Below are 121,896 nucleotides of genomic sequence, written 5' to 3'. Positions count from 1 at the left end.
GTTTTGCCAACTAGACCATGAGTTTCTTTGGGGGCTTGGGCTGTGTCTTATCTACCTCTGAATCCCCACTAACCCCATACTTGGCACAGGGCAAGTGGAGGGTATGTGACTGTTGATGACTCCATCTGAGAAGGAGGTGTCCCTTTTCTCCCCTTTCTACTCCACCCAGAAAGCCACCAGCTCTGCCTGCAAGTGGGGTCCCCTTCTGCTTGCTGGGCTTATGTAAGAACGTTTTGCTACTTGGAGTCTCTCCATCCAACACAATATATGTGAGCAAAGCAAGGCTTCACAGAGAGGAGTCAAGGAGGCCCTGCCCAGTCAGCCTTCCCGCGGAGGTATGCTATATGTCAATACAAGCTGGACTTGTATGCAAACACACAACAGCTTTCTGAACTCTATATCTGAACTATCTAGATTTTCCTCTTTCTAAGTTATATTTGCTCTTGATCAGCCTGGATATAGTATGTGAAGCTGTACTGGATTATTAACAATACTGCTTGCGAGCAAAGACTACAACAAGAGAAATGTCAAGGGGACAAAATCTGGAGTTTAATGGTGCCAAATGCCAAGAAGGAAATACTTCCACCAGGGCCTCGTCCCAAGGTTATGCACAAAGATAAGAGGACTCAGGCAAGTGTAGAAGCAAAAGGCCCCAGCAGGTCTCAAAACACAACTTAAATAAACATTTACGGAGCTAATATATTTTGTTATAATGTTTAACATAAAATAATCATAAACAAGAGGGAAATCATAAACACTGTAATTAAAAAACAATTTAGTAGGCTATAAGTCTACACAATGCATATGAAATTTCATATTCTACTACCTCTTCTGGCTTTTACCCAAGAACATTAAAAAAAAAAAGCGAAGAAGAAGAAAAGGGGAAATTAACGCATCTAAAGGATTGGGTTTTGAGAGAACAAACAATCTTCAGTAGTCTGTGAGAACACAGCATACACTCAGCTTTGCTGGACTGGTCAGTGACCTCCCAACACCTCTTTCATGTCTTATCTTGGGATCCTGTCAGGAAGCAGGGGTACAGCTTGATTTTGGTTTTCTGGGTCCTACAGCAGAGAGAGTATGGCCCTCCTTCCATTTCCGGAAATTGCTGGGCCCCATATAAGACCCAAGAGCCTTGGAAACAGGAGTTTACTGGCTGTCCTTTGCTCCTAATCATGGGGGTGATCCTCGTGGCATACAGAGGGAATGTCAAATCTATGAAAGCCCAAGCTACAGGGACTCAGGCAAGTGGAGCGCCACTAGAAGAGGGTGGCTCTGCCCCGACTGGTGTCAGTCTGGCCATGAAGCCCTTTTAGTGTACAGGAACCACCTCCTCTTTCCTCTGGCTCTCAGGACCAGTGCAGTGTGAATTCCACTAGCAGGCAAATGGAATTCCACTAGTGGAATTCAGTGTCTCTGCAAGACCTGACTCAGGCAGGAAATGTTTGAAGTCTTGAACACAAGATGGCAGTATATACTGCTCTATTGCAAGGGCCATGGGCTTGTGAAAGAAGTGGGGTGGGGAGTGCTGACTGAAACTGAAATCCATTTGAGTTTTGAGTGAAAACTGAACATCATGAATATTTTAAATATTTTTCAGGAACCAATGATTATTGAATCCTATGCATTCAAAGTATTCCAAGTCTCCAAGTTCGGAGACACCCCAGAACCCTACCACTTACCCACCCAGCGCATCCCTACATCTCACAAAGCTGGGGTTTGACCCAGGGCATCAGCCTGCCATGCTCAAGTCTGCCCTTTCACCTCAGCTCAGCTCCAGAGGCACCTTCTCCTCAGGGTCAAGAACCCCTCAGGTCAAAGTTTCATGAGATGCCCCCCTCCCCCACGCCCAGTGCCCATGAACATCCAATCACTGCACCTCTTTTTTTTTTTTTAGTTATTCATTTACATTGTTATAATAAAGCTGCACCAGTTGTTAAAATGTTGAGATATATCCATAATGGTTGGTGAATAGCGGCTGCCTGGAGCCACCTGCCTCCTCCCCTACCCCCCCTCTCCCACCAACCTCTGCAAAGCTCCCAGCTACCGTGGCCATCCTGGCTTCTACCCCTGCCCTCCACCTTCCCTCTTAAGAGACCTCCTTGCAACTGAAGCATTAGTTGACTGTTAGCTGCCACAGGGGCCACCAGGACATTGCTGGAGCATTATGGCCTGTTCTTGTTCTAATTGGTGATATTTTGAAAAGAGGAAGTTCAAGGGAAAACTGCCCATGGTCAGCTAGCCAAAGCTGGAGGTGGGATCTACCCAAGACAGGCTAACCGCTATGCTATTCTTCCTCTACTTTCTAGAATTTTTTGATCCTTTCTCTGTAGTGTTATACAACTTAATTTTAGTAAAAGTTCTCTGAGTAACTGAAAAGAAAGTATATTCTCTCTGTTATCAAAATTTAGAGTTTGATACAGGGCTATTAGATTGATGTTTTTCAATTACATTATTCAAACATTATTAAAATTAACTTTAAAAATATGGCTATATGAAAATTAAAATTTATATATGTGATTCTCATATTTCTATTGGACACAATTGCCCTATACTCTTTTTTAAATTTTTTATACAGCAGGTTCTTATTAGTTATCCATTTTATACATATTAGTGTATATATGTCAATCCCAATCTACCAATTCATCCTCCCCCCACCAACACCTCCCTGCTACTTTCCCCCCTTGGTGTCCATACGTTTGTTCTCTGCATCTGTGTCTCTATATCGGCCCTGAAAACCGGTTCATCTGTACCATTTTTCTAGGTTCCACCTATATGCGTTAATATACGATATTTGCTTTTCTCTCTCTGACTTACTTCACTCTGTATGACAGTCTCTAGATTCATCCACATCTCTACAAATGACGCAACTGTGTTTTTTATGGCTGAGTAATATTCCATTGTATATATGTGCCACATCTTGTTTATCTATTCAGCTGTCGATGGACATTTAGGTTGCTTACATGTCCTGGCTATTGTAAATACAGCTGCAATGAACATTGTGATACATGACTCTTTTTGAATTATGGTTTTCTCAGGGTATATGCCCAGTAGTGGGATTGCTGGGTCATAAGGTAGTTCTATTTTTAGTTTCTTAAGGAATCTCCATACCATAGTGGTATGTACCAATTTATTGGTATGTATCCATTTCTCCATAGTGGCGGTATCAATTTACATGCCCACCTTGAAAGGGTAAGGACAGAGATCACCTAAGGTGGCAGGTGGGGATCGGAAAAGGGAGGGGAGACGAAGTTTGGAAAAATCGGGGAAATTAAGTGAAGAGAGGAGGATGGGACAAAACTAGGGAGAAGGAGGAGGTGCAGAGGTGAGGGAAGCGAGGGGGAAATAAAATGAGGGAAAGGAAGGGGAAGAAAGAAACCAAGGCGAGAGAAAGAGGAATCGGGGAGGAAAGGGGTGAAGTGAGGAAATAAAGAAAATGAATCCAGAAAAGGAATAAAAAAGGGTGCGGGCTTCCCTGGTGGCGCAGCGGTTGAGAGTCCGCCTGCCGATGCAGGGGACACGGGTTCGTGCCCCGGACCGGGAAGAACCCACGTGCCGCGGAGCGGCTGGGACCGTTAGCCATGGCCGCTGAGCCTGCGCGTCCGGAGCCTGTGCTCCGCAACGGGAGAGGCCACAACAGTGAGAGGTCCGCGTACCGCAAAAAAAAAAAAAAAAAAAAAAAAAAAAAAAAAAAAAAAAAAAAAAAGCGGCGAGAAAGAAAGGAAAGAGCAGAAAGGAGTAAATAAAGAGGAAAACTGAGAGAAAGAATGGGAGAAGGGCCAAGAGAAGGCAGGCTGGGGGATGGGGGATTGAGAGAGCGAGGGAACGGGGCGGCGGGAAGCCCGCTGAGGGGCTGGCACTCCCTGAAGCGAGCTCAGAGACCGCCTCCGCTGGGGCTCAGGGGAGACAGGAGAGAGCAAGTGGGAGGAAAGGGGAAGATGAGTGAAGGGATAAGAAAGGGACCGAGACCAAGGAGCAGTTGAGTGTGCTTCTGTGAGTTTTGTTCCAGGCCCGTCTTGGGTCCTCCCGAGGCGTGCCCGGCGCCCTCAGGCTCTCCTCAGGGGCCACCGCTCTCTCTGCACCCCACCCCCACCCCCGCCACCCCGCTTCTCGAAGGCGGCGTCTCTCCTGTAGGGGCACCCGTCCGCGGTGGGACCGGGCACATTGGCCCGCCCGCCGAGCTCGAGACCGGGGTGGCGAGGCCGCCCCGCGCGGCGGCTCTCGGAGATTTCTGGCCGAAGATGCGCCAGAAGCGGCGAGGGAGCCCGAGCTTGGGCGCCGCGGAGCGCGCTCAGGGAGGGAGAGCTGGGCCGGGATCCCGGCGGCTTGGGCGAGGGTGCGGGCAGCCGTGCGGGTGCGGGGGGTGGGGCGGGGCGGGGGGCGGGGGCAGGACCGCGCCGGCTCCTGGGAGCACGCGGGGGGCAGCGGCGGCCCCTCGTGGGCCGCCGCGGCGTCTCACGGGTCATTTGCGTGCAGTCACGGCCCCGCGCCGACTCCCGGACGCGCGGCTCGCTCGCTGGCTCACACGCGCTGGACTCCTGATGCCGCTCCGCCGGCGCAGCCCCGGGGAGCCCGAGATCTGGCGAGTCCGCGAGCCGGGGAGGGAGGGAGGGAACCCGGGAGGGAGGGAGCGAGGGCGCGCCCCGGCTCTCCCTCTACCCCGCCGCCCGCCCTTCCTGCTACCACAGGTCCGCCCCGGGCCCCCGCTTACACTTGGGAAACTTGGGACGGCTCTGGGGCCGCGTGTGGCACCTCAGGGGGGCGGCCCTGGCCCGGAGAGGAGGACGGGGTGGGAGAGGAGGAGGACGGGGTGGGAGAGGAGGAGGAAGAGGAGGAAGTGAGCCCGAAGGATCCGCTCAGAGCTGTTTGTCCAGCTGTTTCTATTCGCACCCCGAGCGGCGCAGCCAGAAGGGGGCCGAGCCGAGGGTGGCCGGCTCTCGGCGCTCATTTCCAACTCTTCTCCTCACAGCTTGTCTTTCCCGGACACCCTGGAGTCCCCTCAGGCCGGCCCGGCGGGCGCGCACCTGCCGGCCGCCCCTGACCTCGCGGGCCAGGCGTCCCCCGAGGCGGAGAATATGGCCCAGCCCAAGCCCGACTGCCGCTCACCTGTCGGCCTCGACTGCTGCAACTGCTGCCTGGCCCTGGCCCACCGGAGCAGGCTCCAGCGCGACAGCAGCGGGGACAACAACAACCCGGGCAGCCCCACCGTGAGCAACTTTCGGAAGCTGCAGGAGAAGCTGATCTTTGAGAACCTCAACACCGACAAGCTCAACAGCATAATGCGGCAGGATTCGCTAGAGCCCGTGCTGCGGGACCCCTGCTACCTGATCAACGAGGGCATCTGCAACCGCAACATCGACCAAACCATGCTCTCCATCCTGCTCTTCTTCCACAGGTGGGTGGCAGGGCACGCGGGTGGGCACACGGGCCCGGCTCGCAGCCGCCTCGGCTGGACCCGCCCCTCTGACAGAAAGGGAAAACCGAGAAGGCCAAGTGGGGCACTGAGGGGGCTGTTGGGCTCCCGGGCTGCCACGACTAGACCCTGAGACTACCTGGATTCCTGTACGGCTGAGGGGAAGCCTGGCTGGTGGGAGCCCTGTTTTGAAAAGTGCCTGCAGAGTCTTTCCTAGGGAGATGCTGGAGCCCACAAGGTGGACAGAGTCCTAGATGGTTTGGGTGTAGCTGGAGGCACTTTCTCCCCAAATGCCCACCTTTCTACAGCAACTTTGGAGAATGTGCCATGGGATGCTCTTGGGATCTGTGTCCCACCCTTATCAAAAAGCCCATTTCCAAATATGCAAACTCAGATGGAAACTGCAAGGGCTTTTAAATTACTGAGTGGCCCTGACTGAGGATGAGGGCAAGCAAAATGTCGAGACAAATTAAGCTGCTGCTGGTGTGGGGGAGAGCGGGGGATAGGCAAAATTAGAGACTTACGAGAATTTCTTGAAACTCCGGATGGGGCGGGACCCCGCACTTCTCCATGGATCACAGCCTTCAATTTCCAATGACGGCTAAAAGCAGCCCCAAAGAGCATCCTAAGGACAGGAGGGTGGATGATCCATGTCATAGCAGGCGTGTGTTGGAGTGCGGGTCAGGCTTTCTAGAAATCTTGCTGAAGGGCAAGGAAGAGAGAGGGAAGGAGAGAAACACAATGGGAAGACCAAAGGTGACTGCAGTCCTCTAGTCTGAGACACTCTGGTAAGAGCCGGTCTTGGGGGGACAACTGAGGCAATTTTGAGGCAGGGGAGGCAACTTCAGGAAACCCAGTGGTGGATTTGGTGTTCTTAGAGCCATAGGAACAGGGCACTGGTGTGTGTGGGTGTGTGCACGCACGCACGTGTGCATGTGTGCGTGCACGCGTGCGAGCGGGCGGATTTTTTCTTTCTCAACATCACAGGTTATGTAAGAGAAAGAGAAACCCCACTGTGGGAGACCTGGGTTGCAGTACAAATTATGGCTCTACTTCCCTGTGTGAACCTGAGCAAGTCGCCTGACCTCTCTGGTCTCTAAGGTTCCTTCTAGTTCTGAGATGCCAGGTTGTGGGCAGGTAATGTGCTCAGACAAGGTAATAAGAAATTTTGAGCTCCCACAGAATACTTGAATAATTGAATGGCTTTTCAGTGAGGCACAAATAAGAAAGTTTAAAAGCCATGGAGCTAGGCAAGAACTACCCTCACTTAGTGCTCAGCCCAGGTTTGCGTCCTCAGATCCAGAAGTTCCAGGAGGGGACAAGCAACTTAATTAGCATTATTATAACAGGTTATATTTTCAGGCATTTCCCACGCCATCGAAGCCCTTTCTCATCTATTATTTTACTTTACACATCAATTTATCTTATTGTCTCCAAGAAACCACACCATGTATGGAAAAGGTTTCGAGGGAATCTTCATTTCTGGTGAAAGATTACTACAAGCGTATTCAGACCACAGCAGCTGCAACCCTGCTGAGCGAAAGCCCTAACAGGCTCCTAACAATCTGCTGGGATCTGGGCTCCTAGGCAGCGGGGGAGGGGTGGCAAGACACCTGGAAAGCGCGCCTGTAGCACTTACACTCTTTCAGCTGGGAGAGAAACGGCTCCAAGGTGGCTTGATGACACATAAGAGGGGACGCTTCCTCGGCTCTGGTTCCTAAGTTGGAGGCCTGGGAGGGTCAGACCTAAGCGAGTGAGGGGTGAGACTGAAAGCCTGAAATCAAAGTGTTCACTTGTGCCACACCTTGGGAGGCTTTCTGGTGGCCTAGGTTTCTTGAGTGGCAAGACCTCCTTGTCACCTACTCCACTGACACTTGCTTGTTGACGTTTGGTTCTTGGCAAAGCCTGGAAATGCCACCAGGTTGGGTGGGGGGCTGAGAGCATTGGTGGAGGGAGCATCTCAAGCCCTCAGGCTTCCATGAGGCTGGGGAGTGACAGGGTCCTGTGGTAACGGGCCTTAACGGTTCTAGCGGGACAATAGCAGGACAAAGCATTCTCTCATTTGCCTTGACAACTGGGACCTTAGAGATTGGAGATTCTCAGTTTGGTTGAGGTTTTGCCTAGAATGGCATGCTCATTGGCAAAGTAGGAGGCCATTATTACTGGTCACGGGGTTTCTCCAAAATCTGAGCTGGGCAGTCTTCTCCCGAGTGAAAATTTCCTCTTCTTACTTCATTTTTTCCCTGGTTTTCTATCTTCATACCACAGCCATCATTCTTCCTTCAGTTCCATTTAATGATTTGATATTTCAGATTCTTGCCTGGGTGTCTTTTTCTTCTAATTTGTCTACCTTCAAGGCAGTCTCTTCTGGAGAAGCGACTCTTCCTGCCCCTCCTCCTACAGCCCACTCCCCTGCTGCAAGGGCTCCTATATTCTTGGGAGAAAGGGTGGGGCAAGTTCTTGACTTCTATCTGGTGTGTCTGCTTTGACCTGTCCCGGGCTCCTAGCTTAGCTCTTGGTTTCCTTTGAACACAAGAGTGTAAGCAATTTGAGGGTAGGGCATGTTTTCCACTTACTTGGCTTTCCCTTGGCTTTTAGTTATACACCCAGTACTCAATAAAGGTTTTTTTTTGGGTAGATGACTGCTTAATTGTTGGTGTGGTCCTCTGTAAAGATTTTACAACTTTAGTCTTGGGAAATTCTTATTAAGGTTTAAATGTGATTTTTTTTTTCGGTATGAACCTCATGCAGTAATCCTAATAGCCTGGTAGAAGTCCTGATGAACAGTGCTGTGTATATACATGTGAATCAGTGGTAATGGCCATGTAGCTCATTGGTATGTAAATGGTGCCTCTAAACTACTGGGGTGGGGGGGAGATGATGTGTTTTACACACCATCCCTTCAATCTTGTGTTAGGTAACTAATAACTATAATAGATTAATAGATAACATCTATTGAGTGTTTACAGTATGTACTAAGCACTATAGCTACATAACGTCATTTAATATTTACACCAACCCAATGAAATGGGTACTGTTATCACCATTCTTCATTTTTTAATGAAGGAAACTGAGGCTCGGGAAAACCAAATAACTTGCCCGATGCCTTACAATGAAGAGCAGAGCCAAGACTCCACCTAAGGTCAGTAAGACACTAAAGAATTGTCTATGAAGAAAGAATTGTTAAGCAGAGGTAAATATTAGCCCAGAAACTAACCAAATGGTTAAAATATCCTTATTAGGTCGGGTGACCAACCATCCCAGGACTTTCAACCAACACAGGAGCTTCAATGGTCAAACTGGGACAGTCCCAGGGAAACTGGGATGGTTGGTCACCCTATTATTAGGGGACTATACCGTATCATTTGAAAATGCTTCTAAAACTGGAAAACTTAAGAGGCAGATGTAATATGCTGGACAAAGAGCTAAAATTTCCAATTGAAATACAGCCTATTAAAAAACTTGCAAAGTTATGGGGCTTCCCTGGTGGCGCAGTGGTTGGGAGTCCGCCTGCCGGTGCAGGGGACACGGGTTCGTGCCCCGGTCTGGGAAGATCCCACATGCCGCGGAGCGGCTGGGCCCGTGAGCCATGGCCGCTGAGCTTGCGCGTCCGCACAGGGGGAGAGGCCACAGCAGTGAGAGGCCCGCGTACCGCAAAAAAAAAAAAAAAAACTTGCAAAGTTGAAATTTGAGGGGCCTTAATTCTCCGGTCAGTAAGGTGTAGCAAGCTGGAATGGGAGCGTTTGCCATACTCTGTTGTTGTCATTGTTGTTGTAACCTCAAATTTACTTCTGAGATTTTATCCAAAACTACTTAATCAGCTCTATTCTGCCTTAGGCCCCCAAGCACATCAGCCAATGTGATCCGAGCTGCTCTGAATCTGAGTTGCCTTCCAGCTCGGAGAGCCCCAGGAGTCTACCTTTAAGCTTCTGAGCTGGCAACAACTGGTCCCCACACTTAGATGATCAGAAAATAATAATAGCAAAGATTTCTAATTGTTTTATGTGTGCTAATTCATTTAACCTTCCCTATTGATGTAATATATAACAGTAAAGGGAAAGATGTAGATTCAGAGATCAGGCTTCCGACAAAAAATTACATAAAAGTTATGTGTGCTTCTCTGAATCTTCAGACTAATGATTTCATAAATGTATATTCCTGGACCTGATTTCTGAGGACGTAGCCACTTACATGATGTGATTTGAGGGACAAAACTCTCCTGCTTGCCTGCTGTAGTGCCTAAATTCATAGTCTAAGATCAGTTTTCTGTCCTTGTACCATCTAAAACTCCTATCCCATAGCACAGTGGTATTTGGACCACACCATAAGAAATCCTGAATTAGAGACTGCAACCCTTTGTCAACTAATTTGCCATTTGATTTTGAGGATGGCGTACTTTGCCGTAGAGAGGTTTTGGGTTTCCGTGCGGTTAAGTCTGTCATTCTTGGCCTTCGTGATTTTTGCTTTTGGTATCAAGCTTTGAAAGTCCTTCCCTAGCCCGAGTTAATTTAAAATAACTATTTCCTGAGTGCCTAGTGGTCTGACAAATAGGCACTCTTGGATTAAGGCATATTCTCTGTGAAAAACACAAATGCATTTGCAAAGTTAACATTCATGGTTTGTATACCTCATTTGAGAACCTCAATATGTAAGAAATCGCCTTTTTGCTGAGGCACAGATGTGAATTCCATGTGCTAAGAGGCTTTGGGTAGTGACCGAACCTACTGCTCTACCAGCAGCTACTATATATATTACATAGGTGTGTGTTTTATATATGTATATAAAGTGTGTATATATATATATATATATATTAGTATGTACATATATACCAGTAAAATATAACATAAAATTTGTCATTTTAACCATTTTAAGCGTACAATTCAGTAGCATTAGGTATATTCACAATGGTGCAGTCATCACCATTATCCATTTCCAGAAATTTGTCATCATCCCGAACAGAAACTCTGTACCTATTAAATAACTCCCTATTCTCCCCTGCCCCCCCAGTCCCTTGTAACCTCTATTCTACTTTTTGTCTCTACGAATTTGCCTATTCTAGATATTTTGTATAAGTGGAATCATACAATATGTGGCCTTTTGTGTCTGGCTTCGTTCACTTAGTGTAATGTTTTCAAGGTCCATCCATGTATCAGTACTTCATTGCTTTTTATGACTGAATCATATTCCATTGTGTGGATACACCACATTTTGTTTAATCCATTCATCTGTCCGCGGACACTTGGCTTCTTTCCACCTGTTGGTTCTGCTGAAGAACGCTGCTTTGGACATTGGTATACACGTATCTTTTTGAGTCCCTTCTTTCAGTTCTTTTGGGTCTCTACCTAGGAATGGAGTTGCCCAGCACCTACTTTTCAACTCAGTTTTTTGGTCCTCTACTCTTAGTCAATCCATTCAAGTGTAGTAATGCCCATGAAGTGAGTGAATGTCTACTTCTTTGGGGAGAACACCCCCTCCCTGAGTCAACTGCTAGTGCTAGCGATCACAATGAAAAGAAAGCTAAGAAGTTTAACAAAACAACAGAAATAGTAGAAGTCATATGAGGGAAATGATGTGATTTCAGGATGCTCATGAATTAGGAACTGGCAAAAGTTTTGAGCGTGTCTCTCTAATGAATGGCCAGGGTCTATGGGGGTTTACTACCCGAAGGTGTCCTTTTTAAAAGAGTAACATGTAACAGCTTTGCTTGTCATTAACTACTATGTGTGGATTTGTTTATCAGAATTTTCCCTGGTGTGACAGCTCACTGGGAGTAGGGTTCTATGGGAATGGAACATGGGAAAGCCAAGTTTGAAGAAGAGAAGCAGAGAGACGGGACCAGAGTCCTTGAAAGGCCTGCATCAGTGTGGAGCTCTGGGCAGCATGGAGCTCGAGAGGTCCGGATGGAATGCTCGTGCTCTTCAAGAAAGGTGGCAAGAACAGAACACAGATTTCACCTCCTCCACCTCTGGCTTGTCAGGAATGGACCCATGTGAGCCCACACCTCAGAAAATAACTCTTTCCAGGGTGACCTTATTTTCCCTCCCAGCCTGAAGAGAAGGTTAACAATCCTGCTTATATTTGCACTTCCAGATAAACTAACAAGCTTTCAATTCCAGGTAGAGCTTTGGCTCCTTTCCATAACAGGTCCTGAAGGCCAGGAAGTCTGGGAAAATGGAGATGGATGTGTTTGGCCACAGCTGCAGGGTCTCCAGGTCCCCTGGGTGATGGAGCCCAGCAGAGCATTGCCCACACCTTGTGGGCTGGTCAAGAGGAATAAGGTCGGCCATGTCTGCACCTGGTGGTGGCCATTGCATGGTGTTTGCTCATCACGATTCTGCTCCTACCTGAACTTTCTCCTCTTATGTAAGGCATCCCTCAAGATAACTACAAAGACATAATCTGCCATGGCTGGCTGGGTTTACATAACAAATTGGTTGGTGTCATGCAATAGTCTCTCTACCCCTGGAGAAGCCAACGTGCTGAGTGGGCCTGAAGCTTGGACCCATTTGGTGGGGCATCTGTGTGCTCAGTGCACTCAAGGGAGAGCATTCCTTGACCACAGGGGTCAAAAAAGATGAAATTTCCCTTTTAGACGAAGAAGGCAATAATGGCCCAGGACATGTGCTGTCCCAATGCTTGCAGTAATGGGACAAGGGTTAGGGCTTCGCTGTCGGGCCGCAGCTTTGGCAGAGCAGGACACTGTGGGCTAATGGGATCTCTGTGAAGGCCTGAAGGATAGATCCCAGCCTCAAAGCAGGTTTGATGAGGAGTCAAGGCAAGGAAATGGCTTATGGAAGCTACCATGTACCATACTGAAATCCAGCTTAGCGAAGGAGTCAGAGCGGTGATAAGAAGGGATCTTGGAGAACAGAAAACAAGCTTTTTCAAATGCTAATCCAGGCAGGAGGGAATCTTCCCTACAGACAAGTCTAATTCACTTGTACCTTCTAGCTGGAAATCCCTGCCCCAAAGTAGCTACTGCTCTTTTGGAAATAGTTTAAGAGGTGTGAGATCCCAGCCAGCATGGAGGCTGACTGGGAAGCTTCCCAATGTGCAGACACTAGCCCAGGGGGAAACAAGAGCTAGAAGCATGCTTGGTCATTGATGCCCCAGGCACGCTATCAGCCTTCCTCCCCTGGGAGTCACTTTCCTCAAATAGACCCAGCCTGAAATCAGGCCCCTGCCTGTGGACAAAGTCCCACAGGGACCTTCCCCATCCTTCCTCGAAGGAAGAATTTACTCACGAAACAGCCTTGGGTATTCAACCTACTTCCTCTTGTCTTCTCTTCAGGGGAGATGGAGAGCAGCTGCTCGCAGCTTAGGGTCTGGCCAGGATTCCCGCTCCGAGCTCTCTAGGCCAGTGATTGGCTACAGCTATCCCTGAGGAAGAAGGGGGTGAGAAGTGAGATGAAGGGAAGTGGTTCCAGCGGCTCCTTCCTGGCTTACACCACACACACACACACACACACACACACACACACACACACACACCCCTACACACCTCCCTTTTAGCCTCACTCCCAGACTAGGCTGGGCCTGGGCCAGCCTGAGGTCCCTGACTCATATCTCGCGTAGTGCCTTATGTAACAGAGCCAGGTTACTGAGGCATCAAGCTTCTGCTTGCTCAGTGGCAGGCTTCCCTGGGGCCAGGCATTCAGAAGCCTGATGGGGGTCTAAGTAGAGCTCACTACACTTCCAAAGGAACAGCCTGCTCTCCCTAGTGTCAGGCCAGCATCTGCTCAGAGCCAAGTGCCAGGCTGTGAAGGTGATTCCCTCTTGAGCCCCCATACTCAGCAGCAAATGTAACCAGGCAGGCGAGCTGCTGTGGGCTTAGTGTGGTTTAGGGTGTTTTTAGGGGGGCGGGTGGCATCTCCTGCTATCACCTGATGATACGGTGCTAAAGAGTCAGCCTGGTGCATCTGGAGGGGCCCCAAAACAGGTATCAGAAGTTCTTCTTCCTTTTGTACCTGCTTGTTGGTTCAAGTACTGTTCTGGAGACTTTAGGGAGAAGGGTTTAGTGGAAGCTGGAGGAACTTTTTAAAGGAAGGCCTAAGCCAATTCCCAATCCATTCTCCACAAAGTCTAAAAGTCCCCAGGCTGGCCTGAATTCACAGTGATACTTAGCTTTCTTCCTAGCCTATTCAGAAAATTGCATTACCGGTTTGGTGCAACTGAGCCCCCAGTGAACTGGGGCTTGCTGAATTCTATGACGTATTTCTCTAATAAGCTTACTCGAATATCTACATTACAGAATAGCCCTATCAATCTAATAGTGCATTGGCTCAAAGTTTGTGACTAAACCAATAAGTCCTCTTCTTCTCTTTCCTCGTCTTTGCCCAGCCTGTCACACTGTGTTGCCAGGGGGTAAATGGCTCACAGGTTGAGGGTAGCTGGGGACACTGCTGTCCTGTCTGAGAAAAAGAGGAAGAAACAGGGAGATAGTCAAAAAGGTGGCATTGGGAATTACCAGCAGGTATGATTTGTATCCAAATCTCAGAGTCATGAATCCTCAGACAAGCTGAAGACCACCATCTCAGGGCTCAGGAGAGCTAGGGACCCCAGGTTCCCTGAATCCAGCGAAAATTGGGGGCAGGGGTTGAGGTGGAGGTGCAGAATCTCCCTTCCTTGAGGCCCCTCCCAGGCCTCCAGCCCTTCACTTCTCCCTGTCTCCTCACCCTTTCAGTTCATAGTCAGTTGCAGTAAAATAAAGAAACAAAGAAAAAAGAATAAGAAAAACCCTGCCCAGTTTTAAGGCAATATACTCTGCCTTCCCAAGGTACACAGGGAAATGAACGAACTCAGGCCCTGTACTGAGTGACCAAGCACTTCAGTTAATCAATCCATCATTTATCGACCAGGGGCCTGCTATTTATCTAGCGCCTACTGCGGATTTATTGAATGTCTACCCCGCTAAGCACTGTAGAGGACACAGAAGAGAGGCAGCAGAGGCACGGGCTGGGCTGCGGGGAGCTGAGAGTGACAGAGCTGCATCCCAAGGCCTGCGGGGAACAAAGCAGTTCCACCGGAGCCACCGCAGGCCACACTGGGGCTTCTGCTCCTTGAGGGAAAGGCCTTGAGCTTGCTGTTGCCTGGATCCGCAAGTCCGGAGCTTAGGCAATGCCAAAGCAGACTAGGAAAGGAGAGTCTCTTTCTGGCTGTGGCTTCCAGCAGGGCCTTAAAGAATGGATTGGTTGTGGCCCAGTGGGAAGAGTTGTAGGGCTCTCTAGTTGGGAGTGGGAAAGGGAACCTTGCCAGTCCCGCGGGGCTCAAGGGTCAGAACGAGCTGGCTGCGGTGGGGACAGTGAGGAACACTTTCCATTCTTCCTGGGCTGAAACCCAGAGTCACCCAGCTTCAGGAAGGAGAGGCCTACTCTGGCGCTCCTCTCATGGCCGCTCTCTGACTCGGGGCAAGCTGGCCCCTAGTAGCCTCCCCTCAGAGACCTAGCTAGGCTTGGATAGGTGGAGGCCTTCAGGGCCCAGGAGCAGGAAGGCACCTCTCGTGGATGCTTGTGGAAAGCTCATCAGAACCAGCAGCGTTGAGCTTGGGAGTGCAGTTGAGGGTGGGCACCCGAGGAGCCTGGGGGTATGGCTTCACATTTGTGCACCTCTGGCCTCAGTCTCCACCAGGCCCCTTCTAAGGGGGGGTGACAGAAGCAGGGGCGTGCCAAGGTGCTGCCCTGATAATATGTATGCCTTTTGCCCAAATCTCTCTGCAAGAAAGCCGCTGGACGCCCCACAGGGTGTCATTTTAGCCTCGCTTCTACTTCGGTCGAACGCTTCTTTCCCAGGTGCCCTATAAATAAAGGTCCTGGGGTTGGGCTGAGGAAGGAGAGAAGCCTTGAGCTGACGGGAAAGGAGAGGGAGCTGGAGTCGCAAAAAGGAACCAGCCCCAGATCATCTGGGGAAGGAGGATGCTGCTTGTGGTCAGCACCTTACTTTCTGGGGCCCTGTCCCCGAGCTAGTGTCCTGGGCATCCACGCCCACACCCTTTCCCATCAGTGCTCTGGAGAATTCACATTTAAGTTCATGAACAGATTCAGTCAACAACAAATTCTTGTGTGCCTTCCATGTAACAGGCTCACCGTTAGGCACGGGGAATAGAGTGGGAAACTCACAAAAGGCATGGTCACAGACATCATGGGATACTCCATAGAGTGGGGGAGATGAACACTAACCAGAAGAGCCACTCTAGTGAAAGTATAATTACAAATATGTGCCAAGGGGGAAAAGGAATAAGCTTCTCTCAGAGAGTATAACAAAGGATCAGACAAGGCTTCCTGAGGAAGTGATATTGAGCTAAAGAAATGAATCTCTATTGCTGAAATTCTAATCATCAGACCCAAGCCAAAGGAGACGTGTTTAGACAGAGGCTTTCTCAGGAACCCCTGAAGTTATATAACATTAGGTAGCTGCTCACACTCTTGGAAATATTTCTAGGCCATGAGTGGCCAGCAGGTCCAAAAGAGGAGGACTGACAGCATTCTGACAAGAGGAAGAGATGAGTTTGAAGCCCACGGGGCAGCTAGTACTTAACGTCATCCTTCGCTAAAAATAATCCATGACAGTATGGAAATGCGTAAAGGCTGGCCCTGGGGACCAGTGATAAAGTGGGTATAGCATATGGGGAGGAAAATTTGTTTTTGTAAATTATTTACTGTAAAGAAAAAGAATGGGGAGGGTCGTCCGGATTTTCTTTTCCCTTTGCGGGCCTCCTTGTGAGTTATGAATGCTTCTCATTGTACAGAGGCAGTGGGGCACAGAGCTTCAGGCTGCACTCCTTTTTGGGGCCTGGGGTGTAAATTTTCTGGGCTGCAAATGTCAGATAATTTGTCCAGGCTGAAAAACAGCCTGAATGCAGAAGGGAAGAGAGGCTTGTTTAGCCAACAAGCTAAAGCTTGGGGCTTCAGGGAGCTGCGTGGCCAGGCTAAAGGAACTAAGATGATTGATCAGAGAGGAACGTTAAGGGTGGGCCTGAGGGTTGTGGAGAGAGAGAAGAGGGGTTGATCTTCAAATATAAGAAAAGTTACAACTCAGAGATGGTGACTAGCTGTTTCCAAACCACACTAGGAGCAGAACAAGAGGAAATAGGCCTCTACTGTAGCATGAAGAATTGCGATTAGATATCAGAAAGAACTTCCTGCCTACCAACATTCAGAGAAGCTAGACAAAATTACCAAGGGATGTTATATTACAAATATGGGGAAGGTGGTAACAATAGCAATAAAGAACTGGATAAAAGTGTGAGAGGGCTGGTTATAAGGACCATGGACAGAAGGGGATAGACAGGTGGGGAAAGCAAAGGAGTCAGAAGTAGGTGCTTATAAGGAAAAGGAAAGTGCCTGTGTGAGAGATGAAAATGTTTTGAGGAAGATACTTTCATAATAGAAATGTGTATGAAATTTCCATTGGAGAACAGTCATGAAAGCTAGCATATACTCTCCTAGGACTGGAATCATGTTGGGGAATAGACTCGGGAGCTGTTAGGTCCCCTCTGCATCCTTCAGCCTTATCTCCTGGCCAAATTAGCTTCAATGGGACACCCATCCTCCACAGTCTAACAATTTGGGGGAGCATCTCAGTGTGGGGGGCATTGGGATAAGACTGCCCACCCCAGGTGCATGGGGAAGAGGAGGATTTCTCCTTCCACACACAAATGAAAATCAGACACAGGGGAGAAAGTGGCAGCCAACAAGCCAGGCAGGATCCCCGCGGCAGGAAATTTACAATCTAGTGGTGGAGACGGACATCAAATAATAATTACACAAATAACCATATCATTACAATTGATCATAATGAAGAAAAGGTGCAGGAAGTCGTGAGAACACAGGCTAAGGGGGCTTCCCCCAGGATTAGAAAATCCGCAAAAAGAAAAGTCACCTTGTTAAAACCTTGGGCACTGTTTGTGTCCCTCTGTGAGGGATTCTTGCCCCAAATCAGTAGCAAGGAAAGTTAAAATGAACCCAGTCACTGCTAATACCCTAAGATGTGGATTTTGAAGTTCCTCTGGCTCACTGGGGCCCTCAGATAGGAGCAAACCCCTGAGGTAATTTTCTCATTGCCAAGATCAAGCAGCCATGATTTAGGCAGAGTGATTCTCTAAGGGCCGTAATAGCCTATCAGCTGAAACTTGGGATCAGAAAGGCTTTGAAGAGCTCATCACCTGCCAGATGAACAGGATGAAGGTCAGTGAAGAGAAAAAAGAACGAATGTGCTGAAAGTTACACTCGAAACTGGCCCCCCGACATGACCATGTCTCCAAAATGCTGTATCTTCAGTCTCCTATTCAAACGTGGGAGGCTTTGCTGGTATATTCTAGTATTGGCTGCAGGGTGTGCCCGGGGCTTTAGAGACCGGGGGAGCAAGGATTGTAGAGAGGCAGGGCCCCCGCTCTGCTTTCCCCGGTTCCTCTCCCAGGGAGGTGGGAGGTGCTGGCCCTTGTGGGGAGCTGGGTTGGGCTTCTTCACCCTTGAAAGTTCCTGGAGGAGCCGCTGAGGAGTAGACAAGGACATCAGCCACTGTGTGCTCCTGAAGAGTCTGATAAGACTACCATTGACAGACTCTGTGGCTTTGGCAAGTGACTTCTCTGGACCTCAGTTTCCTCGTGTAGAAAAGGGTAGAAGTGTGGTTGGGAAGGTTAAGTGAGAGGACGCTCCCAGGAAGCACTCAGTAAAGGGAAGCCTTCGTTATCATTAGGCAAGTCATATGTGGAACCAGAAGAAAACCTCTTCAGACTTGCCTCATCTCCCTCTCTCACCAGTCCCCTCACCGACCCCTCCCCTTGCTCCGTCAATCACACACCCCATCCTGCCCAAAGCCAGCTAACACCTGCAACCCAGTCTGTCAAGCGTTCTCCCTGTCAAGGTTTGCTCTCTGAACCGTCTTCATTCACAGTCAGGTGGAAATGACTGGGAAGGCTTCCGGTCTTCCTCCTGTTGGGGGGACGAGCTGCTGGGGGCTTCGAAATTTTTAACAGATCAAAACCTACAGAAGCACCAGGGCACCCTACTGGCACTGCTGGCAAATAGAGAAGGATTTCAGAGGGCAGTGGAGCTGGGGACTGCCTCTTCAAGACCTTGAGCTTCCCCCTCCCGAGGGTTGGTGGCCGCCACATGCGTCTTAGCCGGAGACACAAAAGCTCAGAACTGGTAGGGCTTCCGTAGCCATTCGGTCTGACGCCCACCCCTTACAGATGAGGAAACTGAGGCCCAGGGATGGGTGGGTACCTGCCACAAAGCAAACAGCCAATTAGTGACCAGCTGAAAAAAGAAACCATGTCTCCTGATTCTCTTGATCCAATGGCTTCATGACTTCTTGTCTCTAGACGGCTGTGGACATCCCATCCCAGTAGGTACACAACACCTCCATGCCAGGAGACCAGCTTTGGGTCTACCTGATGCCAAAAACGGTGTTTTTTAATTTGATTTCATTTAACGGGATTGACCAGTGGCTTGGGTGTTAACAGAGTCCCAGCCCTGGAATCTTGCTTCTGCTCAGGCTGGGGCTGCATGCCACAGCCACAGTCATGCAAGGGGGACAGAAGGGCCTGCTGTTCGGGTTGGAAAAGAAATCAGTTACTGAAACATTGGTCTTTTTGAAAGTTCCAACCACAGGGGCTGGCTGGCAGAGCCGACGTCTGGGCTCCCCCGGAGGATCCGGCCCTCCCCTTCAGTCTGGGAGTTAGTTTAGGAAGCTGGCCCGGCCTCGGCAGAAGATCTGGAGGGCAGCGCTCGCCCCAGGAGCTCCAGCCTTCCCTCAGAGCCTGGGAGCCCCCGAAGGCACTCGGGGCCGGGGCTGGGGCCGGGAACTTCCTCCCACCTCCACAGCTGAGCCAGCCCAAGCTGGCCCCAAGGCTCCTGAGCACTTTTTCTTCTGAGCCTGGGAAAGAGTTTCCAGTTGCTCCCGCCTAGCCAGGCAGATACAGAGGGAGAGCTAGAGAGCGAGAGGGAGGCACAGAGAGAGAGACAGGAGCCAACCCCAGCCAGGCAATCAAGGTTTCCCTGGGCAACAGTGAGATGAAGGGGGAAAGGCTGGAGGAGCCCCAGCTCGTGGAAGACCCCCAGCTTGTAGAGGACCCTGAACTCGTGGAGGAGGCACAATTCCTGGAGGAGCTACAGCTCGAAGTGGTAGAAAGTGGGTCAGAATTGGATCCAGAAGATCTGGGTTCGAATCCTGATTTTGCCACCAATCTGATGCTTGAGCTTGAGTAAGTAACTCCCTGCCCTTCTGTGGGCTGCTTTCCCTACTTAAAAAATGGGGGAGGGGGGAGACAAGGTGGTCTGTAGGGTCTCTTCCAATGCAGATATTCTGGAAGGCTGCACCTCTAAAATCTTGATGTGTGTAGATGGGATGCATGGACAGTTGAATATGTCATTGAACCCCTGAATGTTAGAATGGTGGGAGTGACAAAGAGGGGGTTCATATGAGCAAAAAAAGGAAGGAGAAGATGGTAAATGTGTAGAGTCGTGACTCCAAGAGAGGGTCTAGGCTGAATAGAACATTAGGGTCCATTTTCAAAACCCAAGGATGATGGGCTCGGAATGAGTTAGTAACGAGAACCAGGGTGTTTGGGGGTGTGGTCAGTGTGTAGTTGCCAATGAGCCCCCCACCAAATGTCTCCCAGTGGCGCCTTCACCCCCACAGCTCAGGTCCTCAATCCAGAATGCGTTTCTTGAGTTCTTCATGTGTGTCTTTGTGGAAATTCTCATTCGAATTAGGGGGATTTTCAGGTCTTGGATGTTCACATCCAGACCTAAAAGACTGCCTAAGAAGAAAGACTAGAATTTGACGGCTGCTATGTATAGCTACTCTCTGCCCCAAATAATGCACGGATGAGCTACCAGAAACCAGTCTGCTTGGTGAATGTTGGTGTTTGGTACATTTCACTGCATTCAGATTCCTTCATAGTGGGTCATCTCTCCCTGGGTTATATGGTGAGGGTCCAGAGCCACAGTAGGTGCCATTTCACCTTGAGAAATGGCTTGAGAGCTCAGGGTTCCCTACATGGTAGATCATCTCCAGTGTCTTCTGCCAGCCGTGTACCCACCAGCCTCTCCACTGCTGGGGAGACTGTGGTGGGGAGGGTGAGTAGAAGAGGAACCGCCCCCACCTGTCCTGACACCTGCCCACTGCCCTAGCGCCCTCACCCTCAACACCACACACTCTGCTTCCTCGCCGCTAGCCCTCCTTCTTCTTGGCTCAGTTTGTTCAACAGTCATTTCTTGTGCCTCAGTTAATCAGTCATAGATTCCTATGGTTGCAAGGGATCTTACAATTCCCACAGGGAATGGTGCTGCACTATATAGAGCCCTATGATCCTCCTTAGTGCCTTAGGGACTGCTGAAAGGAAAGAAGAAGGGAGAAAGGGAGGAGAGCGTTGGGGGCAGGGGAGGAGAGGCCAGGGAGAAGGTGAATTTGAGGGAGGAAAGGAGAAGAGGAGAGAGTTTAGAGGGGGACAGAAAGAAAGACGGGAGGTTGATTGTGCTACCGCCCTCACCAAATAGAGGTTACACTTCCAAATAAACAAGGTCACAAAGAAGAATCTGCATATGTCTTTTAAAGTTGGAGGGGTTTGGGTCCTCACCTGGCTTAATTTTCCTCACCAGAGGATTTTCGAGCTGGGCTGCCCTGAACTACAAGGCATTTCCTGGTGGGTGGTGGAAGTTAGGGGGCTCTGGGCCGAGTGGGCGGAACTCCCTGCCTCAGCCCCGCCTCCCTCAGAGCAGTTCTGCTCGTCTGAAGACTTTGTATCCAGGGGCCCTGAGAGCGTCCAGGTCAGATTTGGGGAGATGGGGATGGGGAATGACTATCTGTTTAACAACAACAACAAAAAAGGCCGTAAGCCACTGAAGGGCCTTAACTCTCCAGGCCAAACAAGAATGTCTTGTAAAGCATCCCCAGGGGGTGGACACACTGCTTCAGCTTGAAGGCATCTACCCACAAGCCGGTTCCCTTGTTGGTCAGTCCTGATTGTTATACAGTCCTTGTGTTTAGCCAACACTGGCACAGTCTTTCTGGCCTGCAGGATGCTTTAGCCCCACTGCTCATGTTCTTGCTGCGGGACTCCTTTGTCTCCTGACCACCCGGGGAGCAGGCTCAGAGGGGGGTTGCTGGCTTCCCAGGGAAGATGGTGTTCCCAGCTAAGGGCACCACGTGCTCTGAGCTTCCCAGCCGGAGGTTGCTGGGGCCCATGTGAGCGCTGGGCTGGACAGGCAGGCGACTGATGTGGGCTTAGGGCACTCCAGCCAAAGCAGCCCCTGGGGCCAAGGCTGAGGAAGTCCACTCCACAGAGGGCACTGTCCGAGTTAAGTGAGGTCTAGTGAGGAATTCTCAGCAGGGGAAATAGCTCGAGGGAAGGAGCACTTGACCGAGAATAAGGGCCCTGTGTTCTGCTGCAAACTCCAGCCTTGGCTGGGGCTGGCACCTGAAAGGAGGAAAATAATAAAAGCCAGGGCTCTAGCCCTGAGAGGAAGGCGTGAGGGAGGCATCCCGGCCATTCGGCCCTCTAAAGCCCTGCTGGCTTTACATCGCAGGAGGAAATAAAGCCGTGCTTGTTGGCGGTGGGGACCATCTGTGTGCACTATACAGAGGGCACTGTTCCCCCAAGTGCGGTAAACATACACTGGTGGTGTGCAAGATGATTTTAGGTGGTACGTAGACTAACTTTGTTCTTCTATTTTTATAGCTATTTATTTATTTAACATGTATGAGGGGGAAGTGTGTACACTGTATGATTTCAAAAATATTTCTGAGGTAGAGGCATTTTTGAAAAGTTAATCTGCTTTAAGTTACTTTAGAGAAAGTAGTAAATAAATAACAATACTGGTGGTCCTCAAATATGGTCCAGATCTTGAGAGTGGTAGGCAAAGTATTGGATTTGGGGCCATCCTACCACACTGTGTTAGCAGAGCGGGCAATAGGAGCCATGCAGTATGATTTGACATCGTCTTGTCCATGTACACCTAGCTTGAAGGCCCCCTCTGACAGCCCGATTCCAAGTGTAAGAACACCCTGCTATTTTTATATCTCTGGTGTCCTGCTCTGCCCCGTGACACTCAACACTCCAGATCAGCAGCAGTCCTTTCCCTGGCTCCAGGGCATGGTCTCTACCATGCTCGGGCACACACGGGGACACAGCACTGAGAAGTTGTCCTCACCAGCTTCCACTGACTACTTCTCAGCGTTGTTCATGGACATATTCAGCTCCAACCTAAGGAGTATATCCAGGAAGCAAGTCAAAGAGGTTCCAATCTTTCTCTGAACGCACAAAGCCACAGTAGAAGGACAGGAAATATGTCACTGTGGCAATTTCGCATGAACCGGTGCCGATTTCCGGACAGGTTTGGGCAAGATTCGGTGGGAAATTTATATAAAATCAAACCGTACAAGAGGGTTCCCACTTCTGCCAGGAATTTGTGATGGGCTCTGTGTAAATAAGCTTGGGTCACTTCCTCCTTCCATTGCCCTGAGATAGGGAACATGATTTGTAGTCCTGCTTCCTCCCAGGGCTCACCTTGCGGATTGCGAGGTGAGCCCTGGAAGGAAGTGGAAAGGTGATAAAGGTTTTGGGTCAGGTCTCCTGCTTTCCACCTGGATTGTACCTCAGGAGCCTTGAATGTCTTTCCTGTGATGTCCCTGGAACTGTCTTTAGCCAAAGGCTCAAGGAGAGACAGCTGATCTTCCAACACCTCTAAGAAAGGAAATACCACAATGTCCTTTGGTCATACACTCCAGTGGTCAACAACCTCTGCTCTCTGAAACTGTTCCTCCTAAATTCTGTCCTCCTGCTTTCAGATATACCCCCTTAATATGATTAAATGGTAGTTATTATGTCCTTTGTCAGCTCTCTTTTCCAAATTAGCAAAATCTATTAAAAAATACTTCGGGGCTTCCCTGGTGGCGCAGTGGTTGAGAATCTGCCTGCCAATGCAGGGGATACAGGTTCGTGCCCCGGTCCGGGAAGATCCCACATGCCGCGGAGCGGCTAGGCCCGAGAGCCATGGCCGCTGAGCCTGCGCGTCCAGAGACTGTGCTCCGCAACGGGAGAGGCCACAACAGTGAGAGGCCCGCGAACCGCAAAAAAAATAAAATAAAATAAAAAATACTTCGAACCAGCTTGTATTTCTCCATCCCTTAGACAGTCTCCAAATTCTCCACCAGAAACTTCCTTCTGTCCTCCGTAACAGCTGAGAGTATAGCAGGCACGCCTCTGCCCTTAGCCAATCACCCCAATCTCTCCTTTGACCAGTGACACACATTTGCAAGAATGCAGGTTAGGAAAGGAGCAAAATTAACTGGACCTCGGAGGACCCAATCACCTGCCCTAACCCCCGGAGCTGGCTGTCCCACGGGAGACTGGAACAGTGTAGGGTTTCATTAGTGGCCAGTGGCCATAGAATAGAGAAGGAAGATGACCTCAGAGTTCCTACATGCTTCTTCCTTATTTAGAGCATCCAGGATCATGCTTTTTCCTTAATGATACTAAATTGTGTGCTTATAATTCATTGCAACCTCTGTCTTTTGCTGCCCTACCCACATAGCCCCATTCTCGTATCTGGGTAGAGTCATATTTTGATTATTCTTGTATTCATTATCCACATCGGGGATTATCCATAGAAGTCACTGAATCTCAGGTTGCCAGCACACCCCACCCCTTGAGCTGCTCTCTGGGTGTTCAGGCATGCAGGGTCACTTTGACACCAGTCCAAGTCAAGCATAAATAAAGAAGATTCTTGCAAAAATAAATTATCTGCTCACACACAGATTCCAAATAAAATCATAGTTGAATTTTATGTGGCTGAGGTAACATTGGACCTGTGGCACAGATAATCAAAAGTAAAAGTTACACAAAAAAATCATGTATAGCTAGCTTTTGAACTGCACTGTGGGTCTAGTTTTTTTTTTTTCAGTAGTTCTGCCTTCCTAATTATTTGGACCCATATGAAAGTGAGCTTGCATCCCTGGAGTATACAGAAACTAGGAGGAGAACCTGGGTGTAGGGAGAAGCTAAGCTGAGACCAAGCATTGCCACAGACATTTCACAAAGTGGAAAAGCCACCAGAAATACTTGGGAGTTGGCTTTCAGAAATCTTCTCTGTGTGTCTTTGGAATGTGTCATATAGTTGTTTAAGCCGTGGATTTGTCCAGGAAGGTCTAAGGGGCCTGCCTACCAGTACCTAGTTTGACTTGGGGAGGCACAGGGCCAGGGAGTTGACCGGAAATCATCGTTCCCTTCTCCCTCTTCTCCATAGCCTGATGGCTGTTGCACTGTGCCTAGTCTGGTCACCTGACCTGTGCAAGTCTGAAGGAGGTGGTGCAATTCATCTGAGGAAAATCACGTCTGAGACAGGAAGGGGCATGGCAGCCTCTTCAGCCAAGGATTTATGTATCTGTCACAGGAGGGAAGTGTGAGCTGAGAAATGACTCCCAGAAGTGCTAGAATTGGAAGAGGCAGCACTGCTACCTTTCACAGTCAGTAGTGTATTCATGCGGAATCCGGGCTACCTCAGGAGGCCAGCATCCTGGCCCTTCCTCCCTTCCTCAAGTCCATCCTCCCTCCTCGCCCCCTTCCTCCCTCCCTCGCTCCTCTCTGGCTCCTCACACACTTAAGAAAACAGCAGAGCTGGCCAGGTGCATCCCGCCAGGGGCCAAGCTGTAGGTGAAGGAAGGAGGCTTGTTGCTGCTTTTTGCCTGGCAGTTAGAGGCCAAGGGGACGGACCCCAGACCCTTGAGCCAGTCACAGCAGCTTGCAGTGGATGCCATGTTGCCATGACGGGCATTGTGGCAACCTGGTGGATGGGGTTCCTCAGGTCCCTGCAGCCCACAGAGGCCAGGGGGCTCTATCTAGACTTAATTCTTTGCAGTCTTTGTTAATTGATGTTTGCATTTTTGCCTGCCAGGTGCATTTTGGCTATGGGCCCTCTGCTGAGCCTGGGACTGCATCTTTGCTCCACGTCCCTTCCCCTGAAGCGTGGCTGCCAGGATTGCTCCCTTGGCAATGTCATTAGGCTTCCGTGGTGTCTCTGGGGAATATAAGCTGGGCAGCAGGGCTCCATCTTTCGGTCTCTAGTTGTCCAGATGACTTCTAGCCTCTCCAATGCCAAGGGACCCCAGCTGCAAAGTCCAACCCAGTGTCTTTAGGAGCACCCACTCCACTCAGGTCTGTTCCCAGCACCAACGGAAACAGACTCCTGGCCTCCAGGTGCAGCTCTTTGTGTGTTCCTTTCCTATTCTTTGTCTCCAGGGCAGGGGCTTGGCCAAGGGAGCAGATTCCCCGCCATGACAAAGAACTAGTGACTCAAATACCATATATTAATGCATATGTGTGGAATCTGAAAAAATTGGTATAGATGATCTTATTTACAAAGCAGAAATAGAGACACAGATGTAGAGAGAACAAATGTACGGATACCAAGGGGGAAGGGGGGTGGGTGGGATGAATTGGGAGATTGGGATTGACATATATACACTATTCATACTATGTATAGGATAGATAATTAATGAGAACATACACAGGGAACTCTACTCAGTGCTCTGTGGTGACCTAAATGGGAAGGAAATCCAAAAAAGAGGAGATATATGTATACGTATAGCTGATTCACTTTGCTGTACAGTAGAAACTAACACAGCATTGTAAAGCAACTATACTCCAATAAAAATTTTAAAAATAAAGAACTAAATAAGCAAAAACAAGAAAGAAAGAAAGAAAAAAAACTAGTGACTGTTGTCATGCTCCTCTTCTCAGGAAGCAAGGGGTGGGCCATGCCAGGCCTTGAAGCCCAGTAGGGAGGGTGCTGAATGACACTCCTGGCTCCAGATCTCATCCCTCCTCACCAGCACATGGTCCCTACGTTATGTGGGAGGCAATGAGTCTGAATTCTGGGGAAATGCGTCTGTCTGGAGAGGTGATTTTATCTCTCTTGTTGTAAACCTAATTGCCAAATCTGAAACATTCTCAGCCTGGATAGAGGAAGCAGGCACATTCTACAGAAAGTGGCAAACTGGGTAGAAGTTGGGTTTGACCCTCTCTTTTCTCCCACATTCTCCTTTCTAGCACAGGTTCCCTCAAACTACCCCCAGCTGCTTAGGGCTGTCAGCTACAGGGTGGTAGATAGCTCGTGTTCCAGAACTTTCCTGATTACCCTGCCTCTTAACCATGCCCCTGGGGGAGGCTTACTTTCTGCTACTGCTAATATGGTACAGTGAATCCAGCCAAGGTGTAAACAGCTGGTAGTAACTGAATGTGCTTCCCCTGCCCAAGTCACAATTCTGTTTAGACCTAGACCTTTGATGGAAGTGAAGTGAAAACTGCAGGCTCAGCTGGGGGCTAGCAGAGCTGACCTTTTTGGGCAAGGTTCCTCTGACCTTTAGCCCCTTAAATCATACCAAGCAGGCAGCTACCCTCTCCATCTATGTGCAAAACCATCCCAGGGGATGCGGTTGGCTTTAGCAGAGGCGACTGGGAGAGTCCTGGCTGTGCCCTGCCCCCATCCCCATAGAAGCCCATACACAGGGGTAAGGCTCCAGCTGAGCTTAAATTCGGCCTTGGCCTCTGCCCTCCCCCCCACCAGCCAGGCAGGCACTTTTGGATGATGCTGGAAAGAAACTGGAAATCCTCGCTTGTGTGTGTGTGTGTGTGTGTGTGTGTGTGTGTACCTAACTCAGTTGACTTTTTCAATATCTGAGAAAGCAAGAGTGAGGCAATTACTTGTAATAGCAAAACCATTCTCGTTTGAAGGGAGGAGCTCTAACCACTTACAGAGCAAGGGTTACAGTCCTTCCAAGGGGTCTGTTGCTAAGCTATTTTTGGCTCACTTGCTCTTCTTTCCTCCTCGAGTTCTGTTCCTCCCCAGGCCCCTCAGGAGCCCCCCCTCTCTACCTCCTTCCTGGTGTCTGTGCTCACACAGGCTTATGCAGGGGAAGTAACCTCTAGCCAAGTGATTCTCTCATCCAACACATTTTTCGAGATGGTCCCACTGCTCCTTTCCAGAAGAGCAGGGACAAAGACTGTCTGGGCCCGTGTAACGACCTTTTCCCCTCCGCCCAAGCACACCGGAATTCCAAATGCTCTCGTTTCCTTCGAGCGCAAATGGCTTTTGCTGCTGATCCTCTGCTCTGGGTTACCCATTTCCTGCTCAGCCCTGGCACAGCAAACGTGTCTCTGTAGCAGCTACCTCAGGGTAATTTGAGAAGGAGCTCTAGGCCACCACATGTGCAAAAGGAATCAGGGGAAGACACATGTGGAATAAGAATCTCTACAGAGAGAAGGATGCTGGGCTTTTGCAAATGGCCTGAATAATATAGAAATACCAGTGCCGGATGTTTCTCGGATGCCAGTATCATTTAGTCTAAGGTGACTTTTTTTATTATTATTATATCCTCCCAGTCACAGCGACTCAAACAAAATTCCTGACACTGTTCCATCTGCCTTAGGGAGTCAGCAACAACCCATGTCCTGGCTGTGTGAAAGTCTTGGACACACATACCCCTATCTGGCCTGGAACCCTCAGCCTGTACCTGCAGTATCTGATCGGTTTCTGCCTAGTCAGTCAGCTGTGCCCTGTCACTGAGCCTGTTTGGGTGGGGAGGGTGGGAAAATGGAGCAAGCGCTCCAGGAGGGAGCCTACTCTTTCCCCACCCCCCCAACTCCCCAGCTCTCTCTCCTTGTTCTATGTCTCAGGCTTCTGGATTCCAATCCTGACCAGGCCCAACACCCCCTGCCCCTCAAAGCAAAATAAGAAAGCAGGAGCCCTGCTCACGTTCATTTGGTCCCAACCTTTGTTTTACCATTTCTAGGCCCATGCTTTTCGGTAGGCCTTCCAGCACTGATTCACAAAACTGCAGCCCCATTCTAGGGTAACCCGAGAATGCTGGCCTTGGACCCTAGACAAAGCTGCTGAGTAAACAAAAGGTGTTCCCCCCAACTCTGTCTGCCTTTCTATAGCATCCTCTCACCCACCTTCTCTATGTCGTGTACCCCCATCACTCCAGTGCCCAGGCTGTGGCTGCCCCCTGGATGTCTGGAGCACTGGGTGCCAGGCAAGAGCTCCTGCTCTACACTGACGGTTTTCCAATGTGCTCCTTTTGGAGCCCTGGGGAGCCACCAGAGCGATCTCGAGGGCAAGCGGAGAGCCCAGCCAGTGGGACTCCATGGGCGTCATCTCAACTTCAACTAGTGTAGCTCTGCTTTCATCTGTTTTATAAATTGGGTTTTCCATGTGAGACTCTGTTTGAAAGAAAGGATTCGCTTTTTTAAGAAAAAAATATCACTACCCTAGGCCTTACTCTCTCTATTTCCAGATCAACCTACTCCTTCCTTGTCCTCTTTCCTCTGGTTCTGAACTCTACTAGGGGACAATGGGGGGTAACGCTAATCAAAGAACCACCCCTACTGATGTGTTAGTCGGCTACAGGCTGGCTGACAACACCAGTGCCTTCAGCCAGCGAAGATGGTGAGGAGAGCAGGCAAGTTGACACTCTGCTCCCCCTTACATCACGTGGCTGCCTCCCCACCCGTCATTAATAATAATCCCTCGCATTTGCATAGCACTTGACAATTTCCAAAGCACTTTCACAGACTTTATCTTATTTGATCCTCTGGAAAGCCTGTGAAGGCCGCCAGGGCAGGGACTGTTATTTACATTTTACAGACTCAGGAGACTCTCAAGACCATTTAATCATCCGTCTCTCTGAAGAGCTTGCTAAAGGGAACTAGTCAGGATGAGCTGAAAGGCTGGTTAAAAGGAACGAGAGTTGGAAAAAGGGTTAAAAAAGATGATGGGGGAGGGAGATGAGGCTGAAGGGAGCAGCAGAGCCCACAGTGCCACCAGATCCCCCAGCCTGGTTTGTGAAATTTTTCAGAAATAGAATGGAACTTTGGGAGGGACCAACCTAAGGAGATATCCCCTTCTCCATGATGGTGACTGCTTGAGCCGACCACTGCCCCCATCTTGTCTCATCCCCATTTTACAAACCTGACCTGGTCACACAGCTCTCTTAGGGCTCAGGAAGTAGAATGTCAAGTCCTAGAACCGGAAAGGCCCACAGAGATCATCTAGTCCCACCCCTCACGTTATAGGACAGGAAACAGAAGCCCAGAGACAGAAAAAGTCTTGTCCAAGGTCACACAGAGAAGCAGAGGCAGAGCTGGGTTGATACCAAGATCTTCTGACTTGCAGTCCAGAGTGCTTTCCGCTATAACCCACTGCTGCCGCAGTGTGTGTGTGTGTGTGTGTGTGTGTGTGTGTGTGTGTGTGTGTGTGTGTGTGTGTGTGTGTGTGTAGAGGTGTGAAGGAGGGTCATGTGCAGTGCCGGAATGCCTGTCTGGTGAACCACCATGGCCTGAACTTTGTACCCATGTGCAGTGGCTGGGGGTTAAAGCCATTTGTAGGGCCGGCGTATGATAGGATGTGAGAAAGACGGAGTTCAGGGTTTCTCTCCCAAGGGGATTCACCCATATAAACTGCTCCAGGTAATTAAGATCCCAGAAGAATTGGCAGCTGCTTGCTGAACAAATTAGACTCTGCCTTTATGGGCATGTTCTGTGCTGGAGATCAGAGGGCCCTCCCTGATGTTTGGTTCATTAGTCATTGTTCCCTGTCAGAGCAAGCACTCAGAAAATTGGATGTCTGGCAACAGCCTGTATTCAGAAATTAAATAGCAGAAGCAGCAATGGCAAGAGCGAGTGTCTGGGACAGTGCTCCATGCACAGTAGGTGCTTGGAAAATGCTTGTTAGCTAACTAATGAACTAAGTAAAGAAAGCCTTTAGTCCTCTGTGCTATTCAGAATGAAACAGTGTCAATAACAGATCTGATTGCTTTTCAGCCTAGCCACATTTCAACTTTTTAATGGGCAGGCTGGTGGGACTTGGATAGAAACTAACTGGACCGTAGACTTCCTATGCAGATGGCACTGTGTAGATCACAGTGCCCACCACCTGGATCTTAGATCTAATAGACTAACGGCACACTCTCAGCTTGCCCATGACTTCCTTTTGGTCGAATCCAAAAGCCTTTTCCCAGTTCTAGTCTTCTTTGGTCAGAACAGAGGCAGCCTGGTGGGGGACAATGAGATTCCAGAGCATGTATGGGGAGGGGGATGGGGACAGTCTCCAAGAGGCCATCCAGGGCTGATGGGCTTTAAAATCAACTTTTCCTTCTTTGCCATCTTGCCACAGGCCAAGCCTGCCAGGTGAGTTTGCACAGACACTTTAGTATTGTTCTTAAATGTCAGGGAAAGACTTTTATTTTTGTTTTGTTTTGTTTTGTTTCTTATACTAAATGTTCTTGGTTCAAAATACCCAGGATTCCTTGCAAAGGTCAGCTAGCATAGCAGGACTAAGAGAGTCTTAGATGCTTTTGGCAGCTGCTAAAGGTTACCGCTGGTGTCTTGTCTATAGGCCAAGGGAGTGAACTCTGTGAGGGATTTCAAGTGTCCTTGACGGACTTTTCCACCATGCTAAGAACCATGCTAGGAAAAGTACTTCTCTAGTTCACCTAGCTCTCCAGCCACTCCTTCAAATCCCACCCACCAAGGAAGAAAGCACTAGAATTTATTGGGCACAGACTTTTTTGGCCTTTGATGGGAAGGAAGATGTGTATGAGTGTGCGTATGTGTGTAGCTGTGTACATATGTGAGGACTTGGTTGTGTGGAGGGAGTTTGGGTAGTAATGTGGAATGTACATAAAAATATGTTCAAATCGTATGCAAAAAAGGTATGGAAAATGTATGGTAAATATATTTATGTGTAGATGGGGAGGGACACTTGTGTTCGTGAAGGGACAGCTGGAAAGATGGCACCTGGGAGGGTTGCTGTTCTTGTGTGTATGACATATGTGTGTAACTCCATCTGAGCCCATTCCTGTATTTGGGACTTGAGAGTTAGGGTGAGGAAGGTATATGTAAAAGAGGCATGTGTGCCTCTCTGTATGTGTATGTGTGTGTGTGGTGAGGGTTTGTGAGGGTGTATATGTCTGGACTATCCTCAAGTCCTAGGCTTGCCTGGGAGAACCATCTCGGCCCCTATTCCCTTTTCTCCACTCACAGACCTCTTTAAGCTCTCTGCCTCTGCATTCCCCACCCCTGCTTTCTCTGTTTCATGATCTCTATCATCCCTCCCCACTGCCCCCCCTCTCCCAGGCCACCTGCAGTCTCTATCAACAAAGTGGGGGTGACTCCACCATTGAGAAGGGCAGTGCTGAATGATCGGGAAACAATCTCTGAGCCAATAAAATGTCTGCCTAGAGATTGTTCTTGGATCAATGGGAATCCTGTGGGTCACCCTTGGACAGATTAACATCATTAAGAAACGTAATATAGATATTCAATCCGAGAATTTTGGTGACTTAATTAAAGCCTTGTTTTTAGTTCTATTGAGAAGGAAAATCATTTATTATCTTAAGTTTGACCCTGTGCCTTCAAGAGAACTCTTATTCTGTGAAAATAAGGGCTGAGGTAGGCAATTCACACATACTTGTGAAATCTAAGCAGATTATCTCACCAGTGGCTATAACTGTAATAAACTGAAGTGACCTCGGTTTAAACAAACAGATGTTTGGGGCTGACAATTGAAGTGCAAACATGACCTTAATTAATGACTGGGTTAATAGTAAGTAGCTCACTCGTTAGAGATATTAGCTAAATTCTCAATCTCAGCTATAACATAGGTCTCCAGGCTACCTCTGTATTCTTCCTGTTAGAAATGAAAGATTTCTAGCTACTCAGTTTGTGAGGCCACTTATGAAACAGGAGAGAAGGAAAACCTAGAGACAGTTCTGATTGGAATGAGTGTTTTAGGAAAAGTATTCCTAAATACTCAAGGTTCCCATCCATAAATGTGTAGCCACCATCAAAGCCAGTCCTCTTTTATCTTCCCCTAGGTAAACCCATAAACAAGGTATACGTTAATAACCATTAATGAACAAACATGATCTCTAGTTTCAAATAATTTCCTATCAATATCTCACTCTGGGTCCACTGTCGTCCCACAGCTAGATGCAGGGAGACTGTCACTTGTGGAAACAAGCCTAGAAAGAAGCCTAACACCCTGATGCCAAAGAGATGGATGAAACAGAATAAAGGATGTTGGGAAACGGAATGTCCAGCTCCTCGGCTTAATGGCCGCTTGGTGTGAGGCACCCCACCCTTGTCCCAACTGCCTAGTTGTTGTTTCATCAAGATGGGACAGGGAGGGGGTAGTTACGTCAACTGACATGCTGGCTTTGGGTGACCCTCCCTTCAAGAATAGCTCTTTCTTTACGGCAGCGGATACATCCAGCTGCAGATTTCCGTCATCACTGGATGCGCTTGCTGATGAATTCAGAAATTATGCTGGCCTCCCCAATTGTTGTTACTGAGTTGAACAAGCACTATTGAGACCATCCTCTCGGCCACACCACTGTCCTGAGTGCTACAGGGAGAGGGAGGAGGGGAGAAAAAGCCACCAAAGGCCCGCTTCCCACCCATCAGGAGCTTTGGGTCAAGCTGGGGAGATAGACTACACACAGAGAAATCACTCCAGAACAATTATAGAGCTAGTCCACAGATGTAAAATAACACATAGCAAAATGTCTTATAAAATGATGGTCTCTATAAAATGATGGGTGGAATTAAGTGGTAAATGCAACTGTCTGGAATCTCGGTGCAGAACTTGATGAGTGGGATCAAGAAGGACCTTGTTCTGTCACTTGAATACCACAGCCCTCAGCAAGAACAAGGGGGAATGGAAGTGGTTAAAGTAGGTTCTAAAGCATGTGTTTAAGTATTGAAAGTTTTGGGCATGACTGTCTTCTATGCTGAACTCTTTATGTTAATGGAGCTTCTTGCAGATATCCAGGTCACTGTGTCTCAGAAAACAGCACGTGCTGTTTCCACACTGGCCATAGTGAAGGGTTAGTGGCTTCTAGTAGCGGAGGGTTGGCTATGTCAGAGGGGGTGGGGTCAACTCAGCTTCAGCCCCAGTGCATGGCTTGAAGACAGACCCAGTCGATATAATTTCAGCCTGAGCATGCCAGGCTCAGCCTTGCGGGCCTTGCCATCTGCTTACAATCTGGCCCCAGAGCTTGCTCAAAGTTAAGAAAGCTATCTAGGGCTTATTACCTTCTTGAAGCTGATAGGCACTCCTGCCTACCCACTTCTTCTTCCCTGTTCACAACTGGAGGATTATACCTGGGCTGTGAAGGAACAAGGTGGGCTCTGAATCCCAAAGAGGTGGCAAAAGCCACATACCTAGGCTTGCCCCATACTGCCCTCCCCAACCGGTGGAGAAACTATGGCTGAGTTTCTTCCCCCTCCAGAGCTTGAGCCCTGGTAGGAAGAATACTCTAGAAAAGGTGAAGGCAAGAAAGAGCGGGTGTCCCCAACCCAACTCCGACTTGACATTGAGCCCCAGGTGTGATAGCCACCTGGCCCCATAACATCAACTGGCATATCCCTTGACAGGTGAAAGGGATCTAAAGTGCTCACAGACCCACACCAGCCTCATGGCCACATTCAGCTCACCGGGCTACCCTGCCCATGTCAACTCAGAGCTTCTGGATCCCAGAATTCTTGCTTGGGCCTTGGGTTGATATATCGTCTTCCAACCATGGCCAGGACCCAGAACTCGTTGGGCTAGTGCCCTGACTTCTAGTGCCAGCTCTTCTGGTAACGAGCAGAAGTCTCCACCTCACTCTGTGCCTCAGTTTCCCCATACGTAAGATGAAATGGTTGGACGACATGATCCCCCGAGGTGCTCTGGCTCTGCCATCCTGCAGTCTAGGTGCTTAGGTTTTCTCATGAGGCAAGTGCTTTTTTTGCGAGGGGGCAGCCAAGGTATATTTGAGGACTTTCAGTTTGGAAGCTGGCCCAAAGTTCCCAGGTTGTGTTTGTTTCCGTGTTTGCTTCTTCCCAACTGGCTTCTCCCATCGCTAAGGGCCGGCGGCCCCTCGGTTTGGGCCTTGAATGCGGTGGGGTGGCAGGTCGGTGGTTCAGGGCCGCCCCGGGCCTCCCCCTCTGGCTGCGGAGGAAGTTGTGTGTCTCCTCCGGGCCGGTCCTCCTCCCCTGGGAGGCAGCCTTGCGAAGAGAGCCAAGCGGCCCCCTGGGAGACCCGGCCCCCGTGCGCCTGGGGCGGACTGGGTGTGGGAGTGGGTGCTGGCTCGGGGCCCTCGGGGAGTGGGGTCTTCTGGGGACCCCGCGAGGAGCCCGTGCCACTCCCGGGTGGGCAGGCTGGCGATGAGCTTCCCCTCAGGGATCTGGGACACTGGGGCCTGGGGGCGGCTTGTCATTAGGCTGTCGATGAGCCTGGGGGAGACGGGGGGCAGGGGCTCTGCTACAGCGCCTGCTCTGCTTCCTCCAAGGGACCTGGGAGGCCTTCAAGCCCGGCCCCTCATTTCACGTGGGCTGGAGGAGACTGGCTTCCACAAAGCCACAGGACCAGGGGTTTGAGGGAGGGTGTGTTGTTCTGTGTGATCACGTGACCCTGGGACTCCTATTTCCCAGTGCTTTCTGGGGAAACATTAGTGGCCTGGAAGGATGCTAGGTGGGGAGAACAGTGATGGTGTGCCACACAGAAGGCAGTGTCAGCCACAACAAACAAGCAGAGCCTCTCAGACAAACAGACTCTCTCTCTCTCTCTCTCTCTCTCTCTCGCTCTCTCGCTCTCTCGCTCTCTCACTCTCTCTCTCGCTCTCTCTCTCTCTCTCTCACACACACACACACACACACACACACACGCCTAGGCCTCACTGCACACCCCTGTGCCTCTGTGGCACTGACTTTCTATGACAACCAGCTGGCAGCCCAACCCACATCACCTGTTGGTACAACTTCACTTTGTCTAGGTGTGGGGGAGGGATGAGGTTCCTTGGAAGGGGAGGGGCATCTTCTAAAGCTTAAAAAAATGAAAGAAAGAAAGAAAACAAAGCAAGGCTGAAGTCCTCCCACAGGCAGGCTTGTGCTCCGGGTGTGCTTTCGCAGGCCAGAAACTACAGAACTGGGAGTACTGCCAAGTGCTTTATCAAAGGAAACAGCCCGCCCAACAGCTGGAGATGGGCTCCTGCCAGCTGTGTGTGCCTCTTGGTTGCTCCTTCTGCTTTTCTCTCCCCTTCTCCTATCTCCATCCATCCATCTCCTGCAGCCTTGCACTTTGCATTGGGAGAGTCCGCAGGCGGACTTCCTTGGACCACAGAGAGTACCCTTGACACTGAATAACTGAGCAGATCGCAGCCCCAGCTGGAGTGGGGTGGTGGTGGCTGTCATTGCAAGGGCATGTGCCGTCCAGAGGCAGGTCTCCTGGCATCGGGCGAGGGGGTGCTGGGTGGCGGGTGCTTCTGATGCAGCTGGAGCCTTGGGGAGATACAGTCGAGTAGTCACTCGGAGCTTCCTTCTCACCCATGCTGGGATGCGGGTGCCCGGCTGGGCTGTGTGTGTTGGCGGCAACAGGGTGTTTTCCAGCAACCTCAGCAACTTTCCCATCCATATTCATTAATTAGTTAATTACTTGGACTCATTTCTCTAAGCCTTGGGCTTCCCAGGAAGGGAGGAGACGATGGGCTGGTGGGGGAGAACTCTGAAGAAGAGTGTTCTCCCCTTGCTGGAGGTGGGAGGCCCACTGGCAGAAGCTAAGGAACGAAAGGGCGAGGGTATCCTCCTGTGGCTTCACCACTTCTCCCAGCCCTCACCCATTTCAGGCTCCCTGTGTGTCAGCTAAAGTGTCCCAGCACAGCCCTGAAAGGCTGCTCCGAGCTACGTTTGTAGAAGCAACCCAGTGGAGAATGGTGCCAGCTGGGCTGCCTAGCTCTGTGAGTGGAGCTAAAGGCAGCAGCCCCGTCTCTGGGGAGACCCGGGGGCTTCGTTCTGTTCCCTGACTGTGCACAGCCCGCACCGTTAGCCCCAGTTAACCCCTGGGGGTGGCTCAAGGCCAATCTAACATCTCCTCTGCCAGCCTGCCACATCTCAAGGGCAGGGTGCCTGTTGGGTTTGTCTCTATCCCCCCAGTGCCTGCCACGTGCTGGGGGCTTAAGTAATGTCTGGTGACCTGGCCTCTGAGGAAACCACTTTTAAGCTTGGGTCTTACCAAGAGGGAGGCAGCAACTTGGTCTGTGTGTATTCCCCAAGGTTGCTCCGTAGCAGTTTTACTGCGTGAGTACTGGTGTGAGGGCAAGCACCATGATGGGGGACCTTGGGGGTTCCCAAGGGTGTGAGGTTGCAAACTTAGATAATCTTAGCTTCTGGCATCTGGTGGGCGTTCTGCTGCCCATCCTCCCTCTTTCACACCATGGCCCACCATCTCCTCCACCACTGTGGTTCTTCCCCAAGGCCCAGCTCTCCAATCTTCCCTTTTACCCCTCTCTTCCTTCCTTCCCTGAGGCTTTTTGTATAAATGGGCACATTCATATGCTTAGTCACAAGGGCCCTGTAGTTTAATGAGCACAGGCTTTGCAGTCAGCCAGACCTCTGTTGGATCCCTATTCAGCCACTCTACCTGGTGGGACTTTGAGTAAGTTATCTCGTCTCTCTGGACCTCCGATTCCCCTTCTGTAAACTGGGGAGGGTTAATTGAGGTAAAATACGTACTGTATGTGAAGTGCTTTGAGCTACGTTTGGTGCAAAGTAGGCACTCAATGAATGTTAACTGCTGGTGTTCACTACTGCTACCGTGTGTGTGTGTGTGTGTGTGTGTGTGTATTGAAGGCATCTATCACGCACAGCTGAGCTGATAAGACTATGTGCTAAACCATAGACAAACTGGAGGCCCTGACTAAGACACTCAGAAGGCACTCTGGCAGTTCCATTTGTCCAGCCCTGGCAGCCACAGTCTTGGGTGGAACAAGGTATGGAGGTCAAGAGCCTGAGGCAGAGTTCAACCCCTTATCCCTGATTCTGTGCCTCCCAAGTACGACTTCTCCTCAGGCCATAGGCTGGACTAGACTCCCGGGCGTGGATAGGGTCAAATGTCTTCTGGGAAACTCTACCTTTCCTACAACTTCTCTGGACTCTGGCTTCTCAGCTTCCCTCATTTGGGGTCTCCTATGTCTCATCTGTCAATCCACCCTATGCTCTAATACACATGCCCTTGCTGCATGTTCCCCAGCGTGTTGTCAACCCTGAGTGTAACTTAAAAAACCAGGCTAGGACTCGAAATGACCATTTCTGTCATGGCCTGTTGATAACCATCTCGCTGAAGATGATGTGTGTGCGTGTGCGCGTGTGTGTTTCTGTGTGTGTGTGTGTGTGTCAAGAACCTGCAGCCTTGGGGTACCAGTTCTTCTGCGTGTTTAAACTTTGTGACATCAAGATTTCTCATTCCTAGTATTTTCTGACTGCTCAACCTTCCCTCAGCAGCGGCCTCTGAGAGCTGCACAGTCGGAAGGATGCTGATGTGGGCGTGTACACGATTTGCAATGTAGGTCTTCACGAATGGAGGTTTGTGGGGATTGCCCCCTCCGGTACCCTCACAGGGGCACTTCCGATGGTTGGCACCAGCACCATGTCAGCTGCAGGGAGCAAATGGTGTGAGGAAAGAGATTCCAGGTCTTCTTTGGCTACGGCTGTCTCCTTATTTCCTCTCCTTTCCCAGTTTGGGAGCATTTGTTGCTGTCTGAAGGGCCGGGCAGTGCCAAGACCACAATAAACAGCTTGTCCAGTACACACAAGCTCTTTGGACCCTGAAATGTCAGCTGGCCAACTGGCTCACAGCTAGACCCTGCTGCATGCCGTTTGCATCCGGCCCCGGCAGTGCCACTCAGCACTTGTAGAACCCTGTATCGTAGCAACAGCCCTGGGAGTGGGGACCCACGGTGACCTAGCCCTAGCCCTGGGATGCCAAGCTTAGGGGCCCCACTTAGGGCCCCTGGAAAAAAATGACTGCATTAGGGCTGCAGCTCTGCGGATACCAGACCAGCAGAGGGACCCGCCCTCCCCCTCCCCGACCTGGGCCTGGCCCTGCGGGCAGCAGACAGCCAGACTCCCCATGCCCCATATGGTTGAACTGCTGACTGGTGTCGGACAGAAATATCTCACGCAGTGAAAGCTAGTGGGGTGCAGGGCACGTGCCTCCAGACGGTGCAGACAGAGCACAAAGGGCAAGAGAAGAGAGGGAGAGGCAGTGGGATCTGGTGGCAAGAGTGCCAGGCCAGGATCCAGGAAACCTGGGCTCTGCTCCCAGCCCCTGCCACCAACTCCCTTGGCATCCTTGAGCAAGATCACCCAGAGGGCAGGGTTGGGGGACCAGGCACAGGACCAAGACCTTGCCTAGGAGAAGATGAGCTGCAAAGTAGAGTTCATGCACTTGGGAGGTGGAGGTGGGTGTTTAACCAGGAACACCGTCCCCTGAAGAAATACCTAGTTGCCTTTAAATGCCTTGGATACCTCTTGACCAGCAAGGGAACCAAACTCAGGGGCCCGGGGGACATATCAGAAAAGAGAGCACCGCTCCTTCCAGAATGTCCTGTCCTTTGCCTTGCTTGCGAGGTCAACAGGCAAGGACTGAGGATGGAGTGCACAGCTGTCCCTTAGCTGTGGAAGGCCCTGTGATTGTCCTCACCTCTGCCTCTTGTGGCTACCCAGGACAGCTTCTCTGGTGTGTGAGGTTTGTCCCTGGTCCTAGGAGTCTGTGTAGAAGTGGCATCTCCTAGCTCACCACCCTAGGCACCCATGCCTCAGTATCCCCGATGTGCAGAGACCCACACTATGGTACACGCTTACTCTCAGGACCTGCCTTCACAGCTTACCCCCGAGCTTCCTCTGCCTGGTAGCAACAAATCTGCTCCTTCATCTGACCCTACATGCTCGTTAGGAACTCGTGAGGTACGGCAGTCTTCAACTGCACAAACACAGTTGATAGAAGCTACCAGTGTCTGATACAGAGTAGGCGCTCAGTAAATATTTGTGAAATGAATCCAGGTTGGAATAAGTTCACAGTACTTTCATATAAAGGGCAGCATTTAATAGAAGAAATGTCAGGCTCAGACTCTGCGGTCTGGTTTCAGGACCAGTTTCGGGGCAGGAGGAAGAAGCCTGTTTGTGACCATGCAAATAACAGCATGAGGGCAGCCACTCTCTGTGTGCATGGAGGGAAGGTAGTATACACCCACTGGGGCTGGGGGAAGGATGTCTGGGAAAAGGGCCAACATCCACTCCAGTCTGAGGGCCTCAGACACTTCCCAGTGCAGGAAGGCCCCGTGGTGTTGTCTAATTGGCTTTCTAGTTATTCTCTTCCTTAGTGAAGGCCCAGTGTGGCAAATCTGGGGTAGGGCCGAGCTTTCAGAATCACTACTGGAGCTCAGGACAGCTTCTGATTATTCCCAACCAGGTGCCAGTTACCAAGGAGGGCCTAGGATCTGATTAGCATTGCCCGAGGGTTAGCCAGGAGGGCCTTGGCCAGGGTCTTCACAAGTCACTCATACCTTGACGTGCACCCACCCCTCCCCGTTCGGTTCAGGGGCTCTGGGAGCTATGGTCTGGCCTTTGCAGCTTCGCTTGCCAGATTCCTGTGTTGTCTGTGCCTTCACAGCAGGGTGGGTGAGAAAGAGCGGCTCAGAAGGAAAAAATAAACAGGAAAGGTCTCTGGGTCTGTTGACGTTATAAGTGCTATTGATTTTACAAGATTTTTCCATTGGGAGGACAGTGAACTGACCTCATTTTGCAGCCGGCTCGGGCTTTGACGCCACCGTCTAGGCCATGAACTGAGAATCCGAGAGGCTATTGCTTTATCTCAACACATACTTGGTAGTCACCACTCTCGGCAAGGCCAGGCTGGGGCCTCCCAGGGTGGGAGGTGGGAGGATATGGGCAGTTCCAGGCCTCTGCTCCTTCTACCTTTCCCCAGTGATGCTCTATGACCCTGGGCCCAAGCACTCTCAGATCTTGCGGGACCTGGAGGGCAGAGGAGGGGGGATTTCCAAACAAGAAGGACTCTTGGCAAAGAGTGCAGACAGGAAGAGGGTGGTTGAAAGAGCACTGAACTAAGAGTTGGTGACTCGGACTTGGCTCCCAGCTGGGCTACTAATTAGCTCTCTAATTTCGAGCAGATGACTTCCCCTCTCCTGGTCTCAGTTTCCTCATCTGTGCAGTGATAGGTGAAACTAATGATCCCCGAGGTCCCTTCCAGCTCTAAAATCCAGCAGATTTGTGAAAAATGCAGAAGTTAAGAAGGAGGATAAGAATATAAAGAAGAAGCAAGAATGAAACACCCCAGTACAGTACAGAACGGGAAAAATGGGATAAAAAGAGAGGTGCACCACATCGTGGTGTAGTGGGAAGAGGCCCCAAGTGGAGACTCAGAGACCTAGATCCGGTTCCCAGTTCTACCACTGAAGAGCTGCATGACCTTAGGCAGCTCAGTTCCCCTTTTTGTGCCTCATTCAAGTGGGAGGAATGAGTTAGCTCCCGCCCCCGTAGACTACTTTCTCGTTGGGAAACCTAGATACACACATGGGAAACAATTAGGGAATAGAATCAGTGCTCAGCGGTGTGACATGGGCAATAGGTGCATTTGGAGAAAGAGAGGGGAATGGCAGCTGGTGGGCTAAGGCCTTACCTGAAGGGTAAGGGAGCCGAGTAAAGGAGCCGAAGCCCCCAGAATCAGGCAGACCTGGATGGAGTTTTGGCTTTGCCCCTGCCTGGCTGTGTGACCCTGGGCAAGTCATTTGCTGTATTCAAATTTGTTTCCTCGCCTATAAAAGGAGGGGTTGGAACTAGTTGATCCTCAAGTTTCCTTCCATCTCTCTGAATATGTGGGAAAGCAAAACACAACAAAAAGAGGTCTGATAATGCCAAGTAGGCCAAAGGGGAGAATTGCCCGTTTAAGGAGGAAGCCAGCCAGTGTGGATCAGACATATTTGCCAGGAGAAAAGAAGGATGGTGTTCCCAGAGCAATAGTGAGCTGGGGGGAAAGGAGGGCAAGGAGAATTGGGAGGAAGAGGCAGGGCGAGGTCATCTCAAAGGAGTGATTGGAAGGGGCATGGATGCATGTTCAGTGAGAGGGGCCTTGGTTGGAGGGCATGCCAGTTAAGGAGCCACCGCCTGGCACAGAGGTCTTGAGTGGGTCCTGGACCAGCTGTTAAGGGTGGTGACTGCTACAGTGGACTCACCAAAGGGTAAGCTCCAAGTGGAGTGTGGGGAATGGAAACACTTTCAAATTGGCAGGGCTTCCTCCACAGAGGACAGAGGCTTCAGGGGCCCATCACTAAGTATTTGACACCCTTGGATTTTATACATCGCTGATCCCTGCCCAGGACCAGAGATAGAGTCTGGACAGGTGGGGAAACTGAGGGCCTGAGAGGGAATTCAACCAGCTTGCGGCCACAGAACAATGTCACGGCAGGGCCAGGGGCAAAAGTTGGTCTCTGTCCTGATTCAGAGCCCAGTACTCTTGTGTGGCCCTTGCCCCATTCATTGGATGCTCTTAAACAAATCCCTGATTGGAATTGTTAGCCTCTTAGGGGGAAAAAATGGAGTGAAGAAAAACCAATTCCAGGTGACTGAGGCTCTCACTATAAGACCAGATTTCCCAGGTGGCCTCTCCAGAGAGTTCCACCTCCCCTCCACCTGCCTGCCAACATGGGGCCCCAGCAGCAGGCGGAGGGAGGGAGACAGGTGGCAGGGGCCAACAAAATAAGGCCATGTGTTGCCGCCCTGTCACCAGTTTTCTGCCAAGGCCTAGCAAGGTCACCTTTTGTTTCTAATTTCCTCCTTTGGGGAGAGGAGGGTTGAAACGAAGCCCTGAAGGATAAAAGTAAAGGCTTTGCCCCCGCCATTTAGAAGAAACCCTCTCTAGTATTTGCTAGACCAAGAGACATTCCAGCCAAGGGGACTGCTGTCAACCTAGTATAGGAGCAGACATATTAGATCCATGCTGAACTGTGGTAAACATCGTTCTCCAACCCCTAGGAAAAGCCCAGGAGCCCCTAATTCTGCAGAGGGAATCCCAGGTTTCCTCAGGTCAGAAGATTCCTGGGTGCGGCCTTCAGAGAGAGCTGATTGCTTATGCTGGGAAATTCAGAGGGTGCCCCAAACTGCTCTCAGTCTCTTGTCCCTGGGGGAAAGGTGGGGTCACCAGAGAAACTCAGTGGCGCTAGGCCAGGGAGGCCCAAAATCACATTCTAGCATGCAGGTTCTGGAGATGAAAGAGCCCAGCACATTCTCTGGGTTGAGAGGTGAAGGGGAAGATGGGTGGGAAGACCAGGCGGGCAGGGCCTGGCGGATCTAGAGGTGGAGCAGTTGCCTATCTGGCGTGATGTCAGGAGCCCCAAAGCAGGCTCCACCCCCAGGTCTCCCCCAGCACACACAACCAAACAATGATGTGTTTCTGGAGCGCATGCTGGGTGTCCCACGTTGTGCTCAGCCTCTGCAGCAAATCATCAAGTTCAGTCATTACCCCTGCCCCAGAGTCCTTCCTCTTCAAAGCTTTGATGGGGATGGGCTGAGGTCAGGGCTGAGAGAGCAGGGTCACTCGGCGCACACGGATGGCCCTGGGCCCTGGGCTGCGAGAGAGGGAGAGAGTGTGGCAAGAGGCCCTTGGATGGTGAAGGAAGGCCTGAGGGCAACAGGATGGGTGGTGAGGGGGTGGGGGAGGGGCGGGAGATGTTCTCAAAGCTGGGCAGACTTACACAGGAGACCAGATTTGTCTAAGGCCCAAGCCCTTGAGGAGAAACAGAGGAAGGGGGCAGGCCAAAGGCACACTGGCATTTTTGTAAAAAGGGCTGTACCAAGTAACCTGAATGAGTAATCCCTGATATTTGTCCCGCGCCTTGCAGTTAGTGGTCTCCCTCCCTCTCTCTCTCTCTCTCCCTCTCTCTGTCTCTCTCTGTCTCTCTCTCTCTCTGTCTCTCTCTCTCTCTGTCTCTCTCTCTCTCTCTCACACACACACACACACACAAACAACCCACACACACAACACACACACATCTCCTTTAATTTTCAAAACACCCCTGTTGAGGTGGGTAGGGCAAGGGTAATTACTCCCATTTGAGACTCAGAGACTCAGAGACTCAGTGAGATTGCATGACTTACCCAAGGTCACACAGACAGTTTTAATGGCAGAGATGGGACCAGAACTTTGATCTCCCAAATCCCAGGGCAGCAAAAGACAGAATTGGTCTAACGAGCATCCAGAGTATGGAGGTAACCACCTCCACAGCGTTATATCAGGAATTCTGGGAAAGACCCCTGCCCTGTAAATCTCTCTCTCTCCACTCACTAATACCTGAAATTTCACTCTTAAAGATTCATTCTCCTGGATTGAAACTGTGGCTCCTGTTGAAACGTGAAAGGGTGCTAGAGGAAAGAGTGGGGACACGCGAGAAAATCTCAGCGCCTTAGAATTTTGTCTGGGAGTATTCCTAGGAGAGTGCCCTGGCCACGGAGTGGGGTGGGGGTAGGGAGGGCAGGGGGGCAGGCCAGGAGGGGACGGGAGGGGAGGGGAGGGGAGGGAGGCAGCCTTTTGCGTAAGAAGGTGAGGAGTTGCGTCAGAGTCTGAATGCGGGCGATGCTGAGAAGGGGGCGGGCAAGTCTGCTTCCAGAGGTCTAATGGGTGACTGCACCGGAGTCTTGGAGGGAGGTTGGGGGAGGACTTCACATCTCAGTGGGGGAGGGGGAGGGGACAGCCAAGGCATCAGCTGGACAGGGAAGCAGGTTGGCGTAAGAAGCTGGAATTGTGGACGGCTGAGTGGGGGAGGGGAGCTATTCAGGGAGCTGGCCTGGAGCCAGGGGCCAGTCCCAAGGGGGTGAGCAGAGGCTTGAGAGCTCTGGGCCCCATTCCAGCTCCTGACCTTGAGTCACCATGCAACTCGGCACTTTTCCTACCTCAGCCCAGACACCCATCAAGTCTCTCTTATCTCAGCTTCCCGTTTTACAGAAAACTGTGTAAAAGTTACTCTCCTAACTCCTCCTGACTGGACCTTCCCTTCCTACATTCCTTACCACCCCCCACCCCATCCAGCATCCTGCAAGCCTCCTGGGCCTCCCAGAAGCTCTTGCCTACTGGCTTCGGTCCCAGAGCCTGCCCCCTCTGCAGTGCAGGCTGCCCCTGTACCTTCTGGTCCTGAGGGCAAGGGCCTGAAGGCCTCACCCAGCCTTTGGCCTGGGCCTCTCCACTCAGAGGCACAGCTGTAAAGAGCTGCATCTGAGGACATCAAGGCTGTGACTGTTGGAACTGGCAGCAACCTTAGAAGTCACTTTTGCCATTCCTTCCTTCCTTCCTTCATTCAATTATTCCATTCGTTGAGGACTTACTATGTGCCATACACTGTTATAGGCCCTTGGTATACGGCTTCATGGAGCTCCCAGTCTAAATGGGGGTATCATTCATCAAATAAGCACCCAAATAACTATAAATTTGCAGCCTTGATCCTCTCATTTTACATTTAGGGGAAACTGGGACTCACAGTGGTTATGAGACTTTTCCAAGGTTGTTCCGGTAGCCAGAGGCAAAACCAGGCCAGACTCCTGTCTCCTATTATCCCAGTGCCCTGTCCACCATGCTCTGGAAACAATACAGCATGAGTGTAAGGGTGGAGCGTTTATCCCTCCATGCAGACCCAGACTTGACCTATAGTCAGAGGAGCACATGGTCTACTTGGCAAGATTTGAAGGTCACTGACGAGCAGTCTCCCCCCGCCCCCACTGTTGCCCCCACCCAGCTTGTTCTCTGCCCACCTCCACACTCCCCGCTCATGCTTAAAATTGTACCACTGACTGAAATCTAAGGGTTAGAGCCCCATGATCTGGGGAAAACCTGTTAAGCTACTACCTACCACTTACACAAACACATCTCCCCAATTTGTCCTTTAGGATGGGCTGGGTACTTATGATTTGGGGGAGGGAGACTAAGAGTCCCCCTTAAAGGGGGCATTGCTAGGGAAGACGGGCAGCTGCAAACAGTAGTGAGGGGCCCCATGGAACCCTAGGCAGCAGGAGGGCACAGGTCACCTGCAGGGACAGTCAGGAGGAAGGTACCTGAAAAGGAAGCAGGAAGGTTCTGAAGACACACTCCTACTTCACAGTTTAGCCTGGGGGCCAGCCCTGCACCAACATTGTGATCGGTGACATTTTTTTTTTCAAAATACGTGTTTACATTTGGTCTTTCCTTATACTGGATTATACTGAGTCTTTTGTCCCTACCCCAGCCTGGTGTTGAGTAGTTTGTACTTATTTGCAATTAGGAGGGGCCTTCCCTGTGTCTGGTCAAGCAGTTGCTCTTATACAGTCTGCCAGGCCTGAAATGAAATGCAGATCCATCCCATCCTGGCATGCTAGGGGGGCCCCCCTTATGGGAATCCTTTAGTCAGTGGAAAGAACCAGCCCCCACCTGGGGGGCTTCCCCACCCTAACCCTGATAAAGGCCTGTTAATCATTCCCCTGCAAACTGTGATGAAGGGGGTTCAGCACGAATGGACATTCATGCCAAGAATGCAGCCCTGCCTAGAAATCTCAAGACAAAGCTAAATGCCCAGATCGAGACAGCCTGGAGCTTTAGAATCACACCCCAGAGGTTCACATCTCTCCTCTGCCACTACGAGCTAGGTAACCCTAGGCAAGTCACTTAACCTGTCTGAGCCTCAGTTTCCTCATCCACAAAATGTGCATAATGATAATACGATACCCAATTCCTACTATCAGTTATCCATAACTCTTGACAACGTTCAAAAGGCTAATGGATATACTCTTAGCACAGTGCCTGCTAAGTAATCAGTACATGGGAGCTACTGAAGTTATTATTTGGACCAGATGTGGCTTTGAGATCTCTCAGTGATAGGTCAAGACCTAACAGCGGTGCATCCCTGCCTTCTTGTTGAATTAAGGTTTTCATATGTCAGGTTTGCTTAAAGCAAGGTCTACCTGCAGGGCATTCCCTGAGCTGGTGATTCATGGGTGGGATGCATTCCACCCACCTATTTTAAGCCGTTCTACATTTTCTTCCCCTTGACATGGACGTGTTTACACAGAGGAGGACAGTCCCAGTCAAAACAAGATGAAAATACACTGCTGGCTGGGAGCCCCAGGCTAACTGGTTTCAGGTCCTCTCTCAGCTGTCAGCACCTCACAACAGAGCCACGGGGGTGGGAGAACCTGACCAGCCCTACTCCCCTGCCTCCCTCCATCGGCCCAGCTCTGCCTGGTATCAAGCAGTTGGCCATCACCTGGTCAAGCTAGAGTGGGGTTCTGGGGCTGAGGTTTTGCCAGTTTTACAAGGGCAAGAAGGAGGGGTGCTGGGGGGCAAGGGCTGCCCTGGCCAGCTCTGGTGCGAGTATTGTGTCTGCCGCCAGGGTCGCCTGCTACACAGGCAGAGAAGGCAACTGCCAACAGAGAGTGGTGGAAAATGGCCAAAGAAAGCTCCCCCCAGCAACCTGACCTCCTGCCTGGCATTTCCCCCACTGGACTCATTCCTTTGGGTCAGCAGGAGGCTCTTGGTAAAAAGAAATTACCATGGGGAAGGAGAACCCATCAACCCCTTATCAGTCACAGAGCCTTCAATTTCTCACCTATGCCAACTTAGCAGTGAATCAGTAGGACTTGAGGAGGAGATTTCCAGGGAGGATGCTTTGATGAGCATGCAAACAAGATCCTTGGGACGGGAAAGCACTGAAGATAGATACCCCCAGTCGGGCTTGGACATATATAGATTACTGCTCCTTGCGGCCTCTTCAGAACAGTTTGCTTGTGTTTACCAAGAAGAGCAGGAGAAAACAATCTCCTCTGTCATAAACTCTGCTACTCAAAGCTGCCCACTCAGGGAGTTTGGTTTCTTTACAGAGTCCAGGAATATTTGGGCACATTTTCCTGTCCCTGAAAGCCTAAGGCCACCAGTTAGCCAGGACCCATTGTATGGCCCACCCCAGGCAGTATCCCCCTAGTCTATATACTTAGTCAGCCTGGGTCACTCCTCACAGAAGCCCCCCAACTATTCGGACCACAGTGAGCAGGTCATCATGTTCCTTCCCAGAGAAAAACTAAATAGTTCCCCTTCTGAGAAGGACCTCTCATTTTAACAGGGATCCTCAAGAATTCGAACCCAAGGATGACATTAATGGTGAGAATTTCCTTTATGTTGGCAGTCATCAGGGTATTTTTAGTCAGGATGGATTTTTTATCTGCAACCGCCCCCCCCTCCACCGCATCGTTCCAGTTATATGGCTGTCACTTGCTCAGAATCAGGCTTGCTAGCCTGAAATCCCTCTTTGATGTTACTGCCAGCTGAGACTTGGCTGACCTCCTCCTGGGCTTCATCACCCTCTACTGCTCCCTGTGGGTGCCCTGTTCCCAACTGACCCAGCCCCTCCAGCTAAAGGTGGAAACTGACCAAAGTCCCAGCATTAGTGCAGAACCAGGAGCACACACACGGGTGAATTATCCCTTTTATTGAAGAGGTCGGGCCTTGGTTCCAGGTCATTAGTGGCCACTTACTCAATTAAATTGTGTTTGGGTTGGGTTTTCCAAGTATGTTTGATTTTCACCAGTCTTCCGTGATTTTAACTGCAGAGTTGCTCTCGTACAATGATTGTCCCCAAATTAACATGTTAACAGGAGGCAAATTCATGAATTTGCCTATAGTTCTTCCCTGTGGAGGCCATTAGCCAAGTTCTAATACTTATCTAAACCTTCTCTTTAATTATTAAGCACCTGTTTATGGCACTGAGACTGTGGGCCAGGCACTAGTCCAGACTCTGGGGGTACCGTGATGAATAAGATAAGCCCCTGCCCTCGAAGAGCTTGTATTCTAGTCTAGAAAGCCAGTCACTGCTCACTTGAGACCATTTGCACTGTCCACTTCCAGTGGTCATGATCTTATCTCGCTGTGCCTTCAGTCCTGCTTGAAAGACTAGGGGTCCTGCTGATTACTGACTGTGCCATTGGAGAAGCTCTCAAGGCCAAAACTTTATGCAAGTTACAAGTCCTCTGTGAGGAAAGGATTGCTAAGACCTTCAAGACGCAAAATTTATTTTTTTAATAACATCACTTTTTAAAATTGAAGTTAAGGACAAAAGCTGGTCACATTCAGAGATTAACAGGCCTCATCCAGATGGTTAAAACCATCTTCTCTTTCTTGGTTAACCATCTCCTGATTTCAAGTGATTTCCACAAGTTCTCTGGAACCATCTGAAATTGTTCTTTGAGGAGATCTGCCACACCACCGCGTGGCAAAGCTTGAGCAAACGCACCGCCGGACACACCTCACTGGATATCATCATCATCAAAGAGATTTTCAAAATCATTTAAAAAGTCTGCATGAACTGCCTTTTCATTGGCTGCCAAGTCCATCAGGAGCCCTGTGCTGCCTCCTGCCTCATCCAGATCCACGTAGGGCCCGGCACCCTCGGGAAACATCTCGTCCACCGCCTGCTTCACCTCCGCCTGTCAAGACACTAAATTTTGAATGTTGATTCCATCTGAACATCAGTCTCTCAAACTATGCCCCTCCCCACAGGCAGTATCCATAAGTTGTGAAATCATGGAAACAACAAACTGGAACTGGACAGGAAGTTAGAAATGCTGGACTTTGAAACAGCATTGATAGGACTGCTCATTTGGTGAGCCATTTTGCCAACAGCATTTGAGGACCAAGGCCCTTACTCATCATGGCACATATCACATTCACGTGGCCCTTTTTACTACCTGAAGAACTCAGCTATGCCGCCTACAGGATATCCACCATGTCTGGAAACATAGGCACATATATATATATATATACATTGTTGTCAAGGACATCATCAGTGTGCAAAAACGATGCAATATTATCTCCATTTCCAGACTTTGGGGAGTCCATAAACATATACACCTTGTGTGTTGTTTATGTGGGGCAGGGGGGCATCATTCCCATTTCATGAACGAGGGGCTAGCAGCATAGGGGGTTTAGAAGCCTTCTAAGCAGTTCTGGGGGCCCGGTGGTAAGGTAGAAAAGGAACGCTGGCCTTCTGACGTATTTTCTTCCCACTTGACCTAGTTCATTTAGAATGGGTGCCAGAGCTGCGTTTCTCAGGGAGCACCTACCCTGGCATACGCACTAGGAGAGTCCCTCTCAATTCTTCTTGTCATTACTCTCTGTCTGAGGACTCAGCTCCATGGGCCAAGGCCATTATTGCAGCAGCCTATTGTTAGAGAGGAGTCACCTGGTGACAAGACAGATGCCTCTGGATTGTCTCCCAACTGTGTTCAGGCCCCACTACCCCCAGATGTCCAAGGAGTGTCTGTGAAACTCCCTTTTCTCAACTGCTGAGCTAGTAACTGACTATACTTGGCCTTTCCTCAGTTTCCATGTTTACTTTAGCTCTTCTGCAACTCTGTCAACAAACGCCACAGTATTATTAGTTTTTGCAAATAACAGGATGTCAGAACTGTTGACCAGGATTTGTTACTTTGCTGTTAGGGCTCTATCTTAGGACACAGGGGCCAGTGTTCCTCTTATTTTTTAAGGTGTATTATGAGCTTTGGCAGGAAGCCTTTCCCAGGCAGGCCCACCGAGCTCTGCTCAGTCTATAGGCCCTTAAGGCTGCTCGCTGCCAAGGCTCCACCCACCAAGACCTGGGCGCTCTGTCTTTGCTCGGTGGTACAAAGACATCTGTAAGTAGATTTTTCAAATAATCAATGCGAATACTTTGACTTTTCCGTTTTTGTGCCTTAACCCTTACAGTCTTGCAGTGGCCTTTGAAGGAAGTCTGTACTTGCTAAGGCAGGTTCGGGGCTTAACATTCATGTGGAGAAGAGCGAGGGGGGGGTATTTTAGGCTGGCACTAAGAATTTCCAGGCTTTTGACCCAAAGTATCTTTCTCTTCCAATCCCACCCCCAACACTGCCTGTCTCAAGGGGCAAGAAAAGAGGTTAAAAGGGTCACTCTGTTGCTGACAGGCAACCAGGAAGTCCAGGCCTTGGGGGAAACATAGCCTTTGTTTATTTAAGCCCCAAACCTAGCAGGCAGTGTAAATTAAACATAAAAGTAAAGTAAAATACCGAAACACAGGCCGGATGCGTACCACAGAGAGAAGTGAATTCCCTTGGGAGAGTGGAGTCAGTGAGCCGCGGAGGCGCCCTCCTTGCCCCGGAGGCGCTTGCAAGCCATGGGATGGGACGAGGACGGTAGGGGCAGGGGAGTGCAAGGCTTGGCTCAGGGACGGGATGGGCACGTTTGCAGAGATCCTGGCAAGTCTTTGTAGTCAGCCCCGGCAAGCTTCTGAGGGGGGAATGAGTCACAGCCCTCCAGCCAACCTCGGAATGGATCCACGTTTGACCAGGCAGGGACAGCCACAGGGCTGGAGGAGAGCTGGCTTCTGTTGAAGGCGGGTAGGGCAGGTTAACTGACCAGACTGTGCTGTTGGAGAAAAATCAGCCCCTCCCTCTCTCCCGGGTTCTTCTCCCTTCCCGCCCTGTGATGCCTGCCCCCCACGCCTCCAACCTCCCAGGCCAAGAGTTCCCACGGACAGCTGTGAAGTGTCTTAGAAGCAATCTGTTCCTCATAACAGAGAAGCCAAATTTGCCAAAGGCTGATTTATAAATCAGAGCAAGTTTGGGTTATCTTTCTAATAGCAGCTCTCATTCACGTTCTGATCAAGTTTTCAGGAGTGAAGAGGGAAAGAGGTAGACAAACATGACAGGGAAGGAGATGACTGAACAGATGTTAGGCTCAGAAGATGCTGAGCCCCATCATCGTGTGTCATACAGAGTGGGTCATGGTGGCCGTGGCGCTTTGGGAAGTCTTCGGGTAGATCCTGTCTTGGCTCTCACCTGTAGGCCAGTGGTTCCCAAAAGCAGTTCCATGGACTGGGGCCAGAAGAGCTGCATCCACGTCTCTTGAAAGTACCCTTCTCAAGCCACCGATGTATTCCACTAGATTTTCTAGGGCTGGAGCACAGGACATCCATACTCTCGTCACCTGGACCCATGTCTTTCCCTCCGCAGCCCACCAGCAAGGTGTACCTGCTGTGTGTTTAGTCATCTTCTCATGCTGATCCGCCACTTACTACTGTGTTGAAAGTCATACAGAAATTTAGTTTATCCCTATTTAAGTATTTGTAGCTGATAGTGGCAGAATGGGGTACTTTCCCAGGGCTTTTGCACTGGAAGAAAAAACTTTCCTAATTCCTCAAAGTGTAAAGAATTCCATTATAACTCAAAGGTATGACTCCGAGGGTGACGTTTGTAGGCACTGCAGTAGTCCAGTCAGGCAAACAGCTTGGACTGAGAGGAATTTTTCTCAGTGCCGTTCAAATCACACTTCTCAGGTCGTCAGCCACATGTGACATCTATGCCAGGACTGGCTCTCTTTAGAAGTGTCCTCGTGAGGAGCCTATGGGGATCATTTCCTAGGCATTCACATGATCGATTGTACACAGATGGTGCTTGTTTTTCTTTCTCGTTCATTTGAATGCGTGATTGACGTCTTTGAAAACTGTGGACCTGGCAGCACCAGCACTTCCTGTGCCCGGTGTACAGTGTGAAGCTTCACGCTAGTTCTCCCATGCCCACCTGACTTCCACTCCAAGCTTCCCCCAAGAGCCTGTCACCTATGACCCTTGCACAGCACACAGCCAGCTCTGGATGTCAGAGAGAGCAGAGGCCACGGCTTCTGACACTCTGACTGGATCTACAGTGTCCTGCCTTGCCACTTTGCCATGTCCTATTGCTTTGCTACCCCTTTGGGGGTCATGAAGCTGGCATCAGGTGAGAGAGAGAGACAGAGATGGAATGATGCCCTCTGCGTGCCTAGCTCTGTGAATTAGACTTTGTCAAAGGCTGAACGGGTGTTTGCATAAACGTGTGTGTGTGTGTGTGTGTGTGTGTGCGCTTGTGTGCTGCCCTTTCTTCCTGATAAGGTGTGTGTATTCCTTGTCAGCAATTCTCAAACCAGGCAGGAGGCCTTCCTTAACCCCTCCCCGCATGCCTTTGAGCTGCCTGGCTCTGTTCCCATGGCTGGGGCTGGGTGGGGGGCCCCCAGGGAGAAGCTTGCCTTGTTTCTCTCCTTTCTTTCTCTTCTCGGACTAGTGTGTCCCCTGCCCCTTCCTGCCACTGCCCCCCACCTCAGCTGGGCTGCCTTCTTTCCATCCAGGAAACCCAAGGGAGGGGGGAGGCGGCTGGAGAGCCAGAGGCCCTTTGCAATTACACAGCCTTCCCTCACAAGTCACAGAGTCCAACAACAGAGGATCAAGGAGCTACCTCAAGTGAGCCCACGGTGAATAGCTGCGCTGTGAGTTAAACAAGGGCCTCGGGCGTACAATGTGAGAGCCTTGGGAGGCTCATAATGCTTACCCATCCTGGCCCAGGAGCCCCCGCGCCTGAAGAGGCCGGCGTTATTACCGTCGTTTTGTTCCCCAGGGAACCTGGACCACTTCAGAGGTCACCCATTCTATAGCGGGGCCCACAGGGCAGTCAGGTGCTGCACCTTAGAGCCCCTGGCCTCTTCACAGGCCCCTTGTCTGCTGGCTCAGCGTCCCCAGCAAGATCCTCCTGGTTCTCGTCTTCCAAGCATTGCCAATAGTCCCAAGTCCTTCACATACCACTCAGAGTAACCCCGGCAACTGCCAGAAAAAAAAAAAAAAAGGCTTGGAATTTCGGCTCTTGGGACTGCTCCATAAAGCAAAAGGACTGGGAGAGGCCCTGCCAGTGTCTCCCTGGCCCGGAGAAGCTGGTGGAGGGCTGGTGCAGACAAACAAACACGGAGAGTGGCCATGTTCTTGCTGCTTCCTTTCCCAGACCCTGAGAAGGCTGTCGAGGGCCAGGATTCCCAGAAGGTAGGTCGTGATGAGGGAGTTTATTTGCCCACGTGAAGATGCTCGCTGGTCTGGGAGGGCACTATAGAACAAGGATAAGACCACGAGGAGGTTGACAGATAGAGGTGACCCCCTCCCCGTGCTAAACATAGACCCCCTCCTCAGAAGGAAGGGACTGGAAACTCAGAGACCCTTAAGGACCTGTGATTTGTTCCCCTGGTTTACAAAGGAAGGGAATCAGAGTGAGGGACCCTGACACTGTTGGCCACCATGTCAGAGGAGCCTTGGGTCCCACAGGAATTCCAAGTTTTGTGGCTGCTATGTTAATCCCCATCTAGATGGGCACGGACCAAACGACAGGGTGGAGAGAAAAAAGGCGGGCCCGATTCTGAGGACTGAAGTGATGCCCAGGGTGATGGCGGTGGTGTGGCCCTCCCAAACCCCAGGCTACCCTCCTGAGCACCCCCAAGCCCTAGGCTTTTTCCTGAAGTAAACATTTCACTGAGATCGACCTTCTCTTTTTTCAGGAATATCTGTTTCATACTTGTAGATGGGTAATGGGGATGGTGGAAAATGAGAAGAGAACTTAGAAAAATGATGGAGGTAAATTTTCCCAGCTGCAAGGCAAAAAAGAGAAGGGAGACAAGCATAAATATTGATACAAGGTTCATGAAATTTAAGATCCACTGAGCTAAATTGCATTCATTCCTGGATAACGTTGCCAGTACTTCCAGTCTTGCGGAGATGCCAGGAGAGACTGCCTACCCTTTGTTAGCCACCAAAGTTAGGGTAACAAAGGTGATTTGACAAGAGCCCCTTTTGACTTTTTTGAACGAGGTTGAGTGGAGTGGAGTGCCTTGTCCAAATGGGGTTTGGTTCTGCCTGTCAGCCCTCGTGTCACTGGGAGATTGTTTGTGAAGCTCACATTGGATCCTGTCTGGGGAGGGAGCTGAAAGGCACAATTCATTGCTCCTGCCATCATTCAGTGCCAGGGTTTGGCCCAAATCAGTTGCTAGAGCCACTTTTCCAAGACAGTGCCCCTCTCCAGCACGATTCCTCTTGGGCTCCCTGCCACCCACCACTGCCTTCTGCATCTGCGTGCGCATCCTCCTCCCTGTTTTCCTGCCCCCCAAAGTCGACGTTCTGGGCCCTGGCCATGCAGGGCAGTTCACGTGACCCACAGAGGACAAGGCACTTTGTCTGTCTCCGTCTTTCCTTCTTGCTTCCCTCCTTCTGGACTTTGGGGATTTTCCATGTGGCCAAAGTAAAGATTAAGTGGCAGCATCCTTCCTGTCTATAGTCTCCCACACTGGAGTGGAACCGAGGGGAAGAGAGAAGAGTGAAGCCAGCACAAATTAAATGATGGCATTTCAGCCTCCCTATTCCCCCAGCCTCTTCAGAAAAAGGGACAAGTCAGTGACTAGAAGTAGACAGAGCTTCAGGCAGAAGGGGGCCGCCGTGGAGGGGTAAATGGGGAGGGTCGTTTTGCAGCTGCCCTGTCAACTGTGCTAACACTCCGGTGCTCAGTATCCTTTTTGATTTCCTTGTCCAGCTCCTAACGCAGAGTTTGCTTGGTGGCTTGTCCCGCACCTCTCCCATCATGTCTTTTTCCGCTTCTCCTGCCACAACACCCTGTGTTTCGCCGGCAACATTGCGGAGCCTTGGGGGTGGAACATTCCCTGTAGAAAATAAGGAAGACTTGCCTATAAAGAGTTTCCTTTGGGCTGTGTGGTACACAATGCTTCAAGTGTGACAAAAAGGGAAGTGAGATGTTCCCCCTCCTCGCCGCCCCCTACCTACCGCACCCACCCTGAGTCTGCCTCCCACCCCTCGGCAGCGTGCTGAGATCCTGCCCACAGGTTCCAAGGCCCAGACTGCCCAGTGTCCGCCTTCCTGCACCGTGGGAACCCGAAATAGGAAGGGCTGTTGTCCTAGAGAGTCTGGCTTTTGAAGTGGAACAGAACGGTGACAATGTTGAGACACTTCTTCCACTTCAAAGGGAACAAGTTGGCTTCCAGGGCCCCCTGAAATGGCGGGAGTTGACCCCATCCTCCTCATGCCACCCTCCACCTAGAAGGTCACCCTGAGAGAGGGAGGGTCAGCTGTGTCTGTTTAATCACAGAATCCCATAGCTGTAGGCCTAGAACCGAGAGCCAGCAAAGGACCTGGCTCATCAGCTGGGCGCTGTGACTGCGGTGGCTCTGGGTCCAGCCTACCATGTAACTCACAGGATGGAAGAAGGGAAATTTGGAAACACACATGTTGGAGTTGCTATGCTGTTGAATCCTTAGGCCACTGTTTCCTGCCTGGGGCCCACCTCCAGAGACACAAGGACGCTGAGAGCCTCATGGATCAGCACTTTAGGCAGAAAAGTTAGATCAGATCGCAGATACCCTATACAGCACAAGCTTCCACTCACTGCAACATTTGGCTCAGCTATTCTGGGCAGAGGAATTTTCCGGTGTGCCGAGGGTTACACAGAAAGCCTTTTGGGTTCCTGCAACTTCTCCCTCTTCCCCTCCTATCTGCCCCTGTCTCCCCTACCCCTGCTGTTTGAAAATCTTTCTACAGGGACATTTAGGTTGGTGGTCTTCCTTTAGCAAAGCCTGTGATCCAGGGATCCAGCCATTATTTGCGAACTGAGAATCATAAGGCCTCAGGGTGAGCTCTTCTCACTATTGGTGAACTAGAGGTGCAGAGGGGACGAGAGATTGGCTGAGTGTGGGCTGAACCTGGGACATCCTTTCAAAGTTGTTTTTCTGCAACGAAATCCCTGTTATGAGCTTGTTTTCTTGTTGGCTTCATTCTCCTAAAAGCTGAGCACAGCAGGAATGGGGGGGGAGAAAAAGTTAATTAAGGGCGCGCCAGTTACAAACTGGAGATTGACTGGACTGTGATTATTATTACGAGACTCCATACCTAATTTGGGACGCCGTGTAGTCCATTCTGGGAGCCACCTGGCTGGATTCATAGTTCCTATTTCCTAGGCAGAGAGGGCTTTCTTTGAGGACTGCATGGCTGCCTTCTGAAATAATGCAGATGAGCAAAGTCCTGTTATGAAGCTCATTTGGACACTTTGGATATTCTTCCGGTCCCCCATGCTGCTGGAGCCCTAGGAGTACTTCCCCTGCCCCCCACCTTTTCTTCCTCTGCACCACTTTCCTGGCACCTCCAACCCATCCCCCAACTGCCTTGACTCACTCATTCAACAAACCTACTCCCTGCCCCCACTAGTAAGTGTAGTAAGAGCAAACTTGGTCTCTACGTCAGGAAGACCTGAGCTGGAGTCCCAGTTCTATAATTTATCAGCTGTGTCACCACCTTGGGCAAGGTAGCCTCTCAGACCCTCGGTTTCTTCATCTGTTCAATGATGGTGACAGCGCCTACACCACAGGGTTTGTGACTCAGCCAACACAGCGCCTGGCCCATAGCCGTTGCTCAGTTAATGGTAGCTGTTACTGTCAGTGGGTCTCAAACCGAGCTTATTCCTAATTGAAGTATAATTAATGTACAATTCAAACACAGCCTTACTAGCAAACTTCACCTGTTTTTTTTTTTCCCTCCCCAAACTACCTGGATTTCTATGCCTCCGTCTCCATATAAGGGAGTCCCCATTGAAGGAGCTGGTTTTTCTTCTGTCCTATGCCCTGTTTTCCTGGTGGTGTTTTTTCCCTGCCGACCCGGCTTATTTATCTCTCTTTTTTTCTTTTCATCATCTCCCTTGGAATCTTGGGGTAGGTAGCAATAGTGAGTTGAGGAAAGATTTACAAGCCAATGAAAGGTCAACTCAGACTCTTCCTGGACCAAGAAAGCTCTATGTGACACAGAGGGCAGATTAATATATCAGGGAATTCCAGTATCAGTTAAGCTCCGGATTTAAGAAGGTTTGTTTTTTTTTATTTTTGCTCAGATAATGTTCTTGATGACCTATAAATGTGGTCTGCACTTTGTTCTGTCTACCACACACAGCTTAGCGTGAACACCTTGTTCAGGGAGTTTGTGACCTGAAGATAACATGATATCCTGAGATTGGGATTGTCTCCCAGCTAAACTGGGGTGAAGGAAATCGCCATCCTGGGCTAGTGCAGTAGGTTTGCTTGGGTAGATCTCTTTGTCGGTCCTTTGCAAACAGAATGGCCCTTGTGCACGTATTACCACCAGTGGGATCCAATGGGAGCTCCACATCATAGTGAAAAATGTTGGCTGTTCGGTGGCATGACTGCACGGGCAGCCTGAAGAAAACTAAGGCCTTCAGACTGGGCTTAAAAGGGGCCTTGGCCAGGGTGTCTGTGCCAGGTACCTGGTTAGGTGAAATATCCTGAAGCAAATAATAATTACCTTTTTTTGCTGATAAGAGGCCCCAGTACTTTTCCAATAGCTTGATTGCACTAGGGTATTTCTTTGGACCATAGCCTGAATCACCGACTGATTCATGGGTACTGGCCCTAACTTCATCCAGACTATTGTATGTGTGGTGAAACCCAATGTTCTCCTAATGGCCCTGAGTTGGTGTAAATAATACTCCCAGTTGCATCACCTGTCCCTTGTTTGGTCTAGGTTGCTCCATCTGGCTGCAATTCTGCTTCTGACCACCAGGTGGCCTCACTTAGGAAAGAGCAGGATAAAAGGACCTCAAGCCTCTGATGGCTTTTTTTTTTTTTTTAAGCTTGACGCTTAAAAGAATGAAAATATATTTTGATGGAAACATGTGTAACTCTTAGTAGGCAACAATCACCTCATTTTCCCTGTGACTTGGAATCTGTTTGTTTGTGAAGTACCCTGTAACCCCGTGTGTGGCTGGACCCATCACAGGGCGGGTGTTCTCCTGGGATGGTTTATATTTAGCCTTGGTTTGTAGTTTTGCTGTCATTTGCTGTTCATAGGACAGTAACAATATCTTGTTTTTAAAAATAGGAACATGAGATCCTGGATGATGTTGAATAGGGTGTTGAGACCAAAGAGAAAAGGGCTGGCATCTTGCGGTCACTGCAGTGCCCACTCCCCTACTGTCTCCTCCCCACCTCCTCTGTCACCCACCTGGCCCCCAGCTGCCCCCTTGTACATGTTCCCCCACTCATCTGAGTTCCTGGACACTCACGCTGTCCTCCATACATGCACGCTGGCATGTACAGATTAGCTAGTCCGTACATGCCACAGATCTGTGCATGTGTCAGTACATGGACAGGTACATCTGTAGGAGGAGGTGAGTGGATAGATGCTGGGGATGGGGGCAAGCCAGTGGGCAAGCTGGCTGGGTGAGGGGACATGCAACTGACAAAGTCTGTGTGCAGGAGAGAGGCTGAGGAGGCAGGCGCCAGGAAGGAATGAGGGTCCTGATGGTGAGGGCTGGTGTCCAGGGAGGGCGGCCTGTGATAGCACTGCAAAGACACGGGAGGTATGCTGGCTGACATCCGAAGAAGAGCTTTTAAAACCAGCGCTGCCCTCTACTGAACGCTTCCTACCTCCTGTAATGGCATTTGTACTTCTCATTTCTCTAAGAAATCAGCTCCATTTGGTTTTTACCAATCTCCAGAGCCCTCTTTAGAGATGCCAGTTGGCACAAGAAAGTGCTGAACTGTTTACAGTCCCAGACTAAGGTTCGGGGAGGGGATGTGGTTTAACTGAGCCACAAAGCCCGGTACAGGGCTCATTTGCATGCCGCTGACGCCATGTGACGCAGCCGGCTCCTCCTATATAAAGAAGAAGGAGCCGAAATATCTCCGAGTCTGGGTTGGACTGGCGGCCGTGGGGTTTGTGGCACACCAGGTGACACCCCTCGAGTCACTTCCCTTCAACTCTGGAACGCCCGCCCGGCTTTGGGTTCGCTCGGCAGCCTTCGCCCCCCTCCTAGCCCCAGGGCCCAACGCGCAGAGCCCAGCCCCGTCCAGCGCACCAGCAGCCGGCGGCCGCCCAGCCCGCCCAGCTCAGCCCAGCCCGCAGCCCGGCCAGAGCTCCCCGGCAGCCCGAGCCATGAATACCGAAATGTATCAGACCCCCATGGAGGTGGCGGTCTACCAGCTGCACAATTTCAACATCTCTTTCTTCTCTTCCCTGCTTGGAGGGGATGTGGTTTCCGTTAAGCTGGATAACAGGTAACCCCTGGCCACAGCTCCCGAGCCCGGGCGCCGGCGGGGGCTGGGCTGAGAGCGGGATCTCCGAGAGAGCCGTGCGCCGCTGGTCCCCGTTCCCCGCGGTGCAGCATCCTGGGAAGGGGCGGGGGTAGGGGACGCAGGGAAGGCGGGGGGTCACCGCCGCGCTTGGATCCGCCGTCGGAGCGTCCCTGTGGCCGCTGCGCCATAAGAACGAGCTGCTGCAGCCGGGGGCGGAGGCAGAGGGGGCAGTGGGCCTGGGCTGGGCTGGGCTGGGCAGGGGGGCTGGCCGCGCGCCGTGCGCCGCTGGGGAGTAGGCCGGAAGCTGCCGAGCCGAGGAGGAATTCCTAGCTAGCTTCGGAGCTCGGTAGGTTTGCCCGGGACCTTCTGGGCTGGCGCCGGAATGGGCTGGCGGCAGGGGACTCCCTGGGCCGCGCGCCCCCATTGTTTGCATGTCGCCGAGCAGGCCTCGCTGGCCCGTGCGCCCCCGGACCCGCGCGCTGCTCCACGCGGAGCTCTGGGCGGCGGCAGCGCGGAGCTGGTCTGGGTGGGGAGGTGCAGCTTCCTGCAGGGGCCAGAGAGGGACCTAGGGACAAAGTGCCCGGAACTTCGGGCCAGCGAGGCGATAGAGAGGAAGAGCTGGGGCAGATGGAGGACTTTGTGGCCACCGCTGCCAGGTACTCAGACTGGAACCAAGTGGGTAACGCGGTCGCTTTCCTTTTTGTCTTGGCAGTGCCTCCGGAGCCAGCGTGGTGGCCCTAGACAACAAGATCGAGCAGGCCATGGTGAGTGGCATCACTGCGTCATTCCCATCCCCACACCTGGCTACTGCTTATGTAACTCAGGGTGGCAGTGAGCGGGTGGGTGCAAAAGCCAAGAGCCTGAGGAAGCTGACAGCCTGCCTCCTGTCCCCTTGGAGGCCTTAAGTAGAGTCCCATCAGAGTGGCACCTTTTGGGGTATTTCCAGTCCACCCTTGCTGGACCCCCTCCTTTCCTCCTCCTTCTCCCATCCCAGGGCTTTGCAGCAGCCTCTGGCTCCCTCCTGGGCCCGTGGCAGGGCAGGGAGCTCAGACCCTTGGATTTGTCTGCATCCCACAGTTGGCAGGGGCCAGAGCTCGTTGGATGCCACCGCACTGCAGTGCCGCTGCAGAGCCTGGGCTGGGGTCAGGAGTTGGGAGGAAACAGGAAGCAAAGCACCCCACCCCTTCTCCCTCCTTCACCAGGTAGAGGTCGTACTCCACCAAGCAGCCAAAATAGCTGCAGGGGATTGGGGCCTCCAGCAGTTTTAGCAAACACTTTACTGTGCCCCGGAGCCTAATGACACAGCTCCCCGCCCCCAGTGCAGTCATCTGAATTCAGAGAGGATGAAGCCATCCGGGTACCTTCCCCCAGGGCCAGTGTCCTTTCGGGCCAGGCTGCAGGACAGCTGCAGCTCAGTATGCTGGGTCTTGTGGACAGGAGGAGACTCCAGAAGAGCCCATTATATTCTCCTGGTGGAGATGGGTAAAGCAGACCAACAGTACGGGGTGCATTGCAGGTGTTCCCTGGGATCTGGGCCAGCCGCGGGACCTTATATGGAAATGGGGATATAGCATACCACCGCCAACCAGCAGAAGTCTCACCCAACAGTCTCCCAGGAGGCCAGCTTTGAAAGTCATCAGAAACTTACAGGGGGGAATTCCTATGTAGTTCAAAGCTGGGCTCCCAACTCAGGTGTGGCCCCGATCACGCAGCTCTCCTGAGCGAGGGTTTAGGTGCTTCGGAGAAAGGGGCAGGAGGACCAGCGCTGCGGGGCCAGCGTGCTGAGGGGCTGCTGAGGGAAGGCTGGAGGTTGGCAGCATGAGGGACAGCGCAGGCGCCCCAACGGCCAGGAGAAGGTGCCGCAGAGGGGCGGCCGCGGCTAACGGATAGCTTTGTCGTGATCTCCTCCGGGACAGGATCTGGTGAAGAATCATCTGATGTATGCTGTGAGAGAGGAGGTGGAGATCCTGAAGGAGCAGATCCGGCAGCTGGTGGAGAAGAACTCCCAGCTGGAGCATGAGAACACTCTCTTGAAGACCTTGGCAAGCCCAGAGCAGCTGGAGAAGTTCCAGTCCCGTCTGAGCCCCGAGGAGCCAGCTCCCGAAACCCCAGAAGCACCCGAGGCCCCCGGTGGTTCTGCGGTGTAAGTGGCTCTGTCCTCAGGGTGGGCAGAGCCACTAAACTTGTTCTACCTAGTTCTTTCCAGTTTGTTTTTGGCTCCCCAAGCGTCATCTCACGTGGAGAACTTTACACCTAGCATAGCTGGTGCCAAGAGATGTCCCAAGGACATGGCCACCTGGGTCCACTCCAGTGACAGACCCCTGACAAAGAGCAGGTCCCTGAAAGCTGAGTTGCATGGGGCCTCGTCACCCCAAGCCAGCGAGCTTCTAAAGCCACCGTGCCCTGGGGGCTCCCAGGGCCTGGGCAACTTAGCTGCAACTGGCAGAGGAGAAAGGTAGTTTGAGACAGGCCGCCAGTTTGCTCCAGAAAGTCTAAGGGGTCTGTTTTTTCATTTCCGTGGACATCTTCAACAGCTTCACCTGACAATGACTGTCCTATGAAGAAGCCAGTTGTGGTTTAAGCAGAGGCAGCCTCTCTCTCCTCCCCTGCCTCACCAAGGCAGGGCCACAGTTGGGAGAGATTGAGCCAAGTCAGCCTTCTGTTGGTTAATATGGTGTAATGCATGGCTTTGTGCACAGCCCAGTGTGGGATTACGGCTTTGGGATGACCGCTTACAAAGTTCTGTTTGGTTAGTATTGGCATAGTTTTTCTATATAGCCATACGTGCGTATATATACCCATAGGGCTAGATCTGTATCTTAGTGTAGCGATGTATACATATACACATACACCTACGTGTTGAAGGGCCTAACCAGCTTTGGGAGTATTGACTGGTCCCTTATCTCTTAAGGCTAATTCTTTGACTGTGTTCATTTACCAGGTTGATCCAGTTTGTCCTTTAGGTTAAGGGCAAAGAGTAGGTTAAAACTAAAGAGTAAAGGTTAAAACTAATTAAAAGAGTAGGTGAAAACTAAAGAGTAAAGGCGGGGAGGGGGGCCACCCTCTGAATGCCTTGCTGCTGCAACCTTTGCCCCATCTGTCCCCTGAATACATGTGAGGTCCTCTTTTGAATGCCAAACCCACCATTCACTGGTGCTGACTACATAGAATGGGGTTGAGAGAAGATCAGCTGGAACTCCACATTGTCATTCGAAAACATTTTGTGTGTGTGTGTGTGGAAAACTTGCAAGTGAACAGAATGATTAGCTTGCCCGTGTCTTCTTGTGGACAAGGGATAGACAAGGGAATGGCTTTGACCCGACGGTGCCTGGGTGATGTGCTCAGGGAGCTTGTCTCTAGGGAGTTCTGTGGCGGTGAACACTTTCCACTTTCTGACACCGTATCCTGATGTTATGTCTCCAGGATTTGGAGTTTGATGTTTCAAATGTAGCTTGAAATTTCAATAAACGTTGCTCTTGTTTTTGTTTTCTAAAAATAAACCTGGTGTCTTACTGAGTTTAAAATGGAGTGGGCGGTAGGGGCCCCACAGGTGGTCAGGGGCACTGGTTTTCTGACTCGCTGTCCATTCACGGGCACCCCATGAGTATCAGGCCTGTGCTACAGCCATGATCTTGTGTAACTGTCACAACACCCCCATTGTACAGGTGAGGAGGCTGAGGCTCAGCCCGTTTAAGTGACTTGCACGAAGTCCAGCTATTATAGCGAGTTGGGACCCAATCTTCCATCCATCCCTCTGTCCTGCTCCTCCTTTCATATAACAGCTTCGGAGTGAGTGGCGAGGTGACTACTAACACAGCTTCAGCTCGAGGGGGTGATTTGGGAGGAAGGATACCCCAAGAAGGTCCAAAAGGAAAGGACAGGGGGTCCATGTGAGGGAGCATGAAGTGAGGAACTGAATAAACATGAGTGGGCCCCTTCCCTCTTTTGAAACATCATCCGGATTACTTGGTGCATTCTCTTTAATACCAATCCACAGGAGACCCCTGACATGGGCAAAGGAGCTAAGAGGGCCTTAGTGAGGAAAGGACACAATGTACGTGGTGGCCCAAACCCCATCCCTCTCCCCCAAGGAAACATGCTCTCAAGCCCTGCTGCCCCACGTGTCACTGCTGAGAGTTCACTCACAAAACCCACCAGCCTCATGGGCACGGCCAAGTCTAAGGATCCCGACTCCACTTCCCTCCTCTGCCTCTCTTTGAAGGTCATCCTCACCCATCACCCTTTCCCTGGCCCCATGTCTCTGGCATCTGGAGTCCTGCCCTTTCTGATTCTGGGCATTCATTGTCTCTTCCACCACGCCCTAACCTGGAGCCACTGCGGGCCCTGAGCTGTGTTCTAAGCCCCCTGCTTTCCCAGGGGAGGCTATCACACCAAATGTGAGTGACTCCGTTCAATCTCAGCTTCCTATAACATGTGCACCTCCAGCTTTGTCACTTGAAATTTAAAAGAACTCCTTGATTTTCCTGAGCCATAAACCTCAAGGACCAAGAGGTCTTGGCTCCCTTTCTTGCACCGTCGCTGCCTAAATACTTTCCAAACGTCAGGCTTCCTTCATCATACAGGTCGTATATGTTGGCCTGTTCATTCCGGATCACTAAACCTCTTCTTAGAACGTTACAAACGCCTGCTTGCTGGCCTCTCAAATCCCAACTTCCCTCCCTGCTTCTCACCTCCCTATTCATGATGCCAAGTTCATTGTCTGCACCTGCCCATTTGATTGATTTTGGGGCTGTGCAGATTTCACAGTTGCTGGGATGGACACAAACTGAATCAGGCAGCTACTCCCCTAGCTTCCCCCACCCCTTGCCCCAACCGGGCCCTCCCCAGTTCCCACTTACTCCCATCCCCTCCCCCTCTCAAGAAGAACTGAGAGACTTCTCGACTCTTGGGCTCATCTGCAGACTTCCCACGCCCTGATTTCCAGCCAAACAAGAACCAACAGATGAAAAAAGGAATGTCCAAAGATGCCCCAGCAAGCGTACAGCCCTCTCTGGTCATCTAGCCCTTCCCTACGAGAAAGGGGAAAAAACATACCCACAGTCACACAGTGGGAAAGAGAGAACAACTTCACTTCCTAGGCAACCGTGACTAAACAAAGACAAACACTGCAACTTCTAAGGCCACAGCGGTTGCTAGAGTAGATAAGAGGAACTTTGTGGCTGTTTGTTAGTCACATAGGGGAGCAGCTCTTGTTGTTCCACAGAAAACCAAGCTGGGGTGGGGAAAGGCAAAAGAACACATTGCTCCTGGAAAGACCTTCACAGGCTTTAGGGTTCTGGGCTCAGCTGGTCCAGCTGGACCCAGAACAAGGAAAAGAACCAGAAGAGCAGCAGCTGTAATGGTCCCCTGCCTGGACATGCCCCCTCTCCCAGGACCCTCCTATCTATCATCTCATCTAATCCTCATGCAGCCGGCCCTTAGAAAAAGAGGCACTTAAGATTCACCTCCATTTCACAGATAAGAAAACTGAGAGCCAGAGAGCTCCATGCTACTCCCACAGCTCCCCCTGATCCCATGGGGCAGTGGTTCCCACAGCCTTGTCAACAAGGGCGCCTTTTAAATGTCAAAAGATCTCAGATCTCCCCCAACCTGAGGGTGGTTGAACTCTTAGTATAGTCATACCTCACTTTATCGTGCTTCGCGGCTACTGCATTTTGTTGTTTTCTTTTTTACGAATTAAAGGTTTCTGGCCACTGTGCGTCGAACAAATCTATCAGTGCCATTTTTCGAACAGCATTTGCTCACTTTCTGTCCCCGTGTCACATTTTGGTAATTCTCGCCATATTTTAAACTTTTTCACTATTCTTATATTTGTTATGGTGATCTGTGATCAGTGATCTTTGATGTTACTATGACTCACTGAAGGATCAGTTGATGGTTAGCATTTTTCAGCAATAAAGTATTTTTTAATTAAGGTAGGCATATTGCTTTTTAAGCCACAATGCTGTCGCACACTTAATAGACTACAGTATAGTGTAAACATAACCTTGATATGCACTGAGAAACTAAAAACTTCATGTGACTCACTTAATTATGATATTTGCTTTATGGCCATGGTCTGGGACTGAACCCGCAGTATCTCCAAGGTATGACTGTATTCTCTGAGAAAGAGAGAGAACACGTAATGACAAGCAATGACTGTGAATTCCATGCGGCTTTTAAAGGAACTTAACTGTATTCGCTACAAAAGCATAGAGGTGGATTTGAAAAGTAGAACAGAAATGTGGGTGGTAGATTATTTACAGACAAAGACCTCAGGGGTGCAAGGTGCAGGGCTCCAGGCTGGAAACCACCACAGAAGAGGATGTTTCTGGTTAGGCTCCAAGAAGGAACCCAGGGAGTGAGCAGATGAGGAATCGGGGCCACTGGGACATGGCGTGTAGGGAGAAGGATTCTAGAAAGACCATAGTAAATAACGTGCACAACCCAATAACTCTTAGGGTATTTTGAAGTGTCCTAACATAATCCTACCTATCCTGGAAAAATCTTGATTTCAAATCTCACCTCCTCTCCTCCTAGTTGGTTAGAAATTGATGGACATAATTATTGCTTTGTAGACAGCCTAGTTCCTCAGGTTGTCTCATGCAGAGCTGCTCACTGGAACCCAAATACTTAACAATTAACTACCTGCGCTAGATCAGGCAAAGTTTGACAGAGAACGCCACCAGTTAGCTATTCCAAGCAGAAGTGGTTTCCAGGGAAGAGCTCGCTGGAAGGGGCCATAATAACAATGATTAAGTAATAATAGCTGACACTTACATGGCACTTACTTTGTGTCAGACAATGTTCTAGGCCCTTTTACTTCTATTGCCTCTTTTAATCTTCTCCGCAAACCTATGAGGATGTACCATTAAGATCTCCATTTTACAGATGAGAGAATGAAAAGACGAAGGCACAGAGAGGTGAAACAACTTGCCCGAAGTCCTATAGCAAGTGAATGGCCAGGCCACGATGGAGGGGACGGGAGATGGATGCACTGAGAAACTGGCTGGAAAATCTCAACAGTTTTCATACTTACCCCTAAGTCACCAGAGGTGTTCTGGGGGTGGGGCGGGGGGAGGTAGAAAGGAGACCACCCCCAACTAGCAGAGGGACTAACATGAGATTAAAAATGACCAATGAAGCTGGCTGGATGGAGTGAATACAAAAGGAGGAAAGATTAAGAATGGGAGGCCAACTTGGCTGGCTCCCAGCCAGTTGAATCGAGCTAGGACCTAACGGGTCTGAGGGAGCCATGGTAAGCTTCTGAGCAGGGAAGTGATGTGATGCCAAAGATATTTGCAGAAGATGGGTCCTGGCAGCTGGGGAGGCTGGAGCAGAGAAAGGCTAGCCGAAGGCAAGCCAGCTGCTGCGGTAATCCAGGTGTGAGGTGATGAAGGCCAGCCGGGGCAGGGAGGGGGTCGTGGAAAAGAGACAATGGGACAAAGCCAAGAGGCACTGTAGGGCAGTGTTTCTCCAAGTGTGGTCTGCAGTCCACTCACCTCAGGTTTGTTGGGAAGTTGGTTTAAAATGCAGATTCCAGGCCCTACCCCCAGACTAAAGAGGGGAGCGGGAGGGGCTTGGGATTGATAACGCTATCAAGCTCCCCTGGTCATGCTGGAGGATGTGAAAGTTTGAGGAACCACCACTAAGTGAAAAAATTATCAGCATGACCTGTTAACAAAGTGAGTTGGGATGAGAAAGCAAAGTAGCCACAGGTCAAGGATGACTTGAAAGTTTTGTGTTTTCTCTTCTTTTTAACTGTGATAATATATATATAGCATAAAACGTACCATTGCAACCATTTTTTTTAAGATGTTGGGGGTAGGAGTTAATTAATTAATTTATTTATTTTTGCTGTGTTGGGTCTTCGTTTCTGTGCGAGGACTTTCTCAAGTTGTGGCAAGCGGGGGCTACTATTCATCGCGGTGCACGGGCCTCTCACTATCGCAGCCTCTTGTTGCGGAGCACAGGCTCCAGATGCGCAGGCTCAGTAGTTGTGGCTCACGGGCCTAGTTGCTCCGCGGCATGTGGGATCCTCCCAGACCAGGGCTCAAACCCGTGTCCCCTGCATTAGCAGGCAGATTCTCAACGACTGCGCCACCAGGGAAGCCCTGCAACCATTTTTAAGTGTGTAGTCCAGTGGCATTAAGTACATTCACATTGTTGTGCAACCATCGTCACCATCCATCTCCAGAACTTTCTCCTCCTCCCAAACTGAAACTCTGGACCCATTAAACACCAACTCCCCTTTTCCCCCTCCCTGCAGCCTCAGGTGACCTGAAAGTTTGGAGTCCGGAGGATTGGGAGACAATGGAAGCACCGAAGAGGCAGGGGTGTAGGAAAAGGCTGCAGATTTGCCAAGGGAAGATGAATTCCAATTTTGATCTCTGGCTGAGCTAAGCATATTTCCATATGGAAATATCCCAGAACCAGCCATGGAAAGAAATGTGAGGTCCGAGGCTGGAGCACCAGATGCGGGTGTGTCTGCGTGTCACAGGGCCTGGAGTGATGCGAGTGGACGTGCGCCCCAGGAAGCGGGTGCAGAGGAGGCCAAGCAGAAAGCCCAGAGCCACGCTTCAGAGGCCTCCCACAGTGAGGAGGGAGGGCCGGCTGGGAGGTGTCAGAGAAAGACAGGAAAAGCCCCAAGGGAACACTGAGGTTTTCTGATCTCCTCCCCATCTTTATCTTTTGGTCTATTCTTTTTGACATTTCCTCTCCAGAGTCCTTAGCCCAAACCCCACCAGCGTATTAAATTAAACTAATCCTTAAAGGTCATTTTGGGGTAGAATGAGGCAGCTGAGATAGTCTAGGAAGAGGAGTCAGGAGTCCTGGGCTGTTGTCCTGGTCTTTGGCTAACAAGCTATAGGACCTTGGGCAAGTCATTGGTGTCCTTGACAGCCGTGAGCTTCCCAATCTGCAAAACAAAGAAGTTACCCAGGATCGATTCTCAGCCACGTGCCTAGGAAGGCCCCGGGCCAGGAAGAGCCCTCTAGGCATGAGATTTGTACAGCTACCTGCTGGCTCTAGGCCTCAGTTTTCCTTCCAGGCCCCAGATTCTATTCATCCTCATATCGAGTTCTTATCAAGTTGCTGAAGGAAAAGCCACTTTTAAAGACAGATACATCGCTCAGCACCCCGACACTCCACGTGATTTTGTAGAGGAAGGAATCACCTACAGCCTTACTTCCCAGCCTTTCTCATTGCATGAGTCACTTCTGGTTGCCTCTATTGTGACAACACACTTACGAGCTCTGGGTCAACAAACTCACATGGGAGGGAGGTGGGCGGGTGGCAGGTCATCTTGGGTAGGCAGAGGGAATCGGTTCGCCTAGGAAACACGTGACTGATGCAGATAAAGAGAGAGGGCAGGAAAGGAATGAAAAAGAGGCGACTTCGGAGAGAGTGTGCAGGATAGGACAGGAACTAGAAGAGGATAGGAATGTGGGCCCCAGGGGCAGCCCCAGCCCCCTAGACCTTCCTCAGCATGGCTCCTCTGCCATGAACTTCCTGCTACCACTGCCTAAGAACAAACAGGACAAATTCTCCACCAAAGATTGACTCTGTGGGTCCCGAACTGTCCCAAACATCTCTTCTTTGCCATCCTTTGCCATCCAGAACCCAGACATCTCAAGGACAAAGCTAGCCCAACCGTCGTGCAGAAGCATCTCAAGGAACAGGCAATGTCCCAGCGAGTTAAGTCACACCTGGGATCAGAGGACAGAGTAATAAGCCATCAGTGCTGGGCGGGGCCCTTGAGATCAACTGTCCCAACCTCCTCATTTCCCAGAGGAGGACATGGACACCCGGACAGAGAAACAGCCTTGTCCCAGCCCCTCATGCAGTAGGCAGCAGGGCCAGGACGAGCCCACGAGTTACAGTTGACCCTCTTGCTCTAGGCCTCAGGGTCCCCATCAGTAAAGGGAGGAACTGGGCCAGAGAAATGGTTATTAACTTCGGCTGCACATTGGAATGACCTGGCAAGAGTTTAATGGAATGCTGGTGTCTTGAACTCCATCCCCAGAAATGTTGATAAAATCGATATGGGATTGTAACCTGGGCACCGGCACTGGTCAGCTCCCCAGGTGATTCCTGGATGATCTGTGAGGATGGTTTCAATCTTGACATCCATTTGTGCCACACACATCGGCACCTGCTGGGTGCCCGGACCTCTGCTAGGCACGGGCCAGGGCAAACCCGGGCCCTGTGATCCTGGTGCTGGTTTCCTGTCTCCACGTGGAGAGGGCAGATGAGACAGGCTGCTCATGTTAGCAGGCCTGTTCACAGGCGGCTCTACTCTTTCTCCAGGCAGCTTTATCATTAATAAAGGAGATATTCTTATCTCCTGTCTGACTCATATGTATGTCTCTCTTGATCAATTCTGATTTCAGGCAGAAGAAAACAGATGCTATGTATCAGCCTCCTCAAACTCTAAAACATTCTGCTGGGGATGACGAGCAGTATACAAATAACCCTATGGCCCCTTGTCAGCCTCGTTTGCAGGCTTCTCCTCCTCTAAATGTTGGAGCGCCTCTGGGCTCGGCTCTACCCTACTTTCTCGCTCTGGTTGGTTCCATCTATTCCCAAGGTCCTAAGTAGCATCCCCTCATTAATGACTCCCAAATTTATATTGCCAGTCCTAAGCATTCCCCTGAACTCCAGGCTCAAATATCCGACTGTCTCCTTGACAGCCCCATATGTGTGTTTCACAAGTACATCAATATCTACCTGATCAAAGTCAAAGTCTTGACTCCCAACTCCCCCAGTGTATCCAACCGGTGTAAGGCACCACCATCTACACAGCTGCTCATAGCGGACGCTTGATTCCTCCCTCCCCCTCAGCTCCCACATGTAATCCATCGCCCGGCGTGAGCCACTCCACCTCCAAAAACACACCCCGAATCCCTCTACTTCTTTCCAGCCCCATCACGGCTCCCTGGTCTAAGCCACCCTCATCTTTCACATGGAGGCAAAAGCCTCACACATTGGTCTCCCTGCTTGCACACTGGCCCTTGTCCACTTCCACACAGCAGCCAGAGTGACTTTCTTAATGCAAAACTAGATCCTAGTATTCCTTTACTTTAAGCTTATCAGAGGCTTATCATTGCGCTTACAATAAAGTCCAAACTCCTTCACATGGCCTACAAGTGCTTATGTGATCTGGCCTCTGCTGACCTCTCCAGCCTTTAAGTGTTCTTCCCTCATTCTTACCAAGCTCCAACCCCCCTGAGTGTCTTTTATTCCTGAAACACACCTCAGAGCCTTTGTGCACGTGGTTCCCTCAGTCCAGATGCTCCCACCAGCTCTGCCACTCGACTCTCTGCATGGCTGTTTGTTCCTGTCCTTTGGCTGTCTCCCTTCCTCTGACAGGTCTCACCCCTAACCCTATCTATAGAAGTTTCCCACATTATTGTTTCTTTCCTTGCACTTATCCCAAATGGGAATGACTAGTTCACGTATTTTTGTTTGTTGTTTCTCCCTCACTGCACAGGAAGCTCCCTGAGGGCAGGACCCATACCTGTTTTGCTCACCACTACATCCTCGGAGCTGAATCCAGGACCTGACACAGGCTGATCAGCAAAAAAAAAAAAAAATTATGGGAGGTTCAGACGTTGTAGCAGGTGATGGTAGGTTAGGGAAGAAATTTTGGATGGGGACACGGAGGGAGCTTTCCCAGTCTTTCAAATCACACACGTAAATTGGTCTGTTGATCATGTCAATTATGAAAGCAACAAACTATTCTTTCAACAATTTTCAGTTGAGCCTCTCCTATGTGTCAGACACTGGCCTAGGCACTGAGGATACTGTGACAAATCTGAGAGTGTGATGTGGGTTCTCTTGGGGCTTACTGTGAAGGGAAACTGCATACAGCCTAGTGGTAGTCCCATACCTCTTGCCTAGGGAAATCCCCTCTGTTATCCCTTAAGACGTCTAAATGCTCACTTTTTTCCACATTTTAACCTATAAAACTTCACCCCATTACCTGGAGCCACTTGTCAAGCTCCAGTCTCATTTTAGGGAGAGTGTATAGTATTAGTTACGATTAGCTCTGGTTGCAATAACAGAAAAAAAATAATAGTTGCGTAAAAAAGATAGATGTTCATTTATCTCTCCCATAAGAAAAGTCTGCAGGTAGGCAGTCCAGGGTTGATAGGGTGACTCTATAAAGTCACCAGAGACCCAAATTTCTTCCAAGTTGCTGCTCCACCAGACTTATAGCATGTTGCCTCATTGTCCATAATGGCTGCTCAAGCTCCAGCCATTGTATCCACATCTAGACAACAAAAAGGAGGAAGGGGAAGAAAAAATCACTGCTTCCTTTTGAGGGAGTTTGCCAGAAACACGGTACAACACTTCTGCTTACATCTCATTGGCCAGCTCTTAGTCTGGCCACTCCTCCTAAGGGAGGCTTTCTTTAACTGCATACATGGTCACCCCCAAAGAAATTTAAGTTTCTGTTTTGTGAGGTTTTTTTTTTTAAGCTGCATCTGTTATCTATTGCCACGATAACACTGCATAGCAAACAACCATCGGAATCAGTAACATAAAACAATAAATATTTATTTAGCTCATGAGTCTGTAGGATTCAGCCTATTTGGACTGGGCTCAATTCCTTTCAACCAAGCTCACTCACGTGCCCTGATCTTTTCCTAGAACCAGCTTTTGGTTTTGTTGACTTTTTTCTACTTTTCTGTACTTTCTATTTTATTAATTTCCATGTTTGCCTTTATAATTTTCTTTTTCTCTGCTTACATTGAGTTTCACTTGCTGTTTTTCTAGTTCTTAAGATGAAAGATTAGGGTATTGATTTGAAACCTTTACTTAAATATAGGTAGATATTTACAGCTATACATTTCCTACTTAGCACCACTTAAGCTGTATACTGTAAGCTTGGTACATAGTGGATTCTTTTTACTCATCTCAAAGTTTTGTGATTGATTGATTGATTGATTGATTGATTTTGCAGTACGCGGGCATCTCACTGTTATGACCTCTCCCGTTGCGGAGCACAGGCTCCGGACGCGCAGGCTCAGTGGCCATGGCTCACGGGCCCAGCCGCTCCACGGCATGTGGGATCTTCCCGGACCGGGGCAGGAACCTGTGTCCCCTGCATCGGCAGGCGGACTCTCAACCACTGCGCCACCAGGGAAGCACAATGATTTATTTTTTGATCCAGTGTTTAACTTGGTGTTGTGAAATTTGCACATATTTTTGCATTTTTGTGGGGTTTTTTTAATTGAAGTATAGTTGAGTAACAATATTATATTAGTTTCAGGTATAAAACAAAGTGATTCAATATTTTTATAGATTATACTCCATTTATATCCTTTTTGCTTATCTAATTTATACGTAGTAGCTTGTGTCTCTTAATCTTGTAACCCTGTCTTGCCCTGTCTCCCTTCCCTCTTCCAACTGGTAATAAGGAAGAGAAGAATACATGTTGGAGTAAACAACCAGAAGTTTCTTCTCTGGGTTTTTGGATATACTGAAAGATGAGAAAGAGAGAGAAGAAGAAAAGAGGAAGAAGGCATAAAAAAGTGCATCAGAAAAGGGTCTGTGGCCATTGACTTCCACCTAAGGGGATGTGCCAGAGCTGGCTGGCAGGTGTGGTCTATGCCCTGGGAACAGAGCAAGTCCGGCCTCACCCCACCAACCATCACTGTCTTCCACCCTCCAACGTCACGCTCAAGACACGAAATTCCCTGGCTGTCCAGTGGTTAGGGCTCTGTGCTTTCACGGCAGGGGTCATAGGTTCGATCCCTAGTCAGGGAGCTAAGATTCTGCATGCTGCACGGCCCAGCCAAAAAGAAAGAAAGAAAGAAAGGCAGACAGACAGGCTGCGTGGAGAAGATGCTCATTTGAGGGGATTATTTTCTATGGGAATGTAGCTTTTTGCAGAGCTAAAAGATTTTTGTGGGTGAAAATTACCCAATCACACCTAGTTCCCCAAACCTAGGAATACAGGATCTGTTTCAACAGCCTTCAAACTTGCTGAAGAGCAGTTGCCAACCTTATTGAGAATGACGTAAACAATTCAGTGTCCCCTAAAGACAGACTGCTCCCTCAATTCCCTTCTCCTTCTAACTCCAAAGGCCTCCATGTCATACTGGCAGTGGCTGCCTTGCAGAGGGTCAAAGAATGGGTTTATTTTGCTTTTAGCAAAAAGCAAGGGACTCTTTAGAACTTTGGTCATTGGGGCTCCCAATTGAATTCTTCTACAAGAGTTTCCTTTGAAGGTCCACAGTTTAATGACTTTCGATTTCCCCCATCAAGCCTGTGAAATGGGACACCAGGGCATGATTGGGGAATGCTGAGGAAACTAGGACTTAAAGAAAATATTTTTCCCGCCTCTGGGCAGAGCCCATTCTGGTGCCAGGCTGAGCTGTGGAAGTTTGTCACCTGACCCTGCCCATCCAGCGAGCAAAAATTCCTCAGGCAAAACATAAGTCCTGCCCCTGCCACGAATGCTGAACATTCTGGTTTTTGCCCTTAGGAAAAAACCGGTAAATAACTGCATTCTCTTCTCCCGGTTGCATACCCCCTTCCTTGCAAAACCAAAGAATTGGGTCACATTATCTAAGTCTATGTGGTTTAGAAGGGCTCAACATCAAGCTTCACATTGCTGTCGGATACACACATGTCGGAGCACAGCCTGCGTTCTCCTGGGCGACACGAAGGGAAGCTGCTGAGTTCCAAATTTCGGCAAGTTGTTTTTCCATACACTTCTGATCATCTTAACCCATGAGACCTATTTCCGTTCCTCTACTAGCGAGGCTTTAAGCTCTCTTAGGAGTACGTAAAACTAGCCCAGACAGGCACACCATTAGGGTATGGAAAAGGGAAAGTTCCCAGAAATCTCTGCCATCAAATTACCAAAGCTACCCCCACCCTTTGTAGATTCAGTCATTCAGTCACCCATTTGTTTGTTCAATAAATATTAATAGAGAACATATTGTGTGCCAGGCTCTCTGACAGATGAGGTTCCTGATCTCCTGGAGCCTACATTCTAGTGGAGGGAGACAGACAATCAAGAAACAAACAAGAGCAACATCAGGTAGAGAGGAAGCTGAGGCTGTGAGAGAGGAAGGGACTTGCCCAAGATCACACGGTCCATGTCTTCTGACTCCTGTTCCCTTATTTTTTCATTGAACGTACCTTGAGTGTTGAGGACCTACCATGTGCCAGGCATAATGCTAGGCACTGAGGATATAAGACAAATAAGACAGGCAAGGTTCCTGTCCTTACAGAGCCTATAGTATAGTCAGGGAAACCAACCATAAATAAACACACAGAAAACCATAGAAACTTACTGTTTCTAGTCCAGTATGTAAGGAGCTTAGAAGTCACCACTCCATCCAAGAACAAGTAAAAAGCTTAGATTCATAAGACAAGTCAGGTCACTGGGTAAACTGCTGCCCCCGAAACTGGAGATACAGGCAAGGAGATACAGACTCACAACTTAGAGCAGAAACCTCCATGGGAACCAGTACTGGGGTAGGAAAACCTGAAGTGTAATTGATGAATTGCCAGTGGCTCAGTGTGGACAAGCCTGAGATTTTAAAACTCCAGGGGACCCAGTCATAGGGAAGCCATCATACTTTCGTGAACTTTATCTCCAGGAGCTCAACCAGGTCCTTAGAGTGAATGTTGGAAAAAAGGAAAAAAAACAAAACTCCCTGTGCTCAGGCAGGGGGGAGGCAAAAAGTAATCATTTTGAAATACACCAGAGCGTTCTGTCCTTCTTAAAAAGATCTGCCTTCTGGAGAAGCCAATTAACCAGTGCCTAACCTTCTGGGGTTTTACCAGAGCCTAGCTGACCTTGGGGGAAGGAAGTACTCAACTCCAGCCGACTCTAACCAAAGTTGGGGAAAAACCTGAGACACAGTGGTGATGTTCATAGTTGAGGGGCACAGCATCATGAAGGACTGAGACCTAATCAAAGGACTGTGGAATGCTTCCCCTCCCCCATGCCTTACCACCATGTCACTAAAGGACTACTTACCCTGCTTCCTTTTACCCGGTGCATCATGTACCCCTTTGAACAACAACAAAAAAACACAAAGCATATTAAAAGGCAAAAAAACACAGCTTGAAGACAAGCATCAGAGACCAGACTCAGATATGGCAGGAATGTTGGAATTATCAGACCAGGAATTTTTAAAAAGTATGAATAACATGCTAAGGGCTTTAATGGATAAAGTAGACAACATACAAGATCAGATGGATGATGCAGGCAGAGGGATGGAACGTCTAAGAAAGAATCAAAAAGAAACACTAGAGATCAAACACACTGTAACAGAAACGAGGCATGCCTTTGATGTGTTCATTAGTAGACTGGACACAGCTGAGGAAGGAATCTCTGAGCTTGAGGATATGACAAAAGAAACTTCTAAAACTGAAAAGCAAAGAGAAAAAAGGTGAAAAAACAACAGAATATCCAAGAACTGTGGAACAACTACAAAAGGTGTGACGTACATGAAGTGGTAATACCAGAAGGAAAACAAAGAGAGAAAAAAGAAATCTTTAAAGCAATAATTAATGTCAGACACCAAACTACAGATCCAGGAAGCTCAGAGAACACCAAGTGGACAAATGCTGACGAAACTACACAAGGACAAATCATATTCAAACTGCCAAAAATCATATACAAACAAAAAGATCTTGAAGAAAGCCAGAGGAAAAAACACCTTCCCCATAGAGGAGCAAAGATAAGGATTACATCTGACTTCTCCCCAGATACCATGCATGCAAGAAGAGAATGGAGTGAAATATTTAAAGAAAAAATATGAGAAAAAAGACACCAACATAGAATTCTGGACCCTGTAAAATTATCCTTCAAAAGTGAAGGAGAAATACTTTCTCAGACAAATGAAAATTGAGGTAATTTGTTGCCAGTAGACCTATTTTGCAAGAAACGTTAAAAGAAGTTCTTCAGTGACAAGGAAAATAATACAGGTCAGAAACTCAGATCTACATGACAGAGGGAAGAGCATCAGAGAATGAAGAAATAAAGTAAAATAAATATTTTTTCTTATTCTTAATTGATCTTACAATAACAATTTTTTTTCAAAATAATAATAGCAATAATGTATTTGATTATGTGTGTTTATGTATAAGTGAAATGACTGATAGTAATAATACAAGGGGCAGGAGGGAGGATTAGGATGTTTTGTTATTATAAGATATTGGGTTGGCCAAAAAGCTCTTTTGGGTTTTTCCCTAAGATGTTATGGAAAAACCCAAACAAACTTTTTGGCCAACCCGGTACCTGCACTGCCCGTGGGATGGTGTGTCATTATTTGAAAGTTGACTTGGATTAGTTGTAAATGTATATTGCCAACTCTAGGGCAACTCAAGATGGAAGAAGAACAAAGTCAGAGGACTGACGCTATCTGACTTTCAGACCTTCTATTGATATAATGCTAAAGTAATCAAGGCAGTATGGTATTGGTGAAAGAATACACAAAGAGATCAGTGGAACAGAAAAGAGAGCCCTATAAATAGACCCAAATAAATATACTCAACTGATCTTTGAAAAGGAGCAAAGGCAACACAGCAGAGCAAAGGTATTCTCTTCAACAAATGGTACTCAAACAACTAGACATCCACATACAAAAGAAAATGAATCTAGACAAAGATTTTGATTACTGTCGCTTCATAGTTAAGTCTTCAAGTCAGATAGTGTCAGTCCTCTGACTTTATATGTAAATGTAAAACGTAAAACTATGACAATATTGAGTTCTAGAAGCTAACACAGGAGAAAATCTAGATGACCCTGGGTTTAGCAATGACTTTTTAGATACAATACCAAAGGCACAATCCGTGAAATAACTAATTGATACGCTGGACTTCATTAAAATTAAAACTTCTGCTCTGTGAAAGACACTGCCAAGAGAACGAGAAGACAAGCCACAGACTGGGAGAAAATATTTGCAAAATACACATCTGATAAAGGATCATTATCCAAAATAGGCAAATAACTCCTTAAAACTTAATGATAAGAAAATGAGTCCACTCTCGCCACTCTTATTCAACATAGTTTTGGAAGTCCTAGCCACAGCAGCCAGAGAAGAAAAAGAAATAAAAGGAATACAAATTGGAAAGGAAGAGGTAAAACCGTCACTGTTTGCAGATGACATGATACTATACATAGAAAATCCTAAAAATGCCACCAGAAAACTACTAGAACTAATCAATGAATTTGGTAAGGTTGCAGGATACAAAATTAATGCACAGAAATCTCTGGCATTCCTATACACTAACAATCAAAAATCAGAAAGAGAAATTAAGGAAACAATCCCATTTACCATCACAACAAAAAGAATAAAATACCTAGGAATAAACCTACCTAAGGGGGTGAAAGACTTGCACTCAGAAAATTATAAAACACTGATGAAAGAAATCAAAGATGACATAAACAGATGGGGAAATATACCATGTTCTTGGATTGGAATAATCAATATTGTGAAAATGACTACACTTCCCAAAGCAATCTACAGATTCAATGCAATCCTTACCAAACTACCAATGGCATTCTTCACAGAATTAGAACAAAAAATTTTACAATTTGTATGGAAACACAAAAGACTCCACTAGCCAAAGCAATCTTGAGAAAGAAAAACGGAGCTGGAGGAATCAGGCTCCCCAACTTCAGACTATACTACAAAGTTACTGTCATCAAGACAGTATGGTACTGGCACAAAAACAGAAATATAGATCAATGGTAGAGGATAGAAAGCCCAGAGATAAACTCATGCACATATAGTCACCTAATTTATGACAAAGGAGGCAAGAACATACAATGGAGAAAAGACAGCCTCTTCAATAAGTGGTGCTGGTAAAACTGGACAGCTACATGTAAAAGAATGAAATTAGAACACTCCCTAACTCCATACACAAAAATAAACTCCAAATGGATTAAAGACCTAAATGTAAGACTGGACACTATAAAACTCTTAGAGGAAAATGTAGGAAAAACACTCTTTGACATAAACCACAGTAAGATCTTTTTTGACCCACCTCCTAGAGTAATGAAAATAAAAATAAACAAATGGGACCTAATGAAACTTAAAAGCTTTTGCACAGCAAAGGAAACCATAAACAAGACGAAAAGACAACCCACAGAATGGAAGAAAATATCTGCAAATGAAGCAACGGATAAAAGATTAATCTCCAAAATATACAAACAGCTCATGGAGCTCAATATCCAAAAAAAAAACCCAATTAAAAAATGGGCAGGGCTTCCCTGGTGGCACAGTGGTTGAGAGTCCGCCTGCCGATGCAGGGGACATGGGTTCGTGCCCCAGTCTGGGAGGATCCCACATGCCGCGGAGGAGCTGGGCCCATGGGCCATGGCCGCTGAGCCTGCGCGTCTGGAGCCTGTGCTCCACAACGGGAGAGGCCGCAGCAGTGAGATGCCCGCGTACCGCAAAAAAAAAAAAAAAAAAAAAATGGGCAGAAGACCTAAATAGACATTTGTCCAAAGAAGATATACAGATGCCCAAGAGGCACATGAAAAGATGCTCAACATCACTAATTATTAGAGAAATGCAAATCAAAACTACAAAGAGGTACCACCTCTCACCAGTCAGAATGGCCATCATCAAACAATCTACAAACAATAAATGCTGGAGAGGGTGTGGAGAAAAGGGAACCCTCTTGCACTGTTGGTAGGAATGCAAATTGATACAGCCACTATGGAGAACAGTATGGAGGTTCCTTAAAAAGCTGAAAATAGGGCTTCCCTGGTGGTGCAGTGGTTGAGAGTCCTCCTGCCGATGCAGCGGACGTGGGTTCATGCCCCAGTCCGGGAAGATCCCACATGCCGCAGAGTGGCTGGGCCCGTGAGCCATGGCCGCTGAGCCTGCGCGTCCAGAGCCTGTGCTCTGCAACGGGAGAGGCCACAACAGTGAGAGGCCCGCATACTGCAAAAAAAAGAAAAAAAAAACTGAAAATAGAATTACCATATGACCCAGCATTCCCACTACTGGGCATATACCCTGAGAAAACCGTAATTCAAAAAGAGTCATGTATCCAAATGTTCATTGCAGCTCTATTTACAATAGGCAGGACATGGAAGCAACCTAATTGTCCATCGACAGACAAATGGATAAAGAATATGTGATGCATATATACAGTGGAATATTACTCAGCCATAAAAAGAGACGAAAATGAGTTATTTGTAGTGAAGTGGATGGACCTAGAGTCTGTCATAAAGAGTGAAGTAAGTCAGAAAGAGAAAAACAAATACCGTATGCTAACACATATATATGGAATCTAAAAAAAGATGGTTCTGAAGAACCTAGGGGCAGGACAGGAATACAGGCACAGATGTAGAGAATGGACTTGAGGACACAGGGAGGGGGAATGGTAAGCCGGGACGAAGTGAGAGAGTGGCATGGACATATATACACTACCAAATGTACAATAGATAGCTAGTGGGAAGCAGCTGCATAGCACAGGGAGGTCAGCTCAGTGCTTTGTGACCATCTAGAGGGGTGGGATAGGGAGGATGGGAGGGAGGGAGACACAAGAGGGAGGAGATATGGGGATATATGTATATGTATAGCTGATTCGCTTTGTTATAAAGCAGAAACTAACACACCATTGTAAAGCAATTGTACTCCAATGAAGATGTTAAAAAAAAAAGATGTGGTACATATATACTGAATATTACTCAGCCATAAAAAGGAACAAAATTGGGTCATTTGTGGATGTGGATGGACCTAGAGACTGTCATACAGAGTGAAGTAAGCCAGAAAGAGAAAAACAAATATCATATATTAACGCATATATGTAGAATCTACGAAAATGGTACAGATGAACCTATTTGTAGGGCAGGAATAGAGACATAGACATGTGTACATGTAGAGAATGAACATGTGGACACAGGGTGGGGAGAGGAGGGTGGGGCGAATTGGGAGATTAAGTTTGACACAAATATACTACCATGTGTAAAATAGATAGCTAGTGGGAACCTGCTGTGTAGAACAGGGAGCTCAGCTGGGTGCTCTGTGACGATCTAGATGGGTGGGATGGGGGTGGCGGAGGGGAGAGGGAGGTCCAAGAGAGGGGTGATATAGGTATACATATTGCTGATTCACTTCATTGTACAGAAGAAACTAACACAACATTGTAAAGCAATTTTACTCCAATAAATAAAAAAAGAAGAAGAAAATGAACAACACTATTTAAAAATCGACAAAAGACCAGGAATTCCCTGGCAGTCCAGTGGTTAGGGCTCCGCACTTTCACAGCCGAGGGCCCAGGTTCGATCCCTAGTCGGGGAACTAGGATCCTACAATGTGCGCGGTGCAGCCAAAATTTTTTTTTAAATAAAAAAATAAAAATGGGGGCTTCCCTGGTGGTGCAGTGGTTGAGAGCCCGCCTGCCGATGCAGGGGACGCAGGTTCGTGCCCTGGTCCGGGAAGATCCCACATGCCGCGGAGCAGCTGGGCCCGTGCACCATGGCCGCTGAGCCTGCGCATCCGGAGCCTGTGCTCCGCAACGGGAGAGGCCACAACAGTGAGAGGCCCGCGTACCACAAAAAAAATAAATAAAATAAATAAATAAAAATAAAAAATAAAAATAAATAAAATAAAAATGGACAAAAGACCTGAAGCGACATCTCACCTGAACAGGCACCATACAGATGGGAAGTAAGCATATGAAAAGATGTTCAACATTATATACCATCCGGAAAATGCAAATCAAAACAACAACGGGATACCACTACACACCTTTTAGAATGGCCAAAATCCAAAACACTGACAACATCAAATGCTAGAGAGGATGTGGAGAAAACAGGAACTCTCATTCCTTGCTGGTAGGAATGCAAAATGGGACAGCCACTTTGAAAGACAGTTTCTTATAAAACTAAACGCACACAGTCATGCTCCTTGGTATTTACTCAAATGAGTTGAAAACTTATGTCCACACAAAAATCTGCACATGGATGTTTATAGCAGCTTTATTCATAATTCTCAAAACTGGGAAGCAACCAAGATGTCCTTCAGTAGGTGAATGGATAAACTGAGGTACATCCAAACAATGGGATATTATTCAGCGCTAAAAATAAATGAGCTATCAAGCCATGAAAAGACATGGAAGAATCTAAATGCTTATTCCTAAGTGAAAGAAGCCAATCTGAAAAAGCTACATACTGTGTGATTTCAATTATATGATATTCTGGAAAAGGCGAAACTAGGGAGACAGGAAAAAGGTCAGTGGTTGCTAGGGATTGAGGGGAGGGAGGGACAAATTCTTGGGGTATAGAGGATTTTTAGGGCAGTGAAACTATTCTATGATGGTGGATACATCTGTCAGAGCCCATAAGATGTGCAACACGAACATGGACTTTAAGTGATAATGACGTGTCAATGTAGGTTTATCAATTGTAACAAATGTACCCCTCTGATGGGGGATGTCCATAGTGGGGGAGACCATGCATATGGGGGGACAGGGGGTATATGGGAACTCTCCTTACTCTCCCATCAGTTGTGCTGTGAGTCTAAAGCTGCTCTAAAAAATAGTCTATTAATTAAAAAACAAACAAACGAACAAACCAGAATGTTGGCGTGGCAGTTCCCTTAGCAGATGCTGCAGCTGAGGCCCAGAGAGCAGAAGGTACTTGCCTAAAGTCACACAGCAAGCTTGTAACAGAGCCTGGGCCAAAACCAAATGTTTTGCTTCTCTGTCCAATCCATATCACGCCATGTGGCAAGGGTCAGCACATTTTTTTTTTTTTTTTTAGTTAGACAGTGATTTGCATGAGCACCTCTGAAATAGCTTAGCAGCTCCATTGTCTGCAAAGGGACAGAATGTCTTAGCCCTTAGTTCTTCACCCTTGGAGAGCAACCCCTCTGCTTCGCAAAAGATGAGTGCCACACCCAGGCCTCACTTCTGCTGAACCTTCAGGGCTCGGTGTGGCCCCGGAGGCGAGAGCCAAGAAAGGAGCCTGGGGCCTTTCTCTCTGTCCTGTTCTCAGCCCTCCAGCTTCTGGCCAAAGTCCAAAGCAGGAAAGAACAATTGGCAAACCCACTCATTAGGTCCTATTTATTCATTGTAAAGTCTCATAATTTGTTTTAAGGGAGACTTTTCACCTTGATTAATATCCAAGGCTCTCAAGCGTACATGAAGCTAGCTGCGTTTGAGTCTGTACAAATGCACCTGAAGTGTGCACTGTCTGCAGCTTCCAGCGGGCGACTAGTGCCTCTGTCAACACCATCCTCTGCGGATGCTTGTGACCCCGGCACAGGGTCTTATTTGGACTAACACATGACTACGCCCGCACTCTCCGAGTTTGCAAAGAGCCCCAAGTCACGCGTGGATAATTTGATCTTCGCTGCTTCCTTCGCGCTGAAAATGAGTTCATGAGAAGTAACTCTTCAGAGAGAGGTCTGCCTTTTCCTGCTCAACCCTAACCCCAATCTGCGGGCTCTCTGTGCCACCTAGGCCCTCACCCATCCCTACCCAACTCCGCTGGTGAAGTTCCTCCTCTTCTGGGTTTTCAGTATTGTGTGCCTACTAACTCTGGAGCTAAAATGAGCTCCCTTGTTTCTTCCTTATAATAATGACCCTCCTCCAACCTTTTACCCCCCCTCCCCCAGCTGCCATCCCACCTCACTCCTTCCCTTCACAGTGAGAGGTTCTTGAAGAAGAGCCCCCCTCACTGAGCCCTTCCTCTCACTCCGCAGTCCTTGTAATTTGGCTTCACCTAACCCACCCACCCCCATTCCCATCTGCTCAAAGATCAGAAGTGACTGCCAGACCCAATAGACCCTTTGCAACTCCTGTCTTGGGGGTCCCCCTGCAGCCCTGGGCACTGCTGAGCATGTTCCCCTTGCAACTCCCTGCTCCTGGGCCTCCATGGCCCTCTTCTGTTCCTCCTGCTGTTTCTACTACGATTTCTCTTTAGCCACCTTCATGAGGTTTTCATCTTCTGCCCCTGTTTGCTGTTAGTGTTCCCCAGGACTCTGCCCTCAGACCTCTTCTCCTCACTGGGATACACACACTCTCCCATTTCGGCCTCATCTTTTCAACCTCCATCTATGTGGTCCCATATCTATGGCCCCAGCCCAGATGTCTCCCCTGAGCCCCAGACCCATACTTCCAACTGACCCAATCCACTGACACTTCACACTTGACACATCCAAGGTGACTCATGACCTTTCCCCACACATTCTGCTCCTTCTACCGTGTTCCGCATCTTGCCGAATGGCTCCATCAGATACCCAGTCACTGAAGCCAGATATCCAGGAGTTATCCCAGACTCCTCTTTCTTGTTCGTCCTCCCCTACACGCAGTCTATCAATTTGTCCCACCAGCTGCACCTTCAAATATATCCAGAACAGGACCACTCCTTTCCCGCTCTGCTACTACCTTCCTGGTCCAAGTCACCATCCCCTCTCACCTGGCTGGTTGCAGTAGCCTCCAAACTGGCCCCCCGCTTCTACTCTCTCCCACTTCCGTCCACACCCTACATCATAGCCAGAGGGATCGATGCAGCAGAAACTGACCCATATCATTCCTCTGCTCAAAATATTCCAATGGCTTCTCATGTTACATAGAATAAAATTCAAACTCACTACCATTACATAAAGGAAAGTCCACATTCTGGTTCCCGCCTGCCCTATCCAGCCTTTCTCACGATAGTCCCCCCTCCCACCCAACGTCCCAGCCACTTTCCACAACGGGCTATCTCCCCTGTCTGGATCTTTGCTCATAAGTTTTCTCTCTGCCTGGAACAATCTCCCATAATGGCCAGCCAACCAGGTGACTACATACTCATGTTTCAAGACAGCAATAGAAACTCTTCCTGATACTTCAGGCTGAATCTACCTTTCCTCCACAGTGTCCTCTATAGCACCTGTCAGTCATTAACAGGAAATGCCTATGAAGCACCTACTATGTGCTGTTCCCATCCACTCTGTAGGTAACAAATTCTATTATGCTTCTTGCGTTTCTGTACGAATGAGCAGATGCATCTATATTTTCTTACTTTCTCTTCTTTTTACACAAAAGGAAGCATATTACAGATCTATATATTTTTTGCTTTTTGCTCTTTTTGCTTACCAACATATCCTAGAAATCACTCCCTATCAGTTCATAGAGACGGTCCTCCTCCTTTTTTACAGCAGCATGGTACTCCATTCTTTGGCTGTACCAAAGTCTATACGACCACTCTCCTATGTATGGACACTTAGGTAATTTCAAATATTTTGCAATTACAGACAACGCTGTAATGAATAACCTCATGCATATGCATTTCTATATTGTTGGAGGTGTATTGTCAGGGTAAATCCCTGGAAATGCGATTGGCGAGTCAAAAGGTAAATGCATCTATAGTTTTGTGAGATATTGTCAAATTCTCCCCCAAAGGATTGTATCCATTTTCTTTTCCACCAGTAATGTATGAGAGTCACCTCAGGCATTTTTGGAAGAGAGTTTCCTTAGGACGTTAGCTACGTTTCCTAGCTGCCCTTTGTGACCGATCCATCCCGATGCACACGAAGGCTGCTCAGCCACTCAGCACACAATTCTGCCCTTTGAGATTTCTCCTCCTGGGTGGAGCAACTGACAAAGCCACGCCCTGCATTGCTGGGTAATGCTCCTGCATCTTCTGCGATACACATTCTCTGTGAAGGAGAAACAATCAGCAAATTACACTGGCTCCACATGCGCAAGGCTCCAGGCCTATCAGAACGTTCTTAAGTGTCAGTCAGCTTGAGGAACGCAGGAGGAAATACAAGGAAAGTTTAGTACTTTTCCAGGCTCAACTAGCACCAACTTGGTTTGTTTATAGGCGCCTAATGAAGACAGGCATGCATCTTGTAAATAAATAAACCATCCTATTGAGAAAAATAATAATAAATGTAGTTTACTGTGCTTCCAGGATCACAAAGTGCTTTCTCACACACGCACATGCACACGCACACACACGTGCGTGCACACACACACAGACACGTTATCTCATTTGATCTTTACAATAAAAGCATCCATGCTGGAACAATTGCTTCCTTGGCCAATCTTTGATGTACATGAAGTGGTTCGTGGAATTCAATTGTGATTTATCCACCCAGACTTCAAAGGGTTAATGAGAGCTGAACTCCCAGCGACCTGAACTTGTCAGAGGCACAGGGTTGGAGGGAGCCTGGGAGCAGGAAGTGGTCAGGAAGCCCAGTCAGCCCCAGGCTCGAACCTCCCTGACTGAGAGCCTCAGATGAATTATGATGGAAAACCCCCAACTGCACTGTATCCTCTCCCTTTAATTGAGGCATTTAATAAACCGATTGCATCGTTCTCCAGAAATGAGGAAGGTTAATAATTTCCTTGGACGAAGATTTCCAAGCAGCCCTTGCGGCTTTGTGCAGACCTTCAAAAGAACTTCTGCAGACAGAGTCTGTGAAACTTTTTATACTTGTCTATTGAATTTTCACTAGGCTCCCCTGCCCTCATTAATATCATTAGGGTATAGACCTGAGAACCTGGCCAGTATTTGTCAGACATCCCAGAACCCAGGGGAGGGATCCAAAGCTATAAATCGGGTGATGCCCTCATGAGGCATTCCTCCTGCCAACTTTCCCAGCTGGCAGTGCCCTCCTGCTTCTCCCTGGGAGCCCAGGACACCCCACCATTGCACCATTGCCAGGAACTAATTGAAAGAGGCCTTCTCTTGACCCCTCAGCTCATGGCAGCAAAGTGTCCACCTGCTTCTACCAACCTGTCAGGCTGGCATACAAAATGTAAAATGACGAGGCAAGGCCATTTTGTCTCTTGGGCCTTCCCAGCTTCTCAGGGCTTCAAGGGCAGTTTGGTGCCCTTGGTGTAGAGCCTGTAAAGTCACTGCTTAAGGAAGCAGTTACGAGTGTGGGGTGTGGGATCAGACAGACCTGAACTCAGATCCCAGCTCTGCCCTTTGCTAGCTGTGTGTTATTGAGTAAGTTGCTTAACCTCTCTGAGCCTCATTTTCTTTATCTGTAAAGTCGGGGGAGGTGGGGCATAATAGTATCTATGTCACAGGAGTTGCTGTGAGGATTAAATGAGTTGAGGAATGTAAAATGCTTGGCCTGGTATCTGGTGCACAGCAGCTACTAGACTCCTAGTATGTCCCCACTGGAAGGGAACTTGGAGACATTTACTTGGACCTCTTATTTTCTACATGGTGAAATGGACTTAGGGAAAGGTTATCCACCCTGCTAATGAAAGAACAGGATTAAAGAGAAGCAGACTCATAGGTATAGAGAACAAACTAGTGGTTACCAGTGGGGAGAGGGAAGGGGGGAGGGGTAAGATAGGGGTAGGGGGTTAAGAGGTACAAACTATTATGTATAAAACAAATAAGCTACAAGGATATATTGTATAGCACAGGGCATATTGTTTATAAAATAACCAATTTTTATAATAACTATAAATGGAGTATAATCTATAAAAATATTGAATCACCATGTTGTATTTCTGAAACTTATATAATATTGTAAATCAACTCTAATTCAATTGAAAAAAGAAAAGATTCCCTGACCCTTTTCAATCCACTTTTTCAGTGCTTCTCTTGCCCAAGGAAGGGAACTCCCAAAGCAAATGGGTAGGTACTGAGGAGAGGCCTGACCTGCTGGAGCCCAGGGAAGGCAGATGACAAATGCCACTTTGGCTGGTGCAGTGTATGTGGGCACCCATGCTGACTAGCAAGTGATGACTTGTGAAAATTCTCCTGTCTAGGGTTCATGATTATCTACACCCAAGGCTATTTCAGCAAAGCCTTGGTTGACCATCCATTTGCTGTCATTTCTCCCTAATTGGTCTTCAACAGAGTTACCCCCAAAGAGCAAACATTTTGCTTTGGGAAGCAAAGCATTCATCCTCCTTGGGCTGTGAGCAGGGTGCCTCTCCCCAAGGCCTTTTGGGCCTGGCGTGGGGCAGTGGAGGAAAGGGACTTCTCTCCCCAGCTCACTTTGTGGTGGGAAGTTCTGTGGCTTTCACAAGGACAAGTGCAGAGGGAAAAAAAAGAGCAAGGATGCTGTGGCTCTTGTGATTGGCCGTCCACACAAGTGGTGTGTCAACGAACAGCCAATTCCACGCAAGCTCAGGAGTGTAGGCCCCTCCCCCTGACCTCACATAGCCCTTCATGAGGTTGCTGCTTGCTTGCTCCCAGACCCAGGAGCTCTGGGAGTTCTGCCCAGCTCAGCACTTCGTTATACTATGGAGGCAGGAAGGAACTGGCCAGTAAGTACTTAGCTCCTGGCTGGGCAATGGCCAGACTACACAGAGTTGGGATATGTGACTGAGAGCTGGTGCTGTCCTCACTGCACCCCCAGGCAGTAGAACTACAGAGCGCCCCAAATAATGGATACCAGAGACACTTCATTTCCTTCCCACTCCAAGCATCTGCATCGGCTTCCAGAGCCCCAGATGTGCCACAAGGCATCCATGAATTCATCCTACCAGAATCCACTTAGCCTTCTCTGCTTGGTTCTCTGATAACCTCCCTCTTGTGGGACAATACGACCAGGGGGCGGGGTGACCATGGGCAAGTCATTCCCCTTCTCGGGGCCTCAGTTTCCTCATCTGTAAAATGTGTGGGCTGAACTGCTTCACTGAGGTCTCCATAGCCACTATCCCCGGCCAGGTCACCATCATAACCTCCTGATTTGTCTCTCTGCTTCCACTCCCATCCTCCTTCAATCCATTACGAACACAGCAGCCAGGGGACCCTCTGGAAACTACGGATTAGATTGTACCTCTCCCCAGCTTAAAACCTTCCATCCCGCTTTAAGAAAAATTTGAAGACCCACAAGGCCCTACGTGATCTGGCCTAGTCTCATCTCCTGCACCCCGAGCCTGTCATTCCCTCTGTTCCAGCCACACCAGCCTTCCTGCATGTTCCACAAACACACCAAGCTTGTAACTGCCTCAGGTCCTCACGTGGCTGTACCCTCTGCCTGAGATGCCCTTCCTCAGTGTTTTGCCTGTTTACCTCATGGTCTTGCTTATGATCTTGGTTCAAGGTCACCTCCTTGGGTAAACTCTCCTTGAACAGTGTTGCCCCTCCACTCCCAACAGGCTAATTCAAGTCATCCTGTCATATACGCATTTACTGGACACTGTTTTTTGCCTTCATAGCCCTCTCCCAGCTATAATTCTTTCTGCAATTATTGAACATCTGTCTTCCCCACTAAACTGTAAGCTCTGTGAGGGCAGGAACCTTGTCTGTCCTGTCGCCCATTTTATCTTTGGTACCTTGTGCACTGCGTGACACATAGGAGGAGCTCACTAAAAATTGATTCAATGAATGAATGAATGAATGAAGCTCCTTGCAGCCCACAGTATCACCCCCCTAGCTCCTTAGCTTGGTCACTAGGTCCCCACCCTCTCTGGGGCTCTAACGCAGAGGTGTTGACCTATTGACCTCACTGTCAGGCAAACGTGGTCATTCCTAAAGCCAAATGCGAAAGACTTTGGTTTATGTCATTCAGTCCTCTTGCTCCTTTCCTTAGTGATTCAAGCCCTCCTAGTATCTATCAGGCACCTACTTTATGCCCGGCTGTGTCCTTGAGGCTGCTGGTCTAAATGTATTAGTCTTCCCCGACTTGGTCTGGGCTCTTCAAGAGCTCCCATGTAAACAAACAATTCTCACACATGGCAGACTGTGCTGAGTGCCAGGAGTACAGAGGAGAGAGCCACTGAGCACTGACTGTCCTGTGGAAACTTAGTGGAGGAAGGAGGAGGGCAGAAGATTGTGCAAGAGGGTGACCTGATTAGCGGTGGGGCACGAGTGCTTTTCCTGATAGAAAGGTGAACATCAGGGGAAGGACACCCATGTCCGGGGGAGGGAGCATTTGGGGAGGACTCTCTGTCCAGCGGGTGGCCGCCAGGGGCTGCTTGCTGGGGCGGCATGGCCACAAGCACCCCCAATCCACGCTCACACATTATTGGGTCTCACAACCATCCAGGGAGAAATATGCAGAACGCATTCCTTCCTCCTACTCAGCCCTGTAGATTCTTTTTTGTTTTTTAATCTTTTTGGCTGCACCGCATGGCATGTGGGATCTTAGTTCCCCAGTCAGGGATTGAACCCTCACCCCCTGCATTGGAAGCACAGAGTCCTAACCACTGGACCACCAGGGAAGTCCCTAACCAAAGTAGCCCTGCAGATTCTGATAGAATGGGTCAAGTGTGGGGTCCAGCTATCTGTGTGTTTAATAAACACCCCCCAAGTCATTTTTTATATAAAGGAAGCAAGTAGTAATGGATAGACCAAGGACTTTGCTGTCAATTTTTTATTTTTTTATTTAATTTAAATTATTAATTAATTTACTTATTTATTTTGGGCTGTGTTGTATCTTTATTGCTACATGCAGGCTTTCTCTAGTTGCAGTGAGCGGGGGCTACTCTTCACTGTGGTGCGCAGGCTTCTCATTGCGGTGTTTTCTCTTGTTGCAGAGCACGGGCTCTAGGCGCGTGGGCTTCAGTAGTTGCAGCACACGGGCTCAGTAGTTGTGGCACGCGGGCTCAGTAGTTGTGGCTCGCGGGCTCTAGAGCGCAGGCTCAGTAGTTGTGGCACACAGGCTTAGTTGCTCCTGCGGCATGTGGGATCTTTCCAGACCAGGGCTCGAACCCATGTCCCCTGCATTGGCAGGCGGATTCTTAACCACTGCGCCACCAGGGAAGTCGCCCCCTGCCACATCATTTTGAGGCAGGTGGTCCAAACAGAACACTTAGAGGAACACTGGTCCATTGGTCTGGCAGGTGACTGATGTGAGTGGGAACTTAAGTGGAAGCCTAAGAACGTAGTGCTCCCTGAGCACTTGGGATGCATCGCTGATTGATGGGAGAGGGAGTGGGCTTGCAGATAAGTGAGAGGGTCTGGTTGAGGGTGGGGCTTAAGGGTGTAAGAGTCCTGAGCCCATGACAAGAGTCCTCAGGGCCTAGGTGGCCATCCATTCCCAGGTGCCTCCCACCCCAGACCAGGGATCCCTTGTGTGCTTGGGTGGTTTCTGGGCCGGAAGGGAAGAAGTAAGATGCGGGTTTCCTAGAGGTAAATCGGGGACAGCGGAATCTCCAGGCCGTTCCATGCCTCCAAATAGATAGTGATGGAAACAAGTACACCGGGGTCCAAAGGCCTAGCCTATGGCTGAGAGGGAGCAATAGAGCAGGAGGAGGTGATACGAATGCACTTCATTCATTCATCCAATCATTTATTCATTCCACAGACCTGTGCTGAGGGCCAGGCACTATACTAAGCGCTGTGAGGCTTGATGGTGCCACCACCTGCCCACCATCAAAGCCAGAAACCAGAGTGTCATCCTAGACCCCTCCATCTCTCTTACTTATCCCCTCCAGGCAATCTGTTTACCAAATCTCATTGATTCCACCTCCTAAATATCTACCAATTCCAGCCCTCCTTCCCCAGCCCCTCTGCCACTGCCTTAGCACCAGAGCTCACTAACTCTTTCCCAGACCTTTGCAGAAGTTTCTTCACTGCTCTCGCTCCACACAGGCTTGCGTCCCTCCGATCCATTTCCCACACTGTGGCCAGACTGATGGTCTCTTATTTTGAAACAGCTTTATCGAGATACAGTTTACATACCATACAATTCACCTGTTTTAAGCGTACAATTCAGTGATCTTTGTATATTTAGAGTTGTGTAACCATCACCACAATCCAATTTTAGAACCTTTCCATCACCCCAAAAAGGTCCCTCGTGCCCATTAGCAGTCACTTCCTGTTCCCACCCCCAGCCTCAGACAATCACTAATCTACTTTCTGTCTCCACGGACTTGCCTTTTTTGGGCATTTCATATAAATGGAATCATGCAGTATGTGGTGTTTTGTGTTGGGCTTTGATTGCCTCTCTTAATACACAAATCTGCCCAATGAGATGAAATGAATGAGATGAAAACTAGGTGATGAATGTGTTAACTAACCTTACTGTGGTAATCATTTCGCAATATAAGCGTGTATTAAATCAGCACATACACCTTAAGTTTATACAATATTATATATCAATTATATCTCAATAAAGCTGGGGATAAAACCCTTGAACAGCTCCTCATCGTTCACCATCCAAACACCTCATGTTACTGTTCCAGGTCCTTCACACCGGACCCTATGGTTCCCTAACACACACCATATGCTCTTTCCTGCCTCCAAGCTTTTGTGCTTTCACACAAAGTTCCCCTGCCTGGAATGCTCTTACCCTCCCTCTAAAGAGGCACAACCTCTGCTATAATGTGTCCGACATCCCATTTCCCAAATTCTGTTCATCACTCCCACCTCTGTAAGCACTTTACACCTTGTATATGCTTTATTCATTGCACAATTCACATTGCCTTGTAAGTAACCATACATATCAGAACTCCCTAGACAGACCGTGATTTCCCTGAGGGCAGCAGCACTGTGCCCCCTGTATGCCATCTCTGTACCCTCACGTTGGGAACAGATCCTGGCTCAGAAGACACACTCAAGAAACGTTTGTTAAACCAAACAGAACTGCACGAAGACTCAGTCCAGAGACCGCCCTTGAGGAGCTCACAGTCTTGTGAGAAAGCAAAGAAAGCATTGATCCACCGACCTACAGTGACTGAGGCCCCACTCTGCGATGGTGGGAGGAGGGAGAGAATACAAAGGATGAGGCGTGATGCTGGCCATCATGATGTGGAGAAGATACACTCTCCACAGATCAACGCATTGCAATGGAATCAATGACATAACCAAATGTTAGGTGGTACAGTAGGGTGTGTCAAGAGCCCAGAAGAGAGGGGAGTGACCGTTGTTGGGACACTGTGACAGAGCATAATGGAGGAAGAACTCGAATGTGGAGAAAGATTTGGACAGGAGTGGGAAATGCAAAGAGCATTCTCGGATGGCAGTGAGAGAATGGCCTGAGCAATGTCTTGGGGCGGACGGGAGGATGGTTTGGAAGAGGGAGAGTCCAGGGGTGAAGGAATCAGTCTGGATGCTGGCGACTTCATCCAAGAGAGTGATGCTAAGGGTCTGAAGTAGGGCTATATCAGTAGGAATGGCTATGTGGCTGGAGTAGGGTTTCCAGATTTAACAAATAAAATTACCGGACACAATGCCAGGGACATACTTAAACTAAAAAAATTATTTTTTGTGTATTTGAAATTCACATTTAACTGAGCACCCTTGCATTTATCTGGCATCCCTACACTGGTGGAGAGCACGATTGGGCCAAACCTGGAAAACCTTGAATGCCACGTCAAAACGTTTACCCTGTGCCCTGGGGGTTGATGAGGAACCACTGAAGGGTTTCAACCACAGGACTGACAGATACCTTTCAGAACAATGGTTCAGGTAGTGGCAAGGGGAATGGGCTGAGGGAGTGGTGGTGGTAGCTTGAGGCTTTGACGGTAATTCAGGAGACAGACGCTCAAGGCCTGAGTCATGGCAGAAATGGTGGGCAGAGAGAAGGGGTGGAGTCCAGGAGAACCCAGCTCAAATCAGGTGACGCTCCACTAATGCTAAATACACACTGCGGGAGTAAGTTATGGGGATTGTGACTCAACACCCAGGGCCAGCAGGGGAACTGCCTCCAAGTGCGGGCATCGAGTAACTTCTCCCACTACCTCCTGAAGCTTAGTGGGAGGAGCCTGAGCAGCTGCCAGAGCAGAAGCCCCTCCCAGTCTTTCCTGGTCCGCTCAGTCCTGCACACTTCCCTTTCCCCTCGGGCTCCGGCACCGGTCCAGAGCACACAGTGTTCTCCCAAGCAGATGCATGAATTCTGGTCTGGGTGATTCACTGTCCCTGGCCAGAAGGGCCTGCCTGCTGGGCAAGGACCAGGCAACCCCGAAGAACATTCGAAGGGTCTCCACTGCCAACCCTTACAGGAAGGTTCGAATCGAGGAAAACAACAGGTGTCTAAACAGTGCTGGCCTTTTCTGGGGCGATTTTTAGCACAGCTGATGAAAGAGATGCCCCATCTTAGCCCCGCTGGCCAGGAACATCTAGAACACTCTCCTAGCTCAAGCCTAGCACTCCCTGGGGACGCAAGAGCCAAGAAGGCAGAGCCTGCTTTTGCGTGTTCATTTGTTTAGCACTAGCCCAGAAACTTGCACCGCCCTCTGATCCTGCCCCATCTCAGGCTCCTCCCACCGCACATGGATCTACACAGGCTAGGGCAGGGACCTACTGCTGACATAAGGGAAGGGGTCCTCACAGGCTGCAAAGCTGGGCACAGAGGGTGGGCTGAGATTTTTCCCACAAGCCCCGCTGTATTTCCTCAGGATCTGTGGGACGCAGTGGTCCCTCAAGGCCTGGGCTGGAGTTGCCAGCACCTTCCTTGGTAAGCTCTGAGGCCATTATGTCGTCAGTGAAGCGGCTCTCTAGCTAAGGGCAGTGGCTCTAAACTCAGATGGAGCTGAGGTCTAGGCCTCACTCTCCCTTTACTAGCTGTGGACCTTGGACAAGTTACTTAACCTCTCTGAGCCAGAATTGCTACTACCCAGGTGTAAAATGGTGGCAATTAGGATAGTTGAGAGGATTAAATGAGATTATCCACATAAAGCATTTAGCCCTATACCTGGCACTTAGTAAGCATTCAATAAATCTTAAGAAGTATAATTACCCCCCTTTGACTTTACGCCCATCTCCCCCCGTCAGATTTTTTTCCCAGGGTCACAGCTCAGAAAAGTCCCCCTCAGGCCACTTTTGCCTGGCCTCAGAGCCCTCCTCAAGGACCCTTCTCTGAGAAACTTTTAGTCCTTGCTCCACAGATGGTGGTCCTCCCAGGGCCTCTCATCCTAATTCAGAGCCACTTGACTCTACAGCTCAACCTTTTGTCTTTTATCTCTTGTGCCATTGTGGGAGAAGAAGCCGGAGAAGGAGGGCAAAGGGCAGGGGCAGAGAGCAAGATGGCTACGCCGGGCAGGGCCGAGGAGATGCTAAGGGACTGTCTGGTCAGAACTTTTTCAGTGCGGGAGAGCAGCTGCCGCCACGGAGTGAGCTTTGTGAGAATGCCCAACCCTGCTCTTGCCCAAAGCAGGCCTGTGTGCGGGGGTAGGGGTGGGGTCCCCTCACAGCCCCGATCTCTGATCTCCTGGGTGGAAGGAAGGAACAAGGAGCTCAAAGAACTCAAAAGATCACCTCCTACATAGCCCTCCCGGTGGCCCCTCAGCTATCATCCTCCAGTGCAGGCACCCATATGCCCCGATTCACACCACACACCGAAAACCCAAGGGGCAAATCTAGTCTTGAAAAGAGAGGGGGTCCTGGAGGGCCAGGCAGTGACCCACCACTGGAGGTGTTTGTTTGCTTTCCAAACTGCACACCAGGCCTCCAAAGGCACCTCCTTGTCCCTGCACCTCCCAGGAGTTATCAAGAGCAAGTGTGAAAATGTCCCCGGTGCTAAATCAATTCGGATTGCTATAGCAATCTAGCCTTTGATTTAACACCAGCTTTTTCCCAACTTTCACTGCACCTTCTAGGTAGAATCTAATTAAATCCTTTCCAATCTCTAGGAAAAGAGACAAGCACTTGAGAGGAAGAGGACACAAATAGCTGTATTCAAGCCGACTGCACAGAGAAAATAAGTAGTCAGTGGGGGAAAAAATACAGATGTTATGCTTAAAACATCTGGGAAATGGTATCAGTCCTGTAAAAGCAAGGCTGGCTGGAGGCGGGGTGGGGGGGGGGCTTTCCATTGGCCTTGCCCAGCTGTCTTCCTCCCACTCAGAACGAAATGTTCTGTCTTTTTGTGGTTATAACCTCTTTTCACTTGGAATGACTTGCCCATGCCTGGACCTTGCTCAGGGCTGCCGCTCTAAGACGCTCTCACGCAATCGTCAATTACCCAGTAAACCTCAGTGGACGGTCTCGCCCCAGCCCCCGCCCTCTCTCCTCCCCTCCTGCTGTCCTTGTCCCACTGGAAGAGTCCCTGTGGTTGGTTGTTAGGGGGCATCAAGGCTAATCGGCATCCCTTGCCTCTCGCTCACCCTCCCCTTCAAGCACATGGCTTCCCTGCGGCCGCCACCGGGAAGCGGGAGGGCGCGTGGGCCCTGCGGAAGCCAGACGAGGGCGTGGCGGGGAGGCCGGGCGGCCGCGGAGCCCTGCCTGGGTCCAGGAGGCGAGTCCTGGCTTAGTTACCAAAGGCACCTGGGAAGATCGGAGCTCTTTTGATTTTCCAAAAGCCTCTGATAGACGTCCTCACCCAAAGCTGCCCAAGAAAACCAAACAACCTACACTAACAAGGGACTTGGGAGGAGTGGGGGGAGGAAATGTTTGGCTTCAGAATCCCAGAACTAGGGTGGGATGAGGGGAGTGGGCAGGGCCAGACTGGCCTCCAGGGGCTTGGAGCAAAGCAGGGGTCAAATGCCTCAGGGCGCCCCCGAGTAAGGAAATGGGAAAGGGGAAAGCGGCCAGGGGGTGTCAGTGGTTCTCAAAGTTGGCTGCAAAGTAGAATCAAGTGAGGGGCTTAAAAAAAAATCCTGATGCCCGGGCTTCACCCCAGACCAAAGTTATTAGAATCCCTGGGGGTGGGACCCGGGCGTGAGTAGTTTTTAAAACTCCCCACATGGTTCCAGTGTGCAGCACAGGTTGAAACCCGCGGTGTAAAGAGCTGCGCAGAGCTGGTCTCCAGACCAGCGGCGCTGACCACGCTTGGGAGCTTGTTTAAACTGCAGACTCTCCAGCCCCACCTCGGCCCTACTGAATCAGCATCTGCATTTTTAAAGTAACCGCTTTATTAAGATATGATTCACATGCCACAAAATTCACCCTCTGAAAGAGGACAACTCAGTTGTTTCTACAATTAGATTCACAATCTTGTGCAACCACCACCTCTTTTTCTTTAAATAAACTTATTTATTTACTTTATTTTTGGCTGCGTTGGGTCTTCATTGCTGCGCAGGCTTTCTCTAGTTGTGATGAGAGGGGGCTACTCTTCGTTGCCCTGTGCGGGCTTCTCATTGCGGTGGCTTCTCTTGTTGTGGAGCACAGGCTCTAGGCACGTGGCTTCAGTAGTTGTGGCTCGCGGGCTATGTTGCTCCGCGGCATGTGGGATCTTCCCCGACCAGGCTCGAACCCGTGTCCCCTGCATTGGCAGGCAGATTCTTAACCACTGCACCACCTGGGAAGTCCCAACCACCACCCCTTACCTGGTTTAATTTTCATCACCCCCAAAAGAAATCTGGTACTCATTAGCGATCACCCCATTCCACCCCCCACCTCCCCTCCCCCCATTCCCTCCTCCCTCCCAGCCATGGGCAACCACTCTTATACCTTCTGTCTCTATGGATTTGCCTATGCTGGGTATTAGCATGTGCATTTTAACAGAACTCCCAGGTGATTACTCCGAGAATTACAGTTTGAGAAACAGTGGTGTGAGAGACCTTCTAGAAGCAGCCCTCGCTCGCTCCCCTCCCACAATCGCTGTCATGCAGACATGTGGGTCCAGAGTTGCTAGATTTTCTTTTTCAAGAGAAGCCAGAAATATGGGTTTCTATGTGAAATCTTCCACTTTTTAAATGGTTGGCAACTAATTCAAATTTTTGGAAAATACTGTTTGAGCCAAACAAAACATGCCTGAGGGCTGGATTCAGCCTGTCAGCTGCCAGTTTGCAACTTCTGATGGTCACCAGGTTCTTACCTACCCACACTCAGCAAAGTCCTTGCTACTCCAGTTATCTTCCATTTCTCCTTGTTCCATGGATGTGGGAGAACAACTAATTCATAGCCCCCTCATAAAATCCTCTGGTATCTTATTCTTCCCTTCTCCAAACCGACAGCTATGCATTTATTGAGGACCTACTGTGTGTTTTGTGCTTTACATCTCTTGAATCCCTTAAATCTTCACAAAAATCTTTATGGCAGATATTATGATTCCACTTTTAAAGACAAGGAAACGAGCTCAGAGAGGTTAAGTAACTTTCCTGATGTTGCACAGTAGCTAAGAGTCCAGCTCCTGGACATGGGTGCCTGGGTTCTTTCCACCCCATCACGCTGCCTCTCCTTTGCTCATTTTTGTCCAGAAGTCCCATTTTTCACCTTTTTCTTCTTCTGAACCTTCTTCATTTCCCCCAGATTCTGGACATATCTCTCTGATGAAGACTAGACTGTTACTGAGCATGGTCTCAGGGAGCCTAGGACCTAGGTTTCCTGGGGAGAGAGTCTCAATTCCAAACACTGAAGCTTGTTTAGCCTACATACACTCATCCTTGTCAAATATGCATCCTGATCTTTAGTTTGGAAAACGGGGCCAACATAAGTGAGCCACACTCTATTTTGAGGCTGATTCATCTTCAACTTGTGGTCAACTCCCTTCTTCACTCAGTGTTTTCTTGTTTATTTGTGTTGAGCCAAATTATGTTGTTAGGTTTTGTCGCTAATGATCCCCTTGCACTTGTCCCACGGAATTTCATCTGGTTTCAAAGGACCTTCTCTCTCCAACCCGTCCGACCAGAAGTCCTTTCCTCATCTTTTGTGGGTTTGGCCTCCTCCCAATTGTCTTTCAGTTTCAAGTCACTTCAGGCTTTGGGAAACTGTCTCCACCCTCCCCAAATGTCCCATCTGTCTCCTTCCTTCCACTGCTCTGGGAACCCTAGTGAGGCCTCCTGGGGATGGTGCAGACAGGTGGAGAGAGGCAGAATCTGTTCCCCTAAATGGGTTGGGTTGTGAGGAGGGTCTGGCTGTGGCTGGGAATGTTCCCTCATGGTGGCCTTAGGCTGGAAGCTCTCCTAGGCCAGCTCCAGATCTAGTTTGGCCCAGGAGGGTGCCAAGGGTCCATGGACCTCTATTCAGATCAGAGGCACCCTCAATCCCGGAAGACACTTTGACAGGAGGTCCCTTAACTCAGTTCTGGCCCCCTTAGGACATCCCATTGTCTGAAGGCTGTGGAATCCCAGGCCGGTTGCTAGGCACAGGGCTCTCAAACAATGTAGTGTGACAGCTCTCCAGCCCACCCCAGGGGCCTCCCCAAGCCACAAGGGTGTGGTTTGCAGTCTGGGTACATTCTGTACCCTCACTCCGGGTGCGTGTTTGTGGTTCTTGGTGCTGTGCAGCAGAGCCCCGCCCATGCCTTTCCTCTCCAGACACAAAAACAAGCTTAGACACCAAGAGGGGAGGAATTGAAACAGAGGCTGTTACTGTACAGCTGGCCCCTGGAGACTCCGAGATGGACCCGCCCCCTTCCCCTTCCCTGAAGGCATCCCAGGCGCGGAAGGCCAGCAGTGTCACCAGCTCTCTACGGCTGGTTCTTCGCTTCCCTCCCCCACGCCTTTCCAGATGGCCTCCTGAGATTCACCCAGCACCCGCCTAGGGGGATGCAAGGCAGTGGTCTTTGGAGACTGGCTGTCACTGTCTTCCCCAGACACCACGAACCATAGTTTTCCTCACTACGTGCAGGCACTGCTGTAAGCACTTGACATATCTCATTTAATCCTCACAACTGAAGAGAAGTCCCTGAGCTATTAGCAATCACATTGTACAGACAAGGAAACTGAGGCACAGAGAGGTTTGAACACTGTGCCCAAGGTCATACACTGCCAAGTGGCAGAATCAGGATTTGAACCCAAGTCTGAATCCCTGATCTTTCCACTTGGACTGGACTGCCTCCTTTTCCCCCAGAATGATCCTGAGGACTGGACAGGTAGCACCTCCTAGCAATCTTTTCACTGGAGAATAAACTGGCTTGGGCCTTGGAGGGGAGGACACACTCCCTGGAGAAGTTGAGACAAGCAGGCATGACATTTGCCCAGCTATAGGGATTCCCCAGGACTCCCTGGGAGTCAGGCCACACCCCACGCTGCTTCTGCTGGCTTGGCAGGCAATGTCTTCTCTGCAGAGGGTAGGTGAGTGCGTGTGTGTGTGTGTGTGTGTGTGTGTGTGTGTGTATACAGGCGCAGACTGGGGGTGCGGTGGGGGAAGGAGGTGGCTGAGGAAACGCGTCATCCCAGAGCTCTCTGGCACCCTCTTTAGGTGATGCACACTCACTGCCGCTCCTCTCTGACGAGCTTCTGCCATCTGAGGCTCTGTCCCTGGACCTCAAAACCCATCACCATTCCTTGTGGGCTGCAAGCTCAGAGGACCAGGCTGCTGCTGGGCCTGTTTAGTTTTTATTTATTTTATTTATTTATTTTTTAACCATTTTAAGTGTAAAATTCAGTGGCATCAAGTACATTCACCTATTGTACAACCGTCACCACTATCCATCTCCAGACTTTTTTTTTTTTTTTTTTTTTTGCTGTACGTGGGCCTCTCACTGCTGCGGCCTCTCCCGCTGCGGAGCACAGGCTCAGCGGCCATGGCTCACGGGCCCAGCCGCTCCGCGGCATGTGGGATCCTCCTGGACCGGGGCACGAACCCGTGTCCCCTGCATCAGCAGGCGGACTCTCAACCACTGTGCCACCAGGGAAGCCCCATCTCCAGACTTTTTCATCATCCCAAACTGAAACTCTGTACCCATTAAACAATAAATAACTTCCCACTCCTCCCTCTCCTCGGCCCCTAGCAACCACTATGATACTTTCTGTCTCAATGAATATGACTATTCTAGGTACCTCATATAGGTGGAATCATACAGCAGTTGTCCTTTTGTGACTGACTTCCTTCACTTAGCATAATATCATCAGTGTTCAACCAGTTGTAGCATGTGTTGGCATTTCGTTCTTTTCTAAGGCTGAGCAATATTCCACTGGATGTATAGAGTACATTTTGTTTACCCACTCATCCGTTGATAGACATTTGGGTTTCCACCTTTAGGCTATTGTGAAAAGTACTGTGAACATGGGTGTTCAAGAATCTGTTTGAGTCTCTGCTTTCACTTTGGGAAATCTGCCTAGGAGTGGATGTTGGGGTATTAGCGCATTCCCCGCAGCAGGCTAGTGGCCTGGCCCTCCTTGGAGGAAGCTTGCCATCACAGATTTCTGCCCGACTCTGCTTTGTCTCAGCACACCCGTCAGCCCCTCTAGGAAAATCTCCTCACTTTGCTCCATCCTACCGCCACGCTGCTGCCAAAGATCCCCAGCACCAACTCTGACTGGTGAGCCTCTCTGGCTTTCATTTACTGTTTCTGCCCTGTGTACTTATGGTCATATTCTCTCCCCTTGAAGACCATGTCAGTTTCGGTTGCCCTCTTTGTCAGCTCCCTAGGACCACGACCACAGCTGCCGTGGCCTTTGTACAACCAGTGGGAGGCAGTGTGGTGCAATGGTAAAGGGCGTGGGCTCTGGGGGCAGACTGCAGGGGTTTGAATCCTGGCTCACTCCTAATGTAACTTGGGGCAAGCTACTTGACCTTGCCACGCCTCAGTTTCTCCATCTGTAAAATGGGGACAATAAGGATAGTGTCTATCTCAAGGGGTTATGAGGAATTAAATGATCTAATAGACACAAAACCATCACTGCAGTGTCTGGTGCCTAGTAAACTTTAAATAAATGGGAGCTGTTATTTTGAGTCCCCTTTCTCCCCGAGTGCCTCCTTGACTAAAAAAAAAAACAAAAAAAAAAAACCCCAAACAAAGCAAAACAAAAGCAAGCACCAGTAGCAAAGAAACCATCAGAAGATGGCGGGAGCCACCTCAGTCTGTTTTTCAGGGAGGGTTGGTGTTGAATTTTTAGGCTCCACGCTCCACCATCCCCACCCCCTTCCCTGTGGCTTCTCAGGCTGGTGTCCCTCCACCTGTGCGCAGTGCTTTTGTTAAGTTAGTGTAAATAATATAAAGACTAGAGAGACTGTTCTCTTCACCCGCAGCGCAGCACATAGTGGCCATTGTGTGCTCATTAACCTGGAGTTGCTGTTGGGCTCTCACACAGGCAGATATGGTTCAGGAAAGTGGCCAAGGCAGCTGGCTTGAAGGAACCTCTCTCTCCCCTCAGGAACCTGAGACAGTGGGGATACAGTGTTTACGGTTTCCAGGCTGGGAGAGAAGAAACCAGGCTCCCGGGAGTTCATTCTTATCGTAAAGATAGCCCTATCTAGGTAGTCCTGTTGGTCACAGTGACATACTAATAGGGTCTATTAATAGGGTCAAGACCATCACTTCTGTCTCCTCGGCCATTCTCCAAACACTGATCAGGCACCTGTTACAAAGCAGGCGCCGTGGTACACACAGATAAGCAGAGGAAGATGCCTGCCCTCGAGGCACCCAGGCCAAGAAAGTGCAACGCTCCAGGAGCTCTGAGACTGAAGCAGGCCACCCCCCACAAGTCCTCCTGGAGGAGTGAGGCAAGACTTCGCAGAGGCAGTGCTGACTTTTGTGTTGACTCTTGAAAGAGAAGTTTGTTGGACTGAAGCAAAGCAGGCAAGATGGGGGACTCTCCCAGGGGACAGGACGTTTGTGCACTGAGGGCTGAAGCTGCTGGGGGTGGCCCATGCAGAAGGAATGCTGTAGGGTGGCAAGATGGGCAGGGGAGCGGGACCCAGAGCGTAGAGGAGTACTTTCTTATTGCTGCTGTTTGTTTTATTAGAGTTTGGACTTTTTATCATGCAGATTTTCCCACTGTGTTCCGTGGAGTGCTAAGCTTCCACAGAGAGGCCTCCGTGGAGCCTCTGGGGGGTGAGAGGGAGGAAGGGACGAGGATGGACACTGAGTGAAAGGGGCTGTAGGACTTTTCCCCTCTCCAACTAGAAGAGCTCCACGTTGACCTGTGTTAACAAGTTTCACTTGTTTCCGTAAAAACCTTTTTTTTTTCAAAGTTCCACTGCTTAAAAAAAAAACACCACCCACACACTAGTTTGCAAACCATTGCTGTGGACAATGGGCAGATGTCAAAGGATTTGACATAGAGGACTTGTTATATATGCTTTCTCACATATATACACATAAGTATGATCAATCAAAGATTATGATAAATCTAATATATATGTAAGTCAAATATATCACTTGCCTACTCCAGATCCTTTAGTATCTGCCCATTATCCACAGCAACAGTTTTTAAATATTAAAATTTATACAGATAAATAGAGATGGAGATAGAGGTATAGATATATCCGCTATATGTATGGAGAATGGATTACAGGAGGACAAGAGCAGAGGCAGAGAAAACAATTACAAGTCCAAGAAAGAGAATATGGTGGCCCAGTCTGGGGTGAAAGCTATAGAGGTGTTGAGACGTGGTGGGGATAGGGCTAGGTTTAGGAAGCAGAATTGGCAGGCCCTGGCAATGGATAGGACATGTGAGGTCAGGTAGAAGATGTCAAGTGTGACTTCTAGGTTTCTGCTTAGGGCCATTTCCTGACGTGGGGAAATCTGATTTGGGCAGTGACTTGAGCTCAGTTTTGACCACACTCGCTGGGGCTGTGAGACCTCCGAAACACCTTGTAAGTGCTTGGCTATATGAGTCTGGAGTTCAGAGAGGAGGTGTGGAGTGTGGCTGCAGATTTGGGGTTCATCAGTAATGAGACTGAATGAGCTCCCCGTCAGATTGAAAGCAGGGAGAGAGGAGGAGGGCCCTGAGGGCTGAGCTCTGGGCACCCCAATGTTTAGCGAGCAGAAAGATGAGAAGGGCCTGGCAAAGCAGATCGAGAAGGAGCAACCAGTGAGGTAGGAAAACCAGGAAAGTGTGGAGGGGCCCCCAAAACGACGTGAAGAAAGAATATCAACAAGGAGTAAGTGATCAGTGGGACAGCTGGTGCTGAGAGGCCTAATAAGTTGAGGACAGACAATTGATCACTGGAGTTGGTAACTTGGAGAGAACCAGGAACCTTGAAAAGAATGGTTTTGGTGAAGTGGTAGGGCTGGAAGGTAGATGAGAAAGGGTTGAAGAATGAATGGATTCAAAAAGAAGAGCGAATGGGAAGCAAGACATTGAACCCATGTGTGCGGACAATTCTTTCAAGAGTTGTGTTTTGTTTTAGAGAGGAGGGTGGAAATAAGTTCACCTTGAGGCAAGTTGAATTGGAGGTGCCTTTAAGACATCCAGACAGAGTGTCCAGTTCAGCAGATGGAGATATAGGCCTGGAGATTGGGAGAAAAGTCTGGGCTGTATACAGTTTTGTGAGTCAGTCATTCAATGGGTAATCACTGAAGCTCTGGGGATTGGTGAAATTGGATGAAGAAAGTCAAGGTGGCGAATAAAGATACAGAGGATTTGGTAGGGGGGCAGCTTGGAAGTTGAGGAAATTCCTGGCTGGCGGCCTGATAGGAGACAGTTAGCTTGGCTCTATTGGAAAGGACATAAAGCTGGTCCAGGGAAGGCTGATGGGAAGACCTCTTGAAGCCCAAGGCTGTGAGGGAATTGGGAGCTCTCTGTTAAGGCAGATCTAGATGGGCCCTAACTCTTGACATTTTATGATCTGGAAACTGCTTGAATGAGGCCATTCACTAGAGCAAGATACAAAATTAACCACTCAAGTTTCAAAAGGAAATGTACATCATGACTCCACTTATGTAAAATAAAAAAAACAGGAATCAATACTACAGAATGTTTATAGATATACACCATGTAGTAAAACTGTAAAACACAGCTAGCAAAGACCCTACCTCACCAACCACCAACTTCAGAATAATGGTCGTCAATGGGGAGGGTAGAAGAGGAACAGGGTAGGGAGAATGTTAACTGTTCTGCCATGCTGTATTTCTTTTTTGTTTGCTTGTTTAAAGGATTTTAGGTAAGTATGGAAAAAAGTGAACATTTGTTCAATCTGGCTTGTGGCTGCAGTACCACCTTCACTGGGTTGTTGTGAAGAATGGGTTAATGCACCAAAAGTACTTTGAACAGGCCTAGTACATTACTGCACTCAAGAATGAACTATTCAAATCAGCTATTATTGTTCCTGTATTTTTCTGTGCGTTTGAAGGATTTCTAAATTTAATAAATATGTATTTCTACTCCATGGAAAAAGTAACGATTAACTTCTGAGCACTTTGAGCTCCGATGGGAATGATCACTGTGCTAATTAATACCATTCATTATGATCCAGACCATCTACCCGCCGCAGCACTGCAGTGTGAAACGGACAATACTGCAGAGGCATAGAAAGAAAAACACAACTAGCTAAGCAGTGGACCCATCAGACCTTCTAGCTGCGTCTCCCTTGAACTTATTACGCTTTTCAGTTTGAATTCAGACTATTATGGTCTATAGGAGCATCTCTGTCAGTTTAGATGATTGGCAATTGCCGGAACCGCTTTTCTGTGGCCGAGGAGTAGAAGTGTCTCAGTAGCAAGGCCAGGACAGGCAGACCTGCAGCAGACGAGTGGAGTGAGTACACCCTCCAGCGGGAGCAGAATCAGCCAAACTGCTTAGATCTGTGGAGTGGCTAACAGAGGCTGGGAAACGCCCCGGGGGAAGGAGGCGTGTGTAGAGGCCCTAAAAAGAGCAGTACCAAGCATGAAACTGTGAACTGTTAAAGCTGGAAGGGACCTTAGAGATCACCTAATCTTTCTATCTTTATGAATTCAAAGACCAGGGTCCAGGGAGGAGACAGGACTTGTCCGACGTTGCCTAGCCACTCAGAGGCAGGTGTGGGAACAGAACTCAAGACTCCTAATATTTCTGGACGATCTTCGTGGTCTTTTCCAGAGACCACTCTGCCTTCCTGGCCTTGCAAATCCTTTACCTGGGAAACAAGGATGCAGCGCCCTTCAAAATGAATTCTTCTCTTCTATGGAACCCTCCCTCAAAGCTTTGACCAAGTTGGTCCCGAGACGTAACCTGAGCCCGTGATGGCTCTGTTCTTGTAGCACACACCACTGACATCATCCAACACAGGCCCGCTGCCAAGGGTGCAAGCTGGAACCTGGAGTGGATGGAGAATTGTTCGGATGTGTGGCCAGGCGCCACAGTCTTCAGTCCTAGAATGATCAAATCAAGCATGGAAAGGCTGCCCACAACGTATATGGAGGTGGGGACAATGGTGAGGGATGGGGGCGGGGGGGACCATGACAAGCAAGAGAGGCTCCCCAAGGCCAAGTGCAATGAAAGCCAGCTTAAATAAAAGGTTGGAGGGGAGAGTAAGAGCCAAGCAGGCCTGAGGGGAGTGCCAGAAGCCACTGAAAGGATATGATGGGGGTTAAGGCGGGTGTGGGGTGGGGACCGGAGTGAGTGAGCGAGCGAATAAAGTCAGGCGGTCGTTTAATTATTCCAACTTCGCCTTTTCTCAGAAAAGATTTCCAGCAGCTTACAAGGGCACACAAGATAAGTCAAGGCAGCATAAATTAAAGATGGAAAGAAAAACAAGAGTGGGCAGGACGTGGAGCCAAGAATTAGGGTAGGAATGCATACCATCAAAACCTCTGCTCCCACGAAGGGTGGGCCCGAAAGTTGGCTCTAAGCTTTCTAGCAGCCAACAGGAAAGGGGAAACCTTGTTACACAATTCACAATGTCCAGGAGATAAAAACAAAGTCGTTGCTCAGAAGGGCAACCGTTCCCAGTACTCAGATCAGACAGGAATTCCTCCCGGGGGTCCTCAGAGAGGATGTTGTGGGATACAATGAACGACATCCTTGACGACATCCTTACAACAGCGGTAGCAACAAGTTTCAAAGGGCTGTTTTTCATAAGGACCCTCACGATCGGCTGCCTGTATCCCACTGCAGCCAGGCAATTAGATGCTAAAAATAGCGTGTGAAGGTGCAGAACAGTGCGGCTAGTATGTTCACACTGGTGGGAAAAAAGAGGGTTATATATAGGCATACATATGCATAGAGCTCATCTGGAAGCATAAATTGGTAACAGCGGTTGCCTCTAGGGAGAGGAAGTGGAGGACTGTGGCTGGGATAGGAGAGACTTCCTTTTCATCGTATACCATTTTGTACTGCCTGGATTTTTGTTAACCATGTCTTATCTTTTCAATAAAAGCATTCGTTACTAAAATAATAATGACGTTCAGAGTTCAGAGGGTCAGCTGGGTTTTATCTCTGAGCCACAGACAGGCCCAGGATTTTGGGAAGTTCTCCTTGATGTTTAGGGAAAGAAGTTAACAATATTTATTGAGCAACTCCTGGGTGCTAAGGGCTTTCATTTCCATTAGCTCGCTGTAATCCACACAATAATCTTGTGAGAGAATCTACCTCATAGACAATCAACGCGGTTTCCTTGGAGAAGAGACCTGAGTTAAACTGATTAGTTTTCTTCGGACTATTGATTTTTGTAGGAGAGGTGAGCAAACTGGGAAGAAAGCAAGCAGCTCTGGGAAACTTAAAATAGCAGTTGCCTGGGGCATACTTACACTACAAAAATGATTCATTTCTATCTGAAATTCAAATTTAGCTGGCCATCCAGTATTTGTTTAACTTTTTAAAAATGCAGATACAATTGACAGATAATATTATATTAGTTTCAGGTAAGCAATATGATTCACTACATGTATATATTTCAGAATGATCACCACAATAAATCTAGTTAACATCCATCCAGTATTCTTTTCATGTTTTTTAATCTACTGTGTAACTCTAAGACTTTTATTTGGTGTATTTAAACCATATACATCAAATGGGATTATTTGCTATATATTCTGGAGATCGAGACCACCATTTTATTGTTTGTTTCCTGTTTGTTCTGTTTTTTTGTTTCGTTGCTTTCTTTTTCCAACTTCCTGTGGGTTACTTGTACCATTTTTAGAATTCTATTCTAATTATCTATAGTGCTTTAGGGTGTATCTCTTTGCATAACTTTTCTAGTGGTTGCTCTAAGCATTATATAATATGCACGTAACTTATCACAGCCTACTGGTATCGACATTTTTCCAGTTTGAGTGAAGTATAGAAATCTTATCTCCTTTTACACTCCATCATTTATAATATAGTGGGCTGTTTTCTTATTTTCTTACATTTTTTCTAGCTTTATCAAAGTATAATTTATAAGCATATAATTGTCTTAAATATCACTTCTGCATACATTGAGAACCACATCAGACAGGGTTACCAGTTTTGCTTCAACCATCAAACATAATTTAGAAAACTCAGGAGGAGAAAGAAAGCCTATTCTATTTACCCATGTTTTTGCTTACCATGTTCTTTCCTTTTTTCTGATGTTCTATGATTCTGTTCCTTCTTTAATCGACTCCTTTCTATTTAGAGAACTTCCTTTAGTCATTCATTCTTTCAGAGTAGGTCTACTGGTGACAAATTGTCCTTAATTTTCCTTCATCTAAGAACGTCTTGATTCTTCACCTTGATTCCTGAAGGATATTTGTGCTGGATTCTGGGTTGACATTTCTTTTCTTTCAGCACTGCTTCCTGGCCCCCATGGCTTCTGATGAGAAATCTGCTGTCATTTGAATTGTTTTCCCTCTATGGATAAGGTGTTGTTTCTCCCTCCCTGTGTTTTATTTTTTTAATTAATTTTTATACGTATATGTATACCCTCTCTTTTTTGTATTTTCTTCCCATTTAGGTCACCACAGAGCGTGGAGCAGAGTTCCTTGTGCTATACAGTAGGTTCTCATCAGTTATCTATTTTATACATCGTATTAATAGTGTATATATGTCAATCCCAATTCTCCCTCCCTGTCTTTAAAACTTTTTCTGTCTTTGGTTTTTAGAAGTGTGACTATGATGTGTTTGGGTGTGGATTATATTGGGGTTTATCCTGATTGGGGTTCACCCAGCTTCTTGAATCTGTGGGTTTGTGTTTTCTGCCAAATTTAGGAAGTTTACAGCCATTATTTCTTCTAGTACCTTTTTAGCCCCATCCTCTTTCTCCTTTCCTTCCAGAACTCCAATGTCATGAATGTTAGATTTTCATTATTGTAGTCGCACAAGTCCTCAAGGTTCTGTTCTTTGTTTTTTTTTCCATTTCCATCTACTTTCTCTCTGATGTTCAGAATGGGTCATGTCTATTGTTCTATCTTGGAGTGCGCTGACACTTTTGCTCTGGCCCCTGCACTCTGCTGTTGAGCCCATCCTTTGAGGTTTTGGTATTTTTCAGTTCTGAAATTTCCAATTGTCTCTTTATGTCTCTATTTCTTTGCTGAGACTTACTATTTTTTAATTTGTTTCGAGCGTGTTCATATTTGCTCATAGAAGCGCTTTTATGATGGCTGCTTTAAAATCCTTATCAGATAATTCTAACATCTCCATCATCCTGGTGTTGGCGTCTGTTGACGGTCACTTTTCAATCAGTTTGAGATCTTCCTGGCTCTTGGAAAGATGAGTCATATTTTATTGCACTTTGCACATTTGGGGTATTAGGAGATTCTGGATGTCATGTAAACCTTCTGTTTTAGTCAACCTGCTCAGACACCATCTTGCTGGGAGAAGGAGGACAAGGTCCCCACTCAGGCTCCACTGACATCCAGAGGCCAGGTAGGAGTGGGAGGTCAGGCTCCCCACTAGGCCTGCACTGGGAGGGGAGGGGGTATCTCCATTGGCACCATGGGGTGAAGGAACTCCTTATGGTCTGGTGGCAGTGAAAGTCCCGGCCCCATGCTAGGTCTTTCGTGAAACCACCCTGGTGTGTGTGTGTGGGGGGGGGGCGTGTTGGGGCACCTCCTTATGGCCTGCAATTGTGGTGTCTCACTAGGTCTTCCCTTTTCTTTGTGGTGTTTGGTTGCTGTAGAGCAGTTTTTATCTGAAAGTTTTCTGTCTCAGGCTATCTCTTTCCTGTTCCTTTGCCTAGAGAGAGCTGGGTTTTGTAAGGGCTTTTTTTGTCTGTGCCCACTGGCACTTCTGGATTGCCTTCCTCCCCAGCACCAAGTCCAGCATATATGAGACAAAAAGGAAACCCAATGAATTGTTGGGAATAAAAAAAAAAAAAAAGGAAACCCAAGGAACTCACCACTCTGCTTTTCCTCAGGTCCTGGGCTGCCTAGCTGCTCTGCCTTCCTCTCTCCATCTTTCAGAGTCTTATTTAAAAAAGAAACAACGAAATGTCAAGGGCTGTTATTTGACATCCTGTATTTTTACTTTCTAAATCTGGCAACCCTACCCAGGATCCCTGTTCCAAATTGAGGCAGTGAAGACAACTTGTGAATTTTGGATGAATTTTCAACCACATGGAGTGGAACAATAAGAAGGTTCTCCTTAACCCCTATTAACTCAGAAAATCCTTTTTTTAAGGGAATTAAGCCGAACAGCCAATTTTCTTGCACATTTCTGTTAAAGTTTTACTTTGCTTCAAGAACCTTGGCACACATCCCTTCCCATATATTTGTCAGTGACATTGAGTTTGTGCTAATGAGGCCCTCTGCTGTCTGCAGAGAGAAGGGCAACGCCATAAATCCAGAGGCTGTAGCAAATCTCTGAACTGGAACAAGGCAGAACAGGAGTTCATAAATTACATTCAGGTATTACAGTAGCTGATCCCCAGACTTTGGGGAGTTGTAATGCCCTAGCTCCGTGCAACTTCAAGATACTCCTTCCTTCTCTCCTAACAGAAATGTGTAGTGACATAGTTTGAAAAGGAAGGTTATGTCAGACTACCTTTTGGTTATTTATTGACAAGCTCTCTCCTTAACCCCCAGATTGGTGTGCTGGGAGACACCTTGGGACTTCACTGAGGCAGGCCTGGGCATGGCAGCCAGTACCATTTGCCAGAGAAAGGAAAGGACTCACAGGGACCAAGCTAGGACATGGAGTTGTACTGGCCCGGAACCCTCCAGGGCCTTTACTCTGCCATATTAAGAAGGAAGTACAATAGCGTCAGAGTTCGGGGGCCAGGCAGACCTCAACCTGTGGAGAGGGGGCTGGCTTTCCCACGAGCATTACCTTCTGCTCCATCCAGGCCTTCACTGAGAAGAGTGCGGAGTCGGGGCATGAAGGGAGGCACTGGGACCTGACCTTGCTCCCAAGCAGGGGAAGGAAGCCTGTCACAAGGGAGCCCAATGCATATTCCCAGGAGGCCCTGGGAAGGACATCACAGCACAGCCACTGTGTGTGCTGAAAACCCTGGAGAGTATGTATGAAACAACCACAGGATCTTCCCCACTGAAGCTTTTCCCTCTCTTCCTCTGACCCATGAGAACAAAATTACAACAGGTACCAACTCTTTAGTGTGCCCCTGCAGGCAGGAAGGAGGGGAGCTAACACTTACCGAGTGTCAGGAACTGTATCGGGCACTTGACATAATTGATATCCCTTAAGATTCACACAAGTGCTAATACTAACCGTGGTAATACCTACATTGATTGAGGGTTGGCTTGTGTGTCAAGTGCTTTTCTAAGCACTTCACATGAGTTGTTTCATTTAATCCTCACAGCACCACGTAAGGGCCTACTGTTATTACCCTTTTCTGGACCACACAGCCGACAAATGGGAGAGCTGGGATTTGAACTCAGGTTTGACTCCAATGCTCATGTTCTTAGTCACTACACTGAACTTTGGGTAAGTAGTGGAACTCAGATTTGAACTCGAGTCTGTGAAGAACTTGCAAACCTAAGGTGCCTACACGAGGAGGTCAGATGGATAGAATTGTGTGCAAAACCCCACCAGCCTGCATGTGAGGAGGCATGCACACACACACGCACACACACAGGAGAGAGCTACAGGCCAGAGTGGATCTCCAGCTGTTGCTGCCCTTGTGCTGGGCTAGCCAGGTAAGAGCCACAGAGGCAGTAGCTACTCCAGTGTGGAAAGTGTGGCCAAGAAGGGCCATGAGGGGACTCATGAAGTGCTGGTAATGTTCTGTTGCTTTGATCTAGGTGTTAGGTGTGTCCAGTGTGTGAAAATTCATTGTTATGTTATTCATCAATACAAAGTTGTGTTTTTTTCAAAAGCAAAAGGAGGTCTGGGAAGATGGAGTAGACGTACTTTTGCCAATTCCTTCTGCTAAGTACATCTGAAAACTCTGGAGAGTAGGTATGAAACAACCACAGGAGATTCTGAAAGGTGGAGAAGGCAGGCAGGCTAGGGTTTTTTGGACTCAAGGAACGACATGGTGGTTAGTTCCCTGAGTTTTCTTCTTGCCTCATTTTCCCAGACTTTGGGCTGAAGAAGCTGACAACCTGGAAAGGCTAATGGTTGCAGATTAAAAAGCCCCAGCAAAAGTCGTCTCTAGGAAAGGGGCAGCCTAGGAAGACAGAACATTTTAGATATGAATCTCTCTACTGTTGCTAAACACCACAGGAAAAACTGTGGCCCCATCGCTACCAGCAAAGGCTGAGGGGGGGAGCAGAGACTTCAGCTTCAGGTCCCCAAGCTCCCACCCGAGTCCCCTGCCAGATGGGGAGGGAGAGGAGGCAGAGGAGGGAGCTGGACTTTCATCCTCACTGGGTGGTAATGTGGTCCCTCCTCAGGCATCAGTGGAGACCATGTGGGGACCGAGGACTTCCACACCCACAAGGCGGTAATGCGACTACCCTTCCCTTCCTGGCTGGGTGGTGTCAGAAGCTCTAGTAGGACTTCCCTGGTGACACAGTAGTTAAGAATCCACCTGCCAGTGCGGGGGACATGGGTTCAAGCCCTGGTCCAGGAAGATCCCACATGCCGGGAAGCAACTAAGCCCATGCGCCACAACTACCGAGCCTGCGCTCTAGAGCCCGCGAGCAACTACTGAGCCCACGTGCCACAACTACTGAAGCCCGTGCGCCTAGAGCCCGTGCTCCGCAACAAGAGAAGCCACGACAATGAGAAGCCCGCCGCACCGCAACAAAGACACAATGCAGCCAAAAATAAATTTAAAAAAAAAAGCTCTAGTAGAGAGCTAAGACTTTCTCTGTCACCCAGCAGTAATGGAGACACACCCTTCCCACCCTGTGATGTCAGTGGAGGCCATGTGGGGAGCAGTAATGAGGAACTCCTACCCCTCCCAGCCAGGAGGTATCAGTGGAGGCTGGAACTCCCAATCCTGACCACCAGTAACGGGGAGGCTCCCTACTTGGTTGTCAGTGGAGGCGACCTGTATTTCGACCCCCAGCTGGCATTCCTGCGGTGGCACCCTATCCCCCCCTTTCTGTGCTGGAGCCATGTCAGAGGGAGCCAGCTGAAACAGAAGGCTTAGAAAAGATCCAAAAAGATTTGATCAGACACTACAGCAAAGAGGATCTAAGGATCATCAGCCATTAGGGAAACGCAAATGAAAACCAGGAGACATCACTACACACCTCTCAGAGGTGTGTAAACAAAAGTCAAAAACCAAACGGTGATACCACCAAAGGCTGGTGAGGATGAGGAGAAACTGGACCATTCGTACACTGCTGCTGGGAATGCGAAATGATGCAGCCACTGTGGAAACCAGTTTGGCAGTTTCTAAAAAAAACTAAACATGCAACCACCATACGACTCAGCAACTGTGTTTCTGGGCATTTATCCCAGAGAAATAAAAACTTGTGTTCACACAAAAACCTGTACATGAATGTTCATAGCAGTTTTATTCTTAACAGCCCCAAACTGGAAATACATATGTCCTTCGATGGGTGAATGGTTGAACTGTACATATATACCATGGAACAAACTATTGATAACTATCCCAAAAGGTGACATGCTGTATGATTCTATTTATATAACATTCTTGAAATGACAAAATTATGGAAATGAAGAACAGATTAGTAGTTGCCAGGGATTAAGGAGGGGGCAGGGGTGGGAGGGAAGTGGCTGTGAGAGCTCCTGGTGGTAATGGCACTGTTTGTATGTTGCTTGTATCAATATATTGATTCTGGTTGTATATTACACTCTAGTTTGCAAGATGTGCCTACTGGGAGAAAGTGGGCAAAGGGCATATGGGATCTCTTTGAATTATTTTTCACAACTGCATGTGAATCTATAATCATCTCAAAATAGACATTTTAATTAAGAAGAAAAACATAAGGATTCCGTTCAGTGTGGACACAAGGCTCTGAAGCCCTTGCCCCCCTCCCCCCACCCGCTTTCAGTGAGTCCCTGATTGCCATTCCCTAGCTGGGTTGCTGATGTAGCCTTCTAAATCCGGCCTTGGACCCTGTTAAACTGTTACCATAGATTTTCTTTAGTTAACCTGCTGTTGCTGCTCTTGCTTCACTATGCATACCTCCCAAATACACCAAAATAATCATCACTGTCATGGGGCGGCAGATTACAGGTTAAGGCTTTTTACACACGTCTCCCTAACTGTCTATAATGCTGTTGTAAACTGTCTGTAATTTTTTTTTCTTTTTTTTTTTTTTTTGCGGTATGAGGGCCTCTCACTCTTGTGGCCTCTCCCGTTGTGGAGCACAGGCTCCGGACGTGCAAGCTCAGTGACCATGGCTCACAGGCCCAGACACTCCGCGGCATGTGGGATCCTCCCGTACCGGGGCACGAACCCGTGTCCCCTGCATCGGCAGGCGGGCTCTGAACCACTGCGCCACCAGGGAAGCCCTGTAATTTTTAAAATATCCACATTTCTTTCGTTTAGAGGCTTCTTTGTTGGCTTCTATTTATCGTTCTCCTTAAGATAACCTATAATCCAGATTTTTATCTTGTGCGTTTAAAACACTTTTTACCTTTCTTCATTGTTCCCTAGCTTTCCTCCCATTCCACAACTTCCCCCCACTTTTCCTTATCCTTTGGATTCAAACACCCAGCTTCCTTAAGGCTGGCCCGGTTTACAGCCCCACTGCCTCATGGCTATCTGGAGAGGGCATTTGGGCAGAAATGTATTGATGACCACAACCTCTCCGCTGGCAGCAACGGCTGCCCGTTGGGCCCTCCCCCAGGCACCTTAAACTTAGCAGTTCCTCAGCTGAACTTCAGCATCACGCCCCATCCTCCAGAGTACCAGCATCCACCAGGCACTCAATCCAGAAAAATGGAAGTTGGCCTGGACCCCCTCCCCCCTCAACCCATGCATCAAAACGTCACCAAGTTCTGCTGCACTTTCCTGCCAAATATATTGCAGATTGGTCTCTCTACGAGCACTTCTCTCACCCTGGCTGCCCTCATCTCTCCCTTGGACAACTGCACGGCCCTGTAAACTGATCTCCTTCCTCCACACTCACCCTCACCTGATCCATTCTTCACATGCTGCCAGTCTATTTTAACTGTGTGGATCTTATCCTGTCAGTACCCTGCTTAAAACTTTCAGTGGCTTCTCTCTGCTCCTAAGATAAAGTTCACACTCCTAAGCATGTCTGACAAGTAGGGTACCGTATGATAGGGTCCTCAGTTAACCACACCAGGACAGTGTGTAAGGGCGTGCTATTAATAAGTACCCTGGGACAGTAGGCGTCCGGCCATTCTACTTATAAGATCCTTCATGGTCTGGTCTCATCAGCCCCGTTCCTCATTACGGCTCCCCATCTTACCCCTACACACATACACACACACACACACGTACACACACACACATACACACACACACACACACACACACACACCAGCTGCATTCTTTTGGATGTCCAGGTAAGCACATGCTATTCTGTGCGCCTGAAACACCCTTCTCCCCAGTCCTCCTTTGGCCAACTTGTAATCAACTGCTTTGAGTCAAAATAATTTTCACGAGGAAGCCTTCCCTGACTTCCACCACTGGCTCAGGTACCCCTCCTGTGCTCCTAGCGCACTTTGCTCTTCCCTCATCAGAGTTCCTATCACACCAAGTTGTAATGTCCTGTTTCGCCCTCTAGACGAGTGCCTCGGGTAGAGAACCAAGGCAGTTTCCTCTGTGTTCCTAGCATCTAGCACAGCACTTGGAATGCGCTTACACTGTGTGCACTCTCCTGTCTGATGAATGAGTGGGAATTGGGCACCACGTTGTCACCCTGACTGCTGGGGACATAAAAGGGAAGAGGGGACCTGGAGTTCCGGCAGGTGTTTAGAGCCCTGAGCAGGTCTCCCTTCCCTACAGCCCGATTGGCTCCCCCTGGTGGCAGTCAGACAGTAGTGACAGGCCCCGTGGTTGGTGGCTGCAGGAAAACCATGGGAGGGGGAAAGGGCCTCATCCAGGCTGGGAAGGGTCCTCATCTGGGCTGCAGCAGACCTCCTCTCATTGTGCTCCTCCCCTGCCTCGCTGCAGCCCCTCCGGCACACTAAGTCTCTACCGACTGTGTCATCAGAGGCCCTACCCCAATAACTTTGAGGATGAGGACTACAGTTGGGTGGAGTGGCTCCAGGCTTGCTTACATACAGAGAACCTCTGCTGTGTATCGCCCGGGTGAAATGGACAAGCCTGGCTGCCCTGTTTGTTTCACAGTAAGTCCCCTACATATGAACCTTTAAGTTGCAAACTTTCAAAGATGCGAATGTGTGTTCACATGTCCAGTCACGTAAGTTAGTTCACGTCTGGCATCCACTGTCACGTGCGTGCATCCTCTACAAGTGGTTGTGCTTTTGTGTACTTTACTGTACAGTACTGTATAGAGTACAGTAGTACAGTGTCTTTATTTCAAGCCCAGGGTGTCTGGAAGTAGTGTAAAAGCAGTAGTGATGTAGCTGGTACAGTACTACCCAGACATCACTGGACCGTTTTTTCAAGAGGGTATATAGAATTGAATCCAGCAAGGAACCAGAACCTGTGCCATCAATGTCAGGCGTGAGTGAAATTGCAGCTTGCCTTCCGTCTCCTGTTGCTGACGATCCTTCAGCTCTACCATCTCCCACCACCCCTCCTTCCTCCAGTCAGTAACTCTTCTTGCCTGTTCACTCAAAGCCAGCCCCTGTATGCCAGCTGCTGTACTGTACTACTTTACTTTTCAAGGTACTGTCCTGTAAGATTAAAAATGTTTTCTTTATTTTTTGTGTTTGCTTTTTATGTATTATTTGTGTGAAAAGTATTATAAACCTATTACAGTACAGTACTATATAGCCGATTGTGTTAGTTGGGTACCTAGGCTAACTTTGTTGGACTTATGAACAAATTGGACTTATGAACACGCTCTTGGAACAGAACTTGTCCGTAGGTAGGGGACTTACCCTGAATCAAAACCCCAAGATGTGAGTGAGCTCATGGCAACTGTTATGGGTGAAGAAGCAACAAGACCCGGCTGCAGTGGCAAGTGGACACGCCAAGTGTGAAAGTGAACTTGGAGAATATAGAATTGAGCCATTTGAAAAAACAAAGCAGGATGAAGAGGAATGGGAGGAAGGCCTCTTGTCACTCTGCAGGGTTTCAGACATTTTTGATTCAAAAAGAGCCTTCCCCTCCCTGTTTTTAATTTTATAGTTGGCCACTGAGCTTTTGGAGAAACGTACTGGGGAAAAGAGCTTGGAGAAAGGGAAAGATGGGGAAGAGTCCGACTCTGGTGGCTGGCTTTGGTGTCCCTCCAGACATGGGGTGGGGGCAGTGAGCTGTCACCAAGGGGCATACAACAGGTCAGCAACAAAGAGGATCACACCACGTGGACTCAGCTGGAAGAGGAGCCAGCCAGGTTTCTGAGGCTCTGGGGCGGGTAAGTTTACCAAGGGTTGGGATGGAAAAAGTTACCCTGCCGCTCTGTGTCTCCTTCCCTTTCACTCTGCAAACTAAAAACCAAGGGAACACGCTCAAGAACAGAGGGCCTAAGGAACTTCATGGCAAGATCAATGTCCTTCGGAACATCAAAGGCTAAGGGCAGGCTTCCCTGGTGGCACAATGGTTGAGAGTCCGCCTGCCGATGCAGGGGACACGGGTTCATGCCCCGGTCCGGGAAGATCCCACATGCCGTGGAGCGGCTAGGCCGGTGAGCCATGGCCGTTGAGCCTGTGCGTCCGGAGCCTGTGCTCCACAACAGGAGAGGCCACAACAGTGAGAGGCCCGCGTACTGCAAAAAAAAAAAAAAAAGCTAAGGGCATCCAGACAGGAGAGCTGGGGAGGAGGGATGGAAGGTGGTGGCCAGGCCCTCAGTGCTGAGACAGGAAAGCAGCCTCAGGAAGGGTGAGGCAGTGGGGACCTGTCCAGTCCCTGCAAACCCTTTACCTTTGCAATCTTAGAGGCCGTGTAGAGCAGCTACTCAACCATCATTACCACGGGTCTTCTGGGGCCGATTCAACTTCCTGAAAGCTTTAAGGAAAGAACCATCGCTTCTTCTTCGTATCACCCTCTGTATCCCTCACCCTCCATTTCAACGCTTCTCATTAATATACACTCACGGGGATTCCTGGTGGTCCAGGGGTTAGAACTCGGCAGTTTCAGTGCTGGGGCATGGGTTCAATCCCTGGATGGGGAACTAAGATCTCACAAGCCGGGTGGCATGCTCCCCCAACCCAAAGAAACAGTGAGCTCACCCCCATCCAAATGTACCAAATGTGACCATAGGTCAGTCTTCTGGTGATCAGACTTAAGGCAAACCCTCAGAAACTGACTTTACGCTGGAATTGCCTTGAGATTTGAAAACTAACATCTGGCCTCACATTCAATCTTCTCCCTGAAATAATAATTTTCCTAACACAGGTTTTTCTTAACAGCACAAAGGTTTTCTTCTGAGGCAGCTAACATCACCTGCCCCAGCAGAAACATCCCAGAAGAGCAACCCGAGAACCAATGGCAAGGCCTGATGGATCCTAACCCCTATGCGTGTTTAGTACAAGGGATCTGAATATGCCCGTTAACATCTTAGCTCCCTTGCCGCTGTCCGGCCAAGACTTTGGAAAAGGTGATTTAGAAGAAATATTTGAACGAAGCAAGCTTCTGCGGAACATCAAGCCTCATCTGTCATAATTTGGAGAATTTGCTTTATTCTTAAACAAGGAGTGTGAGACTCACCAAAAAAGATCTACAAGAGAAAACAGGCTTCAAAACGTGGCGAAAGAATACAGCAGCAGGGGGAGTCTTTAGCTGTAGCTCCATTGCCTTTCAGTCATGACCATCAAGACAGAACCTGTTTCAGGCAGGAGTGTCCAGGGGCCAATGACTGGTTCTGAGGGGAGGGACACCACTGAGTGTGCTTTTGGATAAGCACGTGCAAAAGGCTGAGCCTTTTAGAACAGGCTTACTGTCGCCGGCTGTTGGCAAGAGGCAGCAAATGACTAACAGGCACATGATCGGTCAAGTCTCAGCCTGGAAATGAGGTGTGAATTAACTTCAGTGTGTTCCCACCGTATGGCTGTGTGAATTCCAATCCCCCCCCTCCCATTTGCAGCTCCGAGAGGAAGGCAGCACAGATGACCCTGGTGACCTCAGTTACCTTGTGATCTGGGGTGGCGGGATGCTTTGGCCTCTGTAGAGGACTCCAAAGGCACAGGGCCCTCCTATAATCTCTTTTGGTTCTGTAATGCACTGGTCGCAAAAGGCCTTGTCAGGGTAGTGGAAGTGAATCCCTGGCATAGGCAGGGCAAGGGAAAACCAGAAGCAGAGGAGACTAGGGCTCAGGGCTGCAGGAGCCAATCAACTGAAGAGCCAGCCATCTCAAGGCTGGAGGTGCAGACTAAGGCGAGGCTGGGGGCTGGCTCTACTTCCTGACTGAACGTAATGGCTCTTTTTGCAAACAGGGCGCTTACCCACTCAGTGGTCTCCAGTCCGAGTGGTGGGCCCCAGGGAGGCAGTGCAGAGCTTTCTTCCCCCGTCCTCAGCTTAAAAGTTGCTGGGGAGGTGCCACCAATAACCTGACTCCTTTTTGGTGGCCTCATCCCCCTCCCTCTCCCCGCCAAGAGCTAGTTAAGAGGGAGGCTGGTAGGAGGGCAGGTCAGTAGGGGAGACGACGTTTCTCTTTTTAAAATTTCAAGTTTTCCATGATTCTGATAACCCTCAGGTTAAGGGCTACATGCTATTAATGGGCAAGCTAAGTAAACTCTTGAGCAGAAAATGCTTTTATTCCAAACGTGGAAAGCTCCAACTTGAGATGAAAGAAACCTCTGATAAAGGCATTAGGCTTGAGGGCTGCCCAGCTCAGCCTTGGTCCAAGGAATCTCCTTTTCTCCAGTTCTGAGGGTAAGGGGAGGTTAGGGCATATGGGAAATCGAACCTGGTGATGCCTTTTGCTCAGAAGCAGTTACGTAGCTATTTCCTTTCAACTGTGCTCTCCCTGCAACTCCAGCTTTTGTGCCTCCTCCCCCACCCCTCCAGGTCTGTTCCTGCTACTGTTCCCCAGTCAAGAATCACTTGCCATCCAGCACACTTGGGTCTCTCCCACTGGAGAGAAAAAGAACGGCCTCAGTGGTACTTAGGGCACTTTACTGGGTGTCACAAGGAATTGAATCTTGACCTTCCCCCCAGACATAGGGATCAAAGATGGGGACTGAGGGCCTTTCTTGAGGGCCTCAAAACCTCATCCTAGGAACTGGATTGTCCAAGGGGGCCCAGAGTACAGGTCTGATGTCAAAAGATTCTGACATGGCAAGCCCTGATCAACTGACCCAATACTTCAGGAAATGGCAGAATCAGCAAGTTATAGCATCAGTGCTCCATGTCAGCTTCTCCCAGAGCAAAGACTTGAAGTGAAAGAGGGCTAGAGGGTCAAAAGAACACACTTCATAGCTCAATTCAGTCCCTTTTCAATCACTTTTTTCAAAAGATCATTGTAAATATCCCAATATTCAACATAAAGCAAAAACAAAATCAGAACCAGGCTTCAAAGGCAAGGGAGCACTCTTCACAAAGCTCCAGAAGCATTTAGCATCCCAAAACGTCAGTGTCCTTATTTGACGATGCAAAAAGAAACTCACTTAACATTTTGGAATGTGCTATAATTAGAAGGGCTGAAATTAAATGCTAAATGTGTGTCAACTACTGATGGAGGGAAGTCTTATCACATTTGGCAAAATTGGCTCAAAATGAATAAATTGTAGAAACTACTCTCTTCCTCTGAGAAAATACCTAATTCCTATCACCAGGAATAAGAACCAGAGATCCAACAGGCATTATACAGCCTGTAATTCAGGTATAATGCACAGAATTACACTACATCTAGTTCTTAGTTAACCCCAGACAGCTTAAGGTCTTACAGTTGAATAAAACCGCTGCCGTGTCTACTCAGTGCAGTTAATAGCTTGGAAACAAAGAAGTAAGAGCTATCATTAGGCAGCCAAGACACCTAAACCAAAGCTTTGGCAGAGAGATCAGTACAGATACAGACCCACAATCGAACAGAAACTTTATTAGTTTCTTCTACAAGAGACAGGGACATCAATCTTCTTAACAGAAATCTCAGGTCATCTGAGAGGTCAAACAGGTCCAAGGAAGAAAGATGACAATTAAACAGTTAAATTACTCAAAAGGCACTACAACACCACCTAAAACCTACTACCGCAGTGGTAGTGGGCTAAGGAAGATTAAGCTACAGCGAAATAATCTCATGTAAATTGTTACAGATTATATAGCAGGAAGCGAGTTTGCTTTCCAGAAGACTATGGCACAATGATTACTTGGGACCAAGTTGATATTTGGCCAGGAAAAGAAGGTCAGGCCAAACGGAAAGGAACAGGGACAAAGGAGAATCCAAGTGACAGAATCCAAGCAAAGGGTGATGGATCAGGCTTTTTCCTCCCAAGAAGCATTTGTTGCATGGTGGGTTGCTTCCCCTCAGGCTCCTGCCCTAGAGCTGTTCCAGCCTTAGAGGGGCTCAGCAACCAGAGCTGGGTTCAGGCTGCCCCAGGCTCATGCTGGAATTTAGTACAGACTTTAGAGAACTTGTCACAAGTTCGGGGGTGGGGGGGGCGCTGAAGCATTCACATGCAAAGTAGTCTGAGCTTCCCCAAACACATTCAGACACCCTTACACAACTTTTTCCAAAGTCTGACATCTTGTAGCAGCTGAGCTGTAGTTAAAGCTGCAAGGCTCACAAGATCAAAGAAGCCAGGACAAGACAATACAGGTAGGAAATCCCAGCAGTTAATCTCAGTCTTTCTCTAATGTAGGAGAAACACTCATATACCTGATGTGGGATGTAGAAAGCTACACTGTAACAAGCTGGGTCTTCTGCTGGATTTTTCATCAAATACCAAAGGAAAATAAGGGGCGGGACACACTTTATTTTTTAAAAGCCTCAGAACTTATTCTATTATAAAGGAACATGGCTGAACAGGTAGGAGACAGATTCCCCATTGTGAGTTCTCCTGATGGCTTCTGCAAGGATCATGGAGATGTCGATCACCTAGGAGGGCAAGGCAAGCATCAGGTTAGTATCATACAGACAGAGATGACTGGCCAGTTTGCAGACACTGATAAGCAGCCCGATGAGGGTCCTTCCTCTTAAGACTGCTGCACTGTGCTGTTTCCCCAAGGGAGCCCACAGCCAGCTGCTCTTCATACCCACATTTTAAATATAACCAACCACTTGGGAAAGAGTCAAAACGCTTATGGAGGAAAAACTCTGACTCAGACTCACCAAGATGGTGGTAAGTTGGCATTTAAAAATTCTTAGGAATGAAAAAAGAATATTTAAGCTGAAAAAGAAATCCTTAAGAATGACATCAACCCTCCAATTCCACATATTTCTAGTGGATTATATTTCCGTATTTCTAATGGAAAGCGAATGGATTACTGTACATATTTTTAATTAAGCAAGGCCTTGTTTTTTTAGTGCAACAGCACTCAAACTTTATTGTCTGACAATAACCTGGGGAAATTAAAGTCCCGGTCCCATGACCTCTGGTTTTGTAGGCCCTGGATAGAGCAAAGGAATCTGCATTTTAACGAGAACCCTAGGTGATTAACTTAGGTGGTTTCCAGAGCACACTTTGAGAAACACTGAAGTTCTAAGGAGCATACCATCAGTTTAAAGGTTTTACATTATGTTTGCAGGGGCCAATAGTTAAGAGTGATACAGACAAACTGTAAAGCATGGACCTGGAAACTTGAGTGTATATCACAATCACTGGAAGAGCCTGTTAAAATGTAGAATCCTGGGCTCCATCCTCCAGAGATTCTAGGTCTAGTTGTTTGAATTTTTAGACACGTGATCTTTTTCCTTTTGGGTCACAGATCCTGATGACTAAGCCTTGAGAGCAAAGGAGGAAATCTTTAGAACCCACCCAGACACCTAATTCAACACATGTAACCACCTC

At 48.9% G+C, this 121,896-nt stretch overlaps 3 protein-coding genes across 6 annotated transcripts in view; 1 reads left to right on the top strand and 2 right to left on the bottom strand.

Moving 5' to 3' along the window:
- Nucleotides 1-3,945: 3,945 nt before the first annotated feature.
- Nucleotides 3,946-62,696, top strand: TSC22D3 (TSC22 domain family member 3). Of its 4 annotated transcripts, none has more exons than XM_082610083.1 (4): nucleotides 3,946-3,993; nucleotides 4,970-5,395; nucleotides 59,909-59,960; nucleotides 61,113-62,696. In XM_082610083.1, exons 2-4 carry the CDS (start codon nucleotides 5,076-5,078, stop codon nucleotides 61,341-61,343), a joined length of 603 nt encoding a protein of 200 aa, XP_082466209.1. In that variant the 5' UTR covers nucleotides 3,946-3,993; nucleotides 4,970-5,075; the 3' UTR covers nucleotides 61,344-62,696. The 4 variants fall into 4 exon arrangements, with proteins under 4 accessions (XP_082466209.1, XP_082466207.1, XP_082466208.1 ...); XM_082610081.1 differs by lacking the exon at nucleotides 3,946-3,993 and adding an exon at nucleotides 4,187-4,336; XM_082610082.1 differs by lacking the exons at nucleotides 3,946-3,993; nucleotides 4,970-5,395 and adding an exon at nucleotides 58,796-59,178.
- Nucleotides 48,540-58,150, bottom strand: LOC309796972 (COP9 signalosome complex subunit 9-like; the record flags this gene model as incomplete). Its single annotated transcript, XM_082610356.1, has 2 exons — nucleotides 48,540-48,740; nucleotides 58,124-58,150. The coding sequence occupies 2 exons, from the start codon at nucleotides 58,148-58,150 to the stop codon at nucleotides 48,561-48,563; spliced, it is 207 nt and encodes a 68-aa protein (XP_082466482.1). The 3' UTR covers nucleotides 48,540-48,560.
- Nucleotides 62,697-119,967: 57,271 nt separating the features above from the next.
- PRPS1 (phosphoribosyl pyrophosphate synthetase 1) overlaps nucleotides 119,968-121,896 on the bottom strand; it is a 20,524-nt gene continuing 18,595 nt past the window's right edge. The window contains exon 7 of the mRNA XM_082610612.1: nucleotides 119,968-120,983. Coding sequence (XP_082466738.1) covers nucleotides 120,891-120,983 — 93 coding nt within the window. The 3' untranslated portion in view covers nucleotides 119,968-120,890. The remainder of the gene's footprint in view (nucleotides 120,984-121,896) is intronic.

Source organism: Mesoplodon mirus (assembly GCF_964341445.2).
Source record: "Mesoplodon mirus genome assembly, chromosome: X".
In the NCBI taxonomy this organism is placed as follows: Eukaryota; Metazoa; Chordata; class Mammalia; order Artiodactyla; family Ziphiidae; genus Mesoplodon; species Mesoplodon mirus.
This window is presented reverse-complemented; position numbering and strand designations above follow the sequence as displayed.

Excerpts from the sequence above, each read along its gene's own strand:
- TSC22D3 (XM_082610081.1), top strand. The coding sequence starts at position 4,242 with ATGCGCCAGAAGCGGCGAGGGAGCCCGAGCTTGGGCGCCGCGGAGCGC. Across the intron at positions 4,337-4,969 it reads TCCCGGCGGCTTGGGCGAGG|CTTGTCTTTCCCGGACACCC; the intron begins GTGCGGGCAGCC and ends TTCTCCTCACAG. Across the intron at positions 59,961-61,112 it reads ACAAGATCGAGCAGGCCATG|GATCTGGTGAAGAATCATCT; the intron begins GTGAGTGGCATC and ends CCTCCGGGACAG.